The sequence below is a fragment of the Saimiri boliviensis genome, chromosome 1, assembly GCF_048565385.1.
Source record: "Saimiri boliviensis isolate mSaiBol1 chromosome 1, mSaiBol1.pri, whole genome shotgun sequence".
Lineage (NCBI taxonomy): Eukaryota > Metazoa > Chordata > Mammalia > Primates > Cebidae > Saimiri > Saimiri boliviensis.
The window spans coordinates 105,453,471-105,556,741 of NC_133449.1; the positions used below are offsets into that span (position 1 = coordinate 105,453,471).

The 103,271-nt window shown below is 46.0% G+C and overlaps 2 protein-coding genes and 1 pseudogene across 6 annotated transcripts; 2 read left to right on the forward strand and 1 right to left on the reverse strand.

Annotated features, from left to right (window-relative positions):
* The first annotated feature begins 4,053 nt into the window (after nucleotides 1-4,053).
* CMTM4 (CKLF like MARVEL transmembrane domain containing 4) lies at nucleotides 4,054-81,134 on the forward strand. 5 transcript variants are annotated; one of them, XM_074402005.1, is made up of 5 exons: nucleotides 4,054-4,506; nucleotides 59,327-59,503; nucleotides 72,788-72,886; nucleotides 73,774-73,934; nucleotides 78,563-81,134. In XM_074402005.1, the coding sequence occupies exons 1-5, from the start codon at nucleotides 4,321-4,323 to the stop codon at nucleotides 78,642-78,644; spliced, it is 705 nt and encodes a 234-aa protein (XP_074258106.1). In that variant the 5' UTR covers nucleotides 4,054-4,320; the 3' UTR covers nucleotides 78,645-81,134. The 5 variants fall into 5 exon arrangements, with proteins under 5 accessions (XP_074258106.1, XP_074258089.1, XP_074258094.1 ...); XM_074401988.1 differs by lacking the exon at nucleotides 78,563-81,134 and adding an exon at nucleotides 78,333-78,533 and having other exon boundaries at nucleotides 4,059-4,506; XM_074401993.1 differs by lacking the exon at nucleotides 78,563-81,134 and adding an exon at nucleotides 78,333-78,533 and having other exon boundaries at nucleotides 4,062-4,419.
* On the forward strand, nucleotides 33,839-34,309 carry LOC120360835 (small ribosomal subunit protein eS26 pseudogene; annotated as a pseudogene).
* Nucleotides 81,135-82,083: 949 nt separating the features above from the next.
* Nucleotides 82,084-90,123, reverse strand: CMTM3 (CKLF like MARVEL transmembrane domain containing 3). The gene is made up of 5 exons (XM_003936265.4): nucleotides 89,862-90,123; nucleotides 86,470-86,625; nucleotides 85,390-85,485; nucleotides 84,898-85,018; nucleotides 82,084-83,210 (listed from the first exon to the last, which is right to left on the reverse strand). The coding sequence occupies exons 1-5, from the start codon at nucleotides 90,012-90,014 to the stop codon at nucleotides 83,182-83,184; spliced, it is 555 nt and encodes a 184-aa protein (XP_003936314.3). The 5' UTR covers nucleotides 90,015-90,123; the 3' UTR covers nucleotides 82,084-83,181.
* Nucleotides 90,124-103,271: the final 13,148 nt, after the last annotated feature.

Below are 103,271 nucleotides of genomic sequence, written 5' to 3' on the forward strand. Positions count from 1 at the left end.
CAACACTCAGTACATATTCCGTTGCACTTACTGGTTTCAATACTGGCTCTACAGGTGCGCACCACCACAGCCAATTTTGGTATTTTAATAGAGACAGGGTTTAACCACGTTGGCCAGGATAGTCTTGATCTCTTGACCTTGTGATCTGCCCACCTCAGCCTCCCAAAGTACTGGAATGACAGGCGTGAGCCACCATGCCCAGTGAGTTTTTGTTTGTTTAGATGGTATCTTGCTGTGTTGCCAGGCTGGAGTTCGTAGTTGCTCACAGGTGCAATCATAGCAAACTACAGCCTTGAATTCCTGGGCGTAAGTGTTCTTCCTGCCTCAGCCTTCTGAGTAGCTAGGACTACAGGCATGCATCGTGGAGCCTGGCACATCTTGTACAAGTTTTTGTTTCAGCACCTATTATAAATTATTTTATTTTTGAGACAGGGTATCACTCTGTCACCCAGGCTAGAGGGCAGTGGTACAGTCTCAGCTCACTGTAACCTTTGTCTCCCAGGCTCAAATAATCCTCCCATCTAAGCCTCCCAAGTAGCTGGGACTACAGGCATGTGCCACCACACCCGGCTAGGTTTTTGTATATTTTGTAGAGATGGGGTCTTGCCATATTGTCCAGGCTGGTCTTGAATTCCTGGACTTAAGCAATCCACCTGCCTTGGCCTCCCAAAGTGCTGGGATAACAGTCATGAGCCACTGTGCCCGGCCACTCATGATCAGTTCTTTTGGGTATATACCCAGGAGTGGAATTACTGGGTCATACGGTAATCCTATGTAACTGTTTGAAGAACTACCAAACTTTTAACCCAGCAGTCACACCATTTTACATTCTTACCAGTAACGTATGAGGGTTCTGATTTTTCCACCAATACTGGTAATTTCCTATCGTTCTTATTATAGCTATCCTAGCAGGCATGAAGTGGTTTTGCTTTGCATTTCCCTAATGACTAATAACATTGAGCATGTTTTCATGTGCTTGTCTAACAGGTTTTTTTTCTCTAAATATTCCTTTTTGGTAACATCTTATTCTAAACTTTTTTTTTTTTTTTAAAATGGAGATGGGGTCTTGCTCTGTTGCTCAGGCTGGTCTCAAACTCCTGGGCTCAAGCCGTCTATCCAACTCAGCCTTCCAAAATGCTGGGATTACAGGCATGAGCCACTGCACTTGGCCTCATTGTAAACTTTTTTTTTTTTTTTTTTTTTTGAGATGGAGTCTTGCTCTGTTGCCCAGGCTGGAATGCAGTGGCGGGATCTTGGCTCACTGCAACCTCTGCCTCCTGGGCTTAAGAGATTCTCCTGGGCCGGGCGCGGTGGCTTAAGCCTGTAATCCCAGCACTTTGGGAGGCCAAGGCGGGTGGATCACGAGGTCGAGAGATCAAGACCATCCTGGTCAACATGGTGAAACCCCGTCTCTACTAAAAATACAAAAAATTAGCTGGGCATGGTGGCGCGTGCCTGTAATCCCAGCTACTCAGGAGGCTGAGGCAGGAGAATTGCCTGAACCCAGGAGGCGGAGGTTGCAGTGAGCCGAGATCGCGCCATTGCACTCCAGCCTGGGTAACAAGAGCGAAACTCCGTCTCAAAAAAAAAAGAGATTCTCCTGTCTCTGCCTCCTGAGTAGCTGGGACTACAGACATGCACCACCACTCCAGGCTAATTTTTGTATTTCTAGTAGAGACAGGGTTTCACCATGTTGGCCAGGCTGCTCTCGAACTCCTGAACATAAATGATCCACCCGCCTTGGCCTTCTAAACTGCTGGGATTACAGGTGTGAGCTACTGCGCCTGGCCTTATTCTAAACTTTTTATGGTTACATCTTCTCAGTTTACCTGATAATACTAATGATATATACACGTATATAAAATGGTATATATATACACACACACACACACACACATATGCCATTGTAAACATTTAACGACAGATCTTTTTCTTATTTCCTCCCAGTTGCTTTTTCTTCATTTTGACCTCTATTATGTTATAGGCTTTCCTCAAATGTTCAGTAACTCTTATTGTCATTTATATTTCAAAGTAGGGTCCTCAAAAGCTCATTGGAAGCTCTGTGCCTGTAGGTGAGAAATCTCAACTGTGGGATTCAGTGTTGGGTGATCTGGCTGGGCTCCATCTTGGGGAACTCCTATTATCAGGATCTTTAGGTCTTTCTTAAGGGCTACTCATGTTTTCCAGAGAGAATGTGAGGTCTTGGCAACCATGATCAAGGGAAGGCTGTCTGGGGTCTCATTCAGTAAGCAAACTTTCACTTCACTTGTTTTTTTTTTTTTTTGAGACGGAGTTTCGCTCTTGTTACCCAGGCTGGAGTGCAATGGCGCGATCTCGGCTCACCGCAACCTCCGCCTCCTGGGTTCAGGCAATTCTCCTGCCTCAGCCTCCTGAGTAGCTGGGATTACAGGCACGTGCCACCATGCCCAGCTAATTTTTTGCACCTTTAGTAGAGACGGGGTTTCACCATGTTGACCAGGATGGTCTCGATCTCTTGACCTCGTGATCCACCCGCCTCGGCCTCCTAAAGTGCTGGGATTACAGGCTTGAGCCACCGCGCCCGGCCCACTTCACTTGTTTTTAATACAGTATTCCTTCCCTGAACTGTAATTCACTAATCCCTGAATTAGTGATCCCCAATTAAGAGAACTTCTGTATTACCCTCTCCAGAGAACAAAGCTCTGGGTGTGAAAGGGATGGGTGTGAAAAGGGATCCAGGAATCCACTTGCTTCTTTAAAAAACCTTTTGCGTGATCTTTTTTTTTTTTTTTTTTTTTTTTTTTTTGAGACAGTCTTGCTGTGTCCCCCAGGCTGGAGTGCAGTGGTGTGATCTTGGCTCACAACCTCCACCTCCCAGGTTCAAGCAATTCTCCTGCCTCAGCCTCCCGAGTAGCTGGGATTACAGGTGCCACCACCACACCCAGCTAATTTTTGAATTTTTAGTAGAGACGGGGTTTCACCATGTTGGCCAGGCTGGTCTTGAACTCCTGACCTCAAGTGATCTGCCTGTCTCGGCCTCCCAAAGTGCTGGGATTACAAGGCGTAAGCCACCGCGCCTGGCCAATATAATTTTTTAAAAAAGAAAAAGTAGGAACCTGGGCTCTGCCCACCAATGAACTGTGTAACCTTGGACAAGCTACTTCCAGTCTGGAGCCTTAGTCTTCTCTTCTGTAAAACAGCAATAACAAGGATACGTTCTTGAAGCGCCTTTATCAGTGGCTAGAACATGGCAAGCTCTTGGTATTTGTGGTTGTGGAAGGGTTCAATGTCAAAGCCGACAATTCTTAGAAAGTCAGCGTTTTACTTAGCTTAAAATTAGCCTTCACACTTGAAGTGTAAATTGGTCCCTAATTAATGCCCTTCGGAGCAAAATCTGTGTTTAACCTTACTTGATGGCTAGACAGAGCTAGCAAAGCTTTTCAGCTGAGAGGAGGGGAACGCGTCGGTCGCCGAGGGCCCACTGCGCGCAGGCGTCCCTTCTGGGTCAGGCCGGCAGGGACAACCTGCAGCGGGGCGGTCGCCGGCGGCGGACTCGGTGCCAACCCGGACTTCTCACCCTGCCCCGCTCCACCCCTGGCCTAGGAACTGGTTTGCTGCAGGCGCCCAGCGTGGGAGCCTGGACGCTTACTCACCTCTCGTCGGCCCAACAGTCCGAGTCAGGCTCACCCGGCCACTCACCGTTCCCGGCATCAGGGTGGCGCAGCCCGTCTCGGTCTTCACGGGAAGCCCCTCACCCTATCCGTCGAGGACCACACTTTCTCCAAAGGAGAACCTGAGACAGCGCCTGGGAAAGCAACTCCAAGCCCTCTAGGTCCACCTCGACCCTTCCCTCAGCCCCACGACCTCCTTGCCTGGACCCCCAGCCCCGCATGCCGGGATCGCCAGCGCCCACCAGCGGCTCCGGTCCCAGCCAGCAGCACAGGTGGGGGCGGGGCCGGGGCGGGGCCTGAGGAACCGGCGCCCCGCCCCGCCCCGAGGCCCGCGGCGCCGCCGCCTCCACCTCTCCCCCGCTGTGGAGCGCCTCGGAGCGGCGGGCTGCGGCCTGGCTCCGCCCATCCCGGTCCGGCGCGCCGGCTCCCGCCTCCTTCCCTCTCCTTGCTCCCGCCTCCCTCCCTTTCCGCTGCCCAGGCGGCGGGAGCCGAGCCCGAGCGGACCGAGCCGCGGCCGCAGCCGGGCGGCGGGCGAGAGGCGGAGGCGGCGGCGGGCGGGCCGCGGGCGGTCAGTCAGGCGGCGGCGGCGACGATGCGGCGGCCCCGCTGAACCCGCCCGCTCCTGGCTCCGGGAGCCGGCCGCGCGAGGCGGCCCGGGCCAGGCGGCAGCATGCGGAGCGGCGAGGAGCTGGACGGCTTCGAGGGCGAGGCCTCGAGCACCTCCATGATCTCGGGCGCCAGCAGCCCGTACCAGCCCACCACCGAGCCGGTGAGCCAGCGCCGCGGGCTGGCCGGCCTGCGCTGCGACCCCGACTACCTGCGCGGCGCGCTCGGCCGCCTCAAGGTCGCCCAAGTGGTAGGTGCCGGGCGGGGCCCCAGGTGCCCGAGGGCGGCCTAGCCGCACGCCTCCCTCCCCGCCCCGCTGCGGGGCCTCAGTCGCGTACCGGCTTGCCGGAGCCGGAGCCCGCTCCTCGCTCCCCGTCTCCCTCGCTCCCCCTCTCCCTCTCTGGGTCCCGGGGCCGCCCTGCAGCCTCCTCTGGGGACCCCGCCCTCGGCCGGAGCCTGCCCTTCCCAGGCCGGCAGCCTCAGGTGTGCGCCTCCTACCTGAGCACCTGCCCTGGGGCCTACCTGTCCGCTCCGCCCTCGCTCCCGGGAGTCTGTGGCGTTACTGGGCTGGGTGCTGCTGGGAATCTTGCTGTCTCCTGGGTACGGCTGGTCTTGACAACCTGTGGCAGGTTTCCCCCGCCGCAACCTCCAGACGATGCTCGTCTGTTTCTACCTCCGGAGACAGAGGTCTCTGGCTTGGTTTCCCCTTGACGCCTAGCTGGGTGCCAGGCGTATATGGTACACGCTTAGTAAGTATTTGTTGGGTGGAGGCAGGTATCCCTGATGCAGTGGGGGAGCCTAGATCTGCCCGCAAAGTCTCTACGTTGCAAAGGTTTGAGTCCTTCTAACCGAGAAGACAGACTTGGCATCCCGGAGTCCACCGCCCGGCACGGTGGCTGGCACTGCCCAATGGGTACCCAGAGTTAAATCTGGGAGGGCAGCCAGTTTTGGAGGTAGCAGAAACAGAGAACTTTCTGTTGGGCTTGTCTGTAGTAGAGCTCCTTTCTCAGGGTCCTATGTTTTAGCTTCCAGGGTGTTCTGGGCAGGGGCCTCTCAGCTCTGTTCCTGCTTTGTGGTTTTGTAACACGCCTTTCCGGGCAGTTGCTCAGCTCTGTTGTGGACCGGGCATGCTCCAATTAAGAAAAACCCGTGTGTGCCCCCCCCCCCCCATTCCCTGTCACAGGTAGGCCGTCTTCTGAGGCCACTGGTCTCCAAACTTTATAGCCTTCTCATAGCCAGAGAAGCCTGTTCTTGTTCGTTCTTGTTCTCTCTCTCTCTCTTTCCCTCTCTCTCTCTCTTTCTGTTAACCTGACGTGAGCCGCCACACCCAGCCTAGAGTTGTACTTTTTGTCTGGAAGAACTTTTGGGCCTAGCCCCTAAAATCTCACCTAACTCTGCTGTTTGCTAATCTCTGGAACTTAAACCCTGAGAGGTCATATGTGGGTGAGTAAAGGAAAGGGACCCGCTTGAAGGGTATAGCGGGTACCCTTGAAGGGTACCCTTCAAGGGACCCGCTTGAAGAGTAAGTTCTAACTATGGTTTTGAGAAAAATTTGACTTTTAAAAATCGGGAAGCTGAGGTGAGGGGATTGCTTGAGCGTAGGAGTTCAAGGTCACAGGGAGCTACTTTGGTGCCTGGGAGTATCCACTGTGCTCCAGCTTGGGCAACATAGCAAGATCCCATGTCTTAAAAATAAATTTAGGGTTTTTTTTTTTTTTCGTTATGGAGTTCGCTCTTGTTGCCCAGGCTGGAGTGCAATGGTATTGTCTTGGCTCACTGCAGTCTCCATCTCCTGGGTTCAAGAGATTCTCCAGCCTCAGCCTCCCAAGTAGCTGGGATTATAGGAGCCCACCACCATTACTGGCAAGTTTATGTATTTTTAGTAGAGACGGCGTTTTGTCACATTGGCCAGGCTGGTCTCAAACTCCTGACCTCAGGTTATCCACCCACCTTGGCCTCCCAAAGTGCTGGGATTACAGGTGTGAGCCACTGAGCCCAGCCATAAATTTAGTTTTTGTAAATTTTTTTTTTTTTTTTTTTCCTGAGGTGGATTCTTGCTCTGATGCTCTGGCTGCAGTGCAGTGGCACAATCTCAGATCACTGCAACCTTCGCCTCCTAGGTTCAAGCGATTTTCCTAGCCTCCCTACCAGGCCCAGCTAAGTTTTGCATTTTTTAGTAGAGATGTGGTTTCCCCACGTTGGCCAGGCTGGTCTTGAACTACTGACCTCAAGTGGTCTGCCCATCTTGGTCTTCCAAAGTGCTGGAATTATAGGTGTGAGCCACCCTGCTGGGCTGTAGACATTTTTGTGGTGTTTTTTATGGCCTATTGCAACCTGTAGATCTTTGCTATTCCCAGTTTGGCCCTTAGGCCAGCAGCATTGCCATCACCTAAGGGCTTATTAGAGATGCAGAATCAGTGGCTTTGCCCCAGAACTTCGGAGTCACCTGCATTTAAACAAGATTCCCCAAGTGATCCACGTGTACATTAAAGTTTGAGACTTACCTTTCTATATCCTTTTAGTATTAAAAAAAAAAAAAGAAAAAAAAAAAAAAGAAACCTTGCAGCAGGTTGGGTGCAGTGGCTCACACCTGTAATCAATCCCAGCACTTTGGGAGGCTGAGGTCAGGAGTTCAAGACTAGCCTGGCCAACATGGTCAAACCCCATCTGTACAAAAATACGGAAAATTAGCCAGGCATAATGACAGGTTCCTGTAATCCCAGCTACTCCTGAGACTGAGACAGGAGAAGTATTTGAACCCGGGAGGCGGAGGTTGCAGTGAGCTGAGATCGCGCCATTGCACTCCAGCCTGGGTGACAGAGCAAGACTCCATCTCAAAACAAAACAAACCTTGCACGGGCACTAGCAATCAGCTTTCAATAAATAGCCTTAGGGCTGCGATTTTTCTGTGAAATGAGCCTGCCAATACAATACTTCCCTCAAAGGATTAAGAAAATGAAATAACATGTGTAAGTTAGTACTTATTGTGTTAGACATCCAATTGATGTGCAGTAAATGTTAGCTGTCATAGTGCTAATTAACAATACCTGTCTCTAAAGAAACTTTGTGAAGATATCACTGAAAAATCATAATTACGTATTTGAATTAAAGATAGTTTACTTCCTTATGATTTAAGTTAGTTGATATTTTTAATGTAATAGTAATAGTAAAGCTAATCTGAAATATTATAAAAAAATTAAACAGTGCAGTTGCATAGATTCTATCTTTTCTTTTTCTTTTTGAGACAAGGTCCCGCTCTGTGCTCAAACTAGAGTGCAGTGGTACAATCATAGTTTACTGTAGCCTTGACCTCCTGGGCTCAAGTAATCCTTTCACCTCATCCCCCAACTAGCTAGGACTACAGGTATGTGCCACTATGCCTAGCTAATTTTATTTTATTTTTGAGACGGAGTTTCACTCTTGTTACCCAGGCTGGAGTGCAATGGCGCGATCTCGGCTCACCTCAACCTCCACCTCCTGGGTTCAGGCAATTCTCCTGCCTCAGCCTCCTGAGTAGCTGGGATTACGGGCATGCACCACCATGCCCAGCTAATTTTTTGTATTTTTAGTAGAGACGGGGTTTCACCATGTTGACCAGGAAGGCCTCAATCTCTTGACCTCATGATCCACCTGCCTCAGCCTCCCAAAGTGCTGGGATTACAGGCGTGAGCCACCGCGCCCGGCCCTGCCTAGCTAATTTTTAATTTTTTTGTAGAGACAGGGTCTCCCTATGTTGCCCAGGCTGGTTTCAAACTCCTGGGCTCAAGCAACCCTCCCTCTTTGGCCTCCCAAAGTGTTGAGATACAGGCATGAGTCACTGGCCTCAGTCTATATCTTTTCAAAATGAAACCTGTACCTATCTCTTAGTTGGGGAGAACGTCTAGCATGGTTAAACAACTGATGTACATTATCTTCATCCTCCTTGTGTGAATTCTTTTTTTTTTTAAATGAATAAAGACAGAGTCTCATATATTGCCCAGGTTGGTTGCAAATTGGGATTACAGGTGTGAGCCACTGCACCTGGCCCACATCCCTTTCTTGAGCCCTTCCCATGCCTAGATGACTTTCTGACAATGTATTTGTTGAGGACTTTTTAATAACAAAAGATGGATAATAGGAATTTTTTTTTTTTTTTTTTTTTAAAGACAGACTTTTGCTCTGTCACCCAGGCTGGAATGCAGTGGCATGATCATAGCTCACTGCAACCTTGAACTTCTGGGCTCAAGGCAGCCTTCTGCCTCAGCCTCCTGAGTAGCCAGTACTACAGGGATGCACCACCATGCCCTGCTAATTTTTTTGTAGACATGAGGTCTTACTATGTTGCCTCAAACAAGAGGCTATTCTCGAACTCCTGGGCTCAAGCAATCCTGCTGTTTTGGTCTCCCAACGTGCTGGGATTACAGGTGTGAGCCACTGTGCCTGGCCTGGAAATGTTTAAATGCAAATTTTAGCTCTGCTGATCTTGATGTCTCTTAATCCCATCACATCTGGGTTTCTCAATTGTACAATATGGGTGGTAATGACTGAGCATTTTAGGAATTGTAAGAATCAAGAGGTTAATGTTTGATAGTTGCTTTCTTACGTAACTCAAAAACAAATGTGAGTATTTGCACTTCAGGGGTGGATAATATGGCATATCTTTTCTTTGATGGAAACCTTATTAGTGGTTTTTTTTTTTTTTTTTTTTTTTTTTTTTTAATCTCAAGCCAGTCAGCACAATATCTGGCTGGTTACTGTTCTCTGGAGGATGTGCAGGGGTGGGGCAGTAATACATTATAGAAATCATATACAACATAAAATAGCCACATTTACAAAGCTGCAACTTTGATAAATGACTGGCTGTAGACATAGCACTGAGCTTATCAGCCCCAAATTCCCTCAATTCTGTGGAGAGGGTGGTTCAACTGAGGCTCAGTTGGGTTGCTGGTTCTTAAGAGCTGGTCAAATGACCTAGCAGACACACAATGACCCTGGTCAAACTGTGAAGGGTTCTGCGTTTTGTTTACTACTGAAGATTCCTTTGTACTCCTGGCTCCCATTTATCCCTGAAGTCATGCAAATACATGTGCATAATGTTAGATGAAGCAGTGGGTTTCTCTATATTGGATTCTCAGAGTCACCATTCTGTGGCTCCTTGTAAAACAGTCCCATTTTCCTTTAGGAAGATTGTTATCTTTGGGAGCTGTCTTCCTGATCAAGGACTTGGAATCAAATTAAATTCTAGCAGAAGAGCAAAGTTATAATTACTCTTAAGTTTTTTTGATAATTAAAAATAGTGGAATTATAACCCATGACTTCAAAAAAAGTTGTTAAGTATAGAGAGTATACATGTGTTTTACAAAACCACACAAAGACAGTTTAAGAAAAGGATACTACAGACCAGTATTCCTCATGAACACAGACACAGAAATCCTCAACAAAATATTGTGCAGAAAATAGAACCCAGCATATTGTAGAAAGAATAATACACCAAACCGATTGTGATATATTCCAGAAACAAAAGATTGGTGAAGTTTTTGAAAGTAAATGTTATAGATATACACCTAGAGGTGAGGATAGGGCTATATGTCAGGATGCCTCTCTCTTGGTAGAATGGATGTATACCTGGGTGCCTGGGAGAGAGCTCTTTCCAGCCTAAAGTTGTGCTGAACAGACTTGAGCTGTACCACATGTATGGCCTGCCCCATTAAGGACTGAGGTATGTATGGTTGATTTTTTTTTTCTTTCCCCACAGCCCCCTTTCCTGAGCTATTGAAATAGCCTGGAAATACCAGCATGGGGTCTTCAACCTGTAGCTGCTATCACTGACTCTTATATCCCTATTTCTGGAAGTAACCCCAAATGCTTTTGCAGGACAACATGGGATTCCTTTGGAAAATAAAGTTACTTATTAGAGAATAGAGCAGAAGTGATCACAGATAATACATTTTCCCAGACAGTCTCAATTTCCTGTGCTCCCTCATCAGACCATATATAAGTATAATCCTAAATTTTAAGTAATTATTTTACTTTAAATTATGAAGTATTCTAAGTATTGAAATTACAGTGATTCATGTAACTGCATTCATGTGCTTACACTATATCCTGATATTTTAGTTTGGAAAATAAGGTGATTCCTGGAGAACAGGTTGTGTGTGCAAGAGAAGTAACAAACAGGGCGAGATGAGATGGGATTTGGGTTCATTAGCAAGTTGGGACCTTAGGGCTCCAGGAACAAGGAAGGAGACAGACTGGGGGAAGTGGAGAGGAAGAGAGCAGGGAACCCCTGCTCAGAGGGATGGCTTCTGACAATCAGCTGACTTAAACTTTGACCTCAGTTCGAAGTAGTCCAGGTCTCTAGAGCAGGGCTGCAGCAGGCTGGAGAGGAGACCAATAGCTCAGAAAGTGACACCTCCTGTGGGAGGAGATATTGCTTGTTTGAGTATTTGGAAACTATCCTATTTTTAAGCAGTTTAACTTCTTGATGGGGGAGGATTTTTGTGAAAAATTCTCACTTAAAGCTGTGGGTGGGGGATTATTCAGGATTCATTGCTGTGCCTCTTGTGTGTGGCCTTTTTTCCTGATGGGGGCTATCATTGGTTTTCAAAGTGGGGTCCTGGGATCCCTGGAGTTTATTAAGGTAGTAATGGGGGATTGAGAGTCAGAATGAGGGGCCAGGGAGTACCGTGGCTCACACCTGTAATCCCAGCACTTTGGGAGGCCAAGATGGGCAGATCACTTGAAGTCAGGAGTTAAAGACCAGCCTAGCCAACATGGTAAACCTAATCTCTACTAAAAAATAAGAAAATTAGCCGGGTTTGGTGGTGGGTGCTTATAATCCCAGATACTCAGGAGGCTGAGACAGGAGAATTGCTTGAACCCTGGTAGGTGGAGGTCGCAGTGAGCTGAGATCACACCACTGCTCTCCAGCCTGGGCAACAGAGGTAGACTCCATCTCAAAACCAAAACCTAAAGAGAACCTGGGTACTAATTATATTTCAAAAAGTCTATACTATTAACCAAATTAAGCCCAGTAAGGCAGATTTCTGCTTATGTTAAGCAGAATGAGGTAAAATTTCTTCTGGAATTTTATAAAACCAATTACTTCAGGTTGATCAGGAGCTTTCAGTAAGTTTTTGATTAATGTGCACCTGCCTTCATTTTTGCACTCAGGATTTATTCTCTCATCCCTCACCTCTTTCCTGGAAATGCCTACCCACTATTTTTATTTTTTAAATTAGGCAGCCTCTTGCACCAGAATAGGCTCAAAGAGATTCCCCACTTGGCACTGTTCTTCTGGTTCCTGCTCCAAAGAGACCTTCCCTATACCAACCAACTAGAATAGGGTACTCCCTTACCCTACTTTGCCTTACTATTGGCCCCTGTCACCCTGCTTGATTCTTCTCCATAGTGTTGACCATCCAGCTAGAAGGTCAGCTCCATGAGAGCAATGACTTTGCTTTCAAGTTCTCTGCCATGTCCTGTGTCTAAACCAGGGTCTGGCACACAGGCGTTGAGTAGACAGTTGAATGTACATATTTGTTTAGTAAAAGAAAAAAATGGGTTATTACTTAATGTAGTTTGTAAGGTCAAGTTTTTGAAAACATGGAATCCATGGGGAAAGTGTTGTATGTACATATATTTATAATAAACTACTGGACTCTGAGGTGGAAAATATTGGAGAGAAAGTATGAAAATAAAATGCCATTGTAATTACTTTTTCTTTTTTTAACTTTAAGTTTTAAAAGAGTATCTACTGCTACTAGGAAACAGAAGCTTTTGCTTAGGAGACAGATTTTTGTAAAAGTTGGGGAAACCATAAGAGGCTTTGCCAAGCTTTTTGCTTAGAAAAGTGTAAAATGAAAACCAGGATTCTGTAATTATTATTGAAGTTGTCTGTTTTCTGATTAACACGTTCAGAAAGACAGAGGCTATATCTGTCAAGCCAGTATCTTTCGAGAGACACTTACAGGCAAAGAGAAAGTCCCAACTGGGATTGAAGCTGAGGGTCATAGTGATTATTATTATAAGCTTTCTGATTAAAAGAAAAGAACGACCGTTCCATGAGGCCTGCAAAGGGAGGCTGGCGTTCTTCAGTGAAGGCTAGAGAGGGCTATAGGGAATAACTGTTGAGCCAGATTTTTGTTGCTGACAATTTCAAATGAATGGTTAAGTTTGAGAATTAAATGAGTTAATAAACACTGAAAATGTTCAGAGTTTAATCAAATTTGGATAGTTTTGGATGTTTTCTTTACTGCCACTGTGATTTGATGACTGGTGCAGTGGAAGCCTTCATTTTTGTGGTTTCCCGTTTATTCCAGCACCACTGTGAAAAACAGTTTAAGGCTAAAAGATTTTTGTACCAGTGGAAAAAAAGAAAAACAACCCAGAAACAATGGCTGTTCCAGGGGTAGTTGCTTCCTCAGCTTGTCTGCTTTCTTTCACCCATTTTCAGGCCAAGCCCTAGAAATGTGTATAACTTGAGATTAAGAGTTAGCTAAATAACTTGAAAGTTAGATCAAGATCAGTAACTAGATGTTGATAAAAATGCTATAGTTCACCCCTTAAAAAATTCATATTTTATATACATTTGAGTGCCTAGGGTGGGCCAGGTACTATTAGGCAGACATAAATAAGACAAAAATCTCTGCCTCCAAGGAGCTCCCAGACCTCTTGGCAGTAAGGGTTTGGAGTGGGGCAGACAAAAATACACAAACCATTGGACCACCTGAGCTGTGATGGAGGCCTGGGGACAGTGGGCTTGGCAGGAAGCACTTGTGGCCATTTGGGAAAGGGGCACATTGCTGTAAGATGCTGAATGGCCAATGCCTGGAATAAGGTGGTTGTGCCTGTGGCAAAGGAATACCCCAGGTGCTGGGGTCCATCCCAGAAAAGGGTGGTAAGAGGTGAGTCAACTGTGGTTCACCAGGCAAAGGTATGGAAGGGAAGGGCAAGTGATTTGACAGATGGGGTGGGATGAGGGGGACCCAGGCTGGGGAGAGCCTGGTTTGTTAGGCTGATGAATTTGGATTTTTCTAAAAGAGATGGGGAATAGTTATAACTGTGACCACTGAGCACTTGAAATGTGGCTGGTACGAATTGAGATATGCATAAATGCAAAATACACCCTGGATTTTAAAGATTTAATAGGGAAAAAAGCATATAAACTGTCATTAATACTTTTATACTCATTACATATTGAAGTAGTTTTTTTTGTTAGTTTGTTTTTCCTTTATAGAGACAGGGTCTAGTTACTATGTTGCTCAGCCTGGCCTCGAACTCCTGGTCTCAAGTGATCCTCCTGCCGTAGCCTCCTAAAGTGCTAGGATTGCAGGCGTGAACCACTGTGCCTGGTCAATATTTTGGATATATTGGATTAAATATACCATCCAAATTCCACTTTTTTACTTTTTAAAATGTGGCTGTTGGCCGGGTGCAGTGGCTGACGCCTGTAATCCCAGCACTTTGGGAGGCTGAGGCAGGTGGATCACGAGGTCAAGAGGTCGAGACCATCCTGGTCAACATGGTGAAACCCCGTCTCTGCTAAAAATACAAAAAATTAGCTGGGCATGGTGGCGCCTGCTTGTGATCCCAGCTACTCAGGAGGCTGAGGCAGGAGAATTGCCTGAACCCAGGAGGTGGAGGTTGCAGTGAGCCAAGATTGCACCATTGCACTCCAGCCTGGGTAACAAGAGCAAAACTCCGTCTCAAAAATAAATAAATAAATAAATAAATAAATAAATAAATAAATAAAATGTGGCTATTAGAATATTTTTAGTTGCATGTGTGGCTTACATATTTCTGTTGGATACCCCTAGGTTAGAGGATGTCAAAGCAGTGGCTTTGAGAAGAATGAGATTATTGCAGCAGGGCCTGGTAAGAGACTTTGAGTAAATCCAGTGAGAAAAGAAGGCCTAACTAACGGGTCTTTTGGCAGTGGAGATGGAAAGGATATAACTAAATGGGAGAGCAGTAAGAGATGGAGGGTGGCAGTTATATTTTTAAATTATCTTTTAGATAGAGTCTCACTCTGTCACCCAGGCTGGAGTGCAGTGGCATGATCTTGGCTCACTGCAACCTCTACATCCCAGGTTCAAGCAATTCTGCTTCAGCCTCCCGAGTAGCTGGGACTACAGGCGCACACCACCACATCCAGCTCATTTTTGTATTTTTAGTAGAGTTGGGGTTTCTCCATGTTGGCCAGGTTGGTCTCGAACTCCTGACCTCACGTGATCCGCCCGCCTTGGCTTCCCAAACTGCTGGGATTACAGGTGTGAGATACCATGTTCAGTCTCATCAGTACCATCTTACAGTGACTTGGTCTTTTTCCCTTCTGCTGGCTCTGCTCCTGGGGGGTCTCCAGCCTCAAGAAAATCCTTTTTGCATAATTCAGGGGTCACATCTGACAGAGTCAGGGGAGAAGGGGGGCCATCAGCTCTTCTTTCTCCTTGGATGATTGACAAAATTTAAGAATTGCTAAAATCAGAACTAGTAAAAGTGATGAGGAAGCTGGAGACTGTCTATTCCCATGGAACGTGGGGTAAAGAGGTAAAAATTGAGACCCGATTGTCTTCCTTCTTGCCAGCAGACTTCAAAGTGTTTGGAGTTGGATGAATTATTGACTTGGAATCTTTTTCTTTTCTTCTTAGAACAGCTAATACAGAATATTGGCACCTTTTCTGGACTTTAATTTGTTTGCAGATATTAAAGGATCTTTTTTTTTTTTTTTTTTTTTTTTTTTTTTTGAGATGGAGTCTCACTCTGTGACCCAGGCTAGAGTACAGTGGCATGATCTTGACTTACTGCAAACTCTGTCTCCTGGGCTCAGGCGATCCTCCTGCCTCAGCCCTCCAAGTAGCAGGGACCACAGGCATGCACCACCACGTCTGGCTAATTTTTATACATTTTATAGAGATAGGGTTTTGCTGTGTTGCCCAGGCTGGTCTTGAATTCCTGGACTCAAGCGATCCATCCACCTCAGCCTCCCAAAGTGCTAGGATTACAGGTGTGAGCCACTGTGCCTGTACAAAGAATAATTTTTAAAAGATAAAATCATGACTCATATAAATGTAAAATATTTTATTAATTAATGAGGAAACCATAGGATGTTACAACCTGCTCAAAGGAAAATTCAAAGAGCAGATACATCCCCATGTGCACGCACATGTTCCATGAAATCAATTTCAAATACGTGCAACTCTGGCTTGGAGGGGAATCAATTGTCTTTCTACCAGACAGAATTAATTTGCCTGTTTATAGATGAGGATCATTTGCATTGCTGTCAGTTATATACAGTTTAACAGAATTACAAATAGCTCAAGGACAATGAAAGGTGCAATTCCATAGGATCAGATAACTTGAAAAGTTATATTCTAACAAGGCTTAGTTTTCCATTGGAGATACTTGATATTTTTGGTTCATTTCAAAAGCAATCACAATTTATCTTGAAATGGGGACTATATGGTGATGGGGGCTGGGTGGGCTGGATTTTTTATCCAACTCATTATGTTAGAACCTCCCAATTTCATTTGTCCCTTTCTCTCCCTTTCCTCTTTTCCTCTAGCATGAAAGGGGAGCCCTGGATCTCCAGGTTGCTGGAGGAGCATTCTTTATGGCTTTCTGTTCCCTTCTCTGGATTTTTGTTTTTCTCTTTCTCCCCAATGGCTTTGCTTTTCGTTTCTTTTGTTTTTAGACATGGGGCCTCACTGTGTTACCCAAGCTAGAGTGCAGTGGTGTGGATTATAGCTCACTGCAGTCTTGAACTCCTGGGCTCAAGTGATCCTCCTGCCTCAGTTTCTTCAGTAGCTGGTATTATAGGCATGTGCCACCACACCTGATCCTGGTCACTTTTCTTCACAAAAATAGATCTTGAGGCTGGATGCAGTGGCTTATACCTATAATCCTAGCACTTTGGGAGGCCTAAGTGGGTGCATCACCTGAGGTCAGGAGTTTGAGCCCAGCCTGGCTAACATGGTGAAACCCAGTCTCCAAATACAAAACATAGCAGGGCATTGTGGCACACGCCTGTAGTCCCAGCTACTACTCGGGAAGCTGAGGCAGGAGAATTGCTTGAACCTGGGAGGTAGGGGTTGCAGTGAGCCGAGATTGTGCCATTGCACTCTAGCCTGGGTGACAGAGTGAGACTTTGTCTAAAAAAAAAAAAGAAAGATGTTAAAGATCTTGATTAACTGCACTTAGGACCATGCCCTTTAGACCTTAGCTTGGCCTTTAAGGACCTGAGTCAGGCTAGAATGATTAGGAGTAGGAGTACAGATAAGACTACCTGTCAGCATAGGGTTGGTATGAGGTTGAATGCGAAGTGCCTAGCATGGTGCCCTGCTGTGGGAAACATTTGATCAGGGTCATTATTGTTAAAATGTCCATGAGTGCCTCATCTAGCCAGGTTCTGGTCCAGTGACTTTCCCATTCAGATTCTCTCCACGTAAATCTGCCAGCCTCAGCCTGGCTGGAAGCTCTTGTTCTCCACAATAACATGCTGTTGCTGCAAGGGTGCTGCTGCCCTTTGCCCAGCCTATGGATGCCCCAGAAGTCATTGGGCCAAGACAAGCCAGGGCCTCATGTCCCTTTCCCTGCTTCCCTGCCCCTACCTGTCTTCCTCTGGTCCTGCCATGCCTGGCCTCACTGGTTTTTCTTTTCTTTTTTATATGTTTTTGAGACAGGGTCTTGTTCTGTTGCCCAGGCTGGAGTACAGTGGGATGATCATGGCTCACTGCAGCCTCAACTTCCTGGTCCCAAGTGGTCCTATACCCTTAGCCTTTGGAGTAGCTGGGATTACAGGTGCACCACCATGCCTGACTAATTTTGTTTTTTTTTTGTAGAGATGGGGTCTTTTTTTTTTTTGAGACAGAGTTTTGCTCTTGTTACCCAGGCTGGAGTGCAATGGCGCGATCTCGGCTCACCGCAACCTCCGCCTCCTGGGTTCAGGCAATTCTCCTGCCTCAGCCTCCTAAGTAGCTGGGATTACAGGCACGCGCCACCACGCCCAGCTAGTTTTTTTTTTGTATTTTTAATAGAGACAGGGTTTCACCATGTTGACCAGGATGGTCTCGATCTCTCGACCTCGTGATCCACCCGCCTCGGCCTCCCAAAGTGCTGGGATTACAGGCTTGAGCCACCGCGCCCGGCCGAGATGGGGTCTTAACATGTTGCCTCATCTGCTCTTGAACTGTGGGGCTCAAGATATCCTCCTGCCCTGGCCCCCAAAGTACTGGGATTACCATCGAGAGCCACCATGCCTGGCTGTCACTGATTTTTCTCTGCTCTGATTGGTGTCCTGTGATGAAGCACTGTCTTACACTATATATGTCCATCACTCTCTGGACACTGGCTTTCTGAACACATTTGGAAAGTAAGGAATACTTACATTCTACTGTAGTACGTTTATAAACATATGCATGGCAGAGGTGCAGTTTTCTTCTATAAAATGTTCACAGTGGTGAGCACTTGGTAAGCGTTTGTTGGCTCATCCAAGTTCAGTTTGATGGTTTTGGGAAGTTTGGAACAAGTCCCAAATCAAGGAAGAAAAGAAACAGCTAATTCATGTTGAAGGTGAATGCTTGGTATAAATAAATAGCGGAGGGTCAAGGTGCTCAAAACAGGCAGAAACTCAAGAGTTTTAGACTGTAAGTGATTGTGAAGCTATTGTGCACCTCCCTTGTTTTATAGTTGAGGAATCTGACCCCTAGAGAAGCTGGGACTTGGCTGTGGCTGTTTCATTGGTTGGTGGCCCTGGGACCTGAGCCTCAGGGTCCCATTCTTTCCCTGGTGCTTTACTGTTGCTGCCATAGGGATGGAGGTTTGATCCTTTCTGTGAGACCAGATGTGGGACACTTCTGTGATTTGTGATGATCTTTCTTGTCCATTATATGATTATGAGGAGACCCAGATGAATTATGGAGAGCCTTAGGCATTTTTTTAGAATAGTAGTTTAGGAGATACTACATATGACAAGTCAACTCTTTGTGATGTTCTGTGCAAAGTGCAAGTATTTAACCAGCTCAGGCAATTGCCCAAATGAATGTACTGGAGCCGGCAATTGACTGAGAGCCCCAATGTTTGAACTGCAACAAAACCCTGGTGTTGGATATAACTTTGCCTTACACTCTGTGATAGTAAAGTGAGAACAGGATAATTTGACAGCAGGTTTGTCTATATTCCCATTAGAGTGTGATTTATTTGTTTATTTTTTTTGGCTGGGCATGGTGGCATGTGCCTATAGTCCCAGTTCCTCAGGTAGCAGAGGCAGGAAGATCATTTGAGACTGGAAGTACGAAGTTACAATGAGCTATGATTGCACCACTGCACTCTACCAGGCATGTTGGCAGGCTCCTGTAATCGCAGCTACTCGGGAGGCTGGGGCAGGAGAATTACTTGAACCCACAAGCTGGAGGTTACAGTGAGCTGAGATCTTGCTAGAGTGCAGTAGCACTCTAGCCTGGTCAACAGAGCAAGACTCCATCTCAAAAAAAAAAAAAAAAAAAAAAAAAAAAATTCTGGCTGTTGACCACAGTAAACTTCTTAATACCTAACACACAGATCATCAAGACCTACAAAATATAAGACTCAAACAGATTGGTTCAGCAATATTTGTGTTAAAGAGGAGCAAAGAAAGCCCCCAATATTCTGCTATACATCTCTATTGTCTAAGGCCCCTTTGTACAATTGTGCAGGTTGTGCGCTGAATAGTGGTGGGTGTGGAAGGCTGAGATCCAGCTTACATACCCTGCTTGCCAAGCCATATGCCAAGGCACTAGGCAGTGTCCACTGGGAAGAGGGGTTGCCCATTCCCAAGTCATTGTCCCAGAGGTGTTGCCGTTTTTAAATATACTATCTTCTTGCCAAGCTAAACTCCCATTTAGATGAGGATCTGTTTCTCATCAGCATAGAGGTGCTATATGGAGCAGCTTATATCTTAATTATTTAATTGAGTAACTTTTTGTTTTTTTTAGAGATGGGGTCTCACTATGTTGAACAGGCTAGAGTGTGGTGGCTTTTCACAAGCATGATCATAGTGCATTACAGCCTTGAACTCCTGGCCTCAAGACATCCTCCCATCTCAGCCTCCCAAGTAGGGACTTCAAGGGCATGCCACCATACCCAACAGGAAACTTATTTTAGAGATATGGCTTGGCTGAGATTAAAATTCATAGGAGAGCTGGGCGCGGTGGCTCACGCCTGTAATCCCAGCACTTTGGGAGGCTGAGGCGGGTGGATCACGAAGTCAAGAAATCGAGACCATCCTGGTCAACATAGTGAAACCCCATCTCTACTAAAAATACAAAAAATTAGCTGGGCATGGTGGCGCATGCCTATAATCCCAGCTACTCAGGAGGCTGAGGCAGGAGAATTGCCCGAACCCAGGAGGTGGAGGTTGCGGTGAGCTGAGATCGCGCCATTGCACTCCAGCCTGGGTAACAAGAGCGAAACTCCGTCTCAAAAAAAAAAAAAAAAATTCATAGGAGAGTATATTTTAAAATAAGACCAAATAAAGCAAATATGTAAACATTAAATATTTTTCAGATATAATATTTTAAACAAGATTATTTTGAATGAATAGGAATATGCACCAGCCTGGGCAATATAGTGAGACCCCCATCTCTAAAAAAAAAAAAAAAAAAATTTCAGCTGGATGCAGTGGCTCATGCCTGTAATCCCAGCTCTTTGGGAGGCTGAGGCGGGTGGATCACCTGAGGTCAGGAGTTCGAGACCAGCCTGGCCAACATAGTGAAACTGCTTCTCTACTAACAATACAAAAAATTAGCTGGCTGTGGTGGTGGCACCTGTAATTCCAGCTACTAGGGAGGCTGAGGCAGGAGAATCGCTTGAACCTGGGAGGCAGAGTTTGCAGTGAGCTGAGATTGTGCCATTCATTGCACTCCAGCCAGGGGCAACAAGAGCGAAACTCCTTTAAAAAATTTTTTTTAAATTAGGCAGATGTGGTGTTGCATACCTCTAGTGCTAGCCACTTAGGAGGCTGGGGTGGGAGGATTGCTTGAGCCCAGGAATTTGAGGCTGCCATGAGCTAAGATCATGCCATTGCACTTCAGCCTGGGCAACAGAGCAAGATCTTGCCTCTAAAAAAATTAACAACAACAAAAAAATTAAAGGTGAAGAAAAGAATATGTAGCAAGCACCAGCCAGGTGCAGTGGCTCATGCCTGTAATCCTAGCACTTTGGGAGGCTGAGGTGAGTGGATTGCCAGAGGTCAGAAGTTTGAGACCAGCCTGTACAACATGATGAAACCCCTCTTCTACTAAAAATACAAAAAAATTAGCTGAGTGTGGTGGTGGGCTCCTGTAATCCCAGCTACTCAGGAGGCTGAAGCAGGAGAATTGCTTGAATCCAGGAGGTTGAGGTTGCAGTGAGCCAAGATCGTGCCACTGTACTCTAGTCTTACAACAAGAGCAAAACTCCATCTCAAAAAAAAAACAAGATTAGCACCTTTCAGCACCTGGTCCTGTGTGAGGTCTGTAGATGATGACATATTCAACACCAACTGACTGAATGAATACAGATAAACGGGCAACTTGCTGACTTATTTTGACAAGAGTGTCCATTTGTTGAAATTAAAAGCTCTCAGTTCCACTGAGAACCTAAGTTACCGTCAGAATATCTGTCGAGCAGTTGATGATGTATGATGGGCTTTAGAGGCTGATGCAGATAACCTGTTAGAATTTCCAGTCTGGTTGTCCCTGTCTGGGTGTGTGCACTGAGGGGCCTTTGTGGCCGTCTGGGCAGCTTCTGGTCCATGCCCATCCCTGTCTCTGCAGTGTTGGCCTGAGTTGCCAGGAGCAGACACTTGGGTTCCTTTGGGTTTCCTGCAGGACCCGCTGGTAAGCCAGGCCTTTGAGGGAACCCTAGAAGGGCCAAGCAGCTGGGCCTCATGAATCTTGGGGGTTTTACTTGAAACAGGGCTTTATCCAAAGGGACTCAGCTTTTCTATCTATCTGGTCTAGGGCAGCCTGTGGCCCCTGGGTCTCAAAGGCCTATGTCTTCCCTTTACAGACCAGATTGTGACCCAGTTGCATCTGAAAGAGAACTTGGCTCTGCCTACCTCCATGCCAACCTCACTAGCCTAAGGCCAACCAAGTGCTTCCTCCTCTGCCAACTGGGCATGGAGAGGGATCTGTCCACCAAGCTTGTCTGGGGGGTAGCTGATAAGTACTTACTGCCTTGCTCTGAGAACTTGGGGGCAAAACAGGCTGGTGGAGTGCAGGGGCCATGGCCCCATCATGGAAGGCAGCACATGGCACTTTGTCTCAGATAACCAAGGCCTGGCCACCATTCACCTGAAAGAATCCCACAACCGAGACCATTTAAGGACGTGAGTAGAAGTTCCAAACATGCAAAGGAAGGTAGTGTTCTCAATAAAATGTCAATCCCCTGTTTGGTTACTGCCAAGAAGAGAACACTGACTGAGGAAAATATTGTATTTTAAAGTAAGTTAACTGCAAGGAGTATGTAAAAACCATTGCTGCCTGGCTTGTTTGCAGTGGGAAACACAATCTCTTGCTTTAAGGAATGCCATATTAAGGGGCCCTGTGGAACAAACCACATTTCACTGTTAAGTAGCTGCACAAAAGTATAGTACGACATTGAGAATCTGCAGTGTGCACGCTTAGGCATTTTCTGTAAATAATAGTGTAACCTGGGCAGGGTGCAGTGGCTTACACCTAATCCCAGCACTTTGGAAGGCTGAGGTTGGTGGATCCCTTGGGTCCAGGAGTTCGAGACCAGTCTGGGCAACACAGGGAGACCCTGTCTCTACAAAAAATAAAAAAAAATTAGCTGAAGTGTGGTGGTGTGTGCCTGTAGTCCCAGCTACTCGGGAGACTGAGGTGGGAGGATCACTTGAGCTTAGGAGGTTGAGGCTGCAGTGAGCTCTGATTTTGTCAAAGCACTCCAGCCTGCATGACAGAGTAAGGTTCTGTCTCAAAAAAATAAATAAATAAATAAAAGGCCAGGTGCAGTGGCTCATACCTGTGATCCCAGCACTTTGGGATGCTGAGGTGGGAGGATCACTTGAGGTTGGGAGTTCAAGACCAGCCTGGCCAACGTGGGAAACTCTGTCTCTACAAAAAAAATAAAATAAAATTTGCTGGGCATGGTGGCATGCACCTGTAATCCCAGCTTCTTTTGAGGCTGAGACAGGAGAATCGCTTGAATCTGGGAGGCCGAGGTTGCAGTGAGCCAAGATCACACTGCTGCGATGGGAGCAAAATTGTCTCGAAAAAAAAAAAAAAAAAAAAAAAAAGGTGTAACCCAAAAGTAACCCATAAGAATCAGGAATAATAAAAGATCGTTTAGCAGAGTTGCAGGTATTACATTTTCTGAGATCTATTACTAACATATATTACATAGGTTATAACATATTACCAACCTATATATATAGTATGTATAGGTTGTTGGAAAAGTAATTATAGTTCTGGTCATTACGTTTTTTGTTTTTTGAGATGGAGTCTCACTCTGTCTCCTAGGCTTAATGCAACCTCTGCCTCCCAGGTTCAAGTGATTCTCCTGCCTCAGCCTCCCGAGAAGCTGAGAAGCTAGGATTACAGGTGAGCACTACCACACCCAGCTAATTTTTTCTTTTGTATTTTTAGTAGAGACAGGGTTTCACCATGTTGGCTATGCTGGTCTTGAACTGACTTCAAGTGATTCAACTGCCTTGACCTCCCAAAGTGCTGGGATTATAGGCATGAGCCACCGAACCCGACCTGGTCATTACTTTTAGTGCCAAAAACTGCAAGTACCTTTGCACCAACATATATATTATGACTATGTCGTGATAGATTATACGTGTGTGTGTGTATGTGTGTGTATATTTTGAGACAGAGTCTCGCTGTGTTGTTGCTGGAGTGCAGTCATGATCATGGCTCACTGCAGCCTTGACCTGCTGGGCCCAAGTGATCCTCTTTGTAAGTCTCCCGAGTAGCTGAGACCACAGGTGTGTATCACTATACCACTCCTGGCTAATTTTTTTTTTTTTTTTTTTGTAGTATTTTTGGAGAGACCGAGTCTCCCTGTGTTGCCCAGGCTGGAGATTCGATATTTGAAATATTCTTCTCTGGTCTGTATGTTCTCTCATCATGATCCTAACTTCAGTTGAATGCCAGAGAGCATCTGATGGTCTGTTTGGGTAGTTTTCCCAGATGGGCCAAGTTATAGGTGCCTGGCCAGTCTGTGGGTTGGTAACCCTGGGTCAGGTGCTCACTCCTCTTGTGTGCTAAGGATCCTGAGCATAACAAGCTGTGCAAGCAACAGGCTGGAGTCACTTTCCTTGGAGGTTCAGGGGAGAGGAGGAGAAGATGAGGAAAATGGATGGTTGGTTCTAGAAGGGGTGAGCCCCTTGATGTCTTCCTATAAAACCATTGTTAACTCTCTTAATCACAAGCCTTTGCTATACCTCTTCCAAATTTTCTGTCTCCCCAGGCCCACTCTTCTATCTTTGCTCCATCTCAGGAGGCCTTCAGCCTCTTGACCATCACTCACAGGTCTCCTTCCATCCAGCCACCCATGCTGCTTGCCTTACCCCTTTCCCTCTATTTGGAGACCTCTGAAGTTAGCCCTTCTCTTGGAGAAGGCTTCCCTTTTTCTATTCTTTATTCTCCAGCCACACATCTGGTGAAGTGTCTTTTGGGAATCTGGTACTATATGAGGCTTATAAAGCTGCTTTATGTCAAGGAGCTTATAGTCAAGTCATACATAAATTTGTCTGTAATATAAACATCAGGTTTTTTTAAAACTTGAATACTATTTTCCAAAATGGCAAAAACTTATTTTCTGATTATAAAAGTGTTTGTTTCCCTTGTTTTAAAAAATCAGACTGAGGTAGAAAAATGGAGAAAAAGGTAAAAATACCAGTGTTCTCCTCAGCTAGAGAGGACTCCCATGGACAATTAGGTCTACATCATTCTAGACTTTGTTCCCATGCTCATACTTGTAAAAATGTGTTATTACACATACCATGATTTGCTTTTGGGTATGATGCAGAGTGGTTTTTGGAATTGCAGATTAACATTGCTTTTAAGAACTTTTTATGGAAGTGCAATATACATATAGAGAAGTGCACAAATTTTAAATGCACAGCTGAGGTCTGAATGTGGTGCTTCGTTGCGCTTTAGCCTCTCTCTGGTTGGCTCCATCTAGTAGATTCTCTCTTGCTTTTGTTTTGGTTGCCATTTTGAAAATTGCTTTGTTTCCTTCTTTACATTATTTTTGTTTCATGATTAAGTGGCAAAATTGAAGGCTTTATTCTCTACTTTAAATCTAAAACAAATAATTAAAGCTGATTTAGAATTTGTCATATGGTTTTGAATTAAACAAAAAAATCTAATAAAGGAATGTGCACCATTTTCTTTCTGAGAGCATTAAAAAATCCAGCAAATGTTTCAGCTATAGAGGTTTGGGCACATGCCAAGGATGTTGGTGGTCTTCATGCGCTGTTTTTTTTTTCTTTAATTAACATATAGTAAATTGGCTTTTTTGGTGTCCAGTTCTATGAGTTTTAGCATGTACATATATTAATGTAGCCACTACCATAATGAGGATACAGAGCAGTTTCATCAGCCCACAAAACTTCCTCATTCCCTTTCTTTGTAGTCACATCCAATTCTTGGCAACCTCATCTGTTTCTCATCAGTATAGTTTTGTCATTTCCAGAATGTCACAGAAATGGAATCATAAGTATGCACTTTTAAGACCATCTTTCATTCAGTGTAATGCATTTGATATTCTTCATATTGTATTTTATCAAGTCATTCCTTTTTTATTGCTGAGTAGTTTTCCATTGTAGGCATGTCCCACAGTTTCTTTATTCACCTTTGAGTTATTTGCAACTTTTGGTGATTATGAATGGAGTTACTATAAATATTCATACTGTTTTTTTGTGTGAATGTAGTTTTTAATCTCACTGGGGTTAATACCCAGGAGTGAAATTGCTGGGTCAAAGAGTCAGTGTTTCACTACACAGGAAACTGCTAAACAGTTTTCTAGCGTGGCTATCCCATTTTGTATTCTTCCCTGCGTTACATGGAAGTTCCAGTTGCTCTACCTCTTGGCTAGCACTTGGTAGTCTTTTTTTTTTTGAGACAGAGTCTCTATCGCCCAGGCTGGAGTGCAATGGCCCTCTTGGCTCACTGCAACCTCTACCTCTGTGTTTAAGCGATTCTCCTGCCGCAGCCTCCCAAGTAGCTGGGACTACAAGCACGTGCCACCACGCCCAACTAATTTTTGGTTGTTTTTTTCTTTTTTTTTTTCGAGACGGAGTTTCGCTCTTGTTACCCAGGCTGGAGTGCAATGGCGCGATCTCGGCTCACCGCAACCTCCACCTCCTGGGTTCAGGCAATTCTCCTGCCTCAGCCTCCTGAGTAGCTGGGATTACAGGCACATGCCACCATGCCCAGCTAATTTTTTGTATTTTTAGTAGAGACGGGGTTTCACCATGTTGACCAGAATGGTCTCGATCTCTTGACCTCGTGATCCACCCGCCTCGGCCTCCCAAAGTGCTGGGATTACAAGCGTGGGCCACCGTGCCTGGCCCTAATTTTTGGTATTTTTAGTAGAGACAGGGTTTCATGTGTTAGCCAGGATGGTCTTGATCTCCTGACCTTGTGATCTGCCCCCATCAGCCTCACAAAGTGCTGGGATTACAGGCATGAGCCACCGTACCCGGCCGGTCTTTTTTTTTTTTAAAGCTATTGTAATCTTTTTTTTTTTGAAGCAGATGAAAAATTAATTTTATTAGGAATAATGTAAAGAAATACCAGCAAACTTCTCAGCTCTTCCAAACTCGTGGTGATTTTCAAGTAATATTCAAAAGCTTATTTAGGGACAGTGAAGTATTGTCTTGTTTTCCTCAGAAATCCTAATATATGTGACATTCTAGATTTCCAAGTTCAACAATTCAAATCTAAGTTGTAATATTATGACACTTTAAAGTTATCCAGAGTTTATTACGTTCCAAATGCCAAAAATGAGGAGTTAAATCAAATTATGTGTATTTACTTTAGGATCAACAAAAAATTTTAGTGTATTCTAAAAATAGTAAAGAAAAAGCAAAAACATGGACAGATATTTCTGAAAACAATCCATAAGTTCTATGGTCATAGCAACTCTACCAAACACCAGGAAGACATCAAAGTGGCCATAAGCAGAACTTGGTATAGAATCAAACATACAAACCAACCAGAAAATGGGACTGGGCATGGTGGCTCATGCCTATAATCCCAGCACTTTAAGGGGCTGAGGTGGGAGGTTCACTTGAGGTCAGGAATTTGAGACCATCCTGAGCAACATAGTGAAACAATGTCTTTACACAAAAATTTTTTTTTTAAAAGCTGGGTTGGTGGTGTGACCTGTAGTACTAGCTACTCAGGAGGCTGAGTTGGGAGGATCCTTGAGCTGAGCAGTTGGAGGCTTCAGTGAGTAATAATTCTGCCACTGCTCTCCAATCTGGGTGACAGTGAGACCCTGTCTGTCAGAAACCAAAAGCAATAAAAGAAAACAAAAACAACAGCAAAACCCACCAAAAAAACCAAAAAAAAAACAAAGAAAAACCCCCAAATTGGGGAAAGTTTTGGTTCATATAAAGCAAAGAAAACAGAAGAAATATTATTTCCAAAGATGGTAGCTACTTTTTTCATTTTTAAACTTTGTAAAATTGGTATAATTTTTAGTAGAGCTGGGATTTCACCATGTTGACCAGGCTGGTCTTGAACTCCTGACTTTAGGTGGTCCGCCTGCCTCAGCCTCCCAAAGTGCTAGTATTAAAGGGAGGAGCCGCTGTGCCCGGCCCCAACTTTTATTTTAGATACAGAGGGTACATATGCATAGTTGTTATGTGGGTATATTTAACCCAGGTAGTGAATATAGTACCTGATAGTTTTTCCACCCATTCCTCATATAGTTTGAGGTGTCTGTTGTTCCCATGTTTATGTCCATGGGAGCTTAATGTTTAGGTCCCCCTTGTAAGTGAAAATATGTGGTATTTAGTTTTCTGTTCCTATGTTAATTTACTTAGGATTATGGCCTCCAGCTCCATCCATGTTGCTGCAAAAGGGTATGATCGCATTCTTTTTTATGACTGCCATTGTTACATTCTAATAGATGTGTAGTGGCATCTCAGAGTAGCTTTAATTTGCATTTCCTTAAAATGGCTAATGATGTCAAGCATCTTGTGCTTATTTGCCATCTCTTAGGTGAAGAACCTATTCATGGAATTTCTATTGAGCCGTTTGTTTTCTTACTGTTGAATTTTGACAATTCTTTATATACTTTGGATACAAGACTTGTCAGATACATGACTTGCAAATGTTTTAACTTAGTATGTGGCTTGTCTTCTCATTTTCTTAGTAGAACAAGTTTTCTTTCTTTTCTTTTCTTTTTTTTTGAGACAGAGTCTCATTCTGTCACCCAGGCTGGAGTGCAGTGGTGCAATCTTGGCTCATTGCACCCTCCACTTCCTGGGTTCAAGCGATTCTCCTGCCTCAGGCTCCTCAGTAACTGGAATTACAGGTGTGTGCCATGATGCCCTGCTAATTTTGTGTGTGTTTTTAGTAGAGATGGGGTTTTGGCATGTTGGCCAGGCTGGTCTCAAACTCCTGCCCTCAAGTAATCTGCCTGCTTCAGCCTCCCAAAGTGCTGGGATTACAGGCATGAGCTACCATGCCTGGCCTTTTTCTCTTTTTCTTTTTTTTGAGATGGAGTCTTACTCTCTGTCACCTAGGCTGGAATGCAGTGGCACAGTCTTGGCTCACTGCAGCCCCCGCCTGCCAGGTTCGAGTAATTCTGTCTCAGTCTCCCAAGTAGCTGGGACTACAGCATGTGCCACCAAACCTAGGTAGTTTTGCATTTTTAGTAGAGACAGGGTTTTACTATGTTGGCTAGTTTGGTCTCGAATTCCTGACCTCAGGTGATCTGCCTGCATGGGCCTCCCAAAGTGTTAGGATTACAGGCATGAGCCACTGCACCCAGTTTAAGTTTGTAATTTTGATGAAATTTTATCATTTTTTTTTCTTATGGATTGTGCATCTGGTGTCATCTAAGAACGATTCTCACCTTATAAAGATTTTCTATGTGTTCTTCTGAATTTTATTGTTTTACTTTTTACATTTAGATCTATGATCTCTTTTGAGTTATTTATTTATTTATTTATTTATTTATTTTTAAGAAACAGGATCTTGGCCAGGTGTGGTGGCTCATGCCTGTAATCCTAGCACTTTGGGAGGCTGAGGTGGAGGGATTGTTTGAGCTTAGGAGTTCGAGACCAGCCTGGACAATATGGCAAAACGCTGTCTCTACAAAAATGTGCCAAAACAATTAGCTAGGCATGGTGGCATGTGCCTGTAATCCCAGCTACTTGGGAGGCTGAGGTGGAAGGGTCACTTGAGTCTGGTAGGTCGAGGCTGCACTGAGCCGTGCTTGGGCCACTGCACTCCAGGGCTACAGAGTCAGACTCTCTCTCAGAGAAACAGGGTTTTGCCCTGTAACCCAGGCTGGTCTTGAACTCCTGGCCTCAAGCGATCCTCCTGCTTCGGCTTCCCAAAGTGCTGGGATTACAGGTGTAAGCACCATGTCCTGCCTATATTTAATGTAATTATTAGTATGCTTAAATTTAAACCTACCATTTTGTTATTTATTTTCTGTTTGTTCCCTCTGTTTTGTTCCTGTTTTCCCTTTCCTCTTTTCTTTTTGTGTCTTTGAATACGTATCTGTTAGTATTTCATTATAATTGATTTATTGAATTTTGACTAGTATCTCTTTATAGTTTTTCTTTTAGGTGTTTGGTCTAGGAATTACACATATGCCACCATGCCTGGCCTGTTCTAACCTTTACATAAAAGAATCCAAGAAGTAGGGATGCGGCCTATAATCCCAGCACTTTGGGAGGCCGAGACGGGTGAATCACGAGGTCAAGAGATTGAGACCATCCTGGTCAACATGGTGAAACCTTGTCTCTACTAAAAATACAAAAATCAGCTGGGCATGGTGGCGCACGCCTGTAGTCCCAGCTTCTCGGGAGGCTGAGGCAGGAGAATTGCTTGAACCCAGGAGGCAGAGGTTGCGGTGAGCCGAGATCGCGCCATTGCACTCCAGCCTGGATAACAAGAGCGAAACTCCGTCTCAAAAAAAAAAAAAGAAGAAGAAGAAGTAGGGATGCACACTCTTTAAACAAATGGATGGAAAGACAGAAAGTCTTAGCTAAGAAATAGAAGATATAAAGAAGCTAGCTGGGCATGGTGGCACACACCTGTAGTCCCAGCTACTCGGGAGGCTGAGGCAGGAGAATTGCTTGAACCCAGGAGGTGGAGGTTGCAGTGAGCCGAGATCACACCACTGCACTGCAGCCTGGTGCCTGGCGACAGAGCAAAACTCTGTCTCAAAAGAAAAAAGAAGATAAAGAAGCAAATTGACTGGGTGTGGTGGCTCACGCCTATAATCCCAGCACTTTGGGAGGCAAAGGTGGGCAGATCACGAGGTCAGGAGATCAAGACCATCCTGGCCAACATGGTGAAACCCCGTCTCTACTAAAACTACAAAAATTAGCTGGGCATGGCTAAAAATAGGAACGTGCCTGTAATCCTAGCTACTCAGGAGGCTGAATCAGGAGAATCACTTGAACCTGGGAAGGAGAGGTTGCAGTGAGCTGAGATTGCACCACTAAACTCCAGCCTGCTGACAGAGCTAGACCCTGTCTCAAAAAAAAAAAAAAAGAAGCAAATGAAAATCTTAGAACCATAGAACCACCCAATATCCAAAATAAAAATGAATGGACTCAATAGCGGAATATAGCTTATCACTGTAACCTTGAACTCCTGGGCTCAAGCAATCCTCCCATTTCAGCCTCCTGATTAGTTGGGACTACAGTGGTGTGTCACCATGCCTGGCTAATCTTTGGTTATTTTATTATAGTTGCTTTACAGTCTGTTAATTCCAAAAACTGTGTCATCTTGGCATTGGCATCTGTTGATTGTCTTTTTCCATATGAATTGAGATTTTCCTAGTTCTTCATTTGTCAAGTAATTTAGAATTTTATCATGGACATTTTTTCATTATGTTATGGGACTCTGGTCCTGTTTAAATCCTATGAAGAATGTTGATTTGGCTGGGTTCAAGGTGTAAGTTCTGGTCAGCCTTCTGTGGGTTGAAGGTTCAATATCAATTGTTTCAAAGCCTTTGTGATGCTATTTGAATCAGTTTGATATATGCCACCCAGTGACCAGTCTGGGACCTTGGTGGTGACCTATCCCATAGTTCGTTCTCAACGTCTTAACTGCACTGTTTTGGATCAGATCACATGTATATAACTTGGGGTGAGCCCAGGAGTTTTTAAGCTTTATGGGTTTGGTTTTTTTATTTAAAAACAGGAGTTTATGGAACTTTATGGGTTTGCTTCCTCTTTCTGCTCATTCCTTGGTATTTTCCAGCCCTTAGAACTCTTCTTTCAGGTCTATGTCCCAAAACCTGGTCCTTTAGTTGCCCTACTCTGTTGTACAGTTTCCACAACAGTGTCCCATGTCCTAGGCCCATGGTGGGAGGACAGGGGAAGGAGAAAGCCATGGAGTTTGCACATGCTATAAGAACTCGGGTTCCTCTGAGTCGGCTCCTCTGTTGTGGGCATCTGTAGCCTCCTGCTGCTGCATTGCCTCTACCACTTCAGGATTGTCTGGGGTCTGAGCGAGGATGAAGGAAAAAAAAGTTAAAAGGAAAATAAGCCTAGGATTGTCCTCAGTGTCTGTGAGTGTTAGGGACCCCCACCCTGTCCAGTTTTCTGGCCAGAACTAGAGGATTGTCCTGGACTCCCTATTGATACAGGTTCTCTTTTTCTGGGTTTGAGGCTACTTTGAGTCTAAGCTGGGAAACATTCAGTGGGACAGACGGGTTGGAGTGTACCTACTTCATTAACTGGAACTGAAAATCCAAAATTGTGATACTTGAAAGCTCTCTAATTTGTTTTTGTTGTCTGTTTTTATTGTCTGTTAGCCAAATAGGCTACTGGCTTGCAGGCTGCTGGGACCCTGGCTTGTGTAGCAGTGAATCACGGTGGCATGGTGTTTTGGTTTTTTGTTTTGTTTTAGTAGTAAGGGACTGTTTTATTTTATTTTATTTATTTTATTTTGGAGTACAGTGGCACGATCTTGGCTCACTGCAGTCTCTGCCTCCTGAGTTCAAGCAATTCTCTGGCCTCAGCCTCCCTAGTAGCTGGAGTTACAGGCATGCATCACCATGCCCTGCTAATTTATTTGCAGTTTTAGTGGACATGGGGTTTTGCCATGTTGGGCAGGCTGGTCTTGAACTCCTGACCTCAGGTGATCCTCCTACCTTGGCCTCCCAAAATGCTAGGATTACAGGAGTGAGTCACCATGCCCGGCCTGTAGTAAGGAAATGTTTTAAGTATCACTCTGGGATATTCCTGGCATGTGCAGGGAATCATATAAAAGGATCCATTTTAATAAAGTTTGGGCTCGATGTTACTATTTTTTCATATTAATGAATAGACTTCCCTGCCTGTGAATATGAAAACAGAACATTATAGAAAAGATTTGGGACTACTGCTCAGCTCAACTTCCCACCAAAAATGACAGTCTTTTACTTCATCCTTAACTGACAAGCATTTAGCCTCATTGTGACTGATGTCAGCTAAAATCACCAGGTTTGTTTTCACTTGGCTGCATTTATCAAGTCTGTTCTCCCTACTCTATATTCCTGTAGCTGAATCTTTGAACCTGAAATTTATATGGGTTAGAGTTCATCTGCGGCACCGCTCTGGCTGATGTTGGGGTAATTTTGGAGCTCATCATCTTACGTAGTAGCAATCTCAAGTCTCTTATTCACAACTATGGCAAGTGATAAACCAGCTCTACATGTTTTCTCCCAAATAGTTTCTAGAAACTGAAGTGGCCCTTTATCTCAGCCCGTGTTTTAGGCTGACATGGAATGTTAATTATCACCCTTTGGATAGTGTCCAGTTGCCTGTGGACATGGTTTAATGACTGTTTCTTAGATGACTGTTCATGCCCTGTTGCTCAGTCATTGCTCAGCTATTTTCCTGAGTGTCTATTTGGGAAGGATAGAGCAGGGAGCCAGCTAGACAGGATTCCTGAGACAGGCTCCACCATGCAGTAAACTGCACGTCTTCATTCAGTACAGCAAGCTGGAGAGGGAAGAGCTGACCACCGGGACAGGGCACCGTGTCTTTGGAGATTTGAGGAGACAGCCTGCAGAGGGAGAGACTTACTGTGGAGGGATGAGGAAAGGCTTCCCAGAGCAGCTTGCGGTTATTTTTTCATTTGCTTGTTTTAAAATTACTTTTTAAATCACACAAGTAACACCAATTTAAGAAAAATAGACAATATCTGTAAGTTAAAAGAAATAAAACAGATTTCCTGGCATCTTAACTCATCAGAGATGAACACTAGTCACATTGTGTGTAACACTTTTGTCTCCGTGTGTATTTATTCACATATGTGTCTGTGTATATATATAAGTACAGATTGCTTTGTAACATGGTGTTTTATCCATGCCTCTTTATCAATAGACTTCACAGCATTTAAAATTTTTATCTTTAATTTGCATGCAATAAATTTTACTTTTTTTTTTTGAGACGGAGTTTTGCTCTTGTTACCCAGGCTGGAGTGCAATGGCATGATCTCGGCTCACCACAACCTTCGCCTCCCGGGTTCAGGCAATTCTCCTGCCTCAGCCTCCTGAGTAGCTGGGATTACAGGCACACGCCACCATGCCCAGCTAATTTTTTTTGTATTTTTAGTAGAGACGGGGTTTCACCATTTTGACCAGGATGGTCTTGATCTCTTGACCTCGTGATCCACCCGCCTTGGCCTCCCAAAGTGCTGGGATTACAGGCTTGAGCCACCGCGCCCGGCAATAAATTTTACTTTTTATTGTATGGTTTTTTTTGTTTTTGTTTTTGTTTTTGTTTTTGTTTTTTTTTTTGAGACAGGATCTCACCCTGTTGTCCAGGCTGGAGTGCAGTGGCACAATCAGGGCTCACTGCAGCCTTGACCTCTCAGGCTCAAGCAATTCTCCTACCTCTGCTTCCCAAGTAGGCTGGGACCACAGGAATATGCCACCGTGCCTGCCTAATTTTTTTTTCTTTTTTTGTAGAGATGGAGTCTCGCTATATTGCACAGGCTGGTCTCCAACTCCTGGGTTCAGGTGATCCTCCTGCCTTAGCCTCCCAAAGTGCCAGTGTTACAGGCGTGAGCCACCGTGCTCTGCCTTGTGGTTTTAATTTGCAGTTTCCTAATAGCTAGTGATGTTAAGTATCTTTTCATGTGCTCATTTGCCATCTGTGTATCTTCTTTCATGATGTGCCCATATCTTTTACCCACCTTTTAATTGGGTGGTTTCTTATTGTGGAGATTTGAGTTTTTTAATGTTCTGGATATAAGTTCTTCAACATTTTTAAATAATTTCACTTTTTATTACGGAAACTTTCAAACATATACTAGTAAAGATAATAGTATAACAAGTCCCCACATACCTTTTATCCAACTTTTACAGTTATTACCATTTTGCATTTTTGTTCGATCAACACTCCCCTCCTTTTTTGTTGTAATATTTAAAAATAAGTCTTCAGGTTTCTTTCTCTGCTGAGAGCTTCGAAAATGACAAAGAAAAGAAGGAACAACGGTCGTGCCAAAAAGGGCCGCGGCCATGTTCAGCCTATTCGCTGCACGAACTGTGCCCGATGCGTGCCCAAGGACAAGGCCATTAAGAAATTCGTCATTCGAAACATAATGGAGGCCGCAGCAGTCAGGGATATTTCTGAAGCGAGCGTCTTTGATGCCTATGTACTTCCCAAGCTCTATGTGAAGCTACATTACTGTGTGAGTTGTGCAATTCACAGCAAAGTAGTCAGGAATCGATCTCGTGAAGCCCGCAAGGACCGAACACCCCCACCCCGATTTAGACCTGCGGGTGCTGCCCCACGACCCCCACCAAAACCCATGTAAGGAGCTGAGTAAAAGATTGAAGACAACTATTCTCTGGAGAAAAATAAAATGGAAATTGTACTTGAAAAAAAAAAAAAAGTCTTCAATATCATAACATTTCAACTATAAATATGAAGTGTGCATCTCTATCAGTTAAGAAGTTTATTTTAAATGACACATCCACAATATCAATATCACATCAAAATAACATATGATTATTCCTTAATATCATTGACTATCCTATGTTCACTTTTCCCCAGTGATCTAAAAAATGCCCTTTTGGTTTGTTTGAATTGGTATCTAAACAAGATCCATATATGACTGCATTTGCTTGTTGTGTGTCTGAAGTCTCTCTTAATCTTACAACAGCCCTCATCTCCCTTTATGTCATATGTTTGCTGATAAAATGAGTAATTTGTTACGTAGATTTTCCACATTTTGACCTTGACAGGTGGCTTTCTCTACTGTGATTTTCTTTTTCTTTTCTTTTTTTTTTTTTTTTGAGGCAGAGTCTCACTTTGTTGCTCAGGCTGGAGTATGGTAGCACGATCTCGGCTCACTGCAACCTCCAGCTGTCAGGTTCAAGTGAGTATTGTGCCTCAGCCTCCTGAGTAGCGTGGGCTACAGGTGTGCGCCACCATGCCCAGTGAATTTTGTATTTTTAGTAGAGATGGTGCCATGTTGGCCAGTCTGGTCTTGAACTCCTGACCTTAAGTGATCTGCCTGCCTTGGCCTCCCAAAGTACTGCTATTACAGGCATGAGCCACCGTGCTCAGCCTTCTAGTTGATTTAACATACTCCTCCAACTCCTCTGTTTCCTGTAAACTGGTTACTCTATAGCTTAGCTGTGGGATGGGGTTGAGGGTGGGATGAAAAGAAGCTGTATCAGGTGCTGCTGGCTTCATCCTACTGCATCTACACCAGCAGGCAGAGGAGCTGATTGTCTTGCTTTTAGTGAAGCCAAGATTGATTGGTGGGTGCTTGATCCATCTGCTTGAAATTCTTCATTGGTGGCTTTAACACTTACTGATGCACACAAGCTAGATCAGCCACTCCCTCCCTGGGTGAGGAGATTTTGTCCCCCAGGGGACATTTGACAGTATCTGGAGACATTTTTGGTTTTCTCCACTTGTGGGTGGGAGGATTGCTGGCACCTAGTAGTGTGGAGGCCAGGAATGCTGCTAAACATCCTACAATGCACAGGACAGCCCCTCACACGAAGAGTGATCTGCTCTGAGATGCCAATAGTGCTGAGTTTGAGAAACCTTGTTCTAGAGCTCAGTGTGGGTATCAGGATTTTGAAAGGTCCCAGGATGAACCAAGTATATGAACCATTGACCTAGATAAAAGGCCACAGGGAATCAGAGAGTGATAAAACTGGTTTGGGCTGAAGAAAGAGCCACAGAAAGCTTTAGTAGAGGAAGTGTGACCCGAATGGGATTTAGGAGCATGACTTTGATAAATGAACAGGCAGAAAAAGAATATATTTTGATTGAGGCCAGCAATTAATGCCCTGTAGTTTTCAGATGGATTGAGAACCTGGGTCTAGATCATTTCAATGATGGTTTCCGCCTTCCCTTCCTTCTTTCTTTCCCTTTCTTTACTTTCTCACAATCATAGCTCACTGCAACCTAGACCTGAGCTCAAGTGATCCTCCCATCTCAGCCTCCCGAGTAGCTGGAACTACAGGCATGCATCACAATATCCAGCTAATTTTTAATTTTTAAATATTTTTTGTAGAGATAGAGTCTCAGTATGTTGCCCAGACCAGTTTTGAAGACTCCTATCCTCAAGTGGTCCTTCCACCTTGGCCTCCCAAAATGCTGGGATTATAGGCATGGGTTACGGCACCTGGCCAATAGTTTTCTAATGTTGTCATTCGTTTTGCATTTATTAGCTGGAATTTTGTACAGATCTTTTCCTCGCCATCCATTTGATTATCCTGAAATACAGTTTGTACAGGAAAGGCAAGGTAAATGCCTGATTCTTTTGATTCTTTTCCTTCATTAATTTTCCTAATAACAAGCTGATGCTTTAGCAACCTCTAAAGGTGAATGATAGATTTTTTTTCTCCAAACGCATGCATTTTTACAGATTTGATCTGTGTCATTTAAAAAGCCTTTATTTTGAAATAATTTTAGACTTAAAGGTTGCAAGAGTAGTACAAAACAATATATACTTTCACTTAAATTATCCAAGTGTTAAACTTTTTACCATGTTAGCTTTATTCTTCCTCTACTTTCTCTCTCTTTATATATATGTATGTGTATATAGAATATTTTAAGTCTTTTGAGAGTACACTTGATGTCTCTTTATCTCTAAAAACTTAAGTGTCCTAAAGACAAGATCACTTACATAACCACACTATAATTAATCAAAATCAGGAAATTAGGGCCAGGTGTGGTGGCTTATGCCTGTAATCCTAGCACTTTGGGAGGACCAAAGTGGGTGGATCACCTGAGGTCAGGAGTTTGAGACCAGCCTGGCCAACATGGCGAAACCCCATCTCTAATAAAAATACAAAAATTAGCCGCATGTGGTGGCGGGTGCCTATAGCCCCAGCTACTTGGGGAGCTGAGGCGGGAGAACCACTTGAACCCATGAGGGTTGCCATGAGCCGAGATCATGCCATTGCACTCCAGGCTGGGCAACAGAGCGAGACTCCATCTGAAAAAAAGAGAAAAATCAGGAAATTAACAGATTCAATATTCTTAGCTAATCTATAGGCCTTATTTGTATTTCCCTCTTTCTCTTAAAGATCTTTTCGGCAAATTAAAATGCTAGATCATGTTGTCATTTAGTTTTCATGTCTCTTTAATCTCCTTGAGTCTGGGATAGTTCTTTAGCCTTTGTTTCATGTCATTGACATTTGAAGAATACAGGCCAGTTATTTTGTAGAATGTCTCTCAATTTGAGTTTGTTTGACGCTGTCTTCTGTTTGGATTCTGGCTATTTTGTGGTGGTGTTGGGAACACCACAGAAATGATGATGTGTTCTTTCAGTGCATCATATCAGAGGCAGATGATGGAGATTTGACCCATTATTGGAGATCTTAAACTGGTTAAGGGGATGTCTGCCCAGCTTCTCCACTGTTGAGTTTTTTTTTTTTTTTTTTTTCTATGTACTTAATAAGTAGTTTTTTTGTGTGTGGGCAGATACTTTCAGACAATGTAAGTATCTTATAACTGCTCAACCTTTCACAGCTTGGGCAACACAGTGAAACTACAGAAAATACAAAAATTAGTGGGGCACTGTGGGGCATGCCTGTAGTCCCAGCTACTTGAGAGGCTGAGGTGGGAAGATGTTTGGAGACTAGGAGGCAGAGGTAGCAGAGAGCCAAGATCACGCCACTGAACTCCAGGCTGGACAACAGAGTGAGACTCTGTCTCAAAAGAAAACAACAAAACACCCTTTCATTCATTAGTTTTAATGTCCATTAATGACTCTTGCCTGAATCAAGAATTATTTTAATAGCTGCCAAATGGCAGTTTTTAAATCTACCATTCCTTCTATATTTGTTGGTTGGATTTTCAACTGTAGGAAAGAGTTTTTCCTGTTTCCTTCTTCATTTATATTTGTGTGAACTAATGAGTTTGTGTTTTTTTCATGGATTTTAATACTAGTAATTATTATTTTTGTTTTTGGAGACGGGATTGTGCTCTGTTGTCCAGGATAGAGTGCATTCCAACAATCATAGCTCACTGCAGTCTTGACCTCCTGGGCTCAAGACATCTTCTCAACTCAGCCTCCTGAGGAGCTGGGACCATAGGTGTGGGCCATCATGCCTGGCTAATTTTTTTATTTTTGTAGAAATGGCATCTTACTATGTTGCCCAGGCTGGTCTCAAACTTCTAGGCTCAAGTGATCCTCCTGCCTTAGCATCCCAAAGCACTGAGATTACAGGCATGAACCACTGCACCCAGCCAAACTATAATTATTTATTTTGATCCTCAGGCTGTCTTAGATTTGGCCAGTAGGAGCCCCTCTACACTGGTTCCAATGTTTTTTAGACATGTTCCCTTCATTCTCTGAGCACAAGATGTTTCAAGCTCATCGTGGACTCTCTACCCTAGCCGTGGGTTTTCCAAGGAGCCCTGGTTTCTTTAAGTGAAAAGTGGTTGTATTTAGAAACTAAGATTTGGATGTTGTATCTTATATATCCATATTTAATACATATGTACACATATAAACACACACACACCCCCGATCCAGACCTCAGTTAAATATTTTATCAAGAAACCCCTGTGGCTTTAGTGGGAAATAATATTTATCCTGTAGATGTCCTGCCCCAGACCTGAATGAGCCATTTCTCTAAGAAAACCTTGTTACTTTTAGTAGGAAATATTATTTAGAGACCTCAGTCTGGGTACTAGGGGTGCTCATTGTCACTGAGTTATTACTTCCAGGCCTTTTCAGCAGATACAGCTATTTTTAAAACAGAAGTTCAGCTGAGTGTGGTACCTCACACTTGTAATCCCAGCACTTTGAGAGGCCAAGGTGGGCCAATTGCTTGAATCCAGGAGTTCAAGACCAGCCTTGGCAACATGGCAAAACCCTGTCTCTACAAAAATTAGAAAAATTACCCAGGCGTGGTGGCGCATGCCTGTGGCACCAGCTGCTTGGGAGGCTGAGGTGGGAGGATTGCTTGAGCCTGGGAGGCAGAGGTTACAGTGAGCCAAGACCGCAGCACAACACTCCAGCCTGGATGACAGAATGAGACTCTGTCTCAAAAACAACAACAACAACAAAAAAACCCCCCAAAAAACACAAAAAGGAAATTGTGATAAGTGCTACATGTTTGCATTTTTTTACTGGACTGGAGCCTGGTGAAGACAGGGAATATGTCTGAGGGTTGTGTTGGCCCTTTCACATAGTAAGGACAATGGCTGCCATTTAGTTGAATACTCACTGTTGGGCATGGTGCAAAGTATTTCACATTTAATCCTCACAGCAATCCTGTAGCATCAGAATTGCCCCTTAATTCATTTTACAGTTGAATAAATAAAAGAAAGCCCATTTTACGATTTATAAAGAGAGGCTCAGAGAAGAGGAGTAAATGTGCCCAGGGTCACAGAGCTAGTAAGTGGCATAGCTGGGATCAGGGTGCAGGACCATGAGCCTCTGGAGCCCCACTCCTTAGCTACTGTGTGACAGACTATGCTAATGGGAAGGGAATTTTTGCACTCACATTTATAGGTGCCTAGTGATATTACATAGAGGTGCCCAATTTGGTGGGGGAACAGTTATGGCCTGGGTCTGGGGCTTAGATAGACATTCTATCTAAGTTATGGCCTGGGTCTGGGGCTTAGATAGTGTGAGTGTGGAGCAGGGAATCTGTTGGTAAGTATGCATTTCATGAGAAGGCAGCAGAGGCCAGGCCCTGGAGAGCACCTGCCATGTGACGGGAGGCAGGATGGGAAGGGATCAGTGGAAACCCAGTGCAGGTGGAGGGTGATTGCCAGTGCCCAGTGCTGTAGAGGGTTCTGGGGTCCAGATTTGAACCCTAACTCTGCTGTTAACAAGACTTATCTTGGCCAGGTTGCTTAACAACTTTGCTTCACCTTCCTTATCAATAAGGTGGGGATTAGAAACCAAGTTCCTCCTGGGGTGATGAAAATGTTTTGGAATTGCATAATAGTGATGGTTGCACAACTCTGAATATACTAAAAGCCACTGAATTGTATACTTTAAAGAGTGAATTTTATGGTGTGTGAATTATATCTTAATTTAAAACTGGCTGTGTGTGGTGACTCATGTCTTTAATCCCAGCACTTTTGGAGGCCCAGATGGGCGGATCACCTGAGGCCAGGAGTTTGAGACCAGCCTGGCCAACATGGCAAAACCCTGTCTCTACTAAAAAACCAAAAATTATCCAGGCATGGTGGTGAACACCTGTAATCCCAGCTACTGGGGTGGCTAAGGCAGGGAGAATTGCTTGAACCTGGGAGGTGGAGGTTGCAGTGAGCTGAAATCACGCCACTGCACTCCCGCCTTGGCAACAGAGCAAGACTCTCTTAAAAACAAACAAAAACCAACCAACCATGTTTCTATCAGGATGGAATGAATTTTAAATTAAAGCAAGAATGCCTATAAAAGTGCCCAGCATTGTATTTGATGTAGACTTTAAGGAAGGCCACAGTGTCACACATTCTAGGTTCCACTGTTCTCATGTCTCTGGAGCTGGGACACCATTATAAACACCATGCTGAACAGTAGTTCCTCACCTGTGAGATAAGGATGTGGCCCTGAGGGTAATGGGTTTGGGGCTATACTGCTAACCCTTAGCTCACTGCATCTCCGTCTCCCAGGGACTGATCCCAGGATCCCTCTCTCTGGATGGTGCAGAGGTCCAGGGGTTGCCAGGGTAGTGGATCTCACAACTGAGATGGATTTTCCCACTGGACTGCCGCCTGACCTCTTACAATACACAGTTCACTAGTTTGGCTGAAATCAATCTTTAGCAAAAAGCTTCTCCAGCCTGCTAGTTTCTCATTCAGTGAATGAGAAATGCTGTGCCCTTGCTCTCAATCAGTTAAGGTGGTTTGCCAGAGTTGTTAGGTTGGGGAAATACAGGAAGTAAAGCAGGAAGCGGAAGGAAAGGGGGAGGTTTTGCCTTTGAATCATGTGGGGATGCGACACTGCTTTCTGGGATTTAAATATCTATGAAGCTAAGACCATGAGAAAGGAAGGGGGAAGAGAAAATCTGAATGCCAGCAGTGTAGTTAAACAGCTTCAGATGTTTATGATTTAAGGGCAGTTTGTTTCCTGTGTCCTTTATATGTGCTTTGTTTTTGCTCCATTACTAATTTAAACGGTCTGAAAATTTGGCTTTTTGAGCAGAGTAGCATTCGCAGTAAAATTCTGCGGGCAATCGATTGGCAAGAAAGATGCTGACCATCCTGTGGTTTTCTGAAATCATGTGCAGTTATATCATCAAACCACATAATAAGGTTTCCTGGATTTTCTTTTCTCTTTTCTTTTCTTCTTTTTTTAGACAGAGTCTCACTGTGTCACCCAGGCTGTAGTATAATGGCACTATCTTGGCTCACTGCAACCTCCAGCTCTCGGGTTCGAGCAATTCTGCCTCAGCCTTCTTAGTAGCTGAGATTACAGGCGCCCACCACTGCGCCTGGCTAATTTTTTGTGTTTTTAGTAGAGACAGGGTTTTACCGTGTTGTTCAGGCTGGTCTCAAACTCCTGACCTCAGGTGATCCACCTGCCTTGGCTTCCCAGAGTGTTGGGATTACAGGTGTGAGCCACTGTGCCCAGCCTGGATTTTCTTTTAAAAATAAGAAAATGTTTGGCACTTTATTGGATAACCCTGTTTGTGTGCTCTAAGTAGTTAGATTTAAAAAAAAAAACAAAACCTGTTTTAGTTGGAGCCTGTGATAAACTGGGGCCAGCTGTTGTTTGAACCTGGGAGGTGGAAGTTGCAGTGAGCCAAGATTGTGCCACTTGGGTAACCTCTGGGTTTAATGTATGTGTTAGAGCATGCTTGTATGAAAATGTATGTTGAAATGAAGTATGAAAATATATGTTGAAGGTGAGAATCTTGCCAAAAAATGGAAATTGAATGCAGTGTCCAAAGTTCAACTCTTATCTGTGGCTTTAGAATTCCAAAATAGCAAAATTGTTCACACAGAGAACCTGGCTTGAAACATGTGTCAGGGACACTGATTGAATAGGCCTTTGTGATACAGGTTACACTCAGACCAAACCAAGTTTCCTGGGGCATCAACAACCCGAATGCTTCTGTCCTTAGTGGAAAACAGTGCTTTCAGGGGTCTGTGGCAAGCACAACTTAGAGTGGAGTATTGTAGGGCTGATGGCCCCACAGGGTTGTGCGGTGAGCTTTATGCTGTGCTGAGGCGCATGATTAGAGAAATAAAGAGACAGGACACAGAAGTAAAAGGAAATGTAGCTGGGCTCGGGGAGCTACGCCACCTATGAGTGGAGTCAGGCGAGGCCCCGAATGTCCAGAAGCATGAGTATTTTATTTATTGTGTATAGGTGAGGGGGCAGGGCAGTAAGTGAAATTATCTTTAAGGATAGTGATAGGGTCGTGAGCAATAAAACATGGGGTCCACCCCCATTAGGTCACCTAGGCCAGGAGGTGGACAGTGCGCAGCAAGGGGCCCATCCCATGAAGGCAAGGGCCGTTTGCAGTAAGGGGTTCACCCCCATTAGGTTACTGAGGCTTGAAGATGGGCCGTGCGCAGTGAAGAGGGTGCAGTGTGCAATACTTCTATCTATGGGCAAACTACTTCTAAGAAGATTTATAGGAGGATGCTTTAAGTCACATAGCAGTGACAGAGCTGTCAAGGTTACTGCCACCTTCTGGCAGCTTCCAATGGGTTTTATGTGAAGATGCTTTTTAAGCAGCACAGTAGCAAGAGCTGATAAAGTTCACAGTCACCAAGGTGGATTGTCGGTCTGAGGGCAGCCTTCCACAAGAACTGGAGCAAGGTCCTACAACTACTTTATTAGGAAAAGTGGCTTTTGCCCCAAGCCTGCCATACAGCGGGTGTCTTTACAGTACTAAACTCTGCCACCTGGGCCATGGATTCTTGTCCTGGTATAACTGGTTTTCCCTTAAATCATGCTCTGCACTGTGTCTGCTTTAGGCATTCCTCCAATTATAAGCTGCTTATTCCTTAATTTATGCTCTGTACTGTGTCCACTCTAGGCATTCCTCTGGTTATAAACTAAGATATAATAATAGGTATATATGTAGGAAAATATTCTTTAGGCACTCATACTATCAACTATTATATAATTATATATAGAGCATTATATAAAGGGATTCATCAAGCCCTATTTCTATAAACTAATATATGATTATGTAAAGGATTATATAAAAGGAAATAGCTAAGTAGTAACACTATAAATTGAGATATTCCTCAGGCCCTAATGGTGCCAGGGTTCTGCTTAGCTTTTATTCCTCGGTGCCTATATAGGGGGTTACCCACAGAGTATGGCTGCCGAGGGCAGTGGGCTTCCTTTGGGGGTGTACACCTTGCTGCTCTCTGATGCCCCCTGGCCTTGCCTACACTCTGTTTTCTTTTGACCATCCTGAGCCCTTGGAATCCTCTCCCTGAAAGCCTCCCCATTTCTTGTCAACAATGAGGAACTTACTTGCCTCCACCCCTTGGCTGCTTTGCTCAACTAATTACTGCTAATTAGTCCTCCTGGCCAGCATGGGCAGCTTTAATTCCTGAGGGCTGTCTCTGCCCTTCCAGAGCAGGTAGTTTTCTATTACTTCTTTGCTACCCTCAGGTTCTAGCTTGGGCATTGTTTATTTAGCTGGAGAAAAACAACTAAACCAAAGATCCCAGGCATAGGCCTTGGTTGCAGGTTAAATAATTTACACTTGCGATTAGTTCCTTTGTTTCTGAACTCAAAATTATTTGCTCATTGCTTGATTGTCTCAAGGGAGAAGAGGGTGATATTTTAAATTTATCTTCCTCATGGGATGGCCTCCCTTGGGAGGGGAAGAATTCATGGATGATTTTTCTTAGAAAAATTAAGATGTTACTACAGCTAGATCCCTTTGAGAATGAGCAATCACGCTGTGGGCTTTGTCAGACTCTCAGCACTGGCTACTCCAGGTCTTGTACTGCTTTCCTTGAAGAGAAATCATACATGGTGATTTCTCCCATGGTGAAAGAGTGGGAAGACTCTGGGTAAGTCATATGTTAGGCATGAGGTAGAGGAGGAGCTGGCTTTGGGGCCTTGAGCAAACCTGGCCACATGATGGAGGTGCTGCCTGCTTCCTGAGTCGGGGTGTGAGGATCAGAGATATCCAGACTGTGCCTGGTGCAGAGCCCTGTAGTTTCCTTATATTATTGATGCTCCATAAGTGTAAGCCGTTATTCTGAGGTACCTGGCATTGCATAACTATTTGCACCCCTTTGCAGACCATATAAATGGCTTCTGGCCTGGGAACTTAGGTTTTAAAGTGATCTGTTGTTTATCGTGTGTATAAAGAGTGCTTAAAACCCCTGATCAACCCTGTGAAAAATGGTGTGGGGAGAGGCCTCGTGCCTCTTCTGTAGTTCTGGTTCCAGGAGCCCATCTTAACATCCCCTGTTGGTTGCTAAGAGTGGAGTTGGCTTTGGAAGTGGAGTCCCTGCCTTGCCCTCTACTGCCCCCTCTGGATTCTCTGTTGCGCACATCCTGAGGTCTTCCAGCAGCCGTGTTTTAACAACTAATCTTTTGCATCTGTGGCTAAATACAAACCCTGTCTTGTCTTTCAGATAGTTTTCCAGTATTGGCAGGAATAGAGACATTTTAATTTTGAATGTGCTGGAGTTGATTAGAGCTCCGTCTGATTCTGAAGGCACTTTGGACCCTGCTGTGTGTGCGTGTGGTCACTACTCAGCTTCGTAGGTCTTCACTAGGTTAACAGGGTCCTTAATAGTTGCTCTCCTGCTGGGTAAATGAGCTTCCATGTTTTTACTCTGTAAATTGTGCATGACATGACAAAGCTGAGTATTGACCAGCACATTCCTTTTGTGTTTCCCAAACTGGTTTCCCTCCAGACATGGTTGTGCAGAGTGTTAAGAGATGTGCCGGGGTAAGAAATCTGTGCTCATATAACATCCATATATCAAGTAAAGGTAAATAAATTTTACCGTGAGGCTCTTCAGAACTGCTAAGATGCTGGTGTGCCTGATACCCTAAGACCAGGGATATAGTTAAGGTGGGAGCAGCACGGGGCTTAGCATGAGAAGACCCAAACCTGTATGTCTGTGGGGCCTACCACTGTGGACACTTGAGTGAATTTGGGGCTGCTCCTGGTAAGGGAAAGGGCTAGACTGCATCTGTCGTTTCAGACATAAAAACATTTTTCTAAAGCACAACAGAAATACTTTCCCAATGTATAAACCTGAATGATAGTTTGCAAACTACTCTTCTTAGAACACTAGTTTAGGAGAAAGCAATTAACAGGTATTCTGTTCTTTGGTCAGAAAACTTTAGGGACCACTGCTAATGGGCGTGTAAACATAAAAACAGAGGCACTTTGGTGAGGAACTAGGTTCTGTCCCAACATTCCACCCACCTCTAACCAACCAAGGAACACATCTTGAAAGCTAGGCCCTAACTATCTCACACAAACATTCTCTCCCACTTTTCCTCTAAGACCACCTCAGTTCGGTGTTGACTGGGAAGCCTCCTAAAGCCTCAGCTGCTGCCCAAGCCCTCAGTGACTCAATTTCCTCCAAACCCAGCAGCGCTTTTTGCCTCGATACCTCCCTGGGCACTGAGTCACACACACAGTTAGTTCTTTTTGTGTATAATCGGGTATGCTGACTGGGCTGGAACTGAGACCTTAAGCACAGGGAGTCTCCAAGTGCCACAGAACAATCAGGGTTGAGGGAGAAGTTGTCTGGCCACACCCTGTTTGCGTGAGACGTGGCCCTTCTCGTAGATATCAGAGATCTGACCTGTGCAGGGATTAGGGGCCCTGAAAGAAGTCATACTTGGGAGAGGAGGGCAGTAGATGAGTGCCAGTGAGAGCCCTGCCCCTGCTCCCCATGAGGATGGAATCAGGTTCTGGACCTCACTTGTGTTCATAAGGAGGGTGTGAGCCCAGTGTGGGGTTGTAGTTGAGCCCAGGCTTGGGGAGTGGGAAGGCTGCTGAGGACAGACCGTACCTCCTCCCACTGTGGAGTCTGCAGGACATCAGGTGATACAAGTCAGATTACATTAGGGTATACTCTTCAATAGAATTGAAATGACTTGTCATGGAAATAATACATATATCAGGAAGAAAAAAAAATCAGAAATATATATAGATAAGGAATCAAAACCAAGAAAAAAAAGGAGCATATTTGCTCCCTAAGGAGCTTGTTCACCACTGCATCCCGAGTTAGAATCATGCCTGGCACATGGTAGAGCCTGTTAATTTTAGCTAAATGAAGTGATGATACTTCCCTAAATATTACTTTTTTAAAAATGGACTTTTCAGCCAGCGTGGTGGCCCACGCCTGTAATCCCAGCACTTTGGGAGACCAAGACGGACAGATCACGAGGTCAGGAGTTCGAGACTAGCCTGGCCAACATAGAGAAACCCTGTCTGTGCTAAAAATACATAAATTATCTGGGCATGGTGGCACACGCCTGTAGTCCCAGCCACTCGGAAGGCTGAGGCAGGAAAATTGCTTCAACCCAGGAGATGGAGGTTGTGGTGAGCTGAGATTGTGCCACTGTACTCCAGCCTGGGCAACAGAGTGAGACTCCATCTCAAAAAAAATAAAAACAAAAACAAAAAAACGGACTTTTAAATCATAAAGGCAAATGTCCCCACCCATCTCAGTAACTTTTTCCTTTTTTAAGAGACAGGGTCTTGCACTATTGCCCAGGCTGGAGTGCAGTGACTATTTCACAACCATGATCATAGCTCATGGCAGGCAGCCTCAAACTCCTTGGCACAGGTATTCCTCCCGCCTAGGCCTCTTGGGTTGCTAGGACTATAGATGTGCACCACCGTGCCCAGCAACCTCAGTAACTCTTTAGGACATAGTGTCTGGGGACTAAGATTTTTCCTTCCTTCCTTCCTTTCCTTCCTCCTTCCCTCCCTTCCTCCCTCCCTGTCTTCCTTCCTTCCTTCCATCCCTCTCTCCCTCCCTATCTTCCTTCCTTTCCTCTCTCTCTCCCTCCCTATCTTCCTTCCGTCCGTCCATCCATCCGTCCGTCTCTCCTTCCTTCCTTCCTTCTTTCTTTAGACAAGAGTCTCATTTTGTCACCTAGTCTGGAGTGCAGTGGCATGATCTTGGCTCACTGCAACCTCTACCTTTTGGGTTTAAGTGATTCTTCTGCCTTAGCCGCCTGAGTAGCAGGGATTACAGGCGTACACTACTACATCTGGCTAATTTTTATGTTTTTAGTAAAGACTGGGTTTCACCCTGTTGGCCAGGCTGGTCTTAAACTCCTGACCTCATGTGGTCAGCCTGCCTTGGTGTTCCAAAGTGCTGGGATTACAGGCCTGACCATTGCACCTGGCCTGGGGGCTAAGATTCCTTCCTGTCTGCCTACCTGCCTGCCTTCCTGCTTAATGCCTGCCTTCCTGCCTTCCTTCCTTCCTTCCTTCCTGCCTGCCTTCCTGCCTTCTTGCCTGCCTTCCTTCCTTCCTTCCTTCCTGCTTTCTTTCCTGCCTTTCTACCTGCCTGCTTTCCTTTCTTTCTTCCTTCCCTCGTTCCTGCCTACCTTCCTGCCTGCCTTCCTTCCTGCCTTCTTGCCCGCCTTCCTTCCTTCCTTCCTTCCTGCCTGCCTGCCTTCCTGCCGCCTTGCCTTCCTTCCTGCCTGCCTGCCTGCCTGCCTGCCTGCCTTGTGCAGGCTCATCTCAAACTCCTGGGCTCAAGTGATCCTCCTGCCTCAGCCTCCAGAGTGGCTGGGATTACAGGCATGCACCACCATACCTGACTAATTTTTTATATTTTTAGTAGAGACAGGGTTTTACCATGTTGGTCAGGTGATCCACCAGCCTTGGCCTCACAAAGTGCTAAGATTTCTTAAGATATTAATGGTGGGGAAAAACCCAGATCCAGGAGAAATATTTTCATTCCCAAACAGATGAAGGCACCATCCTTGTATCAGTTGGGATAAGCAAGAATACTGGGCAGTAACAACCAGGGTTCACTTTTGTACTTACTCTATGTAGCCCATGTGTCCTCACTGCTGGTGGAGCAGCTACATCTCAGAGCTTGCTGCACACCGTGGTCAAGGGAGATCTCTGGAACACCTCACACTGGCAACAGAGTCTTTTGCCTGAAAATGATACACTTGGCAGCTTATTAGCCAGAAGTAGTCTTGTGGCCCCACACAAATTCAAAGCATGCAGGGAAGGTGCTGGAAGGTGGAGAACCACAAATTTTGGCAGCCAGCATTAATGACTCCTACAACCCTAAGGACAGACTGTCTTTTCCAGGATGAGAGTTGCTTTTGAATTGAAGTGAATACAGACAAAGTGTATTTAAAGCAATGGGTCACCATCACTGTAAATGAAAATACCACTTTTATCAAATGATTTCACAACTTCTCTCACACAGATGTCTAATGAGGAATCAAAGAGCAGCAAAGCTGGGTGTGGTAGTGTGCACCTGTAATCCCAGCTACTCAGGAGGCTGAGGTCGGAGGATTTCTTGAGCTAGGAGTTTGAGCCCAGCCTGAGCAACATAGTGAGACCCATCTCTTAAAAGAATTGGCCAGGCACAGTGGCTCATGCCTGTAATCCCACTACTTTGGGAGGCCGGGGCAGGCGGATCACGAGCTCAGGAGTTCAAGACCAGACTGGCCGACATGGTGAAACCCTGTCTCTACTAAAAAATATAAAAATTAGCTGGGCATGGTGGCTCGTGCCTGTAATCCCAGCTACTTGGGAAGCTGAGGTAGGAGAATTGCTTGAACTGGGACCCGGGAGGCGGAGGTTGCAGTGACCCGAGATTGTGCCACTGCACTCCAGCCTGGGCTGCAGAGCAAGCCTCCATCTCAAAAGAAAGAAAGAACAAAAGAAAGAACGAACAATAATTTGAAGTTAGGTTCTCTGGTGTTTTGTGCGGGTAATTAAGATTGGATCCTAAACTTCCCTGAGTAGCACTCAGAGAGACAGATGGTCACATTCCTGACTTGCCCTTTGGTCCAGCTACTTCTCCAGTCTCCTCACAGTTGGCCTTGGGTGCACCTTCTTTACCCCCACGGTATCTCAGCAGCGATGCTCACGTATTTCTAGGTGACGTCATAGATTGCATTTTTAGATGGAAAAACAGTGAGGGTAAGTTTTTGACTTCTCAAACTACTGACCAGATTAAATCTGGATTAAAAAGAGAACTTTTCTTTTGTGAAAACAAGCTATAACTGTGGTGCCTGTGAACTGTTTAAAAGGACTTTTAAAAAATCCTGGCCAGGCTGGGAGTGGTGGTGGCTCATTCCAGCCCTTTGGGAGGCCAAAGTGGGTGGATGACCTAAGGTCAGGAGTTTGAGACCAGCCTGGTCAACATGGTGAAACCTCGTCTCTACTAAAAATAAAAAAAATTAGCCAGGCATGGTGGTGAATGCCTGTAATCCCAGCTACTCTGGAGGCTGAGGCAGGAGGATCACTGGAGCCCAGGAGTTTAAGATGAGCCTGGGCAACAAAAGGAGACCCCATCCATCTCTACAAAGTAGAAAAAATAAATTAACTCCACATAGTGGCACGTGTCTGTACTCCCATCTACTTAGGAGGCTGAGGTAGGAGGATGACTTGTGCTCAGAAGATAGAGGCCAATGAGTTGCGGTCACGGCATGCACTACAGCCTGGGTGACAGAGTAAGACCCTGTCGCTGAAAGAAAAAAACAAAACCAACCAAACAAACAAAAAAAACGGATACTAAAATGACTATCCATTTGAAGGTATCTAATTTGGAGGGTCCTGTGTAACATCAGCCCATAGGCCTTCAGCGATGCACAAGAGCCAAACCCACCTATAAGTGATCCAGGCGTGAGCCACTGTGCCCAGCCTTTTTAATTAATTAATTAATTAATTAAGAGATGAGGTCTTGTGTTGCCCAGGCTAGCCTTGAACTCCTGGGCTCAAGCCATTCCCTGTAGCTGGAACTACAAGTGTGTGACACAGTGCTTGGCACATCTGGTGGTTTTTAAGGCTTCTCATGTAGTTTGAGATTAAAAAAATTTTTAATACTGTGATTTTTACACATGTATATTTTAAATTGTGGTTCATTAGATCTTTTGGTAAACTGGTAGTCAAAGAAAATTATAATTTTGTCTAACCTTTGAAGATGTCTTTGAAGGTAATGGTGACACTTCCTTCCTGGGGATCCTTGCCATTGTCTTAGTGAGAGTTAGGCTGGCCCTCTTACCCTGCCCCCACTCCCTCAGCTCATAGCACAGTGGTTTCCAGGAAATAGGTTTGTATGCTATCAAGAGAGTTCGGAAATGATTTCTAGAGAGGGAGTTTCACTATGTTGGTCAGGCTGGTCTTGAACTCCTAACCTCAGGTGATCCACCCACTTCGGCCTTCCCAAAGTGCTGGGATTCCAGGTGTGAGCCACCATGCCTGGCCTGGATGAGTTTTAATATGATACACAGTACAGCAGTGTGCATGTTTGGTACAGTTATTCATAGGGGACATAGTCATAGAATTTCTGGATCTAAGGGTGTGCATGGTTACATTTTTTTTTTTTTTTTTTTGAGGTGGAGTTTTGCTCTTGTTGCTCAGGCTGGAGTTCAGTGACGCCATCTCAGCTGACTGCAGCCTCCACCTCCTGGATTCAAGTGATTCTTCTGTCTCAGCCTCCCAAGCAGCTGGGATTACAGGCGCCTGCCACTACACCAGGCTAATTTTTGTATTTTTAGTAGAGATGGAGTTTTACCATGTTGGCCAGGCTGGTCTCAAACTCCTCACCTCAGGTGTTCCACCCACCTTGGCCTCCCAAAGTGCTGGGATTACAGGCATGAGCCACTGCATCTAGCCAGTTTTGACAAGGATTGGGAGATCACTCTCTGCATGCCATGCTGGTCTGTACCTTCACCATCAGTGTGGAAAATGGCCTGCTTTCGAATTCTGTCACCAGTATCGGATATCACTGTATAACTTTTATGAATTGGGTAGATGAAAAGGATATCTCGATTTGCATTTCTTTCGTTGGAAGTGAAGTTGAGCATCTGTTTGTGTTTGTCACTTCCTTTCCCTGCCCTGGGTCTGGAACATTGCAGGCTGCTGTGGCAGGGAAGGAGCATGGTAGAACTGTCTGTAGTTCTAAAAGGCTGCTGCCAAGGGTCACAGGTATCTATCTCCCCCACTCACACTTCATTGCCCAAATCTAGCAGTAGGTCCAGGTTTTGAGGAGCTTAAGACTCATGATTTTGGAAAAAGAAAGACAATTAAAAGCACAAAACAGGTACAACAGTGAATATTGTTTTAGAATAAGAAATACACTAAATATGTATTTAGAATAAGAAATACACTATTTTTTTGGTGGCGGAGGGTGGGGGGCTTCTTTTGACTCCCAACAGGAAACAATAAATTACAAATTTAAAAAGCATTTTCTTTCTGTTTTTGTTTTGGCCACCACTGCAATAGATTCTTCGTAGATTTGAACTTCAGTTTGACCAGTAATTCTGAAAAAGTATACAAAGTCAACCTGACATTTTGTGGTACACGAGAACAGTTCAGATTTTAGGTTGCCACTACACTGTTTTGAGCAACATCACATCATTATACAATCACTATGTTCTGAGGCTCCTTTCACTGATTTATTGGTGAACATGTGTAGGAGTTTGTCCTTGAGCACTTGTTTTTTCATGCTGTTTCAGTGAATTGGAAGCAATTTTGTGTGCTGTTTTATTTGGGATTGTCAGACTTTGTCAATTTAAAATTTGTTAGCTGTATCAAGATGCGATCTGGTACATTGAGACAGATAAAACTCTAAGCTCCCACACAGAAGTACTTGCTGTTGGCCAGGCGTGGTGGCTCATGCCTGTAATCCCAGCACTTTTGGAGGCCAAGATGGGCAGACCACCTGAGGTCAGGAGTTCAAGACCAGACTGGACAACATGGTGAAACCTTCTCTCTACTAAAAATACAAAAACTAGTCAGACATCGTGGCGGGCGCCTGTAATCCGAGCTACTTGGGAGGCTGAGACAAGAGAATCGCTTGAACCCAGAAGGCATAGATTGCAGAGAGCTGAGATTGTGCCATTGCACTCCAGCCTGGGCGACAAGAACGAAACTCCATCTCAAAATAATAATAATAAGTACTTGCTGTTTATAGTGCCACCACAGGTTTGTGCCCTACACACCCTGGAATTCTGATAAATTCTATTTCATGTGGTTTCCGTCAAAAAGGAGAAAATGTGTGGTGCACTTATAGTTGCATACACTGTATTTTTGAGTATTTTCCTGATAAAACACAACTCCCATTTAGGCACTGATGACAATAGAATTCTCTACTTAATATTTTATGCATTTAATGATCTGAAGAATTTCCCACAGATAAGTTTCTGGCTCCGTATGTTTCAAACCCTGTTTCTTCTCCACTACCTACATATTTCTAGTTGGTCATCATAGGACAGTTTATCTCATGAAGTTTGGGGCTTGGGCTGGGCAAGGAGCCTCACGCCTGTAATCCCAGGACTTTGGGAGGCCGAGGTGGGTGGATCACTTAAGGTCGGGAGTTCAAGAGCAGCCTGACCAACATGGAGAAACCCTGTCTCTACTAAAAATACAAAATTAGCTGAGGGTGGTGGCACACACCTGTAATCCCAGCTGCTCGGGAGACTGAAGCAGGAGAATGGCTTGAACCCAGCAGGCAGAGGTTGCAGTGAGCTGAGATCACACCATTGCACTCCAGCCTGGGCAACAAGAGCAAAACCCCATCTCAAAAAAAAAAAAAAAAAGAAGTTTGGGGTTTGTTCCGTTGTCATAATGTCAGGTCAGCCTGTGCAGTGGCGTCAGAGTATCTGAAAGCCGTTCCTTCACTGGGAGTGCTACGGTAACTTAACCATACATGGAACCAACAGCTAAACCCAAATTTAACGTATCCCTCACTCAACTTCCAATTAGCTGAATACCAAAAATGTCCATGTGGCCGGGCACAGTGACTCACGCCTGTAATCCCAGTACTTTGCAGGGCTGAGGTGGGTGGATCACTTGAGGTCAGGAGTTTGAGACCAGCCTGGCCAGCATGATGAAACCCTTTCTGTACTAAAAATATGAAAATTAGCCAGATGTGGTGGTGGGTACCTGTAATCCCAGCTACTTGGGAGGCTGAAGCAGGAGAATCACTTGTACCTGGGAGGCAGAGGTTCAGTGAGCCAAGATCTTGCCACTGCACTCCAGCCTGGACGACAGAGACTCTGTCAACAAACAAAACCAAAAATGCCCATTGCTATTTCATTATCACCTGGTACAAGTAGCTGGACAGAAAGTTGGAATGGAAGGAGGACTATTACAATAACTTCATCAGCCAGTCCTCTTTCTCCTTCCTTCTTTTCTTGCCTTTTGATGCTGCCAATCATAATTAGCCACAGTTGTGGAAATCTGACAACCTGTTAATATCAATTCTGTTTTTTTTTTTTTTTTTTTTTGGCAATGGAGTCTTTGTCAGCTAGGCTGGAGTGCAGTGGCGCAATCTCGGCTCACCGCAACCTCTGCCTCTGGGGTTCAAGTGATTTTCATGCCTCAGCCTCCCGACTAGCTGGGATTATAGGCTTGTGCCACCACACCCAGCTAATTTTTTTGTATTTGTGTAGAGAAGGAGTTTCACTGTGTTGGTCAGGCTGGTCTGGAATTCCTGGCCTCAAGTGATCCAACTGCCTTGGCCTCCCAAAGTGCTGTGATTATAGGTGTGAGCCACTGCGCCCGGCCCAGTTTACTTATCAAATATGAAAATATTTACTCTGGTCAGTTTGTAGGTACCACCTGGAAAGGACTGTCTCCAAGGGCATCCATAATCTCACGATTAGCAAACAGAAGAGTTTTTTCTTGTATATGTCTTCTTGGACATCTCTGTATAATTTTTACACATGACGTTTGCTCACTTCAAGGTTGTTGTAAGTTGAACTATTTTTGACTCTGGTTGTCTTGAAATTGTTGGCTTCTAGTATCACTTTATCTGAGCCCTTCTTGATGGTCAATAGGTAGTTTTTATTTCAGCAGTGATTAAATTTTACTGTGCTAGAGAAAATGTTGACATTTTGCTGTGTTCAATGTCAGACAAAAACACAGCAGAGTATTAAAAACCATCTAAATGCCTGTCAGTAGGGGATCAATTAAATTGTGATATCTGTATAGAGGTGTATATGTATGTATTTATGTATCTGTCTATTGAACTACATATGAATACTATGTAATTATTAAAAATAACATCTATGTTTCTATTTTTATGGAAATAACTGGATACTATTTAGTAAAAAAAGTAGGCTAAAAAACAAATGTATAATATGTATTTTATGGTTTAAATAGGTGTAGGCTATATCATGTTATTTCCTTATTTTGTATATAGTGTTTTATCATTTGTAGACCCCTTTTACATATATTTTTGTTTTGGTTTTGAACACGGGGACCATTTGAGATATACAAAGAAGGCAGGTATAATATTATGGGTGAGAAACTAATAGAGAAATAACATAGTGAGGCAATAAGAACCGGAAAGACTGAAAATCAAATCTTGGCTATTACATCCTGACACTGCTTCTTGTTATCTGTATGTCACAGGACCTTAATTTCCTAATCTGTAAAATGGGGCTAATATCTACCTCATAAGGTTGTGCTGAGGGACTAAATGATAAAGAATGAGAAGTGCCTATAAGGTGTTTGATTTGTAGGTACCTGTAATCAATGAGTAATGAGTAATTCTTACAAATATTAATTATAATATTAATGTTTCATAACAAGAGTTTTTCTTCCCCTAATATTTATTGCTGCATAACTAATTACCCCCAAAACTTTGTGACTTAAAACAAGATACCTTAGGCGGGCCACAGTGGCTGTGGGAGTAATCCCAGTGCTTTGGGAGTAATCACATTTCTTTGAGAGGCTGAGGCAGGAAGATTGCTTGAGGCCAGGAGTTTGAGACCAGCCTGGGTAACAGTGGGAGACCCTGTCTTTAGAGAAAATTAAAGAATTATCTGGGCATGGTGGTGTGCACCTGTAGTCCCAGCTACTTGAGAGTTTGAGGCAGAAGGATCACTTGAGTCCAGGAGTTGAAAGTTGCAGCGAGCTATGATTGCATCACTGCTCTCCAGCTTGGGTGACAGAACAAGACCCTGTCTTAAAAAAGCAAACAAACAAAAATCATACCTTTATTATCTTTTCATTTCTGTGTCAGGAATTTGGAGGTGGCTTTGCTCGGGTTCTGTCAGGAGGTTGCAGTCAAGCTTTTGGCAAGGGTTACTAGGGCTATGTCATCTGAAGGCTTGCCTGGGCCTGCCGGACCCATGTCTAAGATGGCTTGTTCAACATGGCTATTGGCAGGAGGCTTTAGTTCTTGGCACTTATACCCCTCAATAGGGCTGCTTGAGAGCCCTCAAGACATGGCAGCTGGTTTCTCCCCAGCATGAGTGATCCAAGAAAGAGCAAGGCAGATACCATGGTAACTTTTCTAACTGAGCCTGTGCAGTCACACACCTGTGAAGTCATTTCTGCAGGGTAATAGATCAGCCTTATTCATTGTCATAAGAATCTTCTCACTCTCCTCCCAGTTTCTGCCTTTGTCCTCACTGTGGTCTGTTCTCCATGAAGTAGCTGAGGGCCCTTTTAAGACTCAAAGGAGATTGCGTCACTCTCTGGTGCTTCCATGACACTCAAAGTGAGAGCCACAGACCTCACTGCACCCAAGGGCTCCTTGTGTCTGACCGCCCCTCCTGTGATTCTCCCCAGGGCCCACCTGGCCTCCTTCCCAGGAATCTCACCTCGCTCTTCCCTCTGCCTCCAGTGCTTTTTCTCTAGACAGCTGTCCCCTATGTTTGGCAACCCTGTCTCAAATAGCACCTTCCAGGGACACTGTCTAAACTTTATTTATTTATTTATTTAGAGACAGAGTCTTTATTGCCCAGACTGGAGTGCAGTACAGTGGCGTGATCTCAGCTTACTGCAACTTCTGCCCCCCAGCTCAAGCAATTATCTCTCCCCAGCCTCCCGAGTTGTTGGGATTACAGGCATGTGCCACCATACCCAGGTAATTTTTGTGTTTTAAGTAGAGATGTGGTTTCACCATGTTGGCCAGGCTAGTCTCAAACTCCTGACCTCAAATGATTGACCTACTTCAGCCTCCCATAGTGCTGGGATTACAGGCCTGAGCCACTGCACCTGCCCTAAACTTTATATTATTTTATTAAAAAGTTTTTTTTTAGACAGTCTCACTCTGTGGCTTAAGCTGGAGTGCAGTGGCACAATCTCTGCTCACTGCAACCTCTGCCTCCCAGGTTCAAGGGATTCTCCTGTATCAGCCTCCCTAGTAGCTGGGACTATGGGTGTGCAACACCACGTCCAACTAATTTTTGTATTTTTAGTAGAGAAAGGGTTTTGCCATGTTGGCCAGGCTGGTATGGAACTCCTGGCCTCAAGCGATCCACCCACCTCAACCTCCTGAAGTGCTATAATCTTGAAGGGATTACAGGTGTGAACCACCGCTCCCGGCCTCTGTGTCTAAACTTTCAAAAACTTTTGCCCTAGATGCTTTGTTCAGCTTCCCTGCTTCCATTTTTCTCCTTCATTCTTATCATTGTCTCTCTCACTCTGTTTTTAAATTTAATTAATAAGAGAAAAGTCTCCTTTATTAGACTGTGAGCTAAGAGGAGGGATTTTTGTCCATTTTGTTCACTGCCACAATGAGTGGTTTATTTGCATATCTGTGAAGCCATTTTTATCTTAATATTTAAGAATGTAGGTGTTACCTTCCCACACAAATATGGTTGAAGTTAGCATACCAGAAACATTTGTAATTCATCAGTACAGTGTGTTATTTCTTGCCCAAGATTACTAGATCTGATTACTGGGGTGAAAAAAAAGAAGGAAAAGTTTAGGAGTTTCCCTTATGTGAACTACTTCTTTTGTGAATTGATTGCAAGTTAAGTATGTAATTCAGATGGAGAATTAAAATCTGTGGTGCTATATAGAATTATAAGAAGAGCCATTAGGAGAAGCACAAGGTGTATATTTAAAGACCCATATCTTTTATTTTATTGACAAGTAAAAAAATTTGTTTTTCCTGAGGCAGAGTTTCACTCTTATTGCCCAGGCTGAAGTGCAATGGTGTGATTTCAGCTCACTTCAACCCCTGCCTCCTGGGCTCAAGTGATTCTCCTGCTTTAGCTTCCTGAGTAGCTGGGACTATAGGTACATGCCACCACACCCAGCTAATTTTTGTATTTTTAATAGAGATGGGGTTTCGCTATCTTGGCCAGGCTGGTCTTGAACTCCTGACCTTAGATGATCCGCCTGCCTTGGGCTCTCAAAGTTCTGGAATTACAGGTGTGAACCACCATGCCCAGCCAACAAGTAATAATTTCTGTATTTGCTGTGTACAACATGATGTTTCTAAATGTGTACGCATTGTGGAATGGCTCAATCCAGTGAGGTACTGTGCATTATCTCACATACTTACCTCTTTTTTTGTTGTTGTAAGAACACTTAAAATCTACCCATTTTGTTTGTTTTTGTTTTTTTGAGACGGAGTCTTACTCTGTCGCCCATGCTAGAGTGCAGTGCCATGATCTTGACTCACTGCAACTTCTGCCTCCCGGGTTTCAAGCGATTCTCCTGCTTCAGCCTCCTGAGTAGCTAGGATTACAGGCGTCTCGCCCCCCTGCCCCCACACCCAGCTAATTTTTGTATTTTTAGTAGAGACGGGGTTTCACCGTGTTAGTCAGCCTGGTCTTAAACTCCTGACTTCAGGTGATCCACCTGCCTCAGCCTCCCAAAGTGCTGGGATTACAGTTGTGAGCCACTGCACTAAAATCTGCTCTTAACAGTAGTCACTAAGTAACCATGTTGTACAACAGATCTCTTGAACTTATTCTTCCTAACTCAAATTTTGTATGCTTTGACCAAGAAGACCTGTATCTTCAACATGTTGACTTAGAAAAGACCACATATTGTTAGGAAAGAGGTTCTGTGTAGAAGTATTGACAGTGGGAGAAGCAGAACCACTCTTCCATTCACCTGAAGACACTGACCAGGCAGCCAGGAATTGTAGATATGGGTTTTCTAATGGCTCATTCAGCCCCCGTCTGCTGGCTGTGTGCAAGTTACTGTGCTTGGTGCCTTGGGAGTAGACAGGGATGGACTGCCCTGCCCCCTAAAAGCTCAGGAGGGAGAGGCTGCAGGATGGCAAGGATAGAATGCAGTCACCGGCTAGCCACCTTTCCCGGGAGAGAGTGGGATAAGCTGATGTCTGGCAGGGAGAAGCAGTCAGGGAAGACATGGGGTGGAGGTGGTGGCAGCATCTAGCAGAGCATTGGAAGTCAGGAGTAGGACTTCAACAGGTGGAGAAAGGCCCCAGAACAGCCCATGTATTGTATGCAGCAGGCACTTTAATCCTCTGAAGATCTCATCAGAAAGTAGATTCTGATTCTGTAGTTCAAGGGGAGGAAGCAGAGATTCTGCATTTCTCACCAGCTCTAGAGGACAAGTCTCTAGAGGACCACAGAGCTGTCTGCCTCTGCTTCCTTGACCCATGAGGTAGAGGCCGGCCTGGAAGCAGTGGCACAGGCTTCAGATGCCATTGAACTGAGCAGAGCGGGAGCCCAAGACTGATCTGGCTTTAGGTGTTCCAAACCTTTCCTCAATCACAGGGTCATTAACTCCGCCTTTGGGCTCCTCCTCCTCCTGAAGTCCCCCTTTAAAAGTTCACTTGGCATTTTCCATCAATATCTATTTGGATTTATGATCTATGAACTCTTAGGACATATTGCCAGAATGTTACTTTGGTCCTTCAGAAATTTATTCTATTATTGGTAGATTTCTTAATGTTTTCTAATAAGATACCATTTTCTTGTGATCAAGTTCAAAAATACATTTTTAAAAACTGAATGAATTAATTAGGTGGGCCTCTTGTTCCCTCCTAATTGGGGAAAGAAGAGATTATACCAATCATTCTTTTAAAGCCATCAGGAGTCCCAGTTAACCTGTGTGACCTTAGCAGGAACCACCAAGGTAACTTCAAATAGCGTAAGTCGGACACCATCAGGATTCTGTTCTCCCAGTGTTTGGCATAATTGTGGTGGAGACCATGAATTAGAAACATACATAGGCAATACCCACTTACTGATGGCAGAAGAAGACCTAAAAATATTGTGGAGATGTTTCTGCTCCTTCCCAAGGGCCAGCAGTTTACACCCAGGAGCCACATCACACCAGATTGATTTCAGTGTATGCAGTGGGGCCTTCACCGTTTACACTGGTAACTGGATCCTTTCATTAAGACCCTTGCATCTATTCTCGATGTAAGAATTGAAGCAGATCTGATTTCCAACAGTTATGGCTGCCGTCCCCAGAGGAACACTCGGTGGCAGCATGTTTTTATTGTTCAGTGTTATTTAAGCATGGTAGCCATGTATGTCTGCAGATATATACGAAATATATATATACATGTATGTTTCCAATTTTCTTTCTAGATCTTGGCCCTGATTGCGTTTATCTGCATAGAGACCATCATGAAGTGCTCCCCGTGTGAAGGCCTCTACTTTTTTGAGTTTGTGAGCTGCAGTGCGTTTGTGGTGACTGGAGTCTTGCTGATTATGTTCAGTCTCAACCTGCACATGAGGATCCCCCAGATCAACTGGAACCTGACAGTGAGTACAAGCAGCCATTCTGGCCACGAAGGGGTCACGCGGTGGTTGGCTCCAAGGAAAAGTTGAATCTCTCCAGGTTGTATTTGATTCTAGTTCATTTTGATCCTTAAATATTCCATTACAATTCAGCTGTAAAATTTTAAATTTCTTTACTGGGTTGAGTAGAACTACAAAATAAACTGAATCTTAACTAATGGGAGAAACCTCATAACAGAATTAATTTTGGCCACTTCAAAGATGTCATTTCAATTTTGTGATCATCTGAAAAGACTGGTCATGTTAATCTTTGCAGAATATGGGAAATAAAATACAATGAAGACATTTGCATACTTTTTAGACTGGACATAAAAGTCTTTTTTTTTTTTGAGACAGAGTTTCACTCTTGTTACCCAGGCTGGAGTGCAATGGCGTGATCTCGGCTCACCGCAACCTCCGCCTCCTGGGTTCAGGCAATTCTCCTGCCTCAGTCTCCTGAGTAGCTGGGATTACAGGCACGCGCCACCATGCCCAGCTAATTTTTTGTATTTTTAGTAGAGACGGGGTTTCACCATGTTGATCAGGATGGTCTCGATCTCTTGACCTTGTGATCCACCCGCGTCGGCCTCCCAAAGTGCTGGGATTACAGGCGTGAGCCACCGCACCCGGCCTTAAAAGTCATTTATAAGAATATGGATTCTGGAAGAATTGAAAATATAAATGAAAATGCCAATAACATGCAGAGCCTAGGAATATTATTAAATTCAAAGGAACTAGAAGGACCCTAGGGGGGTTTGGTGGTTTGATCTGAAAGTCCTGAGTGGAAAACTGCCCTCCTCTCCCCATGGTTTGGGTTCTTAGCCCTGTTTGGCCACCCTTGTCAATCAGATGGGAAACACAAGGCTCGTCAGTCCCAGACCTCCTTTCCTGGACTGTGTCCTTACTGTGCTGAATGAGAAGGGGATTTTAATATCATTTGGTTTTCTTGATATTTATTTGCAAATTAGCATGTGCAAGAGCTCAGAGGGAGTCAGTCAGGGAGATCCATGTAAGCATAGTCAGCTGCCTTACCCTGCTGTGCCTGTGGGAGGAGAACACTGTGGGCACCTCAGCTGCTGAGAGGGAAGCAGGAGGAGAGCGCTGCAGACCAGCTACCCTTGCCTGAAATCGGGAGCCACACAGAAGCCACACGTGGCTCCTTCTGTCTTTGGCTGCTGCCGGGCCCAGAAGAAAGTGTGGGCCCCAAGGAGGAGGCTGGAGCTGCCACCTCCCTGGCAGGGCTGCTCTCCTGGTATGCCCTGGGGCCTACAGTAGGGAAGGTGGTCCTCCTTACAGGTGCTCCCTGGGTTGTCCTAACCAGCACAGACTCCTAAAGGAGGAAAAATTTAAAGGAGAGTTACTGATCTAGAAAAGTAGATGTCAGTTGAAAACTTAGCTGTTTTTTTGTCTTAGCACCAAAAGCTGAGAAAAATGTGGTGGTATTTTAAATTTAAGCTCTAAACCTCAAGATAACTAGAAGCATTTTGTCTGAGTTTTTGTGACAGGTTTTAATGTCTCAACTATTTTTAAGATGAGGTTTATGTTATCCATAAGAAAATGCTTATAAGGCATGCAGTAGACAGTTTTAGAGAACTTTGCAAACCTTCCCCAGTTAAAATGCTCATACCATGGATGCAGGGCCAGGGTCAAGGTCAGCATCTTGTTCATTGCTGTCCTACTTGCCTCGTGTTCCTGAGGCCTGTCAGTAAATACTTGCTGAGTGAAGGGCTGGGCTATGAAACCCTGCGGGAGGACCTATTTGACAAAGAAGCAGCTGCTGGAAAGGTTAAGACTATAGGCATTGAGTCAGACACACCAGGCTGGGTTCAAGTCCAAGGTGGCTGTTAAAACAGGCTGTGCATGACCCTGGGCAAGTCGATGAGAGCCCTGCATTGGTGAAGTATCAGCACTGGTAAAGTGGAGATAATAATCTCTTTTTGTAGGTTTTTTTTAAAGTATAAAATGAGGTAATGAGTATAAAGGCATCTGGTAAGGCCTCAAACCAGTGGGCTCTGTGGCCAGTGCAGCAGTGTTAATCTCACCTGAGTAAGAGATGTCCTGGCAGGCTGCTGTTATGTTACCCACATTGTTCCCCTGTTGGCTTCCATCAGGTTTGACTTGACTCCCTTAGTTCTGTTTTGTCAGTTTTATCTGATAGCCATTATCTGTTAGAAGACCTCATGCTTCAGATTTCTTACTAATTTATACCGGCCTTTATCCCCAGAAATACCTACTTTTTTGGTTGTTGTTGTTTGTTTGTGTGTTGTTTTTGATATGGAGGCTTGCTCTGTCACCCAGGCTGGAGTGAAGTGGCATGATCTTGGCTCACTGCAACCACTGCCTCCTGGGTTCAAGCGATTCTCCTGCCTCAGCCTCCTGAGTAGCTGGGATTTCAGGCTCATACTACCACACCTGGCTAATTTTTGTGTTTTTAATGGAGATGGGATTTTACCATGGTGGCCAGGCTGGTTTTAAACCCTGGCCTCAGGTGATCCACCCGCCTCAGCCCCACATAGTTCTGGAATTACAGGCGTGAGCCACCGCACCCTTCCCAGAAATACCTATTTAGTGAGCTTTCTGGAATTCTGCTTTTTCTGTTTTAATAATGAAAGATTTTCCACTTGTTGACTACCACACTACCACGTCACTGGTCATGTTGAGGTGCATCTCTTCCCCTGGGAAGTTGATACTCGTTCTTTTCTTCTGGGTGGTGGTGATGTGGTCACTTGAGAACACTGTCCTGTTCTTTGGGATCCGTTCCAGACTTTTCACTCTTTTGGAGCAGATAAAAAGTCTGTGTGCTTGCCCAACAAAAGGGTATGTGCATTATGTGAACTTGAGGAGATGGTACCTATTTTTTTTTTTTTTTTTTTCTTTTGACATGGAGTCTTGCTCTGTGGCTTAGGCAATGGCGTGATCTTGGCTAACTGCAAACTTCGTCTCCTGGGTACAAGTGATTCTCCTGCCTCAGCCTCCTGAGTAGCTGAGATTACAGGTATGTGCCACTATACCTGGCTAATTTATATATATATATATATATACATATTTTTAATAACTTTTTTGAGATGGAGACTCGCACTGTCACCCAGGCTGTAGTGCAGTGGCACAATCTTGGCTCACTGCAATCTCTACCTCCTGGGTTCAAGCAATTCTCCTGCTTCAGCCTCCCGACTAGCTGGGACTACAGATGCGCGCCATCACATCCAGCTAATTTTTTTGTATTATTAGTAGAGATGGGGTTTCACCATGTTGGCCAGGATGGTCTTGATCTCCTGACCTCCTGATCTACCTGCCTTGGCTCCCTTATAGGCATGAGCCACCGCACCCAGCCTAATTTTTGTTTTTTGTTTTTTGTTTTGAGACGGAGTTTCACTCTTGTTACCCAGGCTGGAGTGCAATGGTGCAATCTGGGCTCACCGCAACCTCTGCCTCCTGGGTTCAGTTAGCCAATTCTCTTGCCTCAGCCTCCTGAGTAGCTGGGACTACAGGCACGCGCCACCATGCCCAGCTAATTTTTGTATTTTTAGTAGAGACGGAGTTTCACCATGTTGACCGGGATGGTCTCCATCTCTTGACCTCGTGATCCACCCGCCTCGGCCTTCCAAAGTGCTGGGAATACAGGCGTGAGCCACCACGCCCGGCCAATTTTTGTTTTTTTTAGTAGAGATTGGGTTTGGCCATGTTGACCAGGCTGGTCTCCAACTCCTGACCTTAGGTGATCCAGCCACCTCAGCCTCCCAAAGTGCTGGGATTACAGGGGTGAGCCACTGCGCCTGGTTGAGATGGTACCTATTAAAGGCAGCTCATGTCCAGTGTTCTCTGAGAGGGGTGAAAAAGTGAGATCCTCAGGGCTGATCTCAGCTCATCAACTCGCTACAGAAGGGTTGGCCTTGGCTGCGTTGTGTTTCTCTAAGAAGATGGTGGGAGTATTCGGAATATTTTTGTCCCCAGCAGAGCCAGCCTGATGATTAAAATAGGGTGTGATTGGTATAGATTTAAAAACATAGGTCATTCCAGGAGGCCAGGTTGACATAAATATGGATGAGAAATGATAAATAAGGAGGACAATGCATAATTTTCTACAAGCATAATTTGATGGAATTTGAAAGATTCCATTAGTGTCAGGTTTTTGGTTTGGGTTGTTTTTTTCTTTTTTAGATGAATTGTGGGACTTGTTTGATATTTGTTTTTCTCTGTGTCCTAGGAATTCACACATTCACATGCTCCACCCCTGTTTACTTTGATTAATGCCACTCCTCCTTTCTACCCCTTCCCTTCTGGGATGTGGTGCTATCTAAAAAAGGTGTGTCTGATCCTCCTCCCATCCCAAAAGCCTGCCAGTGGTTCTCACTCAACTAGAACCAGAGCCCAGGGCCAGCTCAACCAGACTTCCCTGAAGAGGAGGTCTGCACCTGCCTTCTCTGCTTCCCCCTCTCCTAATCTCTCTTTTCTAATCTTTTATGGTCAAATATTGAAAAAATTATGGAAGTAAGTATACAGTTTAATATGCAGCCACCACCTGGGTCAACAAATAGGAGATTGTCAACACCCCAGAAACTTCCCATGTGTATTTTCCAGTCAAACACAGCTCCTGCCTCTTCCTCCAGTCTACTTTCCTGACCATCTGGTGGTCTTGCCTGATCCAGTCCAGTCTGGCAGCATTGCAAGTCCTCTGGTCAGGAGCCTGGGATGGGGCCTCTGTGTTCCTGGATCCTCTGGTTATTCTTGGGTTTTCACTGCACTCAACATCTTGGTGGTGTCTGCTATGGGGTGCTCTGTCCTTCTGGCCATACTCTCTCATCTCGCTTCCTGGAACCCCACACTGTCCTGTTTTTCTTCTTCCACTTTGGTCACCCTTTCTTAGTGGGCTCTGTGTCCCTGGAGGCCTCTCAGGCTTCTATCTCAGAACCCAAGCTGGGTGCTGTGGTGGGTTGAGAACGGTTGGCAGTCACCCACGGTGGCCACTGGCTGAGCCCTGAGCCCTTGGCCATGACTTATCTTGTGTTTTTTTTCTGACACCAAATACATTTTCCACACCGAGTTGTTCTGTAATTCTTTGATACCAACTGGGTATTCAACAGTTCCTTTCTATTCTGACACTAACGCTTAGAGTTAGCACAGATCCCACAGACGAATTAGCAGAGATCCCACAAGATGCCCCACTTCAGAAACCAGCTGCAAAAGAGGTGCCCAGGCACTGTCTGGCTGAATACAGATTCGATGATTTCCATCGCCCCTCATTAGGTTCAGTCATTCTGTGCAGTGACTCACAGGACTCAGGAAGGTGCTTTACTTAAACAATCACTGGCATGTTTTAAAGGACACAACTCAGGAACAGCTACTTGGGAGAGATGCATAGAGTGAGGTCCGGAGGGCCTCAGATACAGGTGCCTCTGTCCCCATGGAGTCAGAATGAGCCCCACTCAGAATCTTCCCAGACCCCATCATTTAGGTATTTTTTCTGGAGATCTCACTAGGTAGGCATGATTGATTGGCCATTTGGTGATTGAAGTCAGTGTCCAGCTCCTCCAACTTCCCTGGAGATCCAGGGATTGGGACTGAAAATTCCAACCTTCTAATCACCTGGTTGGTTTTTCTGGTGACCTGCCCCTATCCTGAAACTACCACCCACTTCCCACAAAAGTCACTTCATTAGCGTAAACTCAGGTGTGATTGAAAGGGACTCATTACGAGTAACAAAAGATGCTCGGATCACTCAAGAAATTCAAGGATTTGAGTAAATATTTTTCATTATAGGACACTCATTCTTTCTGGGACCCAGTTTCCTCATCTATGAAAGTAGAACAAAATAACAAGTCTTGCCTTGTGGGCATTTTGGATCACAATTAGGTTAGAACTCACTGGGAGCTATATGATTGGCACAGTGACTCCATAGATGGTAGCTACTATTGTCATCAACATTATAATTGTCCCTTTGATCTTGAGACCATTCAAGCATAAGTGAGTGCACAGGATGGGCTGAGTGCTTGCAGACCTTCTTCTCTCCTTGATGTGTAGACCAGAGGCTAGAGCCAGCCACACAGCACATTGGTTTGGTAGCCAAGCAAGATTGCAGTGACAGCCCCAGGGAGAGCCTGTGTACAAATATTTTATCTGTGATCAGTTCAGCCTTGATTTGTTTCATGGCCCAGGAGCTCAGGTGCTTGATGCTAAGATTTGCAGTATTCCAGTATTGAGCCTTTCAAATTGTGTGAGTAGTAAGTGCTTATTGTAAAAAACAAAAACCAAAAACTAGATGATATAGGTAATGTTAAAAAAATTGCCGGGCGCGGTGGCTCAAGCCTGTAATCCCAGCACTTTGGGAGGCCGAGGTGGGTGGATCACGAGGTCGAGAGATCGAGACCATCCTGGTCAACATGGTGAAACCCCGTCTCTACTAAAAATACAAAAAACTAGCTGGGCGTGGTGGTGCGTGCCTGTAATCCCAGCTACTCAGGAGGCTGAGGCAGGAGAATTGCCTGAGCCCAGGAGGCGGAGGTTGCGGTGAGCCGAGATCACGCCATTGCACTCCAGCCTGGGTAACAAGAGCGAAACTCCGTCTCAAAAAAAAAAAAAAAAAAAAAAAAAAAATCATATGATGACCCAAGAGAAATGAAAATTGTCCACACAAAAGCTTGTAGGTTCATAGCTACGTTATCTGTAATGACCAAAAAGTAGAAATAAATGTCCATCAACTGATGAAGGATAAATAACATGTGGTGTATCTATACAATGGAATATTATTCAGTAATAAGAAAGAATGAGTGGCTGGGCGTGGTGGCTCATGCCTGTAATCCCAGAACTTTGGGAGGCCAAGGTGGGCAGGTCACCAGAGGTAGGGAATTCGAAACCAACCTGATTAACATGGAGAAACCCCATCACTACTAAAAATACAAAATTAGTCGGGCGTGGTGGCACATGCCTGTAATTCCAGCTACTCAGGAGGCTGAGGCAGGAGAATCGCTTGAACCCGGGAGGTAGAGGTTGCAGTGAGCAGATATTGTGCCATTGCACTCCAGCCTGAGCAACAAGAGCAAAACTCCGTCTCAAAAAAGAGAAAAGAAAAGAAAAGGACAGAGAACTGATACATGCTACAATATGAATAAACATTAGACCCATTATACTAAATGGAAGAGGCCAGGCACAAAAGACATGTTATATCATTCTATTTATATGAAATGTCCAGAATATTTTTGGCAGATCACACACACACACACACACACACACACACACACACACACACGTCCAGAATAGGCAAATCCATAGAGACAGAAAGCAGATTGGTGGTTGCCTAGGGTTGGGGGAGGAATGAGAAATAACTGCTAATGCGTATGAGGCTTTTTTAGGAGTGCTAAAAATGTTCTAAAATTACATCGTGATTGAATTGTATACTTTAATTGAGTGTATGTTATGGTATGTGAATTATATCTCAATAAAGCTGTTTAAAAATACGTGAAATGACCCACTGAAGGGTAACCACTTAAATACTTGATTACAAATTCTTTTAAACTATTCTCTCTAGACTGTTTCTTGCATATGCATGTGTGTTGTGATATGCTGAATGCAGAAAAATATAAGCATTAAAGTCATGCTTTTTCATTTAAATTATTGTGTCTTCCATGTTAAATATACAGCTACATCATTATTTGTAATGACTGCATAGTGTTCCGTTATGGAAATACCATTTTATTCAACAACTCCTCTATTGAGCACTTTGTTTGACTTTTTTTGCCTTACATCATTTATTTATTTATTTATTTTTTGGAGACAGAGTCTCACTCTGTCCCCTAAGCTGGAGTGCAGTGGTGCAGTCACTGCTCATTGCAGCCTCAACCTCCTGAGCTCAAGCAATCCTCCCACCTTAGCCTTCCAAGTAGCTGGGACTACAGGTACACACCACCCTGCCTAGCTAATTTTTTGTATTTTTATAGAGGCAGGGTTTTGCCATGTTGCCCAGGCCGATCTTGAACTCCTAAGCTCAAACAGTCCACCCACCTCAGCCTCCCAAGTGTTGGGATTATAGTCGGGAGCCACCAAGCCTGGCCCCCACTATGATTTTCTTTTTTTTTCTTTCGAGACAGAATCTTGCTCTGTCTCCCAGGCTGGAGTGTAGTGGTGCAATCTCAGTTCACTGTGACCTTTGCCTCCTGGGTTCAAGTGATTCCTCTGCCTCAGCCTCCTGAGTAGCTGGGTCACAGACGTGTGCCACCATGCCCAGCTAATTTTTGTATTTTTTTAGTAGAGACAGAATCTCGCCATGTTGGCCAGGCTGGTCCGGAACTCCTGACCTCAGGTAATTCCCCTGCTTTGGCTTCCCAAAGTGCTGGGATTACAGGTATGAGCCACCACTCCTGGCCCCCACTATGATATTTAAGATGGATTTCCAGGTGTGGGATTCATAGGTAAATGACATGAACCTCTTTAAAACCCTTGATTACCTTTTGGCAGTGGTTTTCCGGGAGGTTGTGTCATTGAAGCCCTGCTTGCCAGTCATCTCACTTGCTCCAACACACATACTTACCCTAAGTGTATAGTCTGCTAGTCCCACAGATGAATAGTATATGATTGCCAATTTAATTTTCATTTCATTGGCCATAAGTAAATTTGAATATTTGTTCCTGCTTATTAGCCATTTATGATTCTTTTTCAAATTGCTTATTTATGTCCTTTCCTCACCTTGTTACTTTTTCTCAATATGCAAGAGCTATTTATGAACTAAAGGTACTCAGTTTTTTTGTTTTTTGTTTTTTTAATTTTTTTTTGAGATGGAGTCTTGCTCAGCCATGGAGGCTGGAATGCAGTGGTGCGAACTTGGCTTACTGCAACCACTGTCTCCCGGCTTCAAGTGATTCTTCTGTCTCAGTCTCCTGAGTAGCTGAGATTACAGGCACCCACTATCATGCCTGGCTAATTTTTGTATTTTAGTAGAGATGGGCTTTCACCGTGTTGTCCAGCCTGGTCTTGAACTCCTGACCTAGGTGATCTACCTGCCTCAGCCTCCCAAAGTGCTCTGATTATAGACATGAGCCACTGCGCCTGGCATTTGGAGTGCAGGGATGCAATATCCGCTCACTGCAACTTCTGTCTTCCAGAATTCAGTGATTCTCCTGACTCAGCCTCCTGAGTAGGTGGGACTGCAGGTGCCCGCCACTACATCCAGCTAATTTTTTGTATTTTTTTAGTAGAGACGGTGGTTCACCATGTTGACCAGGGTGGTCTCAAACTCCTGACTTCAAGTGATCGGCCCACCTCAGTCTCCTGGAGTGCTGAGATAATAGGCGTGAGCCACTGTGCCCGGCCGATATTGACCATTTTGTCAAATGGTTATTTAAGTCATAATATTTGTCAAGATTGTACTTGAAGGTTTCTGTATTTGGTACAATGCTTAGAAAGTTCTTCTTGAGCAGGGTTATTTAAACACACACATATACTTTTGTGGTTTTGCTTTTTTTAATGTAATTTTTATTCCCTTTGATTTATTTTGGTTTAAGGTATTAGGTAGGAATGCACATTTTTAAAAGTATTTTTTCAATAGTTGCTTAGCACTGTCCTTTGTTTCCTCACTACCTTTCCTTTTAAAATACAGTGCTATGTCTTAAATGGCACTATTCCATTGTCATACCCAACAGAATTAGCAATATTTAATTTTATTTAATATCCAGTTCCTATTCAGATTTCCACTTTGTCTTACAATGTCGTTTTCATTTGTTTTGTTCAAATCTTGATCCAAGCAAGGCCCGTACTGTGGGGATTCACTCAGGATGGTGGCAAAAATATTAAAGGGAAAATATTAGAGAAAGTTTTAGAATATAGTTGCAAACTTTCTTGGAAGGCCAAGAATTTTGCATAGTTTCAGTAGAAGTTTCAACTGAAGGCAGCCTAAATCCCCTTTAATTTAATCCCCTACATTTAATTAATAAGAAAAACAAATAGCTAAAGTATATAGAGGAGTTTATCTGTATAATTTGTTTACTCATGTAGTCTTAAAACTAACCTTTGAGCCAGACAGCCCTCTCATCGGGAGGTTGACCAAGGAGATTACCCTCTAATCGTGTTTGTTTGCTTTAGGCATTGGAACCTGTCCTTTAATCTTCAGCTTTTAGTAGTGTTGACTCAAGCCTTTGTCAATTAAACTTTACTGAATAAATGCAAGTCTCATTGACTGAGGAAGGCCAGTGGCTTCTATCTCTTTATAGCACTCTCCAAGGAGTTTGTCAGTGGCCACAGACACCTAGCCCGCTCATTCACTGTATTCTGTGTGTGAATAAATTTATCATCTGTTGCTGAGTCAGGGTCTGCAGGACCCACCCCCACACCCCACAAATAGCTCCTTTACCTCCTCCCTCCCCCTTTTTTTTTTTTTTTTTTGGGAGACAGAGTCTCCCTCTGTTGCTCAGGCTGGAGTGCAGTGGTGCAATCTGGGTTCACTGCAACCTCCACCTCCCAGGCTCAAACAGTTCTCCTGCCTCAGCCTCCTGAGTAGCTGGGACTATAGGTGCATGCTACCATGCCCAGCTAACTTTTTATTTTTATTTTTTTTGAGATGGAGTCTCACTCTGTCACACAGGCTGGAGTGCAGTGGCATGATCTCAGCTCACTGTAACCTCCGTCTCCTGGCCTCTAGTGATTCTCTTGGGACTACATGTGCATGCTGCCTGGCTAATTTTTTGTGTTTTAGTAGAGCTAGGGTTTCTTCATGTTGCCTAGGGTGGTCTCGAACTCCTGAGCTCAGGCAATCCACCCACCTCAGCCTCCCAAAGTGCTGGGATTATAGGAGTGAGCCACTGCTCCTGGCCTAAGCTAATTTTTATATTTTTAGTAGAGATAGGGTTTCACCATGTTTGCCAGGCTGGTCTTGATCTCCTGACCTCAGGTGATCCAACTGCCTTGGCCTCCCAAAGTGCTGGGATTACAGGCATGAGCCACCGTGCCTGCTCCCCCACCCTTTTCTTTTTATTCAACTTGTTAGAAAAAACTGGGTCATTTATCCTCTAGAGGGTCCTGTAGTTGGAGTTGGCTGCATGCAGCCCCGTGGTAGTGTTTTGCAGGTCCTTCTTTCCCCATCTTCTTTGTGACCTAGTTATTGGTTTCAGGGCAATGTGGTGCCATAGCAGCTTCTCTGGCAATTGAAATGTTTTCTGATCTGCTCTGCCCTTGAGGTGGCAACTTGTCACACATGGCTACTGAGTACGTGAATTGTGGCTAGTGTGATTGAAGAGCTGAATTTTTTATCTTATATAAATTAGTTTAACTTAAGTCACACATGGCTACTGTTTGCCCTATTGGACAGCACAGCCCTGGATGCTCAATTAGATTCATCTTTTAAGCAAGTGCTTCAGCATTTAAATTCAGTTCATTGGAATTTGAGGAGGCAGATGTGCCATGCTCTTATTAGTAGTTGCTGGCATTTTTCCCCTGGTTTAATCTGGTCCCTTAGTTTCAGATCATGTTGGAAGATTATTTTTTATCTTTTTAAAATAAGATTTTTGAATGTTTTTCCCCTGTATTCACTGATTACATTCATCATCTCATTCTCCATTCACTATTCTTAATGATCATTACTAAAACAAATTTAAAACTGCTGATACTCCTACAACTTTAAAATTTTTGCCTGTTTGTTTTCTAGCCCTTTGCCACATCTCTGTTTTTAGGTTGTCACTGTTAATGTCGATGCTATTTTATTTGATATTTGACCTCACAGTGTATTATATTTTTCACTGATTTCTAAATAGTCTTTGCCTTGGGAAGTATATTTTATATATATATATTTTTTACCCCTACAGCATCTTACCCAGAGCTCAGTGTAACTAAACACTTCCTGGTTTGAATTTGTGAAAAATTTGACCTGGCTTATGCAGATCATAGCTGAAACCGGTGTATCTGCTGGCAGATGCATCTGAGCAGAGCTTTCCATGAGCCAGGAATAGGGTGGGTGTCTGTTGCAAGGCTCAGCAATGATGATGCCAGCATTGTCTCTTTGCATCTTATTTTATTTTATTGAGACAGAATCTCGCTTTGTCGCCCAGGCTGGAGTACAGTGGCACAATCTCAGCTTACTGCAACCTCTGCCTCCCGGGTTCCAGCGATTCTCATGCTTCAGCTACCCAAGTAGCTGGGATTACAGGCATGCACCACTGTGCCCAACTAATTATTGTATTTTTAGTAGAGATAGGGTTTCACCATGTTGGCCGGGCTGGTCTCGAACGCTTGACCTCATGTGATCCACCCGCTGTGGCCTCTCAAAGTGCTGGGATTACAGGTATGAGTCACCATGCCTGGGTATCTTTACATCTTTAAAAAGAGGAAATTAGCCTTGGAGCCAGGCCACACCAGAGGACCCATCAGGTGTTGATAGTGTAGTTAGCCTGGCACTCAGGCAGTTTGGGCTTTGTCCTGAATTTTCTTTTCCTATAGAGGTTTTAGAGGTACTGTGGTATGACCCAGCCTACTGGGGGCCTAATGCCGAAGTGGTAATAACAGAAGTGGCAGTAAATGTCTAGGCGACCCTAGCTGTAAGCCAGGCACCATGCTGGGCTGTTCATGGGTATGGTTCTATGTAATTCCTTAAACAGCTTTGGGAGGAAGGGGGCACTATTCTCACATAAAGTACAGAAACAAAGTAACTTGTCAAAGTCATATGGGTGGTTTGGAGCCTGCTCAGGCTGTGACCTTTCATCACCATGCTATGTTTCCTTCCACAAGTAAGACAAGAGTTAAATCTGTGAAACGCTGGATGTGTGCTGTGCAAGCAGCTCAGGAGAAAATCCTCCAGGCTTTACTGACATGGAGGCTTGAAAGTCTGCTTGAGAAAGAGCGTGAGGTCTGGCTAAGTGTGTTCTCTGTGTGTGAAACAGTTTTGAATGTCACACATGTATGCGGGGAATGCTGGTGGGATTTCACCAGTTTTAGTACATTTGGACCCTTGGGGAGCTTTGTCCACATAGCAAGATGATTTGAGTGTGGTTTTTAAAAGATGGCACTAGACTTCTCAGTGGTAATTAGTGTTAGCAGTTTGGGTTACTATTTCTTCAGAAAGGGTAGTAGGGTTGGTGAAATGTAGATTTCGTTGTGGTGATTTATCAGGTAGTGTCATAAACTGTTAACTTTGCCTTCCTTTGTGTGACCAGTCACCCTGTGACACTGAGACTGAAATATGGAGCCATCAGGGAGGTTGGGTATTGTGGGTCTTATTTTGAAAGTTCTTCAGTTGCTTTTAGAGCAAAGATGGAATGGTTCTTTTCACGTAGTTTTATTTTGTCTCTGCCTTAGGATTTGGTCAACACTGGACTCAGCACTTTCTTTTTCTTTATTGCTTCAATTGTACTGGCTGCTTTAAACCATAGAACTGGAGCCGAAATATCTGCCGTGGTAAGCAAACTCAAATGGTTCAAGCAGGCTGATCTGGGGACCTCCTATGACCTGCCCGCCTGTCCCTGGCGTGTGTCCTGCTCATCCTCCTGTGGCTTTTCCATTGCTAAAGATGATATTGGGCCAGCGGGGGTCCCAATCCCTTCAGTGTTGTGGTTCTTAAAGTATTGGCCCCAGAACAGCATCTTTGGCATCTGTTAGATGTCCTTAGGCTCCACTCCAGAGCTACTGAGTTAGAAATGTATTTGAATGAGCCCTCTGGATGATTCACATGGTCACTCAAGTTCAAGATCCCCTGCTTTAGTTAGTTTCCAACACAGTCCTTGATGTCTGTCAGTGATGTTGTTGAAGAGCCTTACCTGCCTGGGGAAGGGAGGGTTCTTGAATGCAGTCATGACACTGTTCAGCAGTCACATGACATTTTAAGGTGGAAATGCCATGGTGGTGGGGACCAGAGAGGTAGGACTTTCCCTCTCTTATGTCTTACATTTCTGCATTGTTCTCAGTTTACAAGGAACAGGTATCATTTTTGTAATGGGGGGATTAAAAGGTTTATAAACGATTAAACTAGCTACTCTCCCAGGTGCCACCCAGGAGATGTCTCAAGTCTTACTGAATAATTTAAACCCTGTGCTTCTCACTCTGGAGTGAGCTGCTCACTTGGAGCTGCCCAGGTGAGAGGCAGGTATGGGGTGGGGACACAGGCTTCCCTTTGAGTCTGAGCCACCCTGTCATATGTATTTGAAATAAGACTTCTGAGTGGGGCTTCTGAGAGGGGGAAAAGATCAAGGAATGGAGGCACAAGGTTGTAATGGTCAATTGGCAGAGCAGAGGCCTTGAGGGGCTAGGCCACGTGCCTGAGGACTAACCATGCTGGTGTGTTTTAGATATTTGGCTTCTTGGCGACTGCGGCATATGGAGTGAACACATTCCTGGCAGTGCAGAAATGGAGAGTCAGTGTCCGCCAGCAGAGCACCAATGACTACATCCGAGCCCGCACGGAGTCCAGGGATGTGGACAGTCGCCCCGAGATCCAGCGCCTGGACACGTGAGGACTTGCCTGGACCCTCCTCCCTCCCGTCCTTGTGCCTGTCTCTCAGTCAACTTTTCTTTCCCTCATCATGTCAGATTTCCACGTGATTCAGTTGAATTTTGTCCTCTTTGTTAAAAGTTCATTTTGGGAAAGGGTTTCCCGAGTGGGAAATGGCCCAGTGGACAGTTCCGCAGTGGAGTCGGGAGGCCACATTCCCTGGTGTTTGGGGCTGTGGGAGCAGCCGGTGTCACTGCCCAGGTCCACTTGAGGTCTTACCTGCCCCAGAGCACAGGCTTCCCTTTGACTCTGAGCCACCCTGTCATGTATTTGTAACAAGACTTTGGATTAAATGGGGCTGCTAAGGGGGGAAATATGAAGGAATGAAGGGACAGCATTGGAACGGTCAGTCAGCAGCTGTTCTCAGGCAGCCTTAGGCATCACCTGCTCCAAGTCAGTGTTGAATCTGGCTGCCAGGATCCACCCCACTCCTAGTCTTCCGTGCTGGGGCCCCCAGGCAGCCAGCACCAACCCAAAAGCCACAGGACTGGGGAAAGCTGATGTCCTGTTAGGATGGTTTCCAGGGACCTCTGACTCATTGGAGGGTGACCTTTTGTTTCCTACTTTGCTGAGAAATCACTTGATTCTTCCTCAAATGAATCACTTTCCCAAACCCCAGATTCTTCAGGAATTTGGGGACCATCTTGTTTTCCAGTTTCCTTCCTACCCTAAATACTTTGAGGCTGAAATGCAGATTTTTAGTAGTTTTACCTGCTCTGGTAAAAGCCATGAACAAAATAAGCCTATTCCACCAGCCAAAGCACTTGCCCATTTGCTGGCTTCATGGACTGCAGGTGGGAGGTATATGTTTGTGTTAAAAAACAGCATGCGCGCACGCACACAGACTCTCTCTCTCTCTCTCTCTCTCACACACACACACACACACACACACACACACCCTCTATTTTAGGGATGTGTACTAATTTTCCAAATACCTGCAAAGAGTTCTAAAGTGATTCTGAGATTTGTCTAGGATTTGAAAATACTTGAATTTGCATCAGAACACACCCTTCCACCCATGTTTCAGAAGGCACTAATTGTTACTTTGGGCACCTCAGTGTCATAACTACAGACATCATTCTTAGTTGTTGTGGGGAAAATCCTAGCTACTTAAGGTTTCTGATTGATTCTTGATAAAGTGAAGATTATTGTGAGAGGTGGATGAGTTCAGTAAGTCCCCATGATGCTGTAGTTTTTTTTTTTTTTTTTTTTTTAAATTAGAGATTACTTGTATCTTTTATGGAAAAATTGTTTTAGTTTGTCAGGTTTTCACTCTTTGAACTGTTGTTAATGTTTACAAACCTCACTCTAGCTCTAACATTTTGTGTTTAGCCCTCACCATAAGAAAACACTGGCAGGAAGATTTTGCAGTGACATGGAGAAATCCCCAAGACCAAGCGCTGACAAATGTTGACAGCTTTAGCAGTGTACTGTGTAAAAAATAACTCCGAGGGGCGATGGGGGGGTTCTGTGTGAGAAAGCATCCCCTTATGCACATGTGGCATCCCATTCCCTAGAAAAGGATGGCGTCTGATCTCACAGTATTGATCAGGCAACACTGCTTGGCTTGGGGTCAGAGATTGGGTTAGTTCCCTGCTCCAACACCTTCAGTACGATTTGAGTTCAGAGCAGTGGGCCCAGGCTATGTGACTGAGCACGATGTCTGCCTCGGGCTGACCTTGCTACCCTGTTGGCAACTCACCGCCCTTCTGGTCCCACAGCCTGGGTGTGCTGTCTGGTGGGTCTGTTGAGTGTGTTTGCAAAGTCAAAATTGGGCTTATCTCCCTTTGAGAGTTCCTTTTAAAATAGGGCCACAGACTCAGCCTTGCATTAAATGGGGCCCACTTGGAAGGACCACCCTGAGCTTTATCAGAAATCTCTTGCTGGGAATCATGTTACTTGGCCTCCGGAAAAGGCCGCCTTTGAAGTGAGATTGAAAACAAAGGTACCATTCAGGTGGGCTTATTGACCAAGTTTTCCCAAGTCTCTTTAGTAAGACCACTTGATCATCTGGTGAAAGCAGGGACAGGTGGTCAGCCTCCTGAGGATGTGTTGTCAGCTGCAAGAAACAGTTCTGAAGTCATTGAAACTAAATGCAGAGGAATGACCAAAAAGGATGACATGCCACAGAGTGACTTAGGACTTAATTTGCATCTTGGTGGTAGATTCTTCAGAATTATTTATGTCCCTGTAATATGTAATATCCTTTGTGCCATGAGGCTCCCCCTTGGTTTTGTAAATGTTCTCCTTGTATTTAATTAGGAACTGGAAGTGGCACCATGGACACTTTCTAGTTGATGGAATGTGTGGTCACACATCTCATCATGTATAGACCACGAAGTGATGAGAGCTCTGGAGGGAATAGGGTTGTCTTCGGTGAATGGGAAGATGCCTGTATTTTTCTTATGTTGCCTCTGTATGCAAACAGAAGACAGTCTATATCTGGGGGCCTTAAAATGACCTCTTGGCAAATTGAAGGAAGTGTTTTTACATTTGATAGTTTCAGTATGGACCAATATCAGTTCGGTTTGGGCATTTGAAGGCTAAGTGACCTTAGTTTTTTCTCCGTGTTCTGGTGGGATGATATTTGTTTTCACATTTCAAGCAAAACTTGAAGAAACTGCAGTTGCTGTGTGCATTTGGATTTGTTCCTGGAGACTGTATAGCTGAAACCCCCAAGCATTTGGTGGAACCTCTGGTGGTTTTAGATGGATACAAACACTGACATTCTCAGAGAAAGTTTATTTTGGCACTGACTGGGTGGAGTTGGTATTTTTTCCCTCTGATTTTCTTTGATATCTTTCCTTCACACTGCTGAGGGAATGGGAGGAAAATACGTTTGGAGCCTTAAAGAGGGATTAAGGCTGAAGATACTTGTTGACCGCACATAAAGCTGGGAAGAACAGATTAAAATCTCATCAGAGAAGTTTGATTTGAAGTAAACAGCCATCCAAGGGAGGTGAAAAAGCAGTGTGGCGGCTTGCACAGCCCTGATACATATCTTCCTTGGCAACATGAGCTGAAGCCAGCATGGGCAGGGCCAGCCCAGCTCTGAGGGCTTGGCCCTAAAGCCGGCGGCACCCCCAGCCCTTCGGCCCCGTCACTGTCCCCTGGCTGGAAGGCTCATGCCTTCAGGCAACCATGGAAAGTGTCTGACCTCCACCCTATGTTGGGTGCTTCTGGAAGAGCTTTGTGACTCGGTTGAAAACCTTCTTGCTCTCTTCAAGTTTGCCGTTTGATCTGTGGCTCTTGGAAGCTGTCCTAGTGAGTTAGCCATGGCTTAAGCCTGAGGAGACCAAGCACCCTTGTATGTGAATTCTTGCTTGCAGTGAATGAGTCCTGAGCAACCCTTGTGTGTGTCATGTCCTGTGTGTGGCCCAGGCTTACCTTTTCTTGAAGATTCCCATGAGAAATCCCTCACCTATCCATGTGCTCTAAGAGGGGAACCAAGGTCTAATCCCTTTCTGTGCCAGAGTTTCTGTGGATTGGTCTTAGCACCTAGGAGATGAATAGATTGTAGAGACACGTGACCAATTTAGTAATTCTGCAAGGCAGTGAGGATTGAAGGGTTCCTATTGTCTCATCTGTGTTCAAAACAAAGCAGTCATGAAGTCATTGTGCCACTGCCTGACTGTCATCTTTTCCAGATCTTGTTTATAGAGAAATAATGACGTTAAACAGGTATCAGGAAGGGGAAAAAAGTTTCTAGGCCAAGAGCTGCTGATGGATTCTCTTGAGCAGAGTAACAAGTTGCTTCCTGCTCCAGAGACTGCCATTAGCTTGTGAGGTTTCTAGGTGCCTTGTTAGTTCCTAGTGAAGCTGCAGAATCCAGGGTTTTTTCCAGGTCTGTCTTACTTTATCAGCACCCATGCCCAGGTCCAACAGCTTAGTTGGCTGGTGAGGTACACACATGGCCAGGTCTGGGATATGAGAGGAGGGAGGAAGCATTGGCCTGGAATACCCCTGCTGTCTGCCATTAGCACTAGATAGCTCGGGCTGTCTTGGAAACATGTACTTGCTTAACTGCCTTCCTGTCCTCTTGTCTTTGAAAAGCTGTCTCATGTTCCATAGTCAGCTTGAGGGCAAGAGTGGGATGGTGGGGACATGTCTTCCCCATGCTGTGGGTGAGCTCCTGGCATCTGGCTCAGGAACGTGTGGGGTCCAGAGTTGGCTTGGCTGCCCTCTCAGGCAGGACGCAGGCCTGACAACCTCAGCCTTCAGCTTTGTAAACTTCCCTGGAGTTTTATAGAATCTTTTGTTTCTTCAATTCTCAGCAGATATCATTCAAATCACAAGAACTGTCTGGTTGAGAAAGTAATTTAAAATATTTGACCTTTTTATGTTTCTTTTATTTAGAAACTGTGAGAGAAAATACCTTCAGTATCTGCTAGGTCTAGAAGAATTTTCTTCTTAAAGTGAATGTTCTGTTTATCTCTTCTTCCTGCAAGTAAGTAGCATTTGTACACTCTTCAGCTTGAAGCGGAGGAGTGGGTTCTATTATATTTTTCCTTCTTTTGTCTGGAATATATTCTTTTTCCATTTGGATACAGTTTTTCAACCTTTGGGATTTTTTTTTTCCTTTCTAGTTTTTCCTACTCCACAAACATAACAGTAAGGAAAAAATCACCCACAAGCCTGCTGAGTTTGAATCATTGGCAACTTGCCTAGAAAAGTTTAGATGATGGGTCGTCCTTGAATGGTGTATCTGTTTCATAGGGTAAGTTTGTTGTCTTTGTTTTTTTTTATGCTGAGGCTTTAATTTAGGTGACTTGCTATCTAGACACCCTTGAGTGGCGTGTTTTCTTTGGGATGCGTAATTCAAAAAGGCCAGGGAGCCTTTGGCTTGGACCCCTGGGAGTTATCAGAACTTTAAAGTTCGAGTTTAGGAGTAAGAACATATTTCAGACCACCTTAGTCAGCTTTGCTGATGGGATTTAGGGCCAGGCCAGAGTTTCTTTAAATAACTGTGCCTGAAAAGAGAGATGGTGTGAAACAAGATTCTGATAATGGTTTGTGTGAGATTTGGTCATAGTCTAAAACTGTCACGCCTGAGTTGCCTTAGGATGATAGTGCTGACACCCAGTGGGAAGTACCCCATTTTTGTCAGGAAAGCGAAGGGATGGTGAGGAGATGAGGGAGGCCTAGTGCCTCCTGCACCAAGGGGAGGCCTGACTCACGCTGCTTCCTGCCACAGGCCCTGCTTTGCTTGCCTGCTTTTTCCAGAATCAATTCTGCAAGTTTCAAGACTCTGTTCCCCTCTTTGCAGAAGTGAGGAAGGCAAATACTCAGGGTTTGAAGGGAGATCTGGCTGGCCTGAGGGCTGGTGGAGGCAAGGGCAGGATGCCTGGGATGGACTCGTAGGCTGGCCTAGACCCAGAGGGGGCCACCTGCTCTCAGTTCTTTCACTCTGTAACCCATTTAAAAATAAGTTTTTGAATCTTGCCTCAAATTGACCTCCTTGGATAAAATCAGTGCTTTTCCTAATTGATTTTGTTTGACGTGGTTCCCTCTAAGAGAATGCTAAGAATTGAAACTATTTGTATATGTTGAAATTTGTAGAGGTTCAGGAACCCATGGCAGAAACACTAAACTATTTATTTACAAGTATGACTATTTTTTTTTTTTTTTGCAAAGTAGGCAATTCTGTCTTTGTATATTTTAAGGCAAATAATCACTTCACCTCTGGTGCCTTCCATGCGTCGCATAAGCACTCTTGTCAATCATGGAATTGGAAGAAGATGTACATTTAGTTAAACCAGATAACACTATTTTTGTAGCATGATTTTAGATTGTGTCCTTTTAATATTGTTTTCAACAATGGTAGTTTTGAGGTTTTGGCCATTTTCTCTTTACACTTTGTATGTATTTTAAAGAAGAAAAAAACAAAAATTCCCTGGCTATTCCTCTTTCCTCTCTGCTGCTGCTTCTCCCACATCTTGTTCCTGCTTATTTAAATAGTTTGAGAGTAAGAGTATATTTCTGTGAAATAATTATAAGTCAGTATAATTACATTTGGCATTTTTTAACCACTTGCTCAGTCTGGAGCCACTGCTCCCCTCAAACAGTGCAAAGAAAGTGGTTCCATATTTTACAAATGAAAGAGTGGCATTGGAGCCCTGACCTCCTCGTCTTTGGGTATAAAATGCTGAGAAGCTGGTGACCAGCTCCTTCCCCTGTGGTTTGAGCTGGTTAACTGAGCCCAAGCATATTCTCTGGCCCAGGCCCCTTCCAGGATCAGCGTGGGTATCCTGCGAGGCACCACCTTCCTGCCCCCATGGAGTGGGAAGCTTTCCAGGGCCCCAGCCGGCTCCCGGGCTCTCACCTTCCACTCTGATGTCAGATTGGTTCGTTGTGGATGCTCTGGCTAGACTTGGTGGACCTTGCCGGGTTCCAGGCCTGAAAAGAACAGGCTGTTTGCTGTGAGGAGCTGGATGACACTAAGACACAGACACATACTCTTTAGCGGCCCTTTTGACTTTCCTTCCTGCAGGATGTGAGTTATGTCTGGTTCCCAAAACCCTTGAGTAAACTAGCTGAGGCATTGCAAATGAAGGTACAGATGAATTGAAACATAAAATCGTAGCTTTTGAAGTGTCTTTCTGAAGGGTCAGAATATGTAATTATTTGATAACAAAGGATGTCAAGTCAGACAGCTAAGTAGTAACTTTCTAATGATTTGTCCGTGGTACTTCACCTGGTGGCACTTTTGGGGGACAGTGTTAACAATCGCATTTTACTTGTTAAGTCTCTTTCATTTTGGCTGTTTCAAGACACAACTGTGGGCTTTCCGAGGTGACGCCCATTGAGCAAACTTTGGTTTACGTGTTTGGTTTTCCAGCTGACGCGGAAGCCCCGGGTGGGTACCCCCAGCTCACGGGCTCTTGGGTTAAAGTCTGTATGTCTGGAGTGGGTTGGGACCCCAAAGCTTTGCTGCTATTGATTTGTCCCGACAGCAGACAAAGCCTCACATTGCCCTCAATTTCCCTCCTTTCTTTTGAAGGACCAATTTTTCATGGTACTCGTCTTGATCGTTTTCATAGTGTTCAAATCTGTATTTTTGTATGTAGAAGGAAATAATTTTCTCAACACTAATCGTTAATAACTATTGTATTAAATTGTCATGAAGGAACTCTTGTTTAATAAATGGACGTGTAAGGATGTCGTTGTCTCTTTCTTCGCTCTGACTGGCCTCCTCTGCCCCTTAAAGGCAACAGATCCAGTTCCTGAAACAGGTTGAACAGAGCCATGATCCTCAGGGTGGAACAAGGCTCTCCGACACCAGCTTTGCCAGGGCTGACAGGGTGGAACATATATTCCACCAGGGGCCTCTCCATTCCTGCACACCCAGCTTCCATACACATTTTCAGTACATGTGGTGTGTGAAAGTTTGGCCAGAAAGTCTTGTCTTTTCCCCTCAGCCTGGACAAGAATGCGGACTGGGAGTCCTCCAGGGCTGCCACTCTCTGGGCTGTTATGCAACCAGCTTCCAAACCAGGAGAGCCTGGGTTCTGGCTGCCTGAGGCTGCCGTGAGACACTATCCTGATGTGTGAGAGAGCCCTGGGCCAGTTACTCAAGCTTTGTCTCAGTTTCTTGTTTGTAAAACAGGATAGTGTTGAGAACTAGAGCAGGGGTCCCAAACCCCTGGGCAGTGGACTGGTACCATGGGGCCTGTTAGGAGCCACACCGCACAGCATTACTGCCTGAGCTCTGCCTCCTGTCTGATCAGCAGTGCCATTAGGTTCTCGGAGGAACTCAAATCCTATTATAAACTGCATGCCATGAATCTAGGTTGTGTGCTCCTTATGAGAATCTAATGCCTAATGATCTGAGATGAAGTTTCGTCCTGAAACCGTCCCCTCCCACCCTCAACCCAACTGATCCCCCAATCCCTGGTCCGTGGAAAAACTGTCTTCCACGAAACAGGTCCCTGGTGCCAAAAAGGTTAGGGACCACTGAAAGGATTAAATGGTACTCAGATTTCATATGTATTGTTGCTAAGACTGAAGGCTGTCAGGATCCACACCGGTGTTGCCAGTTGGTATCGAACCTGACATGATACCAGACAGTATTGCTCTGGTTTTTCAAACACACACTCCAAGCAAGTGGTCAGTCTGGTTTCATTCATTATGGCTTTTTTTCAGAGTAAGAGATTCACATGCAAGAGAATAAGGCCATAAATGCTCCAAACTCTGGCTCCTTCAAAAGGCCTAGAGTCACAGAAAATGCCATCTGTTAAGAAGCTGCTTTTGTATTAAAAAAAATATAAAAAGTTATAAAAGTCCATCAAAGACAGATACACAGTATAAGTCCTTAGGTGAACACAGAAGGCTGGTATCATCTCCCGGCGTGGACCATAGACCTGCTCTGGGGTCTGGAAGTTCACCGTCCTGAGGGTCCCAGGAACTCTTGCCTGCTGTCTGGGCTCTAGGAAGAAGGAGGGTTTGGCTGGGCCCGCCCAGCTCCCTGTGACACTGCCACCGTGACATCACTGTTTGGTACCCTCTGTCTTTGGGATCAGTCAGTCTATGAGCTCTTCTTTAAACAGTGTTAGACCCAGAATGGTCATCTCACTCCCAGAAGACATGGTTTCCAAGGGTGGTTGGTGTCAGTTCTGGGTGCCGAGCCCCACACTCTCCTAGGCGATAAAGCGAAGGTCAGTTTCTCCCTGCTTCAGGAATGAAGAGGAACTGGTGTTCCTTGAACCAAAGATTCTTGGGCCATTGTCACCAAAGTGCCTGGCGTGGGCAGAAGCACTAAATGCAGACAAACCCACTGGGCCTGGTGTGGCAGCCCTGTCAAGTTTCTGTCTTTGTTCCTGTTAGTGAAACACAGAAGACCTCCCCTGACCCCTGCCAACTAGCAGTGTGGACTGCCTGCTGCCCAGGTGGAGACAAGGCTCTGCTTTGACTCCTTGTGCTGGTTTTTGTCAGAAAGGTTGAAGGGCTGAAGGCCTGTGGGACAGAAATGGGGAGAAGGGGTGGGATACCCAAGATGCCCCCATGCACAGCATGGTCAACAGTGCTGAGCTGAGGGGCAAGGCTGGTAGGCTGGGCTGAAGCAGGACCTGAGGCTCTGGGGGCCTGCCGTGTCTGCAACCCGCTCTGCAACTCAGAAGTCCGGGCCTCCCCTCCAATGTCAGCGTTCCCTGTGTGGTGCATGGGTGGAGGCCTGTGTGGCTCAGGTTGCCAGGGCACCACCAGGCTGTCAGTCGGAGTCCGAGTCAGAATTCTCTTCTGAAAGGAAAGCAGAGAGGATGCTTGGCAGGAGGCTCAGGGCAGCGGTGCCCTGGAACAGTCTCTGGAGAAGCACAGCTGGGTTGCTGGCAGGAGCCTGGGTGTAGGCCTCCTGCAGCTGACTCTACCGTTAAATTACTCTCCCAGTAATCGCTGGCATGAGGGCAGGCCCTGGGCCAGAGGCTCGCCACGGGCAGCAGCCACTTTTTCTTTTTTCGAAACGGAGTCTTGCTTGTCACCTAGGCTGGAGTGCAATGACGTGATCTCAGCTCACTGTAACTTCCACCTTCCCAGGTTCAAGAGATTCTCCTGCCTCAGCCTCCCAAATAGCTGGGATTACAGGCATGTGCCACCATGCCTGGCTAATTTTTCTATTTTTAGTAGAGATGGGGTTTCACCATATTGGTCAGGCTGGTCTTGAACTCCTGACCTTAGGTGATCTGCCCACCTTGGCCTCCCAAAGTGCTGAGATTATAGGCAGGAGCCACTGTGCCTGACCTCTATATTCAATTCTAACATATAAGCCAGGAGTAATTTTATAGCAAAATAATTGTTATATATGTGAAACTCTCCAAATAGTAAAAAAAGAAAAAACAAACAAACAAACAAACAAAAAAGCCCCACCCAAGTCTCTGCTGATGTTCACTACTTGTTCCCTGGACTGGCAGTCTGGGAGCACTTGCTGCAGGCAACTGGCAGCAGGTTGCAGAACCTGAGGAAACCACTGGGGAGCTCTACCCTAGTATTTGCTAAGGGACGGAATGGGATGAGTGGCATTCATTTCCAGCAGAAGGACTGGTTTCTGGGATTCACAGTCCCCATGGTCCCAACACCTGGCTGTTAGGACACTAGTGGCTCTTAAGCCTAACTCACTGGGTCCTCCCTAGGGAAGATCCCAACCACAGGGTGGCACCTGTAGGCCCTTCCAGAGCTGCCCTGGTCTACCTGCTGGGCCACAGGCACTGCCAGCAGGAGCACACTGTTAGGTCTAGAAAAGCATCTCCCTGAGCAGAAGACCCTGCTCTCTGTCCTCTCAGCTTTCTTCCCTGCACCTGTCTGGTCTCTTCTGCCTGCACACTCCTCTACTGCCATCCGTCAGGACCTAGCTCTAGCGTCCCCTCTGGACCCCCAGGCTGGCTGGCATTCAGCGTGGGCCCACCTTCAGCCGCCGTATCCCTCCATTGGCTTCTGTTTTATTGTCATTGCTGCCCCATCTGGCCCTTCCCCTGGTATGGCACACGTCATGTGTCCCTCCCCATGGTTTCTGGGTCTGACTCCTGTCTGGCCTCTGAGCTCCTCAGGAGAGGCCTGGGTGGGTGAGACAGCAGAGGGGCTGAGTTGGGGAGTTGGCCACTCTGGATCGCAGGTGGGCAGGTGCTCTGAAAGTGACTGGCTGCCCAGGGTGGTGGCGGGGAGGGTTGTCCAGGGAGACTTGCTGGCTTGACCCGAGGCTCTGCCATGTCCACTGCTTGCCCTTCTTAGAAAGGCTGGGTGAGGGGGAATGAGGGGAATGGGATTGGCTTTGTGATTAGTGCTGCATGACGCTACGTGAGAATGGGTTGTGAAAATACTTCCTACCATCAGATGGATCAAATGATCCCACCCCAGCCTCAAACTTGCCAGCCATCCCCAAAGGAGGGCAGGCCCCTGCCACAGCACTGCTGGGGTGATCAGGGTGGCTGCTCACCTTCTGTCTTGTGCGCTGTGGTCTCATCTGCAGAGTCCCCTTGTTTGAGGAATTTGGCCACTTCGTTAAAGATCAGGTAGAAGTCAATTGCAAACACGATGGTGGCAAAGAAGCCAAACACCTGTGGGCAGAGTGGATGGGACTTATCACAGGGCTGATTCCCTGCTCCAGGAGGCTGGGAACAAGGCAGGTGGCACTGAGACACGTCTGCCTCAGCCTTGGGGGCCATTTCAGACCTGCTTGGACAAACAGCCAGAGTGACAGGCACAGACCCTTCTGAGTAACGGAAGTGGGAAAATGAGCTGTGAATTTGGTTTGACAAACAGCCTTTCAAAATTCTGGGTGGAGTCAATCTCTAACAAGAGGACTTTGGAATCATCATCGGGACCCCCCAGGGGGGCCCCAGCAGGGAAAGGATCTGCCCCAGGTCCCACCCCAAGTGAGCAGCTAGAGGGGCATTTGCAGCTTCTGGAGGGTGGGGCATCTGCTCACCCCAGCGGCTTTGGAAGCCCCATCTGAGTACTTGGCGACGGCCGTGATGGAGATGGCAAAATAGATGAGGGCTGCGGTGACACAGCGCAGGAAGTCCTGGGGAGAGATGGGTGCGACCATGTTGCCCTGAGCCCCCTGGAGCTGAGCACAGCATGGGGAGGAGGCCTGGCAGCCTGGTCATGTTCCCAGCCCCAGGCCTCACACCGGAGGGCTCCTACCCCACCCTGGCCCCACCCACATGCCTAGGCCCTTGTCATGCCCCCCAGATGCCTCTGCTGCCCTGCCAGCAGCTGACACTGCCATATTCAGGTCCAGCGGGGCTGCTGTCCTAAGCTCTGGACAAAAAACTGTGTGGATCAGGCTGCAGCCTGCCCTGTGACATGGCCCACTTGGAGGAAGCAGAAGTTGGAAACACTCCCACCTGCTCCCTTCCTGCTCTCCAATGGGGAGATCTGGCCCTGGGCCTTGCTTTGCCACACTCTTGTGGCGGATCCATTTATGGATTACAGTTTCTGCTTACCCATCCCTAAGATGGGGACACAGAGGGTGCAGCCCTCCTGAGGTGGTGGATGTTAGATATGAAGTCAAGAGACTAGGGTTCAAGTCTAGCCTTTGCTGCACTTTCTCTAGGACACATTTCATTCAGCAAAGTCCACTGGGGTCTGAGCCCTCCCAGGTGATAAAACGAGGTCAGGGTTGCCAATGGCTGAGGTCTGGGTAGGCCCTGCATATCCTCAGTTAACTTGCCCTGCCTGCGTGGAAATGGCTTGAATTCCTGTGGCTGCAGCTCATTCCTGAAGGTCCTGTGGGGATTACCAGCACCACCTTGTGGCCACAGACCCCTTGCCGGGTTCCCTGTCTCACAGACCTCCTCTAGAGGCACCACAGCCCACTCCAGACTGCAGGGCTGCTGAGTAGTGGAGCTGCGATGATCTGAAGCTGGGTCTCTCCATCCAGTACTAACCAACTGCAAACTCCAGCACACTGGAGAAAGGGTAAGGGCCCAAGTGCATGACTCTGGACTCCTCATCTGGCTGCTTTGCGCAGGGCACCCCTCCCTCATGGAGCCCCTGTCCTCACCATCATGGGCCAGCACAAGCCCTGCCACTTGTCATTCAGCTGCATGGCATCAGCAAAGAGGAAGTACAAGGCCAGCAGGAACTCCAGCAGAGGTGCTGTGAGGAAGGCAGATGCTGAGGACGCCACGTAGCAGATGAAAGTGATGAACGAGAGACCCTGCGGGCAAGGAGTTTGGGTGAAGCCAGAGCCTTTTCATGCTCCTTGTCCAGTGCTCCTCTGAGTGAGGACCTGTGGTAAGGATAGAGGAAGCTCCAGCAGGGGAAGCCAGCTGCTCAAAGTCCCACAGCTGGGAAGTGGCAGAGCCAGATTAGAATCCCATGCCAAGCGCCATGGGTGACACCTGTAATCCCAGCACTTTGGGAGGCCAAGGCAGGTGGATTGCTTGAGCCCAGGAATTCAACCCCAGCTTGGACACATGGCAAAACCTCATTTCTACAAAAAATACAAAAATTAGCCGGGCGTGGTGGTGTGTTCCTGTAATCTCAACTACTTGGGAGGCTGAGGCAGGAGGATCACCTGAGCCTGGGAAGGTCGAGGCTGCAGTGAGCTGTGATCAGGCCACTGCACTCCATCCTGGGTGAGAGAGTGAGAGACTCTGTGCCCCACTGAAAAAAAAAAAAAAAAAACCCAGCATGGCCCAGGCCCACACCTATGCTGCCTCCCAGGCCTGGGCATGGCCCTGAGTCCTAACCCCACCCTGGCTCCCCACTAGGACCCAGTCAGAAAGCCCCAGCCTCCCAAGCACATCCACCCCACTCAGTGCCCTTTGGAGGCAAATCCAAGCTGGGCAGGAACCAGTTTCCAAAAAGTAACACCCAACACCAAAGACATGTGCTTGTCACTGAATGTAAATTGCACCTTGAAAACAAAGACAGATCTCTTTAGTTAATGACATGCAAGCTGAAGTGTTCAGAGTTCAAATGTCCTGATGTCTGCAATTTATTTTGCGTTAGGCACAATAGATTCATGGACAGATAGATAAAGCAAAAAAATCTTTCAGCGTTTTAATGCATTTGCAAATTCTCATAATAAGAAAGGAGCATCCAAGAGGGTACGTTGGCACTGACACCTCAGGCCCCACTGCCTCATTCATACAGGGCAAGCTGTGAAAGGTGGGACCAGCTGTACTTGAACTACAAGAATCAAAATGTTCACTGCAGCCTTGCCCACAACTCTGTAGACGGGAAGAGCTGATGGGAGAGGATGCTGAGCCCTGGTCAGTCCTGCAGCCCAGGTGTGCTGCAGAGCAGGCCAAGGTGATCTGTTGGCCAGCCTGGGCTCCACAGTGCCTGGTGCCCTGAGGCTCACCAGCATCTCCCCTGATCCCCACATCCACCTATGAGCACAGCCCCGCTTACAGACAAGAAGACTCTGTCACATGGCTAATCAGAAGCTACTAGAATTTGAACCCAGGGCTGGCTGACCCCCCAGATAGAGTTCTTTTTTTTTTTTTCTCCGGAGACAGAGTCTTGCTTGTCGATCAGGCTGGAGTGCAGTGGCACGATCTCGGCTCACTGCAACTTCTGCCTTCCAGGTTCCAGCGATTCTCCTGCCTCAGCCTCCCAAGCAGCTGGGATTACAGGTGCCTGCCACCACATCCAGCTGATTTTCGTATTTTTAAGAGAGACGGGGTTTCATCATGCTGGCCAGGCTGGTCTCGAACTCCTGACATCAGGTGACCCACCCACTTCCGCCTCCGAAAGTGCTGGGATTACAGGCGTGAGTCACTACACCCGGCACAGATAGAGTTCTTAAGCAACTTGGCCTTGTGGGTGCTGGAGAGTGCCCTCAGCGGCTGGAGAGGCCTGGGTTCTGCCATTGTACCTGCGTCTTAACATATCCATAGCTGAGTAGCTTCTAGTGGGCGCAGGGGGCCCCAAGGGGACACCCAGATGCCCCACAGGAAACGCTGTGGCTGCTTCAGACAAATGAACTGGAGGGATCCCAGGGGGTCCCCAGGGCACCCCCATTCGCCCTGCACATGGCCTTGGGTGCTGCTGAGCCCCCTTTGGACAGACAGACTAAGGCATAGAGAGGGGCTGTGAGGCTGCTGGGGCCTGCCAGGAAGGCCTTCTGTGGGACCCACCCAGCCCTGGTCCTCTGCCAAAGGCTGTCCTCCTGGCCCTCCCCTTCCTGCCCCAAAGCCTAATTCTGGGGATTCCCCTCTCAATTCCTGTTTTTTCATCCGGGGATTTCTGGGGCCCCTTCTCTCGGTTTCTGTCCATGTCAGCTTCTGCACTTGCTTGGCCTGGGAGTGGGAGTTAGGGGACAAGGGAAGCAGGAGTGCCCTTAGCGGCTCCTGTGAGCCCTGAGTACAGACCCCTCACCCCTCCTTATCCTCCTTGACCTGGATTCCTGACATCCGGTAGCCCCAGGGTGGCCTCTATGCTCTGGCTGGTCATACACCTCCTTCCCCCCATGAGGTGGTCCCCTCAGGGGACGGTGGATTCCAGGCTTCTCCCCTCGAGTGGTTCCCAGTGGTCTCCAGGGTAGGGCTGGGAGTGTGGCCTCTGGGATGACCGCAGAAGAGGCTGCAGGACCACCTTCGCCTTCTGCCCTGAGCGACCCGGGAGAGGTCCCGGGGCAGAATATCCCTTCCTCCTGCCCCCACCCTCCGGGCCGCTTTCAATGCACCCCTCAGTTGAGCCTCCTGTCAAATCAGGCGCCTCAGCACTCTCATCTGCAAAGTGGGGACAAGGGCAGGAAGCGCCAAGTCGCTGCGATCTCAGCAATAAGTGGCCGCCAACATGCACCGCTCCCTCCTCCCTCCTTCCCCGGTCCCCGGCCCGGCCTCTCCCTCCCCATTCACCTCGGCCCAGCACCACCCCCACCCCACGGCGGGCAGTGCCGGCGCCTCCTGTGTCCAGAGGACAAAGAAGCCCGACCGGCTGGGGCGGGGGCGAGCGCAGAGTAGGAAGGAGCCCGGCGGGGGTGGGGAGGAGGGCGGTGAAGTCACCACTGGGCCGCCTCACCCAGTCCCTGAAGTGGGGTCCCTCCCGCTCCGCACGGCCCAGCGATCGTTCGGCCCCGCCTCCGCCCCGCAGCTCGAGGCCCCGGTCCGAACTCCCCGCTCGCAGGAAAGCGGACCCCGCCGCGGCCGGGGAGTCCCGGAGGTCCGAACGGGCCGAGTCCTGGGGCCCAGACAAGGCCCCACCCTCTTCCCACGGGCCCCAGCTCTGGAATCGCTGGGACGGCGCCGCTGAAGGCCCCAACTCGATCCCCCAACCCGCCGTCCAAAGTTTGGGGACCTCCGCCCAACTTAGTGCCTGAGAAAAGTCGGCCGAGGCTGCGCGGGGAGGGGGAATCGGAGCACTGCCGTCACCCCGGGAATCCACCCGTGCTCAGACGTCCCCCTCCAAAAGCAGGGCCGTCGAGGATCCCGCCGCACTCACCGACTCGGCCAGCAGGAGGCGGCCTTTGAGCGAGCAGAGGAAGGCACGCGCCGGCAGCAGGGCGCGGAGCCCCGGGACTACTGGGCCGGATCGGGAGCCGCCTGCGGGCTCGGGGTCTGGGTCGGGGTCGGGGTCGGGGTCCGGGGGCCACATGGCGGTGGCAGCGGCGGCTGCAGGGCCCGGGCTCTGCCTGGCTCCCCTCTCCCCAAGCCCGGAGGGAAGCGGAAACGCGGGCTGTGCGGAAGGAGGGCAGGCGACACTGGCTGGAGAGCAGAGGCGCATCCCCCGCCGCCCCGCCCCGCCCCGCCCCCACTCGCTCCTCCGCCCCGCCCCTCCTCCTCGGACCCTGGCGGCCACGGGTGCTGGGCCCGACTCGCCCACGCCCCGGCCTGGGGCTTCCGCAGACCCCGCCTTCTCCTTCACCCCCGTCCAGGACGCTGGAGACCTCCAGATCACCGCCCCGGCACCCCATCGGGGCTCCCATCCATCTTCCCTTATCCAGAAGGGCTGTCTATACTCGCTGTGTCTGGTCTAACTTCCTGCCAGTGCGCGTGTCCGGGATCCGGGAACCCAGGCGTCTAAACAGCAAAGACCCCGGCCGTGATGTCGGCTCCGCACCCCAAGCCTCTCTCTTGGGGGTCCGAGTTTTCTTGCGACTTCCCTGGCCATCCCTCCTGTCCTCTGCTGTCCCACCCTCCCCCAGGGCCTCTTTGTTGGCTTTTCAGGCCTTGATCATGCACCCGCCTCCCCCAACCCAACCCTGGAGGACTCTCAGACCCGCACGCGCAGCTCCAGGCACAAAGACACGCACACAAGCGCAAACACACACAGACACCCACACACAGGCACGCACATCTGCAGGACTCCATGACCTGCAGTTCCCGTCCCACTAACACAATTCTCTCTCTCTATGTCTCTCTCTCTGTCTCTCTCTCTGTCTCTGTCGCTGTCTCTCTCTCTCTCTCTCTCTCTCTCTCTCACACACACACACACACACACACACACACACACACACACACCACTCACGTGTGCCCATCTGCAGAGCGTCTGGAGTTCAGCGTGATCAAGACCCAGCTTCCTGTGCCTCTGTAAAGGGCATTGTCCCCTCCTTTTCTTCCGCCCAACTAGTGGGGACCTGCGGGTCGTCCTTGTCCCTCCTTACTGGCAGTCTGTCACCAAGGTCCTCCCACCTTCACCTTCTGTAGCTTTCTCTGATCTCTGTCCACTTTTGACCACCACTAGAGCCCAAACCATTCCTGCACGCTCCCAGCTGAACTGCTGTGATGGCATCTTTAAGAGGCCCTTAAGTTTTCTCTCTCAGCAGCCGGGGAGAGCTTATAGCACAGCATAGCGCACCCTTGACATAACTAACTCCATCTTAGGAAAAGACTTCTTTTTTTTTTTTGAGACGGAGTTTCACTCTTCTTGCACAGGCTGGAATGCAATGGTGTGATCTCGGCTCATTGCAACCTGGCCTCCTGGGCTCAAGTGATTCTCCAGCCTCAGCCTCCCAAGTAGCTGGAATTATAGGCATGTGCCACCACACCCGGCTAATTTTGTATTTTTAGTAGAGATGGGGCTTCTCCATGTTGGTCAGGCTGGTCTTGCCCTCCAGTAATCTGCCTGCCTCGGTCTCCCAAAGTTCTGGGATTACAGGTGTGAGCCACCACGCCTGGCCAGACCTGGTTATCTCTTGACCTTGCATCACTCCTAACAATCACCAGCCATTGGTCACTTCTGATGACAGCCATGTCTCTAGACAGCTGGCTGCTGCCATCATCAGGCTGCAGCAGGGAAACATGGCCTGGGTGGCATGCTCAATGGAGCAGGCAAGAGCCCTCCCCTCCCAGGTGCAGCTGCAGCCACCCAAACCTCAGTTGTGGACCTGGGCTTCCTCCACAGGGCAGACAGGAGTCCTGGGCCCCCCTTCCCACAGCTGCAGCCGCTCAAACCACAGCTGCAGGCTCAGGCATGCCTGCACTCTTAGGGACCAGGGAAGGCCCTCCTGCCCTTCTAGGCTTGGAAGTTCCTTCTCCTGCTCCCTGGCTTCTTCCTGCTGTGGGCACCTGCTCTGATCTGGGAGCAAAGTCCAGGAAAGCCTGGGCTTCATGAATGGCAGCAGGAGGCCAGTAGATTTCTGGGCAGAAGAGGGCAGGTCCCAGTGAGGCCCCACCTTCAGGCCAACGAGGGCCTGAGGGCTGCCAGACCAACGGACCAGAGTGAGAACTTGTATTGCCCTTTCTGGCCCACCCATGGCTGCCCATAGATAAACTGGGCTCACACTTCCTCCCCTTTGAGGTCCATAAAAGCACCAGGTTCAGCCAGAACTGAGCAGCTGGAGGACCAGCTGCAGAGAGGAGCCACTCTCTCCATAGCCTCCTCTCTGCTGAGAGCTGAACACTCAATGGGATGACCTGCCCAAAGAGAGAAGCTACCCGCTATGGGTCTCCTCTGAGCTTTCTAACACTTAGTAAAGCTCCTATTGTCTTGTTCACCCTCCACTTGTCTGTGTGCCTCATTCTTCCTAGATGCAAGACAAGAACTCAGGCAAAGGTGCCACTGGCCACAGAAGTTTCTACCTAGAAAATCGACACCCCAAAGATCCCATAACATTTCCATCTCCTCCCACAAAGAAACACACACACACACACACACACACACACACACACACACACACCCCACTTGGGAGCTTCCCATTCTGCACAGGGTCTTGGTATAAAAGGAAAATATAACCCCTTGCTGTGCTTCCCTCCACTGCCTCTCCCATGGGCCCCTTACAGTTCCTGGAACAAACCATGCTCCCTCCGGCCACAGAGCCATTGTCCATGCTGACCACTCTACCCGGAATGCTTCTCCACCATCTTTACTACTTATCTCCTCCTTATTCTTCAGTGACTAGAATGCAGTATTGCTTCCTCAGAGAAGCCTTTCTTGACATTGATTTATTCATCCAACAGCAGTGCCTAGGGTACAGCAAGGCCCCAGCTCTTTCTGCTGCTGCTGGTGGTCATGGTGGAATAAACACTAAACATATCCAGAGAATCCTGAAAAAGGTATTCCTGGTAACAGATAACAGATGTCTGACTGGCTGGGAGAATAGCCAGGCAGGGAGTGTCAAAGAAAGGACTGAGCCGAGGTGTTAGGGCATAGGAAAGGGGGAAGACATGGGGAACTGGTCAGAGAAGGGGCAGAGCTAGACTGTGGAGGGCCAGAACCTGGGGTTTGGATTTTACTGACAATTCCCTAGGAGGAGGCCAGGTGAGGGTTCTTACAGAGAGAAATCTGGTTCCCACTGGTGATATTAAAAACATGGTTCTGGGCCAGGCATAGTGGCTCACACCTGTAATCCCAGCATTTTGGGAGGCTGACGCGGGCTGATCACCTGAGGTCAGGAGTTGGAGACCAGCACTGGCCAACATGGTGAAATCTTGTCTCTACTAAAAATACAAAAAATTAGCTGGATGCGGTGTCGTACCCCTGTAATTCCAGCTACTCAGGAGGCTGAGGCAGGAGAATTGCTTGAACCTGGGAGGCTGAGATTGCAGTGAGCTGAGATCATGCCATGGTACTTCAGCCTGGGTGACAGAGTGAGACTCCCATCTCAAACATATACCATCTCAAACACACACACACACACACACACACACACACACACACACACACACCATGGCTCTGAGCTGCAACTCAATCATAAGAAGAAAACAACCAAATTTTTTTAAAATGGGCCAAAGATTTGAACAGACAATTCATCAAGAGAGATATATGAATGTCCAATAAGCATGTAAAAAGGTGCTTAGCATTGTTATACATCTAGGAATGCAAATTAAACCCACAATAAGATACTACTGCATGTCTACTGAAATGGCATGGAAAGGGTGCACTACCAGCTGCTGGTGAGGATGTGGGGAGCTGGGGCACTTGTGACTGGTGCAGTCCTGGTTCAGCTCTTTCTGGCTTCTTTTTGTTTCCTAATCTTAAAAATATCTGTAAAAGACATTTATTTTTTCTCCAGTTAATAATTGGAAAAAAAGAACAAGTGATGGACTTGGTTAAATTCCCTCTGTTCTTTAGGGTCGAACTAAATGGCTTGTATCATCATTTTAAAAAGTATCTTGAGGGCCAGGTGTGGTGGTTCACACCTAAAATCACAGCAATTTGGGAGGCTGAAATGGGAGGATCGCTTGAGCCCAAGAGTTTCAGTTTACAGTGATCTGTGATCTTCCCATTGCACTCCAGCCTGGGCAACAGAGTGAGAGAGTGAGACCTTGTCTCAACAAACAAACAAACAAACAAAACCACAGTGAGATGTCTCTGTTTAAAAAAAAAAAAAGAAAGAAAGAAAAAGTGATTTGATTGCTTGCTTGTGTTGAGAAATAAAGTTTATTTTAAAAAATTTGTACATTTTAATTCAATTTCCATGAACGTTTGGAAGTCCCCTCATATTTCTTCTTTCTGGTTTTGTTTTGTTTTGTTTTGCTTTTTGGACAGAGTCTCGCCCTGTTGCTGAGGCTGGAGTGCAGTGGCAAGATCTCAGCTCAATACAACCTCTGCTTCCTGGGTTCAGGTGATTCTTGTGCCTTAGCCTCCCAAGTAGTTGGGATTACAAGTGTGCATCACCACACCTGGCTAATTTTTTTTTTTTTTTTTTTGTAATTTTAGTAGAGGTGGGGTTTCATCAAGTTTCCCAGGCTGGTCTTGAACTCCTGGGCTCATGTGATCTACCTGTGTTGGCCTCCCAAAGTGTTGGGATTACAGACATGAGGCACTGTGTCCAGCCTCTTATTTCTTTTTTTAATTTTTAATTTAGAAATGGGGTCTCAATATGTTGCTCCGGCTGGTCTTGAACTGTTGAACTTAAAGGATCCTCCCAGAGTGCTGGGATTACAGGTGTGAGTCATCCTGCCTGACCCCCTCATAATTTTTATAGCCTGAACTGGAAACCACGTGGCCATCAACAGGTGAAGGAATAAAGAAACTGTGGTACAGCCATACAATGGAAAACTACTTGGCATTGATAAAGTAATGCATTCTTCAGACAGTATGTTGAAGGAAGGAAGCCAGACTCAAAATATACCTACTCCATGATTTCATTTTTATGAAATTCTAGAACAAGCAAAAGAAAGCTACAGTAACATAAATTAGATCAGTGGTAGCCGGGAGTAGGGGCAGGAAAAAGCTTCCTGGAGTGCTAAGAAATGTTCTTTATTTTGATTGGGGTGGCGGTTATACAGGGACCTACATTTGTCAAAACACATCAAATTGTCCACTTACAATGGGTACATTTTATTTCATGTAATTTATATCTTAATTTACAAAAAGGATACTGAGAAAAAGAAAAATATGGCGCTGAACTAGAGAAGCTGAAAGAGGAGAATTGGGTGGGCGCCTTTATGTGAGGTGACTGCACACTCGTCACGTCGTCATGTCGCCGTCCATCCTGCCAGCAGATTGTGAGCGCCTGAGGGGAACTGTCATAGCCCAGCCCCAGCCCAGGGTTTGTCTTATAGGATGACATCAGGAAATGCCTGGAAAGAAGGCAGGATGGCTTTAAGGAAGATTTTTTTCTTCTTCACTTGTTTATTTAATTCTTTGTGTTACAATTTAAAAAATCATCATACTTAATTTTGTTAGCTAAGTTGTTTCAATTTTGCCCTTAGGCCCCCTTCATTAGGGACTTCATTCAGTACATAAGTGAGCTCCTGTGAACTTAACAGGCCCCATCTTCCCCCCGCCGCCATTTCCTTATTTTATGACACTGTAAGATGCTCCAGGTTCATTTCGTATTCTCTGCTTCCCAGCTCTAGAATCAGCCATTCCTCCAAAAAGTTCTGGTTATTTTCACTGGAGAATGTTATTTAGAAATCAAGTTCTCTCTGAGCAGTTTGCATTAGAGAATTTGCATTTCTCTAGTTATGAGTAGATGAAGCATTTCTCACATGTGGAAGAGCCACTTGCATCTCCTTTTCTGAGAAGTGACTGTTCACATCCTTTGTATGCTTTTCTGTTGAAGTGTTGGTCTTTGAAAATTGATGTATTAAAACACATAAGGCTGGGTGCAGTGGCTCATGCCTGTAATCGCAGCACTTTGAGATGCTGAGGCAGGAGGGTTGCTTGAGCCTACAAGTTTAAGACCAGCCTGGGCATCATATGGAGACCCTGCCTCTATCAAACATTTAAAAATTTAGCTGCACATGGTGGTACACACCTGTGGTCCTAGCTACTCAGGAGGTTGAAGTAGGAGGATTTGCTTGAGTTTAGGAGTTCTAGGCTGCAGTGAGCTATGATTGTACCACTGCACTCCAGCCTGGGCTGAGAGAGTGAGACCCTGTCTCACTAATTAAAAAAAAAGAAGAAGAATGAATTTTCTCTCTTAGTTGGGTACAAAGTTTATCTATTCAGCTATGACATACTTCGCTAATTGTGTAATTTAAACTCTCTGCATACTTTTTGTTTTTACTTGACCTATTAACTTTTTAAAACAGGTGTGTTAAAGCTGCCAACTAAAATTTTAGATTTATCACTCTGTCCTTACATTTCCTTATTTTTAGGGGGAGAGAACAGGGTTGCACTCTTGCTCAAGCTGGAGTGCAGTGGCACAGTCGTGGTTTACCGCAGCTTTGAACTCTTAGGTATAGGTGATCCTCCTACCTCAGCCTCCAGAGTCACTGGACCATAGGCACACACCACCATGTCTGGCTAATTTTTTTTTTTTTTTTTTTGAGATGGAGTTTTACTCTTGTTGCCCAAGCTGGAGTTCAGTGGCATGATCTCGGCTCACTGCAACCTCCACCTCCCAGGTTTAAGTGATTCTCCTACCTCAGCCTCCCGAGCTGGGATTACAGGTGCCCACCACCATGCCTGGATAATTGTTGTATTTTTAGAAGAGACAGGGTTTCACGGTGTCGGCCAGGTTGATCTTGAACTCCTGACCTCAGGTGATCCACCTGCCTCAGCCTCCCAAAGTGCTGGGATTTACAGGCATGAGCCACTGTGCTCAGCCTAATTTTTTGTATTTTTTTGGAGAGACAATGTCTCACTATGTTGTCTAGGCTAGCTTCAAAGTCCTAAGTCCTGGGATTAACAGGGTTGAGCCACTATGCCCAGCCTGTCCTTCCATTTCTAATAGGTGGTTGTTGTATATTTTTGCAGCTATTTTCCTTCCATTATTCATTTCTGGCTTTATTCTGTTGTAACTAGAGAAGATACTTCGTAAAATGATTTTTTTTTTTTTTAATGGAGTTTCATTCTTTTTGCCCAGGCTGGGCTGCAATTGTGCGATCTTGGCTCACTGCCACCTCTGCCTCCCAGGTTCAATCGATTCTCCTGCCTCAGCCTCCTGAGTAGATGGAATTACAGGCACCCACCACTATGCCTAGCTAATTTTTGTATTTTTAGTAGAGATGGGGTTTCGCCATGTTGGCCAGGCTGGTCTCCAACTCCTGCCTCAGGTGATCTGCCCACCTTGGCCTCCTGAAGTGATAGGATTACAGGTGTGAGCCACTGCGCTCAGCCCATGTTGGTATTTTAAAATGTATTGAACTTGTTTTGTGTCCTAAATATGGTCTGTCCTAAAGAATGTTCCATGTGCCTTAAGAAGAATGTATATTCTGCTGTTGGGTGGAGTGTTCGGTGTATACCTGTTGGGTCTAGATGCCTTCTAGTGTTGTTGGGGTCCTCTGTATTCGTCTTCTGCTAGGTGGTCTATCCCTTTTCTGCAGTGCTATCTGGATTTCTCCTTTGTGTGCCTGGGCAGTCAGTCTGGGAGCTTAGTTCTAGTATACCTCAGTTCTAGTGTTCTATAGGACCTCGGTATGCTGTCTCGGGTCAAATCCGTGCACACAGTTTGTGGGTGATCCCAGGGTTCATGCACAACTTGACGGGGTCTCTTCTTTCAGATCTCTCCTGTCCATGGCCTCCCTGACACTTTCAAGATCCTAGGTGCCCTCTGTTTAGTAAGGTTGGGCTTTACTTTCTCCACTCTGTTTCACGATTCCTGATATTGCTTATGCCTTCAGGGGAGAGCAGTAAGAGGATAAAGAAAAAAGCCAAGGGAATTTCTCCCTACACTCTTGGGATCACAGTTCTTCTGGTCAGAGAGAAAGCTTCCTCTGCCTTGGACTTTCAAGTTCCTGCTTGGTTTTTCTTTTTCTTTCTTTCTTTTCTTTTTTTTTTTTTTTTTTGAGATGGAGTCTCACTCTGTCGCCCAGGCTGGAGTACAGTGGCATGATCTCAGCTCATTGCAGTCTCCACCTCCCCAGTTCAAATGATTCTCCTGTCTCAGCCTCCCGAATAGCTGGGATTACAGGCACCCACCACCACGCCTGGCTAATTTTTCTGTATTTTTAGTAGAGAAGGGGTTTCCCCATGTTGGCCAGGCTGGTCTCAAACTCCTGACCTCAAGTGATTGACCCACCTTGGCCTCTCAAATTGCTGGGATTACAGGACTGAGCCACCCATGCCTTGCACTCTTTGATTTTTTTTTTTTAAATTTGAGATGGAATCTCATTCCTTCACTCAGGCTGGAGTGCAGTGGTGCAATCTCAGCTCACTGCAACCTCTGCTTCCTCGGTTCCAGCGAGTCTCCTGCCTCAGCCTCCTGAGTGGCTTAGACTACAGGTGTGTGCCACTATGCCTACCTAATTTTTGTATTTATTTATTTATTTTTCAAGATGGAGTCTTGCTCTGTCATCCAGGCTGGAGTGCAATGGTGTGATCTCAGCTCCCTGCAACCTCTGCCTCCTGGGTTCAAGCGACTCTCCTGCCTTATCCTCCCGAGTAGCTGGAATTAAAGGCGTGTGCCACCACCCCTGGTTAATTTTTTGTATTTTTTGTAGAGATGGGCTTTCACCATGTTAGTCAGGCTGATCTTGAACTTTTTTTTTTTTTTTTTTTTTTTTGAGGCGGAGTTTCGCTCTTGTTACCCAGGCTGGAGTGCAATGGTGCGATCTTGGCTCACCACAACCTCCGCCTCCTGGGTTCAGGCAATTCTCCTGCCTCAGCCTCCGGAGTAGCTGGGATTACAGGCACGCGCCACCATGCCCAGCTAATTTTTTTTTGCACCTTTAGTAGAGACGGGGTTTCACCATGTTGGCCAGGATGGTCTCGATCTCTTGACCTCGTGATCCACCCGCCTCAGCCTCCCAAAGTGCTGGGATTACAGGCTTGAGCCACCGTGCTCAGCTCCGATTTTTGTGTTTTTAGTAGAGACGAAGTTTTGTCATTTGGCCAGGCTGGTCTTGAACTCCTGACCTCAGAATGATCCACTTGCCTAGGCCTACTAAAGTGCTGGGATTACAGGCATGAGCCACCGCGCCTGGGCCCTCTTTGCTTTTTTAAATAGTCAAATAAAAGATTTAACAACAATAAAAATCATTCCCCTTTGAATTTTTTTTCCTGTACTACTTTTAACTAAAATCACCAAAAAGATAGAGTCACATATTAAAATGAATAAAGATGGTATAAAGATGGAAAAGATTCAGCTGAGAAATATGAAGCCTGAAAGAGGAGTTGGCCGCCACAGCTGTGATCACAAACGTTAACGAGCCAAACACACATTCATCAAATTCTGTATGATGATTAAGTAGTCTCGTCTCACTGAGCTGCAGGTAGTTCACTTTAGAACTAAGAGCTTCTCAGGATAACTTTCAGTGCGGGGGGCTAGATGACTACGAGGTGTCTCCATCTCTCCCCATCCCGCCCCACATTCCACTCTGCCCTTCTCCAGTAGGCTGACGGCTGTGCCCTGCTTCTGTGGACTCTCTTGCCCTCTGGCTTCCTGTGGGGTTTGGCGTTCCTAGGAATTAAAAAAAATTTTGTTGCATGACATTTTTTATTTTTTTACAGCAGTATTTGTCAGTGGTAATCTTGGAGTCATTATCTATTTTTTTTAAACGTTGTCATTTATTTGCTAGTTCCCTCAGAACTTTGATGCTCCTGGCTCCATTGTTTTCCAGTATCCTGGGTGAATATTGGAACCTGTTTGATTTTTCTCTCGTCAGTGTCAGCTTTGTGTTCGCCCTGTCTCTCAGCTTTTAGGATTTTCTCTTAATCTTTAGAATTCTGATATTTCACCAAGCAATGTGTAGGTAGGTGAGGATGCTTTCCTAGTAAACCTGCTCAACACTTGGTGGGACCTCTCTTTCCTTCCTTCCTTCCTTTCTCTCTCTCTTTCTTTCTCCCTTCCCTTCCTTTCCTCCCTCCCTCCCTCCCTCCCTCCTTCCCTCCTTCCCTCCTTCCTTCCTTCCCTCCCTCCCTCCCTCCCTCCTTCCCTTCCTTTCTCCCCCCCCCTTCCTTCCCTCCCTCCCCCCCACCTTTCTTTTTTTTGAGACGGAGTTTCACTCTTGTTACCCAGGCTGGAGTGCAGTGGTGCGATCTCGGCTCACCGCAACTTTCGGCTCCCGGGTTCAAGCAATTCTCCTGCCTCAGTCTCCTGAGTAGCTGGGATTACAGGCACACGCCACCATGCCCAGCTAATTTTTGTATTTTTAGTAGAGACGGGGTTTCACCATGTTGACCAGGATGGTCTCAATCTCTTGATCCACCCGCCTCGGCCTCCCAAAGTGCTGGGATTATAAGCGTGAGCTACCGCGCCCGGCCTCTCTCTTTCTTTCTTTCTTTCTTTTCCTTCAGGGTCTTTCTTTGTCATCCAGGCTGGAGTGCAGTGGTACAGTACTGATTAACTGCAGCCTTGACCTCTCAGGCTCAAATGATTGATTTTCCCACTTCAACCTCTGGAACAGCTGAGACTGCAGGCATGCATCAGTATGCCTGTCTAATGTTTTTGTTTTTGGTAGAGACAGAGTTTTGCCATGTTGGCCAGGCTGATCTCAAACTTCTGAGCTAAAGCGATCCACCTGCCTTGGCCTCTGAAAGTGCTGGGATTACAGGCGTGAGCCATTGAACCTGGCCTTGGTGGGTCCTTTCTATAAGACTTCAATTTTAGTTTAACTGAAATTTTAAAAAATTCTCTCCATTTTCTCATCTCCTGTGATTGAGGCAAGTGGATCGCTTGGGGTCAGGAGTTGGAAAGCAGCCTGGACAACACGGTGAAACCCCATCTCTTTGAAAATACAAAAAATTTAGCTGAGCATGGTCGTGGGTGCCTGTAATCCTAGCTACTTGGGAGGCTGAGGCTGGAGAATCACTTGAACCTGGGAGATGGAGGTTGTAGTGAGCCAAGATTGCGCCACTGCACTCCAGCCTGGGTGTTAGAATGAGACTCCACCTCACAATTTGTTGTAGTTTCCTACCCTGCTACCCCAAGACTCTTGTTTGCTGGTTGCCCTTTTTGAGTTTCTTTTGTTTGAAGGACACAGTATCCACCTTTATTCTGTGTATATTAATTAATTAATTAGGCTTTTTGCTGAATCTGCATTTCAACCAGATGTGTAAGTGACTTGCCCCACACCCAGTCCATTCCTCGCTCCGGGCGGGTACTTACCTCATGTAGTTTTGTGCTGAAGGGGCATCTTCCTACAGCCCATGTCTCTGTCCTGGGGTCCTTTTCTTAGCATGACCCCTGAAGCCTCACTCAGCCCAGCCCAGGCCGCATTTCATGCTCGTTATACCCTGGGATTCGCAGAGACCCTCCCTGCTCTCAAGTGTCACCCTGGAAGTGAGAGGAGTAACCAAAGGAGTTTAGGAAGGTTCCCACAGGATTCTGAGCATTGTCATATGTAGCTTACATTGTTAGGTAAAATTTACATACACTGAAATGCACAGATCTGAAATATACCATTGAATGTTTTGACAAGTGTGTATGCCTGTGTGACCAGCTCCTCCAGTGAAGATACGATATTCCTGGTATCCACAAAAGCTCCCTTATGTTTCTTTGGGAATGTGAAAATAAAAAAACTTGGGACCCTGATTCACTGTGCCAAAAGGAAAAAATTAAGGTGAGAGTTGAGTCATGCAAGAAGCTGCCTTTTCTTTTGTTACTAAGCAGAGAGCTACAGATGGTGAAATATTCCCACAGGTAGCTGCTCTGTGTTCACCTTATCAAGTGCTAATTTACTGAGTGCCAGAAGACATCATTCACTCTTCCCTACCTGCTCCTTTTCACTTGCAACTTGTGGATTCTGTAATGTGACCATACCCTTTCTCTTTCCCTTTCAGCCCACTTTTTCCATTTAAATATTGAAGCCCCCGGCCAGGCATGGTGGCTCATGCCTATAATCCTAGCACTTTGGGAGGCTGAGGTGGGCGGATTGCCTGAGCTCAGGAGTTCGAGACCAGCCTGGGCAATGTGATGAAACCCCATCCCTACTAAAATACAGAAAAAGAAAAAATTAGCTGAGTGTGACGGTGGGTGCCTGTAGTCCCAGCTACTTGGGAGGCTGAGGCAGGAGAATCGCTTGAACCTGGGAGGTAGAGGTTGCAGTGAGCCAATTTTGCGCCACTGCACTCCAGCCTGGGCAACAGAGCAAGACTCCACCCCCACCCAATAAATAAATATTGAAGCCCTCAAAATCATTTTTGCAGAAAGGCACAGACCTGTTTTTGGCACATTGTCTTTAACCATGGCACTTTTTGTTGTTGTTGTTTTGAGATAAGGTCTCTCTCTGTCGCCCAGGCTGGAGTGTGGTGGCTTGATTGTAACCTCTGCTTCACTGCAACCTCCACCTTCCAGGTTCAAGCGATTCTTCTGCCTCAGCCTCCAAAGTAGCTGGGACTACAGGTGCTTGCCACCACAGCTGGTGAGTTTTTGTATTTTTAGTAGAGATGGGGTTTCACCATGTTGGGGAGGCTGGTCTCAAACTTCTGGGCTGAAGTGATCTGCCCACCTTGGCCTCCCAAAGTGCTCGGATTACAGGCATGGACCACCGCGCCTGGCCAAAATAAACTTCTAAATCAGTTGTGGCCTGTCTCAGATACTTTTTGGTTTACGTAATCAATCTCCAACCTCCACCTCCTGAGGCAACTACTGCTTTCTTTCACTGTATTTTGCCTATTCCTGAACTGTTTTGAAATGGAATCATATGGTATGTTTCTATAATGTGAAATCCACACATGTTGTTGTATTCATAGTTTTTTTTTTTTAATTGCTGAGTAGTGCATTCTGTTTTCTGAATGTAGCACATTTACCTCCTTTTGAACATGTGGCTCTTTCTAGTTTTTGGCTGTCACAAACATTCTAGTATACCGTTTTTCTTGGCTAAATACATAGGAGAAGAATTCTGGGTCATGTGGCAGGGTAGCCTGCATTTTTGTTTTTCTCTACAAAGCTACAGGTAGGTGTGCCTCACACTGCCTGGCCTGCAGGGGGTGCTGTGAGGCTACAGAGCGGGCAGTGGACTTGAAGGTAGAGGAGCCTGGGGCCACCTCGAGTTCCAGGTCTTCTCCCCTAGGGGCCGCCAGCTACCTGTCTCCCCACCTGAAGGACCTGCAGGGCCTCCTTCCTCCTGCACAACT

Coding starts and splice junctions, on each gene's coding strand:
- CMTM4 (XM_074402005.1), top strand. CDS start 4,321: ATGCGGAGCGGCGAGGAGCTGGACGGCTTCGAGGGCGAGGCCTCGAGC. Junction 4,507..59,326: donor GCCTCAAGGTCGCCCAAGTG/GTAGGTGCCGGG, acceptor TTTTCTTTCTAG/ATCTTGGCCCTGATTGCGTT. Junction 59,504..72,787: donor AGATCAACTGGAACCTGACA/GTGAGTACAAGC, acceptor TCTCTGCCTTAG/GATTTGGTCAACACTGGACT.
- CMTM3 (XM_003936265.4), bottom strand. CDS start 90,014: ATGTGGCCCCCGGACCCCGACCCCGACCCCGACCCAGACCCCGAGCCC. Junction 85,486..86,469: donor GCTTGTGCTGGCCCATGATG/GTGAGGACAGGG, acceptor ATCTCTCCCCAG/GACTTCCTGCGCTGTGTCAC. Junction 85,019..85,389: donor GGGCTTCCAAAGCCGCTGGG/GTGAGCAGATGC, acceptor CTCTGCCCACAG/GTGTTTGGCTTCTTTGCCAC.